Raw genomic sequence first — 143367 nt, forward strand, 5'->3', positions numbered from 1 at the left:
AAAAAGGTCAAACAGACATTTCTTTTCTTTTTATCTATCTTTTCTTGCTTTAAATATCTCTCTCTCTTTCCGCTTTCCTTTCCTCTCAATTTTTTTCTCTCTCTTTGCTTTGCTTTTCTTTTCTTCTCTCCCCCTCAGAAAAACACTTTCACTCTCTCTTTCTCTCCCACACATCAACTTGTTTCTTTTCTCTCTCCCTTTTTCTTTTCCTTTCCTTTTCTTGTAAGTTGGAGTGGAATACAAGGACCATTTTTTGTGCATCATCATTTGCCTTGTCCTTTTGGAACCAATTCTCTAACACAAAAAAAAGAAAAAAAAAAAAAAAAGAAAAAAAAACTCAACCTTTTGCTTCCTTATTTTTACTGAAACAAGCCCAACCCTGTTGAAGATTTTCCTTCAAAGATTGTTTCAGGATTTATTTTATTTTATTTTCTTTCTTTCATTCATCTGGGTTCTGAGAATTTTTTGTTGGGTCGAGTTCAATTTTCCTCCTTTAGCTTTCTTTCTTAACAATTTTCGACCTTTTCTTAAAATTTTCTAGGATAAGAAAAGAAAAGATAAAAAAAAGGGTGTTCTTAATGAACGAGAGCAGCAAATTAGCTCAACCCACATGGAATTCTTCATGTTTTGGTATGGATTTCCAAAACAATGATATGAATTCCACTTCAGTGCAACTTCCCAGTTGTTTTTTCAATCCCAATTGGGAGAATTCAATGGATCAGAGCGATCCCTTTGAGTCTGCACTGAGCTCCATTGTGTCTTCTCCGGCGGCGTCCAACGCAACGGCGGCGATTTCCGGCGGAAACAACGTCGGAGGTGATTGTGTTATGATTAGAGAATTGATTGGAAGGTTAGGAAGCATTTGCAATTCCGGTGAGATTTCACCGCAGTCTTGCATTAACAACAACAACAGTAATAGCACTAACAATTCATGTTATGGAACCCCATTGAATTCACCACCTAAGCTCAACCTTTCAATGGTGGATCCACAGATCAGAGTAAACTTACCAATTCCAGGAGGAACCCATTTGCCTCCTTCTTCTTCTTCTTCTTCACATCATACAAGTTTAGTGGCTCCATTTTCAGCTGACCCTGGATTTGCAGAGAGGGCTGCAAGATTTTCCAGTTTTGGAAGCAAGAACTTTGGTGGACTAAATGGGCAATTGTTGGGTTTGAATGAAACTGAATTGCCATTTAGATCAATTCTCAGAGTTGAATCTGGCAAGCTTTCCAGAGCTTCCAGCAGTAATCCTCTTTCTGTTGCTGGATCTCAAATGGGTGTTCAGGAAAGCAACAAAAGCTCACCACTTGAAGGGAATTCAGCTCCTGATAAGAAATTCAATAGATTGTCTAGGTCTTCAACACCTGAAAATGCTGAGTTTGGTGATTCTAGGGAAGGATCTTCTGTTTCTGAGCAGATCCCAAGTGGGGAATTGAGTGTGAAAGGTGAAACTGATGCAAATACCAGGAAGAGGAAATCCATTCCCAGGGGAAAAACCAAAGAAACCCCTTTATCTCCCTCTGCAAAAGGTTCAAAGGTAATATATTTGTGTTGTGTGAATTATGGGAATTTTCCCATTTGTGAATTCTGTTGAAAAAATTGTGTGGAAAACTTAAATGGGTAAATGAATGAATTTTCAGGTGGCAGCAGGTAATGATGAATCAAATGCAAAAAGAAGCAAAACAGAAGAAGCTTCTGGTAATGCCAAGGATGCTGCAAAGACAAAAGCGGAAGCAAATGGGGGTAGCAAAGCTGCAGGGGATGGGAATCAGAAGCAGACAAAAGATAATTCAAAGCCTCCTGAACCTCCAAAGGACTACATCCATGTCAGAGCCAGAAGAGGTCAAGCTACTGATAGCCACAGTCTAGCTGAAAGGGTATGGATGATTGCAGTGCTTTATTATAAAATTCATTAATTTTTCACTATGTATAGATTTCAGTTTCCATTGACATACTATTTATGTTTTTTCTTGCTTGATCAGGTTAGAAGAGAGAAAATCAGTGAAAGGATGAAGTTCCTTCAGGATCTTGTTCCTGGTTGCAACAAGGTGCTTAGAATGTGCAACTTGGAGCTTAAATTATTCAATTACTTGTTCTGTTATGCTTAAATCAATAATTTAGAAATGGTTCTGAAATTTTGGGTTGAATTTTTAATTTTTTAGGTAACTGGGAAAGCTGTTATGCTTGATGAGATTATAAATTATGTGCAATCATTGCAGCGCCAGGTCGAGGTAAATTAAGATTGTTTCATAGTCAACCATTTTGCTTATGATTGTGGTTGCCTAGTTTTCTTGATAAACCTGTGTTGGTTGAACTTTTTTTCTTCTCAGTTTCTTTCAATGAAGTTGGCAACTGTGAATCCTCGTTCGGATCTTAACATGGAGGCTCTTCTGTCAAAGGATGTAAGTTTTTTTCACTTTATTTCCAACTATAATTTACTGCATAAATCAGAATTTTCGAGTAACTTTCTTTTCAAATTTATGATTCAGATCTTTCAATCTCGAGGATCTCTGTCACAAAATCCTCTTTATCCATTAGATTCATCTGTGCCTGCATTCCCATATGGCTTCAATCCAACCCAAATGCCCCCCTTACATAGCAACATGTCTAATGGGACAGAGCCGCAGTTCCCATTAAACAATCTTAATTCTGCACTACATCGAAATTCAAGCATGCAATTGCCTGCTATAGATGGATTTGGTGAAGCTGCACAACAAGTAATTAAACAAAGACTTGGCTTATTACATAATGTACATTTATATGTTTTCCTTGCAAATTCTCAAGGCCTATATTCGAATTAATTTCCAGGTTCCGACGATCTTTGAGGATGATCTTCAAAGTGTGGTTCAGATGGGTTTTGGCCAGATTCAACAGCAGAGCTTTCACGGTATGCAAAATATTCATGAGAAAATCCAGTACTTGAAGTCTGAGTCTGAAAAGTGAGAACTTTTATTAATTTGGATTTCTAATCAAGTGAGAACTTTTATTAATTTGGTCTAATCCACTGTTTTGTTTGTATGCAGGCTCAATGACTTCTTCAGCTCAAATGAAAGTTGAGCTATAATTATCAGTAATTAACTACTTGGATTTTATTGAGGCCCTTACCGGAGAAAGACAGAGACACAGAGAGGCCCTATGTACATACACAAGAGCAATTCCCAGTTTGAGAAAAAGAGAATCATATCTCTTTTGATCTTTAATTTATTATTGCAAGTCAATATTTGGAAATTCATTCTTTTGAGGATTCTTTTCAAGAATTTCACATAGTAAAAATATTAGAACTAATTTGCAACAGCAAAGTGCAAAAAATTTCTGTATGACTACTTTTTAAAGATGTAGCAAGTGTAAGGAAAAAAAAAATGTTGGGAGGGTTTAAAGGAGAGAGGTTTTCTATGTAAACTTTTGATCCAACATTGTGCATCATTTTTTTTTTTTTTTTCTTTTTTTGGCTAAGAACCTTGTGTATGTATGATCAACTTACTATTTGAATACTATTACTGATTCATTAAGAATTTTTATAATTTATGGTGGATTTTTCTTTTTTCTTTTCACATCTCTCCATTGAAATTTTCTCTTTCTTTTGAGACTAGCAAATTCTTCTGCTTTAATTGGTTGCTGAGAAAAGATGGATGAAAAGGGGGAAAAAGAAGTCTTGTAACTACTATCAACCTCCAATAAAAACCAAGTCTTTTTTCCTTTTAATTTTTATTGTTCTTTTTCTTTTTCTCAGCAACCAAACACAAATAGTTGAATGAAAATGACATCGTTTTAGTTGCTATCAGATTTAGCTGGAAATTTTTTGATAATTGGGACCACAATCAGGGTGATATTTATCTTACCTTAAATCGCGTAACTTGTGGTATTATAGATTCTTACTGGAAACCAGCTGGTTAGTGGGGACAAATGGTCTCTTAAGTCCAATTGATGATTAAGAATGATGTGTGTGTCATTTCACAAAGAAAAATAAATAAAAATAATAACAATTGTTTGTGATTTGAGCTGGAATCCAAAGTAATTTGTGTCATGAAAATGATTGAAATGAGAATTGTTCGTAAAGTGATTTGCAATGAATCATCTAATTGTTTTTTCTTCCATAATCACCGAATAAATGATTTTTTATACACCAAAATTTGCCAAAACACGCATTTATGTTTTTAGACAAACATTATGAAAGCCTTTGTTATTTTGGTTTCTTTTCAAAGTAATTTTAGACATTTAAAAATAATTCTCAAAATCAAATACATATTGTGTACAAAACTCAAACCAAATATAAAGTGGTCTTCTCAAAAACAGTTCAATGATAAAATCTATTGGATCTTAATATAGAGAGTGAATTTAAAACCCCATCCCAATTTCTTTTTTTTAAGAAAAAATGGAATGTCTTTTTTATGCTAATTGCAAATGTTATTAAGAATTGAAAAGAGCATCAAAGACCAAGGTTGGCAGCAGTGAAGTTGTGACTTGGCTGAGGAATCAGAGAGCTTTACAATCTCAGCCACTTACAGAAAATTATGGAAAAGAAAATCTGAATGGATAAGTGGAAGAATAAAGTTGTGGAGTTCAGATGTAGATTGATACCCCTTTAAAGATAGAATGAAAAACTTTCCCTGAAAGGATTAGTGAAGGAAAATCAAATTTCCAGACACCCACCAAAAAAGAAAATTGAATCATTTGCTTTTTCCTGGTAAATTTTGCCAACCAATCCAAACTCGTTTGGTGAATTTGGATGTAACAATTGAAAATTGAAATTGTAAAGTGGTCAAAATTTCATTAATAAATTTTATGTAGACACGTGGCGGATAAGAAAGTGTCTGCATTCAAAAAAGCAGCACCTGATTGTAAATTCTACATCTACTAAACTGAAGAAAACGACATGAATTAAACACTTTAGCAGCAAATTTTTTTTTTTTTTTTTTAAGTTTTGTTAGTTTATTATATATTTTTACAAAAATTGGTAGTCATCCAATTCTGAAAATTTAAAGCAAGCTGAATTGTGCTTTTTGGAAAGCTACATATATTTTTTTTTTCTTTTTCTTTTATGCAAACTAGAAAGGAAGAATATAAATATTTGAAAATTTAATATAAGAAATTTTTTTTCCAATTTTATTTTTACATTATCATTTAAATATATAAAAAATATAAAATAACTTTTCATAATATTTTTAATATCTAAAATATCTATAATATATAATCTTAATTAAGCTAAAAAACATATTTATTTTTATAAATCGTTTACAAATCAAATATCACTCTATGAAAATTCTTCATAATATCTTTGGATAAAATTAATAGTCATAAAAATGTTACAAAATTTTCTTTTCAATTAGAATATTTTTGAACAATGGAAAAATATATTTGTTGGAATGTTTGGTATAAAAATTATAAACATCTTTAAAAATGTTCGGTTATATACTTTTGAACATATTTGAGACGTTCACTTATATCCGTCTAAACATATTTAAAATGTTTATATCTGAATACATTCAGTAGTATATTGTTGAATGCACTTAAAATGTACATTTGCATATTTCTAAACACATCTGAAATATATTTATCTAAAAACTTTTAATAACATATTTTTAAATAAATTTAATATATTCAATAATATATTTCTAAACATAGTTAAAATGTTAATTTTATATTTCTCAATACAAATATATTTAACTAGCTAATATCCTTAATAATAATTTTAAATATGAGTAAAATTTTAAATTTATAATAAAATTATATAGAATTCGTTTGTTAGTATAACCAGAACTTTCCTTAATATAATTTAAATACATAATAAGAGAATCATAAAGAAAATTAATAAACAAACTAATACCTATAATATTAATTTTGTTTTTTATCGATAAAAACACTTAGTGTACCAAGCCAACACTTTCTTACTTTAGTTTTTTTTTTTTTTTTTTTTCCTTTTTTTGGGAAGAATTCTTATTTTAGTTCTAACACCAAATTTATTATTAATTTTAACTTTCACCGTTATACCATATTACAAAATGGAAAAGTGAAGATATTTTGTGTCAAGTATTTTTTTTGTAAATATTATTATATAATAATTGGGTATTTAATACATTAGTCCATGTCCCATGAATGAAATTAATAGCAAGCTCTCTTTTACTTATTTATTTATTAATTTGCAAGCTCTATTATTTCATAGTGTTCCACAATGGTCATAGGCATATGATTTGCTAACCACCAATTGATAGTTTTCCGTTGGAGAGGGTTTTGTTTGATTACTAGTCAAAGCAAAGATTTAGGCATTTGATAATGTTTAACAGAAAGAAATAATTCTGAAACAACCAATGAGACGGCCTTTTTAATACACTTTGGCCAAAGATGTAGTTTGGTACCTGCCTGGATTTTCAGCATCATTTGGAAAGTGACATTCAAGCAAACAATTCAATTAACCAGTCTCATCATCTGTAGACAAGTTAACATGACTGATAAGACACCATTCTTCCACTACTCTCCTACTCAAGATTTTTGAACTGAAAGTTTTAAATTCTTTGGTATTTACTGTTCTTCAAATGTACATCCATGGTAGGTGTAATGGTGTGAAATTGGGAAATTAAACATATTTACATTATATATAATTCTTATTCTAATTTTATTTAAATGGGGAATTGAGATTGTTGTATTTTTTTAATTTTTTTTTTCTTATTCTTATTCTTCTTCTTCTTTTTTTTAATTATTTTTATTGAAAACATAAAAATTCAAATTTAGAATTACCATATAAAAAGAAAAAATAAAGCACTGAAACTAAGTTGTGCTACAGGGAACAATAAAATCTTTGATCCTTTTTAAAAGAAACAATTATTTTGTATTATTGATAATAAAGCATGAGTTATAACTAATTAAGCAGTGGTTAACAGCCTATGAAACGGTTTTAATAGTGTAAAGAGATATAATATTATATTGTGAAGACTAGATGACATAATTTCGATATTTATTATCATACCCTAGATAAACGATATTATAAAAAATATATATATAAAAAAGAAACCCATAACAAAGAAACTAAATTAAAGTTTCCCTTTGACCAAAATAAAGAGATCATGGAATGATTTTGAGTAAAAAGAAAGAAGATTTGCAAAGGAAGTAAAATGGATAAATTATCAGTCTATGACTACTAAATCAAGTTTCTTATAATTAGAATTGTGAGGTGGACGTTTGATCAAGAAGGATTGATGGAAAATGTAATGTGTTCTTTTTCTTTTTTTTTTCTTTTTTTTTTTTTTGTGGGGTTATATAATTAATTATGATTGGATAGGGTCCATTTACCAGGCTGTCATATTTACTATCCAAAGAGCACCTAAAATACCATACTTCCCCTTTATGTCTTTTTCTTTCACTTCAAGAAGCATTTGCTTTTAACTTTGGTTGGTATTTAGATATTTGATGATGTGTGAGAGATGAGATTGAGATTACACAAATTGGGTAATTATCATTTGTTTTCACCAACCATCACTACCAAAAATCCCCCTAAATTAGTTACCAGTTTTTCATGCAAGTATTGGTCGGTACCTTCTGCCATAACAACCATAAGGCTATCTTGACATTTGGAAGGTAATTAGAGGAGAATATATGTGTATATATTTATATATATTTATTTCTTTTGGATAAAATGACAACAAAAGCATATTAATTCATAAGTCAGAATCATTGTTTAAGAAAATAAATCTTTATTATTAGACTGTCTTTAGAAACAATATAACAAAGATTATGAAGTTTTATCATTGCGTTCAACTTTATAAGTTGTTAACAAAATAATTTAATTTTAGAAAGGAAATATTTGGTTTAATCTATTACGAGGAAATGGACCACCAATAGTTGCCATCAAGAAGTATGGTACTAACTCTTTAATGATTTGATAAAATGTGAAGGTAATGAGTTTGAGTTTTGTGACTCATGTCCATTAATCCTTAGTCACCGACACTACATTATATATATCATCAACCAGGTTGATCGTTAAATTATAGTTTCAATTGGTTTGAGCAATTGCTTTTGGCAATGTTAGAAGCCCCTCATGTATTAATGTAAGAACTATTCTACTAAATTCTGCTACGAATGTGTCACCATCTTGTAGCCCTTTTCAATCCCTTTTTGATAGTCAAAATAGAAGCCACAATTTTAAGATATGCTTGGTATAAAAATGACCCATTTACGAAATAGGAAGCACAGAATCAAAAAAGTCGGAGATTCGCAACTTATTTCAAGAAATTTGAGGTAACTATTCTAACAATGTTGATTAAATTTTGTTAGAAGAAAGAGGTTTTATTTTATTTATTTATTATTTTTTTGTCTTGAGTTGAATGAAAGAGTTAATCATACTTCATTTGTCCCCTCGAACTTATAAGTTAAAATAGTTCTATCGTAATTACACATTATATTATCGTTGAAAAGAAATAATAATAATTACATATCATTCTAAGACAGAAATTCATTATACTTGCTTATAAAACTTACATGCACACACCAATAATTGATAATGAAGAATTCAAAAATAATGCAGATACACATTTGTCTAAAATCTCATCAACTATACTTTTGGGTCAAATTGGAATTAATTTTTAATTTTTTTAGTCGTTGCATGAAAAGACTTTTTTTTGTTTTTTTTTTTTTTTTTCTCCTTTGAAGAGGAAAAAAAAAAAAAAAAGGTAAAAAAATGAAAAACACTTTTGATAAACAAACAGACATCTCTTGCAAGTTACAACAAAGACCTAAAATTTTGTTCCAACCCATGCTGTGGGCCAGCCCAGAATTTTACGAAATTTTCAACAAAAGCCCAGAGGTTCTCTTACGTTTGTTTTCCTCCCGCATCTTACATTTTCAATGCTTGGAAAAATCTTTGATGTCACTTTCCAACCCATTTTCCTCATTTAAATTTTGATAGCTTGTTTATTCCTAATATTTCTCAAAACACACCCAAACAGAATATGAATATTTATGGTATATAAATATAAATTACATACAACTTTATTAGACTGATTGGATAATTTATTATAATCGTTAAATTTGTCTAATTGGATTGTGTCTGTAGAGGACTATTTTAGTATAATATTGCTAAATCATATCTCGATAAGAAACCGACAATATATAAATATAATCGTTAAATTTATCTAATTGAATTATATCTGTAGAAGACTATTTTAGTACAACATTGTCAAACCATATCCCAATAAAAGACCGATAATATATATATATATATATATATATATATCAATATGTATTTTTTTTTTTTAACACATATTTATTTCATGTTGAATAACGAATGGCTAGGGTTTAGAGGCCTACCTGTTTCCTTCTAAACCCAGCCTTAAGTAAAACTGTCCCTTAAGAAGGAAAATGATCCAGTGGTAGTGGTAGGGATATATATTAATGTCAGAGAAAGACAAGGCCACAAGCTTCTTGTTTTTTGGTCTCCATAACAAGATAGAGTTCCAACCATATCAGAATATCTGTTTAAAAATTGAAGTAACTACTTGTGGACTGTCTTTCTTTTGCCTCCAGCTTAATACCAGACGCTAATAGACATACTTCTTTGCTCCACTTGAATATTGCCTCCTATCCTCTTGACACATAAACCAAACAATAAATGAATCTGAACTTCAACACTTCTTATTATAATTAAAAGAAGAAAAAAATTCTTTTATACAAAGTCTATTGTCTCTGCAACAAATGGGGTCCATTCTATCCGCTACATCCAAAGCCTTCCAAAACACCATTTTTGATCACTTTCATTCTCATCACACACCACAATTTCTGTTGGAATATGACAGTATTATGGAAACCCACATTTCTTGTATGCACAAAATGTAAAAGTTTGCATCTGTGAAAAAATATAAAAAATACCGGGAAGATGGTGAAACTGTGCAGAACGTGTCAGGGATAGATGATTAGATTATGACAAGATGAGGTGGTGAATAAAAGAATACAACAAATTCATTCAAATCTTACAAAAGAATCTGAATTTTTTTTAATACAAATTGCAATGACAAAACCATTTAAAATGGTCATACTTGCCAACCAGATGACTGGCAAAAACCTACTATGAATTTTTGAAGCTATTTAACAGAAACTATTAATTCATACACTAATTTGTGAATAAAACTTTTGTTCTTTATATGTTGCATCGATCGTAATCTGTGAACCATGAAGAGGGTTCTGCAAGTTTTGTTAACTCACCATCTTCACCCTTATAGAATGTCTCAAATTCATCTTTCCACCTCTGATCACTTGAAGAACTATGGGGCTCTGGTATATCATCGTACTTTGCCAAATCATCATAAGCAGGCATCGTTGTATCTTTTGCTAAACGAGACTCGGCCAGGAGTTCATTAAGGGAGCTGATCTCCTTTTCATGTTTTTTCTTCAATTTATCCATCTGTTTATAGGCCTTCTCAGTCTCTTGTTTTGCCTCCATAGCTTGTTTCTGCAAGTGTCAAATAAATGGTAACTTAGACACAAGAAAAGAGAGTATAACAGACAAAGTTCAATTGTGTCGTGAATTAAAAAGGAGAATCAACATAAGTTTGAGAGGAGTTAATTAGAACATTAATAGAAAATTATGGAACATAGTGTGGAGGAGGAGGATACACTTAATATATGAGAATGTCTATAGCTGAATGATATGACTCATAAAAAAAAAATGCAAAATACTAATCACTTCAATGACCTCTTTTTTTTAATTTTTTTTTTTTGGATATTCACTTCAAAAAAGATTAAACAAAAAGTATTCAAGGATAGGTCGTCTAATCTACCCAAAAGACAATGTTCACAATCACTAAATTCATAGTAAAAATGAATTTAGTCTTGCCCTGTTCCTATTGTACCCATTATCTAATGATACTTGTTAACCATCTAATCATGGTAAGGACCAAGTATGACATTGGCCTTTTGCAGATTAGAGTGAATTAATGCATGTGGACTCAAGGTGTTAAAATGCACCTATCCTGTTAAAAAACAATAAATCCCAGTGCAGGACATGTTGACTGATTGACAATGTCAGCACAAAGTTCAACAGAAATGACAGTTCTTGGTATTCATCCCACAGAGAGTCTCGTTTTCTGCAACCTTCTGTAGAGAAAGATTTCATGGATTATGCAAGTGTCTTTCTGGGTGGTTTTAGAAGGGAAGTTTTTAGGTAAAATTACTAAGGCTGATTTGAAGTTCTTTTTTAACATTATTTTTCTGATCAGGAGGATATTTTAGTGGTATTTATATGGATACCAGATTCCGCATACAGGTTCAATTATTTTACTGGGTAAAAATTAAACAGGATATTTTACAGGCTTACTACCCATACATGACAGACATATATGAAAAGTGTAGAAATCTATCTAGCTCAATCAAAAACCTGAAAATACAACTTTAATCTTGATCATGGAGGAGTTATTGCATAATGAAGCAAAGATTAACAATTTGTGCTTTAGAGGGAAATTGAGAGCAAATTTTCTTTTTCCTTGGTTTTAGAAAATTATGAAATTAATTTGACTCAACCTAAAGAAAGAAGAAAAAAGATACTTAGATAAGTAAGTGCTTATATAACTAATTAAAAGAAGACAAAATCAGCTTAATTATTATTACAAGCATAAAAATCTCTTAAGAGATGACGTGGATACAGATTTTAAAGAAATTTGAAGTTTCGGGAAATGTCTTTAATGCGTTTTTGTTTTACTAATAAATGTACGTGCTTCCAAAACCAACAAAAAGGAAATCAAATGGGCTTATTTGTTAATTACAATCATAGAGTAATCTCATTTTAAGAGAGGAAGCAAATACAGATTTAAAGGAATTTAAGTTGGAAAAATGTCTTAAGTTTTAGAGAATATAGTTTCTTTTGCTTTATAGAGTTAAAAATGTAATTATATTTTTTCATATTGAAAGTTAATTTTTTACAAAAATGAAGTGACATTTTAGAATAGTGAGTTATCATCTGCTAAATGTATGCTACTTGCTAAAAACTTTATGAAATATTGATTATGCATCTATACGTGCTTTATTCATGGAGATATAGGACAAACAAGGTAATCAAATTAATTTCTAATAAATCGATTTCCCAAAAAGTAATTTCAAGAATATTTACAACCAACTTTTTGGTATATGATGAGGTAACATGATAGCAATGTGGGATTGGGATGTAATGAAAATTTTGTTGTAAATATAGGATAAAGGTGGTCTTAAATATAGCTATAATCTCATTTTCCCATGAGAAAATGAGAATATCACTTACTTGGATTGAACTACTTTTCTCAAAATTAGAGAATTAATTTCCAAGAGTCTTTTTTTACTTTTCTTTTGAGTCCACATTTTCCGTCAACAAGAATTTACCAAAATATTTAGAAACCAAACTTTCCCATGGATTCTTAGATTCCTATCAAGAATAATACAAACCAAAAGAAGTGTGAGGGTGAAGTAAAGTGCAGCTTGCTTCGAAAGTAACAAAGTATTATGAATTTTCATGAATTTAATTGCCCAAATGTATGCACAATCCCAAATGTATGCACAATCATAGAAAAAAATGTAAACTTAACATGGCAAAGTAGAAAAGATTCATAAAAGCAGAACTGATACTCAACTCACCTGGGAAGTAGCAACAGCCTCTTCCGCTTCTTTGAGCCGCACTAGTAACTCACCTGCAGCCTGCACAGCCTCTGCAGTATCCCTTAGTTGTGCCTGAAGCCCTTTGTTCTCGTCCCGGAGATATTGTCTCTCTCTTTCTCTTTCCACTTTTAAAGCCGAAATTTGAGCAGCAAGCGCATTTATAAACTTGGACTCCGCACCCCTTACTCCTGCTTTAGCAGCTGCTTTCTTAACATCCTCCACTCCTTCCTGTATCTTCCTATGCCTAGCAAGGAGTTGCATGTGTTTCTCTTCCAAATCTGCATACTGCTCCAGCATACGTGCATGCCCCTCCATGGCCAACTGCATTGCTTCCTTCAGCTCTTCTGCACATTTCGTCTCAGTTTCTAGCTCATGCTTCAACTTTTCAGCTGAAGACCTGCTCGCTTCAAGTTCAATTCTCAGCTCCTCAGCAAGAGAAATCCATTTACTCTCTGTCTCAGCCCAATGCCTTCTTTCCTGTTCAAATTGGCTTTCAGCACTTCCTTCTATTGATTCTGGAATTGTAGTAAGAGGAGGGGCCTGACTGGGGTCAGATGAATAGGTCAACTGCAGTATAGGATTTCGTTTCCTAGATGTGGATGAGGAGTCTACATAAAACTGTAGCTGGCTTCTTAAATCTTGAATCTCTTCCAACAATACTTCCCTCTCACCCATATCATGAAAATTCCGTAAGTTTTCCAGCTCATCTTGAACTCTTTTCAGCTCAATTTTTGTCCTTAAAACTTCTGGATGATTCTCGTATTTCTCCTTCAAAAGCTATAAAAATAATGGGTTAGTGCTAAATGCTTAAAGCATGTGGAAGTAAACTCTTGAAGAACTAATACCTTGTGCTCATGTGTGAGAGAAACTAGCTCTTCCTCCATGAAGTCCTCAGTGGGTAAAATACCATCCATAAGGCTCTCAAGGCGAAGAATTTTATCCTCCCTTGTCTGTGCAATTATGGAATTGCATTCCCTCTCATGCTTGTATTGTTGCACCTGAAAATGGTAGCTCAGACACATCAGATTTATAATTTGAGGAATAACTCTTAGTAATATTTTAGAAATTTACCAAACGGTTGAGCTGAACTATCTCAGAAGTTTTCTTGGCGCATAATTCTTCTAATGCCATTTCTCTTCTGATAGCTCCTGCCAAAACCTTTTCCACTGCCTGTGTGGTAAAAGTATAACAGGAAAAAAAAAAAAAAAAAAAATTTCAACAAATACATATATATCAATCTGAAGATTTGGGACTATTTATCGGAAACGAAGCTGATACATCTCAACTTACCTTAGGAACTTGCTTCTTTGATTTATCAGCAGACTCTAAGGCATCAAGGGGTACCAACTGCATGTCTGAATTTTCATTGGCCTCTTTGGCTTCTTTGGCCTCTAGCTGCATTCTACTTTTGCAACTAGTACACATAAATTCCCCAGATTCTTCTTGTTGTATATCATCAGCAGTTTGCACACCAGCGTCAACTTTTGAAGCAGGCAAAATTAGGTTAGTTTCTGCACTTTTGAATGAAAACCTAAATGCTGACCTCCTTAAAGCAGTACTTTGGCGGTGGCTATCAATAATTTCAAGACCTTGGCGGATGCTTGCAGCCAATTGTTCAGTTGGTGCAAGAAGACTTTTACTTGTTCGAGTAGATATAGCAGTAGAAGAGCTTCTTTTCAAAGATTTTGCTAAAGAAATATGGGCAGCCTCTGGGTTCAGTTTACTGTCATCCATAAAATCTTTCTGGGAAGCAGTCAGCATTGACGAAGTCCTCAAGCTTTTTCTACTTGTGTTGAGTTTTGGTGAAACACTTGGAGTTGGAGACTTTAGTACAGGGGATACATTACAAGGAACTGTGCTGAGATTGGGGGATGCACAATCTATCAAACCATTCGGAGATTCGTTGCATCTCTCTGAAACTGATGTGCACGGAGACAATTCAGTAACAGTTTCAGAGTTTGGGCAAGAGGAACCGTCTTGCATCATTTTGGCTTCTGATTCTTTGTTTGGCAATTTACTGGATGAGGAGCTAAGAATAGTTTTATCCTCTGTGGGCATTCCAGACAAACTCCCATCAAGCATATCAAACGTTTGGTCATTTTCCTTTACAACATTATCGGAAATCGGCACCATAGCATTGGAACAAGCTGGGATCCCTTTCATGGATTCTTCACAATCAACAATCATGGCCTCATCGTGTTCTGATATTCCTTCTTCCATATTGACATCTGTGTCTTCAGTACCTTGTTCTTTCAGACATCCACCTCCAGAGATCAAACCTTGTGAATCTGACTTATCAGCTTCACTGCAAGCTGATTGCTTATCCACTTCAATGAAGAGCTTCTCAACGGCTTCCTCATCAATTTCCATCTCCTCATCCCCATCTTCATCAACATGAGGTAATGCAAATGGACGATTAATGCTGGATCTGATTAGATTTAAACTTCGACGAATCCGTGCAGCTGTATGACCTCCGTTAGAGTCAACTGGGTTGCTGCCATTTGCCTTAATTCGATGTAATTCATCCTGTTGAGTTTATTGCAATGAATTATATAGACGTGGCTCATATGTGATTTAATAAAATTAATAACATTCAATCAAATATATACCCGTAGCTGCCGAATTACTTCACGCAAATGGTTTACATCATCCTGCATTACTTCATTAACCATTGCCTTGTTCTTGATAGCCTTAGCACGTTGTGCAAATCTCAAAGTACTGAAAGTCTCACTCTTACAACTGCGATAGAATAATATGAATTTCCAATCCAGAGAAAAGAAGGAAAAACTGCTGCTTTAAGTAAATAATACTTAAGAATTACCTTTGTGTTGGAGATATAGCACAAACCATCGCTAGCTTGGCATTTCCACCAAGAGACTCTTGTAGTAAAAATGTTAACCTAGAGTCTCTATAGGGGATATGCCTTTGCTTTCCTGTTTGGGAAATTTCAGCAAGAATGTTTATCAAATTCCTGCAACAAAAATTAACTGAATTAGCAAATCGCAAAAAAAATAAAAATAAAAAAACCTCTCAAGACATCTTAATGAAAACTATGAATGAAAGGAAAGAGCAACAGCACTCTCATTAGATAGTAAAACAATTTATTTTTCTTTTCTTTTTCTACTAACAAAACATGATATTATTTACAAGGCTAAAATTATGCAGCATCAATGCTTGAAAAGAACAGTATATTGTGCTTAGAAAAACAAATTCCAGTATTTCTTTTATTTTCTTGTATTCCATATTTAACTACTAAAAATATTCTACACCAGCTGTATCCATTATAGATATCAATGACTGGCTGTTGATTCACAACTACTTTTATCGGTTTTTTTACCATCTGCGTTAAACACCTGGCTCTGTTACTGAATGCCACAATTTAGTTCAGTGCTCTGGAGAGGTTTAATACTAAACGATATTGGGTATCTTGAAGGTGCTTATGATAAAAAACTGGCATGAAAAAACTTTTATCCCTACATAGAAATCTTTTAGGTTTTTGGTTCTGTTTAAACCCAATGATATTAGGCATTGTTAATATAGTGCACCATTCTGGAATGTTTATTTATTATTCGACTTGAGTAATACTTTTCTTGAAAAAGACTGTCCTACTGCTTTATCAATCTTGTAATTTCCTCAACTTTGTTGTATCTACATATTTCAACCTTCATTTGACAATAATTCATTTCACTTCTTTTTCTATACTATATTTTCAGTTGTTTATTGTGCTAGATATACATTTGTAATTGTCTTACTCTGGTAAAAGCTAGCTAAGTATCAGGGTGACACCGATACTAATTTACACCTGCTGCTAGCATCCCTAATAATAGTTCTACTCTTATCCTTTCTTCATATAAAATTCTTCAGCATAAGAAAACAAAGGACAATTTAATAGAAGCTATATCTCCATTACTCCATTTATATTTTCTACCTCTACATTAAGATCAATATGTAAGAGTATAGACTGAACCATACCCAAGCTGTGAGAGTGATCGATTGATGTTTCCTGCTTCCTTCAGGCGCTCCCCTGCTGCACCTGTTAGCTTCTGTCGCTCTGATCCTGCTAAATCAACAAGATTTATCCTGCTAGTTTTGAAGCTGCTCATTCCACCTGCCGTGCTCTACAAATAGTACAGTTTACTTTTATAATCTCTCTCAGCCCAACATGTAAGAAAGGACCAACAAAAGTTCCATTAATTTATATCAGGTTAACATAAACCATTACACACTACCACAAACTGTAAGCCCATCCAATATTAGGACAGAAAATGGAACTTAGCCCATCCAATATTTGGACAGAAAATGGAACTTACATGTGTAGCTAAATAAATTAAATAGAGTAAAACAAAATTCAAACACAAAAATAGTTAGACAATTTTGTCTATTGCCAAGTCAAATTAGTATCAAATCAAAAGCTTATTAGCATAGATGTTAAGCTTTTGTGGTCGATGGCAGCTTATATCATTTGCTGTGAAGATTATCATGTTGCATTCTGATTTACAAGTACACAAACACCAGCTTACTCCATTGGGAAAGTCTAAAAGATAAATATAATAATTCTAACTTTAAAGCCTTGAAACAGTTAAATTACAACTACATACATTCACGTACAGCAGAAACATAAATTTATATCATTTAGCACTAAAAATAAATAAATCGACAGCCAGGTCAAAACAAGGAGGATGTTACCTTGCATCGGGATTCAACAACACAAGTAAAAACAGTATGTGAACGAGAACTCTCAGCGTTGATGCTAGTTGCGCCTGTTCTCCTGTTAGACAGCCCCTGCATGGTATATTCGGTAGTAATAATTGAGATACTTGAAGAACCATCACAGTAACATTTTTACACCTCTATTCTCTCTCTATCTATAGAAGCGAAAAATGATATGCCTTCTTTAATGTGTGTAGCTGTGAAAATCCTCCAGTAAAACTTTTGTATATTTACTACGCCTAGGAACCGGATATGGTTTTTCCTGAATAAGAAGAGATATGTTCATTTTTCTATATTCTTTATGTTGCTAAATTCTAATCGAACAGTTCACTGAGTTGGAAAGGAATATTATTTTTTAAATATGCTCATAAAATTTCCCAACAGAACGTTCTATTACTGCTAAAATTTCTTTTTGAAATTACTCTTGCGTAAGATCAGATAACCAAAATAACTTATGTCTATGCTTAAAGACAATAATAGAGCCAACCTTTATTAAAAGCTTGGATACATCAGTCATTGATTTTACACACTCCTCTGTAAGATTTTCGACATAGACACCTGATTTGACATCTTCTCTTATCTGGAAGAGAAAACCAATGGAGGATCTGAGAAGAATATGTCATCCATACCAAATTTTTTATTAAAAAGAGTTAAATTTCCTTTTACCTGGAGATTTCTTTGATTAGGATCCAACAAGTCTGTGATTTGTTCATTATAAATCTGCAAATCAGTTTATATATTAAGCAGAAGAAATTACAAGGTTAAAATAAGCCAAACAACCTGAAAGGATACTGTTAACTATATACCTCAAGTAAAGAACAGTGACACTGATACTTTAGTTGTTTATCAGCATGCTTAATTTGCTCCTGCAGAAAGAGGTTCCAGGGCAAATTTAAGGTAAATATATAACTCGATGAATGTAACAACAAGTTCCAATAAATTGAAGCTGACCTCATTCATGCGAGCGAAGAGACGCTCAAATACTCGAGGGGTTAATCCTTGTTGATCGCTGGATAAGTTCTCCTCCAATAATGCATTGGATGGACCCCACATGGTATAAGTCTTTCCGCTTCCCGTCTGACAACAATTATATTTTCAGAAATTCAGAAATTCAAAAAATTAATATCACCACTCACAGTTATAAAATGCATATCCAGAATGAAAAGCAAACAACTTCAACCATACCTGCCCATAGACAAAAACTGAACCGTTGAATCCTGCCATACAGTTTTCAACAAGAGGCGCTCCTACGAGCTGGAAAATATCAAGCTGCAACAGAAAGGTTTGTAAGCAATTACGAACTTTATCCACAATCTTCTATTCAAAAAAACAATTTGCAAACAATCATGTTGTTGAAGGTCATGCCTGAGTTGCTTCTGTGTCAGCAACCGAATCAAAAGTAAACGTCTGCCCGTTGATTGACAAACATTTCTCAGAAACTTTCTGAACTATCATTTCTCCTTCATCCTTGTCCTCGCGTGGTGGCCTCATTCGCACTATTACCTGAAATTTTTCAATGAAAAATTGTGACAATCAACAATGGCTCTGAGACTAAAGAAAATTGAAAAAGAGGACACACAGCAATTTTGGTACTTCAATAGGTTTCAGCAACTTAACATACAATTGTTGGCGGAAAATCTGAAATGTTTTCCCCCCTTGAAAGATTCTTAGTGCTCTCACAGACCAAATAGCAGATTAAGAAAACTTCCAACAAACACTGAATAACTGGAGTAATTACAAAATATTGGATTCACATCATCATCTTCTGAAGCCCAGTTAAAGCAAGTTAAAAAGGAAATCAACCATTTTTTTTGCTACAGTCGTCAAGAGTTCAACTATTTTTTAGCAATTTCTACTCAACGGCTTTTTTTTTTTTTTTTTTTTCCTTCAATCATACAACATATTCCCACAATCGGAGTATAGAAGATTTACCAAGTCAAATTAAGAAGAAATTTCATCAATTTCATTAGTTAAACCAAAAAGATCAAGAATTTTTTCTCAGTAAACAAATAGATTGGAAATAAACACAATTTAAAGCCAAAATAGCACCACCAACGATACCTGAACACCAGAGTCGGAGGTTCCAAGCACAGAGTTCTCAGGCACCGTTTCCACGATGAGCTTCCGCTTGAGAGGGTTAGACGAAGGTGGACGCGGCGGCAACGGACTCCTCAACTTAACGGCGGCCGGAGAATGCTTGGAATCTGAGACCAACGAGTTCGGATCCGAAGGCGGAGCATTCTCCTTCGACGACTTCTGCTTCCGAGATGGCCTCGGCTTCGCCGGACTAGGGTTTGACTGCGGAGGCTCCATTTCTCTCAAGATCGGATTCTTAGGTTGCATGAAGTGCTTCATTTCGTACACTCAGAAACCCTAGAGATAGTAACAATTCCACAGAGAAAGAGAAAGAGAGAGAAAGCGTAGGGTTTTGAAGGAAGACAAAGGAGCGAGTGAGAAGGAGAAGAGAGAGAGAGAGGGAGAGAGAGAGAGAGAGAGAGAGAGAGAGAGAGAGAGAGAGGAACGTAGCCGTTGGAGGTGAGGAGTGGGAAAAGAAATTTGAATTTTGGAGGAATCGGGGAAAAGCACGTGGTCCTTGTAGGGTCTCTTTTATTTTGTTTTATTTTATTTAAATAAAAATGAAAATGTTTATTATTAATAATAATTAGAAAGAGACAGAGAGAGAAGCTGAAAAAGCAATTTGAAAATTTTTTTAAGGGTGTGTTTGGTTTTTGGATCTGGAGCGTTTTTATTTTTTGTTCGGAGGCTAAAATGGGTCCCTTGCTAACGTTATTGATTTATGTAAACTGGGACCCTCAAAGCCCAATTCAAGATGTAATTTCTGGTTTTAATGCTCAGGCCCGATTTACAACCATCGGCCCAGAATTTGGACTTGAATTTTAAACCTAGTCTTTGGGGCCTGAATACAGTGGTCCAAAATTTTTTTTTAATAAAAACAAAAAAATTATTTAAAATTAAACTTAATATATGAAAAAATTTATTGCGAAGAGAAAAAGTTTGCCAAAATTTTCATTATCAATATTTTATTTAATTAAAAGCTAAAATTTTATATATTACTAGCAATCAATAACTTGACATATTATTTGAAAAAGAATTTAGAATATTTAGCAGTTTTCATCTTGGATTCATGTTGTGTATGACTGGTCTCTTTAATCCGATGGGTGTTCATGGCTTTTGGTTTAATTTGGCAGTTTTAGTAACAAGTTGGAGCAAAAGCAGAGTTGGCCAAACTAGAAATACACCAATTCTAATTTAACTCTGTTTCATGCACTTGTTTCCTAATTTCTATAATTTTTAGAGGATGGTGAATCATATAAGTATATAACTAAGAAGTGTCAATAAATAATTTGTACATAATACCAAATGGGCTAAAACACACAACCTCATTTTTATTGCTGATGGTCATTGAAAATATTAGAACCTTATCATATGTTTTAAGAATTTTATGAAACGTACTACAACATTAATGAAAGAATATCAAACGACAGATAGAAAATTGAAAATGCATATATATATATATATATATAATCATTCTATGGTCTAAAAATTTGCATTTTTTTTATTATATAAAAGTTTACAAAAACGATAATTTTTTAAAATTTTAAACGTTCATACAATAAATATATATATATATATATTTATATATATATATATATATATATATCCATGACATAGAATTTCCACTGTAAGATAAAAACAATATAAATATCCATGATATAAAATTTTCTTATGTACATATATTATCCATAGAGAGAAAAAGAGAAATGCTGTAAAATGCTCCTTGTCATTTTTGCCTCTCCATACTCTCTTTTTTTTTTTTTTTTTTTTTTTTTTTTTTTTTTATGAAGTTTCTCTCCTGTATTAATTCTAATTAGATATGACAGAGGCAAAAATTTCTGTCGTCATTAATGATCATATCTCTCCTCTATTTCTTCATTACTGTTCATCTTCCACAGCACCCATTTTTTCTCACCTAGAGTCCCCAGTCTTTTTCTAATGGCCTTCCTTTCCTACCTTTGGAATTTGGACCCTTCTCTCTTCCAACCAATAGAAAGCGTCAATTATCAGTTGAGTGAAAAAAACACCATCTCCATAGATTTTTTTAGTTCCAGCATTTACTCTTTCCATTCTGGTTCCTTCACCTCCAATCCACCCTCTCCACAAATCGAAAGCAACATGGCTTCCAGATTAAATGGTTATTTTTTTAATCACAAATACAAATGGAAAATCAAGACTTTACATATTAATTGAAATATGTGCTAAATCCTATGACCATAAAACTCAAACAACCATTCTGAAATATAGTTTGCTAATGAAGGTAGGAAATAGAACTATTTATCAAAAGAAGGGTAGGAAATAGATCTTCTCAGGCCTCAATTACTAATGAAGCTAGGAAATGGTGATAAACCAAAATTGAGGGAAGAACAAAGTCGACTGCTTTGGTTAAAAGCCGCTGAACTCTTTTCCTTTTTTCCTTTTTTAATTTTTATTATGAGAGACCCACGTAACTACTCTGACTCTTTTCTTTCTAATTTAATGCCAAATTAGCGGACGTTTAAAAATACCATCGGTGCATATAATTCCACAATTTTATTTTACTAGGCGACGTCGGAAAAATTATGTTTTTTCGACTACAATTTAATTATATGTAATCTGGAATGGTGTGCTTCATGGAACTCTATTTACTTTATGCCTTGTGTCGACTATAGTTTGTGTTTTCAAATTAAAATATGTGAGTTACTAGTTTAGGGTGATTCAAAGATATTCATACCAAAATGTGTCATAAGCCCATTTTCAACTTACACTTTCAAGCACAGAGAACTAGGATTTGATTAAATTTTGATGAATCTATAAAACCTGACAGCCAAAGGCACCTGGCCTACCGATCGAACTTACTCTTGGTACGTAAAATTCCCAATCTAATTCACTAGACAAACCTATTAATTAGGTTTTTAATGGTTTGTTTATTTTTATTTTTTTAAATTGGTAAGCTTTATCAAAACCAGTTTTGAACCTGGACTGAATCACGTTATAGTAATGGCTATTACCATCCCAACCACCCATAAGGTTTTAATGGTTCTTAAAAATGCAATTTTTTTTTGCAATAAAATAAAAAAATGCAACCTAAATAAATATTGGAGAATTATTAAACGCACAAGGTCACTAATGTCTCTCTCAAAATATTATATTATAATCGAAACCAACCCCTCATACAAATCCCAACAAAACCACGATGTGATTTCCATGTAAAGCTTAGATTATTTTAACAAAGTGAAACTCATACAATACATGCTTGCTCAATATAACCCAAAACTTGAACGCTCTTGCTCAAATTTCACTTATTTTGCTCCAAACACGAATTAGAACAGTGAAATACATTTTTAACAAAGTATATATGTCTAGCATATAAAAAGATAGTTTAGAGAGCCAAAAAAGTTAATTTAGAGTTCTCATCACCAACTATAGCCACTCTCAAGTCTCACATCATGCGTAGTCCACGGCCGATAGGTAAAATTACATATATATATATATATATATACATAGGACATAAAATTAATAATATTAAGGATAATAACTAATCTATCAAGTATTTTAGTTATATTTATTTTTTAAATATTCATTTATTCATATATTTAGAGTATATTAAAATGTAAACCAATAAAATAAAAACATATTACTTTGCCACAGTATTTTGATAAAGATATATATATATATGTATTGGTACACACTAGTTAATATGTCAGGACCCGTCCAAAATTCTTTACCGGAACCCTAGACAAGCCCTGATCCCAAGGAAATACCACCGAACCTTCCAACGGAAAATCCAGCAGCACCTCCCCTAAGGGTAGGACTAACCAAAAATTTCCTGCACTGAAAACACACTTCTATAATCATCCCCTTATTCCTCCCACAATACTACAAATTGATTCCACAAATTACAGCACTTCAAAATAAATAACAGCAAATCAATGCAAAAAAAATAACTACATGTCCAATATAGTATACAGAGCATTATACAAATAAAAGTGAAATTAATACCATGACAGATGAAACAGTACAAGATGGAGAGGAAAAGGAAAGAAATACATCTTGGACTTTCGGCAATGAACCGAGACGTCGGGCTCGCCCCGGACGATCAACGTCTCCCAACCTGGACCTAAGGGAACGAAATTTAAAAATATGAGATGCTAATCATCTCAGTGAGTGACCCTATCTACTGTACAATTATAATACCACGATAATAAAGTAGATAAATAATAATTAATTGGAAATGATAATTTCTCTCAAAACCCTTACAATTCTCTCGGTTGGAAAAGTTCCCCTTTTAAAATATTTTCACAAAACCCTTTATTCGTAACCTCCGAAAACCAAGACATCAATTTATTCAACTAAATATCAAATAAAATAATAATAAGTCAAGCATCCAAAATTTATAATTAAAAGAAATTAATTTATTGAATAATTAAGTAAAGGGAAAAAATAAAATCAATTTAAAATCCCCACTCAAGTCAATAATAAACACAGTATTAATTATACTCTTAATTCCAATACAATTTCAAAATATTTATTTTAAAATCCCAGTTCTGAAAATCACTTGATGCACTCACTATATACCAATGGCGCCAATAGTACCCAGCGTCCCAAGGTACCGCCAAACAGGAAGTTATAGAGAGAAACAGGCATACGGTCGCGTGGCGTCCCACCGCGCCGCTGCAAACAAGTGTCCCGGCCATGGAGGGGCGGCCTACCCTCATCCGATGGCAACCACAGGACAACCCCATAAAATCACCTGCGGGCTACTCACACCCACCTGCGCGCTAATCACATCCGTGTGCACACTAACCATATCACATATAAACAGAACACCAGTACGTGTATGGTGCATCTAAAAATCATAAATCAACACATTTCAAAAAATCAAATTTCCCATAAATATACCGGGTTTATCCCATCCAATTAAACCCGTAATTTTTCCACAATTCCTCTATAATCATCGTCATAAATTCATCGCATAAATTCCATAATTTTCAAATCCACCAGCTCTCAAATCCACCAATTTAAATATTCAATTTTCCCAATAGCATAAATATTTTTGAAATATAATAAATTAAATCACATAATATTCCAGGGGCATACTTATAAAAATTGGAGTCACCAACATAAAGAAATATTTTCCTTGAAATATTTGAAAATCAAATCATGCCCAAAATAATGTTAAAACCACAAGAATTTCATATATAATTAAATTCCACAATTCTCAATACCATAAAATAATTTTCACATGGCATAAATTTATAAAATGCATATTTTCTTTAATCAAAATAAATTCACCAATAATTTCCACAATAAATCAATTAAATATTTGACACATAGAATATAAATTTCAAATATTCAATTCACACCAAATATTCACAAATTTAATTTTCGAAATTAATTTGAAGGTGGGTCACTCACCTGGAGCACGCAATTAACCTAAGATCCTCCATGGGATCAATTCCACGACTCACCCATGCTCCTAGAACACAATTCACACACAGTCAAATAAATTAATATTTTATTCGGGTAAATAATACCCGGTACCCGGGGGATTAAACACAAACGTTAACCAAAATTGTCGAATAATATACCGAATCGAAGCTTGTGGAATAATACCGCATTATCGGTCTCCATTGACCCCAATTCTGCCGGTGGTGGCCGAAATTTGGCCGGAAAGCTTCGGTCGATTTTGATCTCCTCGTATTTCGCAAACCGCTTCAAATTTTGGAAATTGGAGGCCATATTTGAACTTAGAGGACCCAAAATAAAGGGAGAGGGGTGGTAATTTGGACTGGGCTGGCCGGAAAACACAAGAAAAGAGGAGTGAGAAAATTTCCGGCCGGCGGCTTCTCCTGCCTAATCTGGGCGCGTCCGGCGGCCGATGACCGTGAAATTTTATGTTCGAGCTCGTCTCCTCCCTCCGCTCATCATTGGCCAGCGCGTGTAGCAAGGTGGTGGCTAGAAACGAAGAAACGGCGACGGCCCGAGAGGAAGAAGGAAAGGAAAGGAAGAAGAAGGAGGAAGAAGAAGAAGAAAGAAGAAGAAGAAGAACGGGCCCGTGGCCCTTTTTTTCCCACGTGGAGGAAAAGAAAAAAAAGAAAAAAGGAAAGAAAATAAAAAAAAATTAAAATAAATAATTAAATAATATTATTATATAAAATAACAATAAAATAATATGATATTAAACATGGTTGACATATGGCATCTCAACATGGTGACACATGGTCACATTTATTAAGTCACACGTGGCACAATGTTACACGTTTAAAAAAATAATATTAAAATAATACAGTATTTGAAAAACTTTATAGGTCCATAACTTTCAAACCACATGTTCAAATCGAACGTGCCGCTAGTCTACGGACTCATATCAACTAGTACTTCACAACCATGCATGAGTCAAAGCTCAACTTTGCATGAATAAAAAGTCAACTCCGGCACCCTTGGACAATTTGGACCCCAACTTGTTTTGCTCATAACTTTCAAACCGTAGCTCCGTTTTCAACGTGCTACTAGTCTACGAACTCGTGCCAATGTATACTTCGTAATGGTACGTCAGTCAATCTATAATTCCATCTGAGTCAAAAAGTCAACTTTTGACCCCTTCGGTCAACGGTCAACGGTCACCCTCGGTCAAAGTTGGAAAACTTCCGTTGTACTTTGGGACGTGGTGTTACATAATACCTCTAACATTACTCATACGTTATAATTCTTTTATTTAAAATCTATGTTGTAGTTAAATGAAAGATGTTATGTGAGATGTGTTAATCATTGGATCTATTGAGAATTGATAGTTGATTTTATGGTGGTTCTATTAACATTATTACATTTTTTTTCCTACATACACTATACATATTTAATTTTACCTTTACTACCTATAGTAAATAAAACCTTTCTATTTTACCCGCAAAACAAAATAACGTTAAACTTATATTCCACATAAATTTCTATATGAAAAAAACTTACTATTTTCATTTTTTTTAAAATTATTATTTTCACATAAATTTGATAGTTAAAAACTTTAAATTAATTAACCCAATAAAGGGGGAAAAAATTTAGTCTTAAGTAGATTGAAAATATACATTTACAATTTCAAGTTCTTTATCAATTTCAAAACAAAAACATGAAAAAAAGGAAAAGAATGAGAACAAGCAAGGATTAGAACCTAAACTGTCAGTCTTTTAAGAGAACTCCCACAGAGGCGAGTACCCGAAAGGAGGGAGTGAGAACAAAAAGCCGTCACAACAGTTAGCTAGTCTTGGTGTTGTGGTAGTGGTGGCTGAGAGACAGAGTGAAACAAAGATGTTGGGACGAAAGAGAGAGAAGGCAGGAAGGGTTATTTTGAAGAGTTTGGGAAAGCGAAGAAAGAAAATTTAACAAGTTCTTCATTTTTCCTATTTTTCAAATTCCTCTTCTTCGCCATTGAAATTCTTCCCCTATTGATTTAGTTCTTCTTAACTTTTTGTATCACTGTATTTTATCAAATTTAGTGCTTTGCAATGAAATGTATTGCACTATTCAATTTGTTACTTAATTAAAGATATTATTGACTTTTACAAATGAATAAATTTGAAATATAAAAATATAGTATGGGTAACTAAAAACATAGCATTAATAGAATCATCCTTGAATTTAAACCTAAAATTATAGAAGAGACGTTTGTAATCCTAAATATTACCCATATAAGCATTATCTAGCATTTAATATAAAGTTAAAAGCTTATATCATATTGATGGGATGGTTTTAGTATTAGCATATCCTCTTTGTTATTTATTATTTTAAAACTTGAAATCCTATTTACAGTAAAATTAGTTCTATATTAATTCTATATGGACCTTCATAATGTTAATATATTTTTAAATTTCAGATTTTTAAAAAAGATTCAAAAGTTAATAAAAGTTTTATGTTAAAATGTTTCAAATTATAAACAGATGTAAGCTTGATTAAGTACATTTGATATGTTAAAAACTAATGAAAAAATGGTAATTTAACAAGTGTCAAAAATTATCATTTTATATTTTTAATTTTTATTTAATTTATAAAGTCTCATCCATAATGATGAGGATTTTTTTTTTAAATATTCATGTCACATCAATTCAATAATAGAATTTCATATAATAATTTTAAATTAGGTGTTGTTGAGTATCCTCTTATTCTTATGTTCGGAACATATTGGGAACATATTATAGATCATGTTTTATACAATATATACCAAATACATACGTACCTATATATACCATTGAATTTCCAAACCAGATACGGTAATTGCCATAGGTTTGAAAAAGAAATGCATGCATGCAAAAAGTATCAACGTGTCGTGAAATCCCAAATTAAGTCCTCTGCGTGTCAATCTCTCACAAATTGGCATACAATTAACATTTTAGCAAATATATACCATCAAAAACATCCAAACTCCAAGACAAAATAAACCCCACTACTCAACCCTCTTAACAGTCTCTGACTCAGCAATCCCCGAGGCGATAAGAATCTAACAACAACAACAACACCACCACCCCCCAATTCTTATCCCCACAGGAAAATGATTTTTTCTGTCTCGTTTTTTCTCAGGAAAATTTACACACAGATAGAAAACAGAAAACAAATTCCTCCCATCAGAAAACCCACACTGCCAGCTGTACTCTCTCACCCTCTCTCTTAAATTTTATTTATTTTTTTATTTTTTTCTATCATCAGACGGTGACTGCATGTTTGTTTGATAAGAAAGAAAATGAAAGAGAATGAGAAAATGCTAATCCTCTGTTTTCTTTCGTATGTTTAAAAGACGCGGCACGCCGTTTGTGCTGCTCTTAGTGGGCCCCACAACCACCACCATCACCACCCTCCTTCTTAATTTGCGTGTCAAAACACCTCCTTTTGTCTTCTCTCTTTCTTATTTCTCCCATATTTTTCTTTACACTATATAAGCAGTCACCTTATTCTTCGATCTTCATCTTCAGCGATATATACAAAAACCCTAAGAATCCATCTCTTAATCAGTTCATTCATTCATGGCCTTGTTGATAAGATCACCGGCGGCGAAATTCACCTCCGTTTTCCTCTCCATCTCGCTTCTCTTCTTCTTCTTCGTCGCCGGATCGTACGGCTTCGGAGGAGGAAGAAAAGTTGGAGGTTGGACAGAGATCGAGGACGTGAAGGACAACGAGGAGGTTCAAAATTTGGGGAAATTCTCCGTGGAGGAGTATAACCGGAACCGGAGGCAGAGCGGCCTGAGCAATGGCGGTGGAGAGCTTGTGTTTTCCGAGGTTGTCGAGGCGAAGAGGCAGGTGGTTTCGGGGATCAAATACCACCTGAAAGTGGCGGCGACTATGAACGGCGAGACGAAGATGTTCGACTCGGTGGTGGTGGTGAAACCATGGACTCGTTCTAAGCAACTCATTGAGTTTTCGCCTCGAGGTGAGACTGTGAAGTTAGGGTTTGAAGGTGGTGAGGTATGAAGTAGTTTTTTCTCTTTTAAGGTATAGCCATGGCGGTGTTTCAATGTAAAATTGTAGTTTCTTTGTTTAATAATTTAAAAAAAAATTTTTTTTTTTTTGGGTGATGGGCTTGAAGAATGATAAGTATGTATGTATGTATGTATGTGTACTGTGCATGCAGCTTATGATGTGTAAGAATAAATTATGATAATATAATAAGAAATTGAAAGTAGAAGTAAATGTTTTATTATTTTATAAAATATTGTAAGTGTTTTTTTTTTCTTTCTTTTTTTCTTTTTTCTAAATTTGATGATGGAGAAGGAATAATTTGTTGTGGCAGAAATCTCAGCAATAATAAATAAAATCTATTTATGTGTTATAGGTACATTCATCAATATGATCTATATATATTTGTATTAATCTCTAGACTAATAAATTAAAATTTAAAACACACTCGTTAATAATAATATGCAAGTGTATATTACCTTACCCTCTAAACTATATAACACCTATTGCGAAATATAACAAATTTCACATTATCTTTTATATGTATATTACTTAATTATCCTTTTTATCTAACTATGCAAGTTTTTTCAGTGAATTGGTTAAATTGGTCAATTTAGGTCTTAAACAAGTTTTGATAAGCATAAATCCTCCAAATATTCAATTTTGCTATAAACCGAAAATCGATTTAAACCATGCCAACAAATTTTAATAAGCATAAATCCCCAAAAACTTCAAATTTAATTTAAAACTATATTTATCAAAAAAAAAAAGAATAATAAAAGCTATAAACTTGGTTTTTAAATTTTCTTATGTTTTTTTGATGAATGAGGATCTTAGCACTATACTCTAAACATGATGAGTCCAAAACCTAAAAACTACTAATGATATTGTCATATTTACAATATCGTGGCTGTTTCAGATGGACAAAACTATAAACTAGTTAAATATGTACTTTTGAAGACATTATCAGTGCAAAAATGTTTCTGAACAATATTTTATCTGTGATTTAGATTAATTTTATCCAATTTAATTTTTAGAAAATGCATGATTGAAATTGATATAAAAATAATTTATTTTTTAATAATAATTTAGAAAGTAATGTGACAATTTTCTAGTTAGAGGACAAAGTGATTTAAAGATAAAATGATATTAGCTCTAAAAATAATAAATCGATATACGATTTTCCCTTTTTTTTTGGTCAACCTCATTATATATAAATTTATATAATTTTCTTTCTACCACATTTACGATTTTGATGAAGTATTAAATTAGTGTACGTATATGTATGCAACATTAAATTAGTGTACGCATATGTAAATTGATGAGTATTTTGATGTCATCCGAGGGTATATGCTGAATATTTTTGTAGTCGGATGATGTGAATATTGTAAGGTTTATATGTTATTAATTTGTGTAAACACTGTGAAGCTACGTAGTAAGAGCATCTCTAATAAATTTTTTAAAAATATTTAAAATTAAACAATATCTTTTATATAATAAAAAGTATTTTTAAATATAAAAAATTGAATCTTAAAAATTTCTTCAACAATATTTTTTTATTTATACTTTTTATTTTTATTTTTTCTATAATTATTTATTATTTTACTAGTAATTTTTTTTAATGAGTTATTTATATCTTAAATATTATAATAATGACATAAAAAAATATGTTATATTCAATTAAATTTATATAATATTGAACTAAAATATAATTTTAACTTTATATATTTGGAGAACCAAACCTATTTTTTATATCAAAATATAAAAATAAAAAATCTATTGAAATGTTTTTAAAATATTATCTTTTTAAATAAATAATATGATCATTTAAAAAATTCCTTTGGAATGTTCTTCGACGATGATTTTTTTTTTTTTTTTTTTGTGAGAAACTCTAAGACGATTTTATTAATGTGACAATAGATTATTACTGCTATTCCAACTTCCAAGGGAAGGATTTCCTATACATATGGATATGACAAATCATCCTCATTTTTTATTTTTCTTATTCAACTATCAATAGATCTTTATTTTTGCTACATAAATTATTAAAGCAATTAATTTTTTAAAGTTACAATCAATTTATAAAAAAATTTTATACTATTAGGTTTATCCAATGGTTAAAATGATTTGTAAAAAAAAATTGTCTAATCTATTAGTCCCGGGAACGATCCGCATGCACACAAGGTCAGTCCACGGCCCTGGTGTACAATTGCTCAAGGCTCCTTTTTGGTCCGTGCCCTTCCATGAGTACTTTTTATTTTGTTTTTAAACATATAAAAAAAATTAAATATTAAATCTAGTAAAAATAAAAATAAAACTAAGGTGGGCCCTTTTTTATTTTAGGCTTTTCTTATTAAATGGCAATTAATATTTCTACATATTATTGTAACTTTCTAAACAAAATTTACAACCCCTAATTATCTTTTATTGCAATGTTTATCTCTTGCATAAATCACTCTTTTTGATCATTTACGTTATTTTTGCATAAACCACTCTTAGCTATCCAGAAAAAAAAAAAAAAAAAAAAAAAAACTCTCTCAAGCTCTTCCTCTTCTAATTTTTTATGATTTAAATCTTTCTAACGCCATCTTCCATATCTTTTCATTTGAATCCAACTTCTCTCTTCTAAGACGATAAAATTTTTGATGAATATTAATATCTCCATTTTAGTATGGTCTGTATGAAAAAGTCACTTCTTTTGTTTTTAAAATATTTTTCTTGAAACTAATTATTTTAATGGACTTTTAAAATTTTTTCTGTTCAAAGAAGAATTGTTTATTTGATTAGAAAACTTTACAAAATTAATTAGGTTCTATTATTCTTTTATTGTTCATCATTGCTTAATATCTAAACCTCTATTGGTTTTTTATTAATTGTAATAAATCTACAAAAAAGTATACATATCTAAACATTAAAAAAAAAGAATGAAAAGCTAATTTATAAAATTGACCTAGGCCAGCCATGCATATATATATATATATATATATTATATATAGATTATTAAGGTAAAAAGTTTATGTAATTGGTTTTCAATATTCCTAGCCAAAAGCCAAGTGAGAGTGGTCTCGGGACATATTCTCTTTAGATTAAAAATTATTGTAATGATCAAAAACAATATTTTTAGTCCACCAAAAAAAAAGAACAGTTTTTAGTATTTACTAATGGATTTCTATAAATAGTCACTATGCGAAAATTGATATCTAGCAATACTCACTTAGCAACGCTACGAAACAAATACGTCTGAAAAAACATAACCGCGATTCTGAAGTTAATGCATCAGTAAAAATTCAATAAATATACGATGTACTATATAGATTGTACATCACCTGTTCTCTCCTCCCTTTTTTTTTTAGTTCTTTTAATTAATCTAATTTTAATTCAACAACAAATAATCCATAAAAATATTAGAGCAACTGAAGTTGTTTTTTTTTTTCTTTTTTGTTATACGTGTAACAGGCGACGCACCAGTAAGATTGTGTGTCGGCTGTTCTCTCTTCAGTTTTTTTTTTTTTTTTTTAGATCTTTTAATCAATCTAATTTTATTTTAATAATAACAATCAATAAAAATATTAGTGCACCAAAACTGAGGTTTTTTTTTTTTTAATATAGTTAACAGGCGACGCACCAATAAGATTGTGCATCGTTTGTTCTCTCTTCACTTTTTTTTTTTTGATTTTTTAATAAAATCAAAATAGCACTTTTTTTTATTTTTTAATAAAATCAAAATAGAGCCATAACAAAAATTGAACCCAGGAACTCCTACACTCTCATAAAATCATCACACCACCAGGCCAAATGACTTATATGTACTGATACAGCAAAAAATGGTTAATATAATGTTAGACGACACATTATTTAAACAATGCGTCGCCAAATACAAGAACAGGCGACGCATTCTTCAACAAATGCGTCTCCTGTTCTTTTTTTTTCAATTTTTTTGTTTAAACATTTCAAAAAATAAAATAAAATCATAACAAGAATTGAACCCAGGACCTCCTACACTCTCAAAAAATATCCACACCACCAGACCAAATGACTTATATGTAATGATACAGCAAAAATTGTTTAATATAGTGTTAGGCAACGCATTATTTAAACAATGCGTCGCCAAATACAAGAGCAGGCGACGCATTCTTCAACAAATGTGTCGCCTGTTCTTTTTTTTTTTTTCAATTTTTTTGTTTAAACATTTAAAAAATAAATAAAATCAAAATAGTGCTATAACAAAAATTAAACCCAAGACCTCCTACACTCTCAAGAAATCACCACACCACCAGGCCAAATGACTTATATATATATTGATACAGCAAAAATTGGTTAATATAGTGTTAGGCGACGCATTATTTAAACAATGTTTTGCCTGTTCTTTTATTTTTTTCAATTTTTTTGTTTAAACATTTAAAAATAAATAAAATCAAAATAGGTCCATAACAAGAATTGAACCAAGGACCTCCTATACTCTCAAGAAATCACCACACCATCAGACCAAATGACTTATATGTATTGATACAGCAAACATTGTTTAATATAGTGTTAGGCGACGCATTATTTAAACAATGCGTCGCCAAATACAAGAACAGAAGACGCATTCTTCAACAAATGCATCGCCTGTTCATTTTTTTTCAATTTTTTTGTTTAAACATTTAAAAATAAAATAAAATCAAAATAAGGCCATAACAAGAATTGAATGCAGGACCTCTTACACTCTCAAAAAATCACCACACCACTAGGCCAAATGACTTATATGTACTATACAGCAAAAATTGGTTAATATAGTGTTAGGCGACGCATTATTTAAACAATGCGTCGCCAAATACATGAATAGGCGATGCATTCCTCAACAAATCCGTTTCCTTTTTTTTTTTTTTCAATTTTTTTGTTTAAACATTTAAAAATAAATAAAATAAAAAATGGACCATAACAAGAATTGAACCCAGAACCTCTTACACTCTCAAGAAATCACCACACCATCAAGTCAAATGATTATTTTTTTTTTTCAATTTTTTTGTTCAAACATTTAAAAAATAAATAAAATCAAAGTAGGGCCATAACAAAAATTGAACCCAAGACCTCCTACACTCTCAAGAAATCACCACACCACCAAACCAAATGATTTATATGTACTAATACAGCAAAAATTGATTAATATAGTGTTAGGCGATGCATTATTTAAACAATGTGTCGCCAAATACATGAACAAGCGACGCATTCCTCATCAAATATGTCACCTGTTCTTTTTTTTTTTTTTCAATTTTTTTGTTTAAACATTTAAAAAAAAATCAAAATAGGGCCATAACAAAAATTGAACCCAAGACCTCCTATACTATCAAGAAATCACCACACCACCAGGCCAAATGACTTGTATGTACTAATACAACAAAACTAGCTAATATAGTGTTAGGCGACGCATTATTTTAACAATGCGTCGCCAAATAAATGAACAGGCGATGCATTCTACGACAAATGCGTCGCCTTTTTTTTTTCAATTTTTTTGTTTAAACATTTAAAAAAAAAATCAAAATAGGGTCATAACATGAACTAAACCTAGGACCTCCTATACTCTCAAGAAATCACCACACCACCAGGCCAAATCACTTGGATGTAATAATACAATAAGAACTAGCTAGTATAGTTTTAGGCGATGCAGACTTTTAAGAAAGAGTCGCTAAATAGACTAAAAGGCAACGCATTTGTAAACAACTGCGTCGCCGTTTCACCCAACCAATTTTTAACTTTTTTTTCAATTTGAAAGTTATTTTTAGTAATTTTTTAGTTTTGCAAATATGCTTCTTCTTTTTTAATTTGTAGATGACCAATCAACAAAACTAATTAAAAATTAAAAAAGAAAATGAAATAGGCTACGTGTTTTAATGGAATTGCATCGTCTGTTCCTTCAATTATTTTTTATTTTTTAAAAAAAAAAAGCAATTTAATAGACTTTCAATTTTTAAAAACAAGTAAACTATCAATGACCACAAACAAATGAAAGTTAAGCTCATTTAACATACTTATCTAGCTAAATTGGTCAATAAACACTTGTTGAATTAGAATTCTATATTCGGTACCCTATCTCAAATTAGGTCTTGAGATATTTTGTGTCTCGTCTATACACATATATGTATAACTGAGAAGAGCATTGACAAAACTATTTTCTATTTTTAGATCAATGAAATTTATGTTCATTAGATTGCTACATGAATATATTTGTAGATGAATAATTAAAAAATTATTTAAAGATTGTAAATAAAACATAAAAAAAATGAAACAGGCGACGCTTTTCGACCATAATACGTCGCTTGATTCCAAAATTCAAGAACAGGCGATCCTTCTTGAAGAGAATACGTCGCCTATTCTCTCAATTAATAAAAACAAAAATTTTGAAAGACATGCAAATTTTATAAAGAATAAAGGTGTACTTGAAAAACAGAAAAATAAACAACAATCTTCGATATTTTGCTTCGCATTTTTAAGAAATATTTTCAGTTTTTATTTGTAGTTGGAAAATAAAAAAATTAATCAATGAAAAAAAATGCAGTTGGGAGAAAAGGTGCGTTCTTGCCATTTTTTGAAAATTTTTGGCGCGTTTTAAAATTTTTACGCGCTCCTTTGAATCCATTTTTTCTTTTTTAAAACTACATCAAGTACACTACCTAATTGATATTAGATTTGGAAGCAATCTAAGAGAGACTTGAAAAGTGAGATATTTCAGGTTTTATTTTTCATTTGCCTACGTTGTCGTTGGTGGAGAAGCTGGATTTCTCTGTATCGCCCTCGTGATTTTTTGGTTTTCTTCTTTCTTTATCTCCATCGTTTAGGTGAGTTTCTTTTTTCTTGACATGAGGTGGGTTGTTTTTTTTTTTTTTTTCATTTTAACTGCAGCTTAGGTTCATTAGGTTTTATTAATCTTGCTTTTGTAGAAATTATGTTTGTGATATTGCTTGACATTATTTTGCTAAGTTCAACAAGTATTTTATGTTGAAGATCAACTTGAATCAAGATGGTCTATTGTTTTAACTTCACCACAACATCGTACTTTTGTTGAAGAAGATGTTCTTGGAGATACAAAGATGGTTCACAATCCATTTGTCATATAGTTGCCAAGTATCGATGAAAATGATAATGAGGATGAATGTGAGAGTGACTATGTTTGTAATGACTCTGAGGGGAGAAATTTGCTTCGTCAAATCTTAAGAACAATGGTAATATTCTTTAAATTTTCATTTACTAAATTACAAATTTAATAATGATTAATATTTTATTTATTTTGCATAAGTGCTAATAACTTTTTTAATGTTTCCATATGCAGTATGAGGATGTAATATCGTCAACAAGAGGATGTCAACTTTCATCTCAATGAACATGCATTCATGGAAGTTTAATTAATATTAAATTTGTTATGAAAAATACAATAGCGTACAAATTATGTAAAAATATATCAATAAGATGATATTTAATTTATTTGATGATTAATTTGTTATGACAAAATATTATTTAAAATTTTTGTATTCTATTTATTTTGGATGAAGTTAGTTTTCATTTTTTTGTATTTTAATTATTTTTATATTTTTACTATTTTAATCACTTTTCACAAAATTTAAAAAAATTAAAAAAAAAAAGAAGGGGCGACGCATTAACAAATAATGCGTCGCTAAAAGTGTCGATGCATCGTTAAATAGGTGACTCTATTAATGCGTCGCTAAATAGGCGATTCTACTAATGCGTCACTAAATAGTCAACTCTATTAATGAGTAGCTAAATAAGCGACTCTATTAATGCATCGCTAAATAGTCATTTTATTAATGCGTCACTAAATAGGCGACTTTATTAATACGTCGCTAAATAATCACTTTATTAATGCGTCGCTAAATAGGCGACTTTACTAATACGTCACTAAATAGTCAACTCTATTAATGCGTCGCTAAATAGGCGACTCTATTAATGCATCGCTAAAAGTAAATATGCGTCGCTAAAAACTCAAAGATAGGCGACTCTCATACTGCATCGCTTGTTGTCTTATAGATTTAGCGACAGGACGTTAGGCGATACTGTGCGATACGTCGTTATTTATTTTGTGCGACGTATTTATTGCGTCATTTATCAACGCGATTCTAGTAGTGAGTTTAAATTACTTCATAATGGAACAATTAATTAACTGTAAAAAAAAATTTACAAATTTAAATTTGGGCAGAAAATTTTAAAGAAAAGATAAAAAATCGCTAAATATAATCAAATTCAAATGTAAGCACAAGAATATGAATTTGTGAATAAATGTTTATGGACGTACGTTTAATTTTAAAAAAATAAAAAATAAAAGAAGGCTAGTGTAGGCAGAATTATTTTATATTAAATAACTGTTGGTATGCTCTCACCATAATAATAAATAAATAAATATAATTTTATTGCGTGGTTATTTATCATTTTAAATTGAGTTAATATTACCATAATAATAATAAAAATTGAGTTAACTTTCTATTAAGGTTGACCAAAACATGGTGAAATTATACTTTTGCACCAAATTTAATGCCAGTATCAATCTAGAATTCCCTATCGGAAATCTTAGGCTAGGCCCAACTAGGAAAATCTCATACGAAATTTGTATAAAAAATTCATCAGTGTTTCCCCTAAAAGTTGGACTTACTCCAAAAATCGATATAAAAAGCACTCTCTAATAGTGCACTACTTTATTCCTCACATCTTACTACAAAATTTGTCCACAATGTGCAGTACTTCAGTAATAAATAAAAAGAAAACAAACACAAATATTAATAATTTATAAATTCACAATGACAGTAATTAGAAATTATTACACCCAAAATAAAATTTTAGTTTAAGAACAGAAATTACACAAATATAAAATAAATAATAATAGTAGTATTACAGGGATGAAAAAGGAGGAATCTTCTTCTCCAAACACAATAATTGAAGGAAAATGGCGAGCTTCTACTCTAAACGGTTAACATCCACTAATCAGCTGGATCTAGGAGAACAGTTTTAAAAACAAGAAAAATAATAAGATACTAATCATGTCAGTGAGTAGCACCAAACCGAGTACTAAAATATTATTATTATAAAAACAAGGATAATTAATGAAAAGTAAATATATAAATAAATGAGTAAATAAATAAATAAATTAGAAATTAAAATTAAATAATTTAATAAATTATTTAGAAATAAAATTTCCTCATAAAATTCTTTCTTATTCACTCCGTTTGAAATGTCGTCATTTTTAAAATCATTTTCACAAAATTCATAATTTTTATCTTTCCAAAAATTATAATAATGTAGTAGAAAATTTAAATAAAATAAAATAATGACAATAAAAAAATCATTAAAACAAATATTAATTTAAGACAAAAATATAATTAAAATTTAGATGAGATAAAAATAACCATAAAAAAATTAAAATAAATAAAATAAATAATATTATATGTTAAAGTCAAATTCCACAAATTTAATAATTTATAAAATAACAAATAGATAATTTAAAAACATAATTTAAATAAATAAATAAAAATATATTTTTTTTAAAAAAAAAATTTTAAACAATACCAGATACTAACCTAATACACCATATTATATATCGAGTGGTGTCAGATGGCACTTGTCATCCTAAGCAACCCTCTTAATAGGAAGATAGGAGAGATACCTAATTAGACATCCCGGAGTTCCAAGACATCAATGTTAATAACCTGTCATCCTACAATCAAGGGGATAGCTAATGCTCACTGCACAAAATATCAACCAACCTTCTTGCCCTTAGCTCCCATAGGATGGCTAAACAATATCTGTGGATTAAACAATAATATACAATAACGAACACCAATAGAATATAATGCATCTAAAATAATAAAATTTGACAATGTAACATAATTTTTATAAAATAATATCGGATTTTAATAAAAATTTTCCAAACCCATAAAATTCTTTATTTTGATTTAAATCAAAATCTTAAATATACCAAATTTTAAAATATTCGTTTCTACAATAAACACGTTATATATATATATATATATATATATATATTTACATACACACACACACACAAACACACACACACACACACACACACATATATATATATCTATTCCTTGCAAACCCAATTTTACAATTTATACAAAATCATATATAAAAACAACATTGTTTTTTTTCATAACACCAATAACAATAATTTTCCTTTAACTTAAATGCATCACATAATTTACATAAATTTAAACAATAAATAATATAAATTTAATTGCCAAAAATAATTTGAAAAATGGACCACTCACTTGAAAATGCAGATCACTCTAGATCCTTTATAGGATTGGTCTCTTGATTCACGGGTGCCTTAAATACCAAAAGAACATAATACCCATTAAAATAATATTTTAATTAGAGGGAGTTAACACAAACTTTAACTAAAATTGACAACTTATATATCAAATTGAAGCTTAGGATGTAAGGATCGCAGATTGGGACTTACATGTCAAAGATATGACTGATGGTAGCCGAGATCTTGTCAGGGAAACATGGGTAACTTGATGCTCCCGGATATCACAATCTAGCTTGAATTGAACAAATGGACCTTGGATTTAGACTCAAAGGGATCAAATATGGTGGAAAAGGGTGGTGGTTTGGTCAGAAACTCACCGAAACTAGGGGAATTGGAGAACTGCCTCTATCACTAGAAAATTCCTCCTAGCAAATCCGGTAGGCACCAACTGTGAAATTTCAAAGCTAGGTGGCCGTGAAATGGGTAACTCAATGGTGGTGGCAGCAAGGCAAGGGGATGATCAAAGAGAGAGAAATTAATTGGCGAAGCAAAGCAGCCGCTAATGAAAATTGCCTGATCCAAGCACGTCACCAGCAATATTGCCATGAGATTTGGATGGTCGGCCGATCTTGGGTGGTTTCATCATCAGCCAATGCGTGTAGCCTTTCAATGGCCAGAATTGGATAGGTAGGTGGCCGGCGGTGGCTCTCTCTCCTTTCTCTCTCTCTCCCCTTTTTCTCTCTCATCCCCCTCCTCCACATGGCTCAATTAAAAGCTTCCCATGCTGTCACTGTGGACTCATGGAGTTGGCTGAGATGGTGACATGTGGCAAGTGTTAGTGAGGTACTATTCACACATGCAAAATACGTCCAGTAAAGTCAACTTCGAAAAAATCAATTAAAATTTTAAAGATCTTTAACTTTTCAACCATAAGTTTAAATTAAGCATGGCATTAGTTAATAAACTCACATCGATGAGTACTTTAAAACAGTATACAAGTCAAAACCATAACTCACAAAAATAAAAAGCCAAACTTTGCTCGCTTGATTAGTCCAGACTGTAACTTGTTTTATCCGTAACTTTTTTACCAAAGCTCCGATTTTACCATAGTACTACTCTACAAGCTTGATTCGATGCGTACTTCACCGTAATGCCTCAATCAACGTAAAATTCTCCTCGCAGCGAAAAATCAATCGTGTGATCCGCTTAATCAACCCTGATCGGTCAAATTTGATCATTGCACAAAAAATCCAATAGACTTCGTTACGAGGTGTTACATTTAATATTATATAATAAAATTGGTAAACATGCCAAAAAGGTTTTTTTTTTTTTTAAGTAAAAATCACATGTTTTTCTCTTCGTACAGATCAACCATGAACTTGCTCACCTCCAAGCTCCATCAAATAGATAAATAATTCTTTGATTTTGTGTGATACAGAGTTTTAAAAAAGGAATATCTTCTAAAAATTCACAAGTGAACAAAGAGATTTAAAAAAAAAAAATACATATATATACAGCAAAAATCAGAAACAAAATATTGTTGATCAGTAAGGATTTGGGTAATGGCAGCAATCTGATTTGGGTTTCGGTGGTAGCAGTAATGGTAATGGCTATGGTATTCGGTATGGGAGTTTTAGAAAATACATGATTTGGATCTGGGTTTTTAACCAAACAAAAATGATTTGGGCCTGTTTAATCAGTATGTGTTTATTTATTTATTTTTGTGATAAAAGGAAGAGCTTTCATTACTAAACGAAAATAGAATAAACATCTACTCTAATATGTGTTTCTTACGGCGTTTTTTAAAAAATAAAATAAAATAAAATAAAAGCTTTTATATCCAAGTTTAATATATTTTTTCCGAATTTTATCCAAAAAAATTTCTGAATTTTGGTGTATTTTTTTATGTAAATTATTTTTTTCATAATTATAAATTAATATTTCTTTAATATTCCTAAATATGTAAATCAAATTTAATATAGTAAATCAAATTTTTAAAAAAATTATACTAAATCATATTTAATATTTTTAAATTTGTACTAAATAACATTAAATGAAAGAATATATGTAAAACATTTGATAAAATATTTTAATAATGAAGTGATAAAATTATTATTTTTATAAAAAAAAAAAAGGATTTAAATTAGTATATATTAATAATTATAAGACAAAATGGTGAAATAAATAATTAAAGCATTTGAGGGTTTTATGATTTTTTTTTTTTATACCACTAGCTGGAAGAGAAAATATCAGGTAACAAAAAGTTACTAAAAGTAAGTGATGTTTATAAATTATTTCAAACAACTGAATACTTTTTAAAATAGGAATAAACACTGAGATCTATATGATATTAACCTTTAAAATTATTTTTAGAATTTTGGATGATATGTATATTGTAGTACACATAACACATGGAAAAGGACATTGAAAAAAAACAAAAAACACAAACACATGGAAAGGGGATTATTATTATTATTATTATTATTATTATTATTATTTGGCATAATTATAAGTTGGATAAAATATTTTACCACCCTTGAACTTTACCTTCTTTTTCACTTTACCACTTGAACTAATTCTTTTGCCTATTCCAACCTAAACTATTGTTTTGCTAGCATTTTACCATAACGTCAAACAACTGTTAAAAGAAATCCTAACAGGAGGGTGCACGTGAATCTTTTGTACCAACACCAACGGCAGCTGATGAAAAACAAAAAAAAATAAAATAAAATAAAATTGGCACCCATATTCCACTTGATAAAATGCCAAAAGGAATTATGACTATTCACATTTTTCCAACTCCAAAGCCCTACTATATATCTAACACTATAAAACCAAAACAAAATAAGCTTAATCCAAAATTCTTACATCCATAAAACCACCTTCCTGGGTTGAAATTTGTCCAAGAAGTTCTCATAAATGCTTGATTTCCAAAATAGCATCTAACCTCTGAATCCATTTTTCAGAATTTATCCTTACGGTATCTCTTATGAAATGCTTTCGTATGGCGCCAAATGTACTGTCAAAAATAGTGGCAGATACATAAACCAATTTTTCTTTCCGTCATATATGCCCCTGATGTCGATCATAAGAGATGAACATGTGCCATCCCCTTAGACTTTCTTTTAACAATCATTTGATATTATGTTGAAATACTAGCAAAACAATATTTTAGGTTGTAATGTAACAAAATTATTAATTTAGATGATAAAGTGAAAAGGAAGGTAAAGTTTAGGACCGTAAAGTGTATTTTACTTTAAATTATATATAGTTTCCATGCAATATGTAATTACTTAACACAAATAGCCACCTGACTAGTTTTTTCAATGGACATTTGATGAGTTGTCACAGCCCTTGAAACTAGTTCTTTTATCATTTATAGAGCTACTTGAAGCATACTTTTAAAATGGTTTGGTTTCTTCAACTTTTTTAATATAAAATTCGGAAATCCTTCGGGAGATTTGAGTGAATAATTAAAGTCCTTTAACATTTAGAGTGAGTTCAGAATAATGTAATAAAGACAGTAATATATATACTTCAGTTAATAATGACATGAAGAAAAAATCAATTCGTTCTGATACTATGTCAAGCCAAAAAAAAAAAAAAAAAGCTTATGTTTATCATGTGAAAAAATGTATGTTTGTCAATCATGGATAAATACTGTAAATATATATATATATATATATTTTATATTTGTTGTGTAAACCTAGTGAAAAATCCATTAAATAACCCTTTTCCAAAGAAAATTTCATAAATCTATCCAATAACCTATTGATTTTCAATCTAATTAGCCATATTATAATATTAAATCTAAGAAATACATAAGAATCCGATCAGCAATATTCTTCATTTTTGTACAATAGTCAGCAATACTCAGTGATCCTTTTTTTGTTTGTTAAAGCATAAATCCCAATTGCATGATACTCTTCTCAGATTGTGCAGCCTACAAAGTTATATAGTAAGAAATTTCACAAGGAAAATTCTGTTTTAAATGGAATCTTTCAAGAAAAAAATAGAAAACAATCAAATAGCAAAGGAAGACAGAGAGATGGAAAATTTTTGGTGTGGATTATGAAGTTTGTGACAAGAAAGATTTCAGAAAGGGGAAAAAGAAACTTATAATGAAGATAAGTCATTGGAATGTTAGAGGGGAAGGGAAAGTAAATAAGAAGACTGATTCTTTTTTTAAATAAAATAAAAAGACTGATTTTTTTTATTTTTTTTTAAATCTTTTTTAAATGAGGAAAATACAGATTGAGTAATTTTTCAGGGAGTAAAATAAAGAAAAAGGAAAGAGCTGAGATAGAAATTTTGTTGGAACACTATCGAATTCAAGATTCAAAAGAAAGGATTAATTTGGCTTCATGAGGTAGTTCAGGTGCAATTTTAATGATTAGGCATGTAAAAACAATAACTTTTCTGTCTTAATGAATATCAGTGAATGAGGAATGGTGTTTGTGTAGAATACATGTTCCAATAAAAAATAAAAACAAGGAATTTCTTATTAGAAATTTGCAAGTTTGTATGAAAGATGTGCTTCAAATTTGTGGTGTTGTGGGTGATCTTACTGCGGTTAAAAAAAACGCTAAGTGAAAAATTTTGGTGCAAGTATGCATAAGAAATTGTTGATCTGAGCTTTACAACTTGCTGGAAAATGATTCAATATTGCAACTAAGATTATGAAGCAAGTCTCATATAAAGAAAGCAAAAATTCCTGTTTTTTGCTTCTCACTAATTCCCTTCGAAGTATTTTTCATATTTTTGTAACTCTTTGCGTGGAGCTTCTTCATTTATTGGCAATGCAAATGCCAAACTAAATTTTACAATCTTAATATGTGTGACTTGGTCTGGTGGAAGAGAATTCATTAACATTGCCAGTAAATGAGCATTATGTGGAAAAGAAAAAGGAAAGTATACTAGTAGACGCATAAGCGAAAAAGCCCACATATGAAATTAAATTCTTGCTATAAAAATATTAAGTGCAAGCAAACATTGTGTAGGATAGCACCAGAAAAGCCTTTGCATAATGAGAAAAATGATATATACTTTGTATCAACAAAGTAATTTCCTACATGCAAAAGGCATGCCATGTCAAGAATTGATCAGAAACCATTTGCAGTTCATGTCTTCTGTTTTCTTTTTTCTTTTTTTTCATTCTAGAGAGAACTAAAAAGCAACTCCTTCGAGCTTCTAAGGTGCTTTTGCATTGACAAGATACCCATCTTTCTGCTTCAGAAGCATTGGGGAGTTTTGCTAGTCAATAAGGGTCATGGTCTGATCAACATTAGATTGCTTGATGATGTAGCGGTCACTGATCCAACAACAAAGTTTTGTTTGTAGACAGACAGGAGTTTCATATCTTCAATGAATCTCTAATTCTCTTCGAAACAATTTGTATCGCGTACATCACTCATGATGTTGTGATGCAAAGCCAGCAGATCCAGCATTGCAAAGAGACAAAACAATGACACATTAGTTTGCCACATTACTTGGTAAGTTGGCAAGCATCTTGGCGCCTCTAGCATTGTTGATATAATACATTATTTTTTCCAGAATACTATTGCAAAGCTGGTCTTTCTCTTTGAAATTTAACAATTTTTGTGGTTGAGAAAATAAAAAATAACCTGTTTGACTGTGAAATTTCAAAGTTCGACTCATTGAAGTACAGTTTTTCCAAAAGAAAAAAATTAGAAACGTAGGGGACGTATGTGCAATAATCAGAACTTAGAAGGTATATGTTAAAAGAAAAACTAAACCAGTTAGTGTAATTTAGCCATTTATTTTCAGGTATGAATGTTAGACCCTTAATGGATATCGCAAGGCAGTGGTTGTGTGTTTTAAATTCGATGATTTTTAGTTACTATTTTCCTTTTGAAATCAATAATTTCAACTGATAAAACTCTTGAAATTGGTTTAATTTAAATATTAAACTCAGAGGTGAACTTTTTTGCTGTCAAGGTGCTGAAGTACTTTCTATCATGTATGCAAAGGAAATTAACCTTAAAAACTTTATAGCTAGGGCTTGAATTGAACTTTCTACTTCATTCATGCCAGAACATCATCATTGAAAGGAGAAAGAAACTGAGAAAAATGAAGCTTTGTAGCTTATTAAATACATGTTAAAATTCATAGCTATTTACTGAAGAGACCAGAGTTTCTGTGGTAATATGCAGCAGGAACTCTAATACTGAAAATATCCATAAACCAAGAACGTGCTAGAACAGCAAGTTGAAACTCCCAGCTGAAAAGAAAAGCTTGAAATTGTAGCAATCGGTCAGAGCGAAATCAGGTAGATGAAGAAACACATATGGTCTGTGTTTCTGCTACACAACCATACTCATATCTGTGAAAAGGCTTGCACATGGTGAATGACTACACTACTGATTTTTTTACCAGTTATTGTTAATGAAATGGGATTGCAATTTGCAGAGATTGAAGACTAACTGGTCTTTCATTACAATCGAGGTAGCGAAATCAGATTGATGTAACAAGAGTTCAGCTCAAATAGGGACAGGACAAGAATTGAAACACTGTCTAGACCTCATTAATGTTAATGAGAAAAAAAGAAGAGAGAATTTCCTCAATATGCGATATATAATTCAAACAAATATACAATGATCTATATACTTCCAAAGATTACAAGAGGAAATTCTGAGTTAGAATCATACAGAACAGGATCAAGAACCAGAAAACATAAAAAGGAAAGAGGCATATTGAAACTTAAAAACAGATCAATCAAGTAAATTGATAATTTGGAAAGAGCAGGATCAGGAAGGATTTACTTTGCACAAAGTGCCTTCCAAGCAAGAAAAAAGGATCATCTTGCCAATCCAGCCCATGGCCACTATGGGTCACAGAATCTGTTTATAGCAACTTAATAATGACTTCTTTGTCATCATCCCTTCCATATACACAAGATTCTTCTTGATAAGTTAGTACTGTTCATATGCATTATTCATGGCTCATGATGGCTAGGGATTTCGGCTCTAATATCATCATAAGTTATTCACCACAAAATAAAGAATAAAGGAAAGAAGAAAAAAGAATGCTAGGTTTCTTATTGCAATTGCTAAAGAATAATACAATGAGAACAAAGGAGAGTTTATAAAGCCAACAAGCAAATATGTACATTTTCTATCCTTGCATAATAAATAATAAATAAGCTAAATACAATAATTCTAGTACTGTAACCAAAAAAATTCTAGGTAATCTCAATGAAGTTCTATTTGCTACACATTCCAAGCCAAGTGAATCTTTTCATTACAACATAAATTCCAATCCATCAAGGGTCCCCCCTATACTTGGTTCTAGTGGTATATAAAATGCAGTTTATTTAGCTGAAACTTGAGATCAGATTTACCTGAATTCTAAATTCACCTTCCAGCTGTCATTGCAAAGCTTCAATATCATTCTCATTTAAAAAGGAAAATCAGAACAGAATTTTCAGTGTGGAGAAATGAACAGGGTATTTGTTTGCCTTACAAGGTTTATAAGGTGACTCAGTACCATTAATCAAACTTCTTTGCAGAAATCGCTAACCCAATTTAAATTGGACCGGAACCTCAAAGAATGCTCCTGACCAGTTAGAGAAAGACTGGAGTCTGCATAAGCAGATTGATTGCTGTAACACACATCAATATCAACATTTCCCTTCTCCTATGGAAGAAAACAGAAGGGCTTTTTGTCAAACTGTTTTAGGCTAAACAGTAGAGGGTGGAAACCATAAAAACACATTCAATACCTTCCAACAATTTGCCATATTTCCATAACTCTCAGCAAAGTGAGGCTTAGTTTGCAGGGCTTCTTCATTTTATGCAATGCACAAATCATACTTTTGCTACTACAGAAGACAAAACATACTTTTGGGATAAGATGCGTATAAACTGTATAATTGTCTCACAAAATCAAGAGACTGAAGAACATTTTACTATCTTAGAAAGTGTGGTTTTCTATGGTTGGGGAAGAAGTTCCATTAACATTCCAAGTAAATGACCCATCATGTGGAAAGTGAGGATAGCAGCACAAGTAAAAAGCTTTTTTAAATTAAATCCTTGCAAAAATTTAAGCACAAGTAAACAGTAAAACCTTGCAGCTTAAACATGCTTTATAATAATTCATGTAGATTAGCACGAGAAAAGACCTTATATGAGAAATGATATGTACTTTAGTCCAGACAAAAGTAATTTCTTTCTACAAAGGCATGCATGTCACCCCATATGCTACTACCTAATAATTAAATAGTCTTTCCCCAGACTTTTGTCGTTATGCACCTATTAGTATAAAATCATCCGTAGCTCTTGCTCTTTCATTATAGAGGAACTTAGAGAGCAACTCTTTTGAGCTTCTAAGATGTTTTTGTGTTGACAAGCAACCCATGTTTCTTTCCTGAAAGCATTCCAGTAGTCGAAACAGTGTATGATTTAGTCATTAAATTGCTTCAGTGGTGTAGTGGTCAGCCAAAATTTGTTCTGTGGGAGTTTCACATCTTCAAGGAATCTCTATGCTACTATCCTCTTGAGCAATTTCTATCATATCACTTGTGATATTCTCATGCGAAGCCAGCAGATCTAGCATTGCAAATACATCTTTTGCAAATGGTTTTGAATCATCTCCTGCCACAAACTCTTGGACCACATTGTTGACTTCAATCAAGCTGCATCCAGGGGTTTTCTTCATGCTCTTACTCCTTATGAGTTTCCTAATCTTTGACACACTCTCCCACTTCCCAACATCTGCATAAATATTAGACAGCAACACATAGTTCCCTGTATCATCTGGTTCAAGCTCTGAAAGTTGCTCCATTGCAACAACAGCAATCTCAACATTGCAATGAGTCCTGCAAGAATTTAACAAAGAACCCCAAATCTTTGCATCTGGCTTCATCGGCATCTTCTTTACTGCCTCCAGAGCATGATCAAGTCGTCCTGCTCTTCCAAGGAGATCAACCAAACAACCATAATGCTCAATTTCTGGCTCTAATTGATAATCTTTTTTCATGGAATCAAAGTACCTTAACCCCTCATTCCAAAAACCAGCATGGCCGCAGGCCGATAGAAGACCAAGAAATGTAATGCCATTAGGTTCAATCCCTGCTCTCTGCATATCTTGGAAGAGTCCAATTGCTTCCCGAGCCTTACCATGATTCGCCAACCCTCCAATCACGGTACTCCAAGAAATTACATCCCTCTCCAACATCTGATTAAACAACTGCAAAGCTGGATCGATGCAGCCACATTTTGCGTACATTTCAATCAGAGCATTGCATATACAAGTAGACCGCAATAACCCAATTCTTTCCGAATAAATGTGAATCCATTTCCCAACCTCAAGAGCTCCAAGCTGTGCACATGCAGGCAACACAGACACAACACTGATCTCATCAGGTTCAATACCCAACATTTGCATTTTCCGGAAAATATCCAATGCCTCACTATAGCATCCAATTCTTGTATACCCAGAAATCATTGTTGTCCAAGAGACAATAGTCTTATTAGGCATTTCCTCAAACAGGGATCTTGCCCTTCTCATTTGTCCTAATTTTGCATGCCCAGAAAGAAGGCAATTCCAAGAAATTACATCTCTTTCACCCATTTCCTCGAACACTCTATGCGCATCTGTCAAATTGTCACATTTAGTATACATATCTATTAGTGCATTGTCAGTGATGGAATGGGACTTTGGCCCATATTTACACAGTTGGGCATGAACTTGCCTACCCAGATCCTGACAAAGGAGCCCAGCACAAGATTTTACCACAAACGGGAATGTGAATTTGTCAGGAAAAATGGGGTTTCGAGCACCTTGGTTTTTTAGCATTTGCTTGTACAGAGTCACTGCCAAACTATATATATCATTATGAGTGTAAACTCTGATCATTGCGTTGAACAAAAACACGTTTGGTTCAACCACATGTTTGAAGAGCAAGCTTGCGTAATCCACCTCTCCATTGCTGTCGCACACATCCAGCATTTTTGTGACTAGGAAGTTGCTCTGTGATAGTGAGAATTTGACTATGTGGGCGTGAATTCTCTTCAACTCTGCCATTTTGGTAGAATTTCGCAAACTGGGCGCGAAGAAATTTTCCAATTCTCTAACACTTAAAGCCCTGATTCCCGTTTGCAACATTAAAGCTTAGTATTTTCCGGGAAAATATTTAGTTGAATTTTCAGAGAGGGTTTGTCTTCCTACCCTGTTCTAGTTGCAAGATGAGGCAACGACCATGACGAAGAAGAAAACATGAGCGGTTTTATCGCAAATGAAATAGTGACTAGCTCTTCCTTGGAATCCGAAAAGAAAACGAAGTTGGAAATTTTTTTTTTTTTTTTTTTTTCAGAAAATGAACCAAAGGCAGAGATTAGCTAACCACCTGAGGAACTGTTCGAAGAACTTGCTACTTGATCAGGGGTTAAAAGCTCATGCAGCAGTATTGAAAATGGGACTTAGGTTTGATTTGATGTTGAACAATGATCTTATAGATATGTATGGAAAATGTGGCAGAACTGGTATGGCCTCTGTGTTGTTTGACAAAATGCCTGAAAGAAATGTGGTTTCTTGGACAGCTCTTATGTGTGCACACTTGCAAAATAGAAATGCCAAAGGCTGTCTATCTCTTTTTGTTGATATGAGAACTTCAGGGTCTGAGCCAAATGAGTTCACTCTTTCTACCAACCTTAAGGCCAGTGGGATTCTTGGTATTCCCGAGATTGGGATGCAAATTCATGGTATATGTGCTAAATCTGGTTTTGAAGGCACCAATGTGGTGGGGAATTCTGTCATGGACATGTATACGAAATGTGGAAGAATAAGTGAAGCAGAACGGATGTTTAACATTATGCCAGTTAGGAATCTTATTACTTGGAATGCAATGATCGCTGGATACACAGTGGTAGATCAAGGAAATGGAGAAAAAGCTCTGCTTTTGTTTTGCGAAATGCAAAGGCAAGGATTAGTTCCAGATGAATTCACCTTCACAAGCACAATAAAGGCTTGTGGTGGTCTTGGAGCAATTCGGCAAGGAAGCCAAATACATGCTTCTTTGATCACAAGAGGATTCCCTTGTTGGGTCCAGACTACTACTGCAGGTGCTCTTGTTGATTTGTATGTCAAATGCAGGCACTTGTTTGAAGCTCGGAGACTATTTGATCAAATCGAACAGAAGAATATAATTTCTTGGAGTGCACTGATTCTTGGCTATGCTCAAGAAGGCAATTTATTAGAGGCCATGGAGCTGTTCAGGCAGCTCAGAGGAAACACAAATCATCAAGTAGATGGGTTTGTTCTCTCAAGCCTGATGGGTGTGTTTGCTGATTTTGCACTTGTGGAGCAAGGTAAGCAAATGCATGCTTTCACCACTAAAGTCCCATCCGGTTTTGATGTATCGGTAGCTAATTCAATTCTGGATATGTACCTCAAGTGTGGATTAACAGAAGAAGCAGAAAGACTATTCAACGAAATGCCATCCAAAAATGTAGTTTCTTTGACAGTTATGATCACAGGCTACGGGAAGCATGGCCTTGGAAGGGAAGCAATAGGTCTTTTCGATAAGATGCAGTTCGACAACATACAACCTGATGGTGTGGCTTACTTGGCTGTGCTATCAGCCTGCAGCCACTCCGGACTAATTGAAGAAAGCCAAGAATATTTCTCAAGATTGTGTGCTGACAGACAGATTAAACCAAAAGTAGAGCATTATGCTTGCATGGTTGATCTCCTTGGCCGAGCTGGTCGCTTAAAAGAGGCTAAGAATCTCATTGAAAACATGCCTCTAAAACCAAACGTGGGGATTTGGCAGACATTGCTTAGTGCTTGTAGAGTACACGGAAATTTGGATATAGGGAGGGAAGTTGGAGACAAACTTCTAAGTTTGGATGGTGATAATACAGTCAATTATGTGATGATGTGCAATATATACGCCGATGCAGGATACTGGAAAGAATGCGAGAGACTAAGAGAACTGGTGAAGATGAAGGGTTTAAAGAAAGAAGCGGGACGAAGCTGGGTAGAGATTGATAAGGAAGTACACTTATTTTACAATGGAGATGATACACATCCACTTACAGAGAAAATTCATGAAGCTCTGAAAGAAGTGGAGAAGAGGATGAGAGCAGAAATGGGCTATGTTCCTGGGGTGAAGTTTTCTTTGCATGATGTGGAAGATGAATCAAAGGAGGAAAGCTTGAGAGTACACAGTGAGAAGTTGGCAATTGGGTTGGCATTGGTTTGGGGAGGAATGGAGGAGAAAAGAACAATTAGAGTTTTCAAGAACTTGAGAGTATGTGGGGATTGTCATTCCTTCATTAAGGGCTTGTCAAAGGTTTCCAAGTTGGTGTTTTTGGTTAGAGATGCAAATAGGTTTCACAAGTTTGCAGATGGCTTGTGCTCTTGTGGAGATTATTGGTGATACTTTCCTTCTTTCTTTCGCCATTAGAACAATGAGAAAGTAATTTTATCAATATTTTTGTTTTAACCAATTCTTTGGATAGTTGGTATTTTATTTAAAAAAATAAAAAGAGAGAGTTTGGTGTTTGCTTATTTTCGAAAACTACGACTAAATGAGAAAACAAAATCCCAAATTCCTTAGTGTCATTGTCATCTTTGTTTTATCCCTCTCACATTAAATATATAATTAACGGTTTTTATTTAACTTTACAATTAATTTCAAATTCAACCATTTACACATCATCAAGAATATAAAAATTATTTTAAATCACAAACCGGACAAAGAGAAAAAGTAATTATTTTATTGATATACCCTGGATAATAAATTCGATTAAAAAGAAAGGCTTTAACAATTAATTCATAAGATGTCACCAGAAGACAAATATGAGGCAGCACAAAAGGCTTTAACAATTAATTCATAAGATGTCACCAGAAGACAAATATGAGGCAGCACAAAAGGCCAAGAAAAATTTCACTCATTCAAGATAAATTAATAAGGGCAAATTTTGGTATGCACGCCGTGTTTAAAAATCAATATTATTAAACAGATCTATAAATTCAAAAAAAAAAAATTATCAATATTGATGCACAACAACAAAATATACATGTAGATAACAATTTAAATTATTATTATTAATTTATTTATTTTAAAATTTTTGTTAAAATAATATAAAATTAAAAATCACTATTAAAATTATCATATAAACCGATAATCATACAAAATGATAACAAATAGCAAATTTTGAATGATTATCCATTCAATTTCGTTTTACCTAATCATGAATTCATGATGGAACTTAAGATAACAGAAACAACATTATTTATTGAAATTTTTTTGTCAATTACTTGGAGAGGATAATATTCTTTGAGAGAAAAAATATAATAGAATAAAATCAGCCAGTGTGTCAATTTTGAGATCAATCAAGAGTCAAGATCATATTATTTTAAAACAGCTTATCAAGAAAACAATTGTTCAAAAGGCATTGCTAGATATTTTATTCATCTTTCTGTCACAATCAATAATATTATAAAGCTGAACTTAAATGATATAAAAAAAGGAGCTTCCATACATGCAACAAGGGAATAAACCTAACAACCCTCATGAGGAAGTGCAAAGGTTAGCTATTATACCCACACAGAGAGAGAGAGAGAGAGAGAGAGAGAGAGATGAAACTTTATATTAATATATTAAAACACACTACATAAAGACAACCTAAAACAACAACACAGGACGGGGTGAGACAGATCAATGATAATACCTGATCCATTCAATAATAACTCCATCACGAGTAGCCTAAAGAGAACATCACTTCAATGTACTGACTTCAGAATCAACATTTTTGGAAACCAATCAACCAACACTAGCCTAACATAATAGTATTTCAATTGTTACTCTTTTTGCCTTATCTACAATACCATCTAATCTCTTCTATCATTCCTATCTATTATATGGGAATTCTGATGAATTTTCGGTTACTTTAAATGGCTGTGGATGCTGCCCGTTGCAATACAGATTCCACATCTTGAAGTAAGCTCTTTCGAGATTTCTCACCTGAGTTTTTCCATGTCATATAATAATTTGATTTAGTCAGCTGTTTACTGAGAACAACAATTTAATCATGTTGAAGAAATACATAATTTCATAAAAGTCATAACTAGGAAAGACGATTGATATCACAAAGAAAACAACTATGGCGAATGTCAAAGCAGTTCTTCAAGTTCAGGATCTAACACAATGACATCTCCCTATGTGTACTTAAGTTCCAAACAAGAATCATAACTAAATTAAACAAGTGAATAAAGAACCTGTAGTCTTACCCAGCGTGCTGTGTCAAATAATGGACAAGTCAATCGAGCTGCTTTGAGTCTATTGGTAAGATCCTGGAGCTTTGAGGGATTTAGAGCAAGTGAGACTGCCTTCTCTTCATATTCCTTCAAGCTTTTTAATTTTGTGCAGATATAACAAAAAATAAAAATAAAAAACCAATCAGGAAACAGAAACAACAAACCAATGCAGGTTCTGTTATAATTGTCAGAAAAAGATGCCAACTGAAATATATGGTTTTTTTTCATTTCTGTTATAATTGTCAGAAAAGGATGCCAACTGAAATATATGGTTTTTTTTTCATTTCTTTCTTCCCCTCATTTTGGTTTGTTTTTTTTTTTTTTTTTGGGGGTGGGTGGGGGGGGGTCCTCATATAGAATGGAAAAAAACAAATATGTTAAAAGATTCCAAACTGATGTAGAACAGGTGGGGAAGGAAAAAAAAAGGGGAAATTAAAAGATAGGCTCCAGCATCATGGTAGAACAATTTTAGGAATCACTCCTAAAAACCCTAGGCATCACACCTAAGTTTGTTTTGCATCACACAAAACCATAGAAATAACTCTCATAAAAATACTTGTATTGTTAATCAACTTCACTAAAAGAGTTAAAAAAATCCCAAATTATAATAAAACCACCTAATAACGTTAGGAAACTAAAATAATACGAAACCTAGTTAAATAAGGAAACCAAATAATAAAACTTCCTAACAACTTAAGGAAACTAAAATGATAAAAAGAAATCTAATAAACATAATAATATTAAAACCCTAAATATCAAATAAACATAACAATATTAAAATCCTAAAAACCATAAAACCCTAGTAATTATAATCCTATGCGATCTCCATCGTTCTCCATCACATAATCAGCCTTTAGTTACATCCAGTTTTGCGCACATTGTTCATAAGGTCTAACAGACTGAAAATTAGTGTTACAAGAGAAAAGCAGCAATTTCCATTAAGGGCACTAGAAAGTATACATAAAAACAAAAGGGGTAACACCTTTTAAGATAAAGTTTGATAGGTAGGAAAGATGTTTAACAAATAAATGGTTTATAAATGATTAAATGACAAAGTTCTTGCATGTTTAGAGAAATAGCAAAGGTATATTTACCTGCTAACTATCATCTCCTCACCAACACCAGTGGCCAGACACAGTGATCCAGCCACTCTTGTAGCCATTTTCTCAAGGGGAAGAGTCACCATTGGAAGTCCAGCCCACAAAACATCAGTGCCTGTTGTGTGCGCATTGCATAATGGCCTACTCAGACAGAACAGACACAATAATAATCGTAAAATGGAAGTTATAGATTGTACAGGCCATTATCATAGCAAATAAACTGTCCTGGAAAAAAGTATTAAAAAAATTTACTAGAATATTTACGTGTCAAGGAATAGATCTGCTAAAGCACTGCGTCTGATATGTTCACCCTTCATGGCAACATCTGTGAAGATAATCTGATCAGGCTGTACACCTCTTTGAGCAGCATCTGTAAATAATAAAATCGAGAATAAATCGAACAAATAGCATGCACAGCAAAATACATTTCAACGAAAATGCACATGAACAATGAAAACATTAAAAAAAAAGGCCAATACAGTTGCGGAGTCTTGTCTCGCCAGCAGCCGGAAATCTAAGAAGCCAAAGTGCACTGTTTGGGACTCGCTTAAGGATATTGCACCTGTATTGGTGGATGCAAAGATGAATATGATAGGCAACATGCTTACAATATCCCAAATAACATGAATAAAGCACTTAAATTTTACCATGTATTGAAAATATCAGGATCCATCTTGTAAAGCTGGTTGAAGCATGCAAAAATAAATTTGTCTTCTGGTAAACCATAATTGGATCTCTTGGATTGGCACTTGGGATCCAAAACTTCACAATTTTTCTAAGAATCAAATATGAAACAGCAATAAGATACCACTGACGGATAACAATACGTAAAGGCACGAAGGCAAAAATATTCTATCACAAACCTGCTTATAGTCATTTACAAAGTAGCAATGAGGAAGGTGTACAAGCTTTTCAGAGTAAATGTGAGAGAAACGAGATGGGGACACAAACTGCAATCATAAATATCAGAGTCATGACATCAAGCAGAAAGAAATAAAATTTAAAGAATCGCCAAAATCAAATCTCCCAACCTCATCAGTAACCAAATAATGTATATAATCAGCCCCTGTAGTTCCAGGAAATCCCATGTATGAAATCTGTATAGGAGCAGGCTGCATTGCAAATATTTCATTTCTTGCTCCCTGTATGGTAAAATAGATGTCACAATTCTTTTCCAATTTGAGAGACCTAAATCAATCATTGAAAATAAAACAATACATATCCAAAAACTGAGGAAAAGAAAGGTTGAATCAGTGTAAATTTAATGGGGAAAAAGAATAAAGCTAAAAGAAAAATAAGCAAGTTATATACGATTTTTAAGTCATTAAATTTTCATCCAAAAGATTTTTAATGGTAAGTTCCCCGTTATCCAAACTCTACGATGACATGATACCTTAGTGTAGCCATTGAGATTGACAAGGATATGTATTTTATCCTCATTGATCAGTCTGGCAATCATATCAGATGACATGGATGAGACATCTATAAAATGCTCCACTTCTGACTGAATACACAGCCTCCATTCAGAACCATCATTTGCACTTAAAGCATAGCAGAAAACCTGCAAACATTAACCACTTAATTACCATGAACAATAGCAGTAAGGAGACTAATTCAATCACGTCTAAATAATCAATAAGAAATATCGGCAGACCTCAACATTTTCTCTATCATGCATGCCAAACACTGAGCCCATAAGATGAGACAGGGGATGATTACCAAAGTCACTGCTCACATATCTAGCAATCATAGAATTAAAAAAGGGGATAAATATGCAGATATATTCAAAACGCATGAGTAGGAAGAGTGATATATCAACTTTTAAACCTACCCAATCCTCAGTCGTCCGCTGCCACCCTCACCCTTTATAGGCAAGGGCGCAGGATGGTTGAAAGCTGGAAGTGAGTAACGAGTGGCAATAAGAGAGCAGTGCGCAGCATATTTACGACTACAACACAAAAAGAAAAGTTTATGAAACAATATATCAATAAAACCCCATTTAGTATAATGCCATGAAAAAGATGCCACCAACCTAATTTCCAGTGCAAGCATTGCATCAATTGGATAGGCAATTGCGTGAAAAGGCTGCACACTAGGAATAAGTGACATCTGAAGGAGAAGATTAGATTATATCAGAGCTGAACTTGAATGATCAATCAGCATAAAAAGTAAAATAGAAATGAATATTAATAATAATTATTATTGTATTTAAAAAATAAAAAATAAAAAACCTTTATCTGTCTCCTTAAAATCGTCTCAACTTCAATAAATTTGTTGTCACGGTCTTCCCAGTCACAAACACACTGTAAAAGAAAATTTCAATCATCAAATAAGATATAAAGAGTTAAATACATCTTTAACTGACATGCGTAAATAAGAGGATACCAAATTTCACATGTTGAGTTACAATGTATATATAAACATAGGCAGATACTTAATAGTAATACACAAATTCATACCAATCCATTCACAAATATACCAGTGAAGAATCAATAGACTATAAGTATACTTGACTTAAAAATAGTGGTTCAGTGTTAAAGGAAATCATTTAGCAAAGAAAAGTATGATTACTGATAAAAACATATGACATAACACGGAGATTAAGAAACTAATGCTTACAAATTACATAGAAATTGGGGAACAAATCGAAGGAAAAAGGTGCTTGACACAAATAATACACCTAATCAAATTAGTTTGCAACACAAAGTAATTCTAGAAAACAGCTTTAACTGACATAAGATGCACCGAGTCTCAACATTTTTAAACCCCAGAATCTCACTAATTTCATATATTTTGTATAGACAAAGAAACATATAATCCCTCTCAACCCTTAACAAAAATTTAATAATAAGGTGTGTGTATAAAGTCTATTTGCTATTGTAAAACAAGAATCATCCAATCACTTAAGCCCATACAATTAAGGTACAAGCTACCAGTACAAAGCCAATATTAGTTAAAAGTCACAAGCCCAACTTTCATATGTTAAAAAGTTCAATATTTCTGTTTGGCTTCAGAATCCACAATAACCAATTAATGAAACCATGAGAAAAATATGAACTTTTTGTGGCCAATTATTCATCCTTTCGAAAATTATGTCCTATGATTATACTTGCATCATAACCTTTCTTGCTGCCTAGACAATATCTCAACAGGAGAACCCCAAAGACAACAGCATTACATCTAAATATACCTGTAAAGTGTGTAAAAGATTACAAGTGGCTTCTGGAAAGTCAGGGCGCAGAAAGAGTGCTTGCTTATAGCTTTTTATAGCAGCTTCAACATGTCCACTGTCCATCATCCAAAACAAGAAAACAATGATGCAAGAAACTGAATAATAATTAAAGACTCAGGTCAATGAAAATCTAATATTGTCCATTTTCAGTTGGATCACTACATACCTGTCCTTGTAAGCTGATGCTAGATTTGCATGAGCTTCAGCCATGGCAGGGCGGATGTTGATAGCATGTACATAATCTTGAATGGCTTCATTAACTCTCCCAACCTCTTTATATGTGTTACCTCTGTTAACAAGTGCATCAGCTGCCAATGGATCAATCCGGAGAACTTCATTGTAGCAAGATATAGCATCCACATAATTACCCTGTCATATAAAAGATAAAGGGAAAACCAAAAAGAAGAGAGAAAACAAATATATCATTTGCTTTTTCAACCAGACTCAGCAAGAAACAGCACAGAAAATACTCCGCTTTTAAACAAATTTACCATCTCTCATTTGTTTAGATAATGTTGTTCATAGGCAAAAAAATAACAACAGCAAATTCTTGTTAACCTTTTGTACTTAATATCTTTTATATAAGAAAATTACTCAACCCCATGGATAAATAATCATCCAGTACAGAATTGAGTGAGTGAGATACAAAGAAACAGATGGCATTACCTGCTGTTTATAGATAATTGCTAAATTGTTGAAAGGAGCAGAAAGTCCTGTTGTCACAGACAACGTTGCCTTATAACATGAAGCAGCAGCACTCATCATATTCCTATACGATCAAAAAGGAACTTCCTTAAGAGTCTACATGAGTGATTCATTTGACAAAGAGATTATACACACTCAATTGAACAAGTAATTTGGCGAAGTATCTAGATAGTGCATACCACTCCATGTATATATTCCCCAGGTTAGTAAGTGCTTGAGGATGGCTTGGTTGCAAAGCAAGACATTGCTTCATGAAAAAATGGAAAAGCACCATGTCAATAGCATAAAAAGCAAACAAGTAAATGATAATCAAAAGGGCATGGATAATGGGAACCTACGCGATAGCATTGCACGGCTTCATCAGCTTTTCCAGCATCTTTCAGAGCATTACCCTTGAGGTGGGGGAAAAAGGGCAACACCAAATTTTATTAAGTGGAGAATGTTGAAGTTCAAATACTGATGTGATGCAATCAAACAAGCATCAAAGGGAAAAGGAGGAAAAAGGACCAACCAAATTATTGTAAGCCTCCAAAAATCCTGAATCACAAGCAATTGCTCGCTTATAATTGAGCATTGCCATTTCCAGGTTTCCTTGCTCGTAATATATACTAGCCAAATTGCCTACACCAGAAGTTTTGCAAAATATATCATAACTGAGAAGAGAATGACAAGTCAAACCATGCCGAGAAGATTCGCTTTGAGCTAAGATCCAAAGCATGATCAGAAACCATCAGATATGGCAGTGACGGACATCAGGATCAATCAAATCATTGAATCAGCCAAAATACAGCTAGATATACTGGAATAAACAAAGCATTCTGAATCTAAATGGTCCATTTGTGTACTTAAAGATGTGATTCACAACCAGAAATCTCCATTTTGGAAAAGACCAATGTTTACGTACATCTTTCCAATTGAACAAACAGAGAATAATGTAAGAGAACCACAACGACTTAAGATAATATTCCCACAACTAAAGATAACTTAGCATAAAGAAGGCTAGTCAATGACATACTGCATACAAGCAGAAAACAGAAAGAAACATCAAAACAAACGTGTAAAAGTAGTGATAGCACACACCATATGCCATAGCAAGATCTGGCCGCACTTGAAGTGCACGCTGAAAGCACACAATAGCCTCTTGACGCATGCCTAAAGCCTGGGGAAAATAATAATAATAATGTTATTGTGTTTCTCTTCTCCATGATGCCAAACATTTCAGTTGTCCAGCCATATTAGCATCAGCGTACCTTATAAACATTTCCAAGGTTTAGGTATGCATCAGAAAATGTTGGCTTGAGCTTTACAGCTTCCTGAAAAATGAACAACATTTCAACTGGCTTAAGAGCAAGCTCATACACAGTAAGTAGTTGATAAAAGGGATGAAAGATCAAATATAAGATATTTCGGAAAATACTAAGTGGAAATATGAACTACGGTTTCTGCTTATATGAGATTAACAATGCCATACACAAATACGAATGTAAATGCTTATCTCTGCACAGATAGACATGAATATGACATGCACACAATATGATGAAAGAGGATCTGTATAAGATACCTTGTAATATTGAAGAGCCCTGTTAAGATCACCAGCCTCCATGAATAGGCCTGCAAGATTCGACCACGCTATTGCAAAATTTGGCTGTATCCGGAGAGCCTCAACATAACAGTTGTATGCCTGCACAGCATAAATTGTCCAGGAGTTAAGAGACCAAAAAAATATACCTTTTGTTCCCAGATTGTTCTTTAAGAACTGAAGATAAATTTCAAGTTTACATGCAAATATAACACTGATGATGGTGGTGGTGGTGACAGTGAGGAGCCAATAATAACATTTGTAATCAGGATATCATTTTTCATTTCAAACTCAAATTAGAAAGAAAATGCAGGAGGGCTCTTATTAAGGAATTTAAGATCATGTCCCTCTCATGCCAATAAGGACAAAGCAACGAAGATTCAAAAATTCAGTGCAATGATCCATTCCTGGTAATAGTTTCAAGACATTTGAGGTACTATTATTAATATTTTTTGGTCAAACTATAAACTATATAAACAACATCAGGAAAAAATAAAAAATAAGTTGTTTCTTTCTTACCTCTTGCACTAAACCTTGAGCTTTCATCAAATTGCCAAGATTACTGTGTGCATCAACCTGCAAGAGCGAACAGAATGCTCATGCTGATTTCCAAGAATCTAGTAGCAGATGAAAAGTAAGAGCACTGAAAACAAACAAACAAACCAAAAAAAAAAAAAAAAATACCAAACGAGGATTCAGTGCCAAAGCCTGGCGACAACATTGAGCTGCCTCATTAAATCTTCCTTTCCTCATATATGCACTTGCTAAATTTGACCACGCATCAGCAAAATTGGGACGAAGCTGCAACAAAAAAATAAATAAATAAATACTTAGACCAAAGGCAAAGAAACTATCAGAACTAAGGTCTCTGAACAATATAGAATTTTAACACTAGAGATGATACCTATTTATTCTATGCTGCCTAAACAACACCTATTAATTCTTCTTTGCAGAAATTGCTAACCCAAACTCAAATTGGATCAGAAGCTCTAAGAACACTTACAAACAGTAAGAGAAACCAGATTGATTGCTGTAACATACCTCAATAGCAATTAAATAGTAGCGGATAGCAACATCAATATTGCCCTTCTCCTGCAGAAGAAAAATAGAGGTAATATCTATCAAACTGTGGTAGGCTAAATAATTAAGAATGGTTACAATAAAAGATGCAAAATACCTTCCAAGCATTTGCCATATTTCCATAACACTCAGCAAAGTGAGGATTAATTCGTAGAGCTTCTTCATTTTTTGCAATGCACATATCAAACTCATGCAACTGTAGAAGTATCACACACATAAATTTAGGTCAGATGCACATAAAACTATGACAAACTAGATAAGCATCACAAATCACGATGCTGAAGAAAGTTCAAACTTCGGAAAACTAAAAGAATGACAATTAACACTAGAAACTTCTGAAACAACCTGGTAGTGAATGGCGCCTAAAAGAAGAAGATTATCAGTCCTTTGTGGGTTTCTTTCATAAACAGAGTTGCTGTGCTCCAATGCCTGTTTATAATTTCCAGCTTTGTATTTCTGATGAGCAAGAGCTACGAGCATGTCTTCATTAACTGCAATACAATAGAAAAAGAACAGCTTCAGCAAAATGTATGTACTCGGCACCAAACAAAAAATGTGATTTATGCAAAATAATAACAAGTCCATACCACTTCAGTGAGACTTACAATCATCATTAATTTGAATTCTCTTTTAAATTTTAATATTAATATTTTAACATAATTATGAAAATTAATTACTGTTATTTAGACAACCCTCTTCTTCAATATAAGTGGTGAATGTATATGTTTCTCAGCATGGTTTGATTAGCAAGAACACAAAAACCAGCTAAAATTAAAAGGCAAAAGCAGAGAATTTTGGGTGTCCTATTTCCTACCATACTGGCTTAAACAAATAAAATTAAAAACAAGGGAACTACATGAGAAACAAATATAAAATGATTATGAGGAAGAGGAAATGAAAGAAACAGCAATCACAGTTACACAAATAATACACATATAAAACATAAGGAAAGAAGCAAGCAGTAAAATGACACAAATAATACACATATAAACGGTCAACATAACACAACAACCTAATAAACTCATAATAGAGATTAAATTTTGATCAAAGCTTTGGTCAAGCAACCTTACCTAAACTAACAATTCCCTTCTCTGCCAGATCAAGAGCTCACTGCTTAAGGGAATAAAAATAAAAATAAAAAAATAAAATCTAATAATATGGGAGCTTGAAGGGATGATGATCATCCACGAGGACCACTAATAGTTTTATTCAGTAAGGCAATCCAAGGTGAGTAGTAGCTTGTATAGAAAAAGTAACATTTATAACTTGTTGAATATCATTCGTTATATCAACAAAGGCATAACTGTTGGTCATCAAGACTAGCCAGATAGAGACATTGGTTTCATTGCTGCACTTCAATATCTCAATTTCTTAGCAGAATGCAATACACACAGCAAACTGATAACCAACTTCAACCATCACGTCATTTTGTAAGAAATAACAAATCTGATCATTATGTTTACACTACAGGATGCTGAGCATAAGGTAGGAATATTCTACTTTCTTGGTAAGACAGAAAAAGGGGTTTATAATTGCAAATGCAAAAGGTAAATAAAATGGAGCAAACCTGGATATAATCCTTCTTATACAATATTTTCATAAAACTCATATACGCTAATCACAAAGGCTAGAATGGCAAAAGGCAGAAACATAATAGGATGGAGCGGGTGTTTTTCTATCCGTCCTTCGTAAGGATTCCATATCATCTACTTCTAATAGTGTTGGAAGGACCATATAGAAGCAAAATATCGACTAAAAGGCTAACTTACTGCCCAACCTATCCATCCATACAATTACAAAATCTGATAATACGTCACACTCATGTCCAACGAGACAAGCACCATTGGTGAGGATGGAGAAGATATTCAGAAAATATGAATATATTTCGCCATCTAATATGTAGTTTACACAATTGCCATCTACTACCCATTGCCAAACCAAAATAATACTGCTATTTTTTTCACTAATACCAAAACACAACCACCACTAAGCCAAAAACCATCCAGCTTTGCTTTTGGTCCCAAAAAAAGAAACAAGAAAAAATTATATTTGGAACTGTACAAGCAAATGTACTTCTCCATAAAACATCAGACAACCAGTTAATCAGAAATATGCCCATCCTTTATTTTTATTTTTTTTTCACCCCTATTTGGATTCCTAATCACCGACTTCCTAAACAATTCGAGTTTAATTTTGAAAGATCACAAACATCAATAAAGAAAACCATCCCTACAAGCAAAACACTTTCCAGAAAATCACACAACTTCCCAAAAAAGGCAAAAATACAAAAATACAAATACCTAAAAAAGTTCAAAAACCCTAAAATAACAAACTAAATACTAAGAGCGGAAAAAAAAAATCAAATCAAAAACAAAATTAAAACCTAACCTTCATGAGAATCCAAGGCCTGCGACTGCCTGAGATTAACGGAAGAAGAAGAAGAAGAAGAAACACCACCAACACCTGCCGCATCGGAATGCAGAGCCAACGCATCATCGCCGTATGGAACCAAATGGAGCTGCTGCTGCGGCGTCGTAGTCTGCTGTTGTTGAAGCTGATTCTGGTAGTGATTATGGTGGTGAAGCCTCGGATCGCTTTGCAGCGAAAGCATTTTTGCTCCTCGCTATCTTTTTTTTTTTTTTTTTTTTTTGGGTCTGTTTGGATCAGAGGAAAATAATAACAACAATAATCGCGGAAGAGATTTTAGTTCTACGGAACCATGAACGAGAAAAAGGCAAAAACGAAAGGGTTTATAAGGTAGAAAATCTTAATTTTCCTTCTTTTTCCTTTCTTTTCCCTCTCCTTCCCCAGATTTTCACAATCCCTTCCTTTCCGTCACGCTGTCTCCCTCTCTTTCTCTCTCCTAATTTTCTTTTTTTTTTTTCTTTTTCCAGCTTCTTCCAGATAGTGACTGCTCGGACCGTTAAAAATCTCGAGCTCGTTGCCGTATTTGCAAGCCCGATGATCCCGTGCAACGCAAACTATGACAGTGACTCAATCACAGTGCGCCACCTCGATGTACGAGATAACTATTGGGGAAATGTAAAGAAGGGTTTATGGGTAATGTTGGGTGAGGGAGTTATTTGGATTTTTCCGATTGGTTGGATGGGTGATGAGGGTGTACGATTGATTTTTGGAGGTGAGATGTAGGGGATTTGATTTAGAAGCGTTCACTGTTTCGCTGAGACAAAACGCGGCAAACAGGACACGTGGACGAAATAAAAAGTGCATGGAGGATGAGGTGTTTGGTAGATATTGACTTGTTTGGTTCATGCCCACTTTTGGTCATATTATTCATTGTTCTTTACGGAAGGTATATTTAAAAATTCCTTTTTTAAATACTATATTTTATTTAAATTTATAAATATAAATATATATATATATTAATTTGTATAATATAAATTGGTAATTTTTATTTGAATTGATAAAAAAAATTTATAGTATTAATTTATATAATTCAAATCGGTATTTATATGAATTATTACCAACTTTATTTATTAAATTTATTTAGCAAATAATATAATTTATTTTTTATTTTTTATTAATATTTAAATTATAATAATTAACAATATACTAACCATGTAATTTAATCAAAATTTTTGGTAAAAATTGTGGTGCTTGTATGAACATTGAATTTTAAAGTTTTCTTTTTCTTTGTTTTTATTAGAGAAATGATAAACTTGTAGATAATTGCTTTTCGATAATTGTTACATTCACCTTTCATTACATATCTTTTAAAAAAAAAAAAAAAAAAAGATTAAAATTTCACAACCTTAAAACTTACAAAGAAAATTTTGAGTATTACAGATATATCCATACGTTAGAGCATATCCAATAATATATTATATTTTGAAAAACATAATATTCAAAATAAAATGTGTTTTGAAGGTAAAAGTTAATGAAGGAGATCTTTTATATTTTCAATAACACTCTTTATAATTACTCTCTATTTTTCATTTCTTCATAAATCTTTGCACACACTTTTTTTTTTTTTCCTTTCTATTGTATGGTAGTGTTTAAAAAAATGAAATATGGAATTATAATTGGTAAGTTTAATTACAATTCTACAACAATAAATAAGTTTATCAAAAAACTCTTGCATAGAATGAGCTTGGCTATTTACCTTTGGAGAACTCTCTGTGTTTAATTTAAATAACTTATTGTAATTATTAAAAAGTGGTATAGATCATTAAAGTTGACATAAAGATTTAAAGAATTTGTTGGAGATGTTCTTAATAGTTGAAAATTAATATAAAATTATTAACATTAGTCTCTGAACTATATTTATGTTCACATTCTGGGTCTTATTATTATTACTTGCATTTTTATTGTTGAACTTCATTTTTTGTTACATTTTGAACCTTGAAAATTATTGTTAGACTAAGTTTTTAGTAATTTTGTGGCATATAGAATCTTACTGCATTATGAAACTGCTCACCGAGAAATTTCTAAAATCTATATTAAAAATAATTTTAAAGATAGAGTATAGCAAAAAATTAAAGTTTATGTGTTAAAAAAAAAAAAGAATAAAATAAAAACCAAAACGTAAATATGAATATGGTTGATGAATTAACAGTGCTAATAACTCTTAATACAACTAATATCATTAAGATATTAATAGTTTAATTGAAAATTATAGAAAACATAAATATCTTTCAATAATATTGCCAACTCATGTAACAAATGACATATAATTATTTTATTAGCGCATATAGGTTTAACAAATTATGTATGGAATTCACATGTTTGTATTTAATTTATATTAACTACCACATATTATTATTATTATTATTATTTATATACTGCATGGATGAAAATCTAATTTACCAAACTTCGGATGCCATAGAAGATATGGGATACATTGCTAGATATAATATATATGTATACATATATATATTCAATACAAAATAAATAAATAAAAAGTTTAGAGATAATACAAAATTAAAAAAGTTAAGAGATATATAATCCTCATTTTGTGGATTTTATCAAAATTCTAAAAGGCATAATGCATATCAGAATGGTGAGGTCAAGCCTCAAACATTATGAGCTTAAACAGAACCTATGTATAATAAGTAGTTTTGTTATTCTTTTAATTACCCAAAAGAACTAAATAAACAAAATAATTTATATTTTAAAAGTCAATATATATAAAAGTCTCTATCATCATAATTATTACAATTAAAATAAATTAGTCAATATTTATTCATAATAAGTTTATAGAAACTTTGAACATTCAAAATTTCCTACAAAAAATTAATAAAGATCTATTCACAATAGATTAATGGAAACTTCATACTTTTAAGTTTACAACAAAAAAGATTTCATCTTATATATAATACAAATCTATGATTACTTAATAATTCTTATAATATATAATTTAAATATAATCATAGTATAACCAATTTTTATCTAATTCTTTACCGGATTTTAATTAATTTCTTTTGGAAATATGTGACTTAATGTTTATGGTTTATTATTATTATTATTATTATTATTATTATCATTAGTTTTTCCTTTCCAACAGGTAGATGAACCCTGTAGTAGGTACTCAAGGATTTTGCTAGATATTTTTTATTTTTTTAACAATAAGTTTTCTTTCTTCTTTTTGCTTTCATTTTTTTCTAATTTCTTATGAATTCTTTTTTAATTTTCATATATATATATATATATATATAAAACAAAAACTTAATCTAAAAAAATGATGAAAAAGACTTGTGCATAATGATGCCAATGTACACGTTAGACGGTTAACATAACTTTGACCCCCTTTTTGGTACGCTTTGCTCTAAAAATGAAACATTTTCTTCAAAGTCTAAACGTTACCAAGACGCGGCATAGATAAGACTTTTGAAAACAATAACTTATAAGGACGAATAAATAGTTTTTTTTTTTTTAAGAAAAAATAAATAAATAGTACAATACTCAATGTGAATAATTAATTCGAACCCATATAAATTTTCTTGTAAGAAATTTTTATAAATTCGATGTTTCTAAAATAAAATTAAATATTCATTTATTTTACGTAATAAATGTTTGTCTGTTGGAAAAAAAACAAAACAAACAAAAAATTAAAAATGGTCCCTCATTTTATTTATTTATTTTTTTAAATGAATGGTCCCTCATTTTGATGGGCCTGTATTTTAATTGACTCTTGGTTGGATCGTGGCCGGAGAGTATGCAGACCCAGTGTGCTTCTGTAGTATCATATTTAAAAATTGTTGACAACTGTTTTATATTGATAAAAATGTTCTAACCTATAAGATATTATATATATATATATACATATATATATATATATATATATATATATATTTCGGTGAATAACCTCTAAAATACTATAAATATTAAAAAAATTGCCTTTACATTCCATACTTATTAAAATTGATATGATGCATAAAAAGTTATACCTTGAAGAAAAATTAAATAATACGTGTAATGAGTTATCTTCTTTTTTTTTTTTTTTAATTTTATTTTTAGGCTCAAGTGTAATAGGTTCTCTTGTTCTATAAAAGTTGGACTTTAGAATAAATAAGTTATGTTTTAAATACTGTAAAATTAATTAGAATTATTTAATATTAGGACAAATTTAAATTAGAGAAAAATCAAAAAATAAATAGTAATAAACAAAAGTTAGAAAATTTGGCTGGTTGAAAGGAAAAATGATAAAATAAAAGTAATAATAGTATATGTAGAAAAAAAAAATGGAGATCATTTAAAATTCTGTTTATGAATGAATTTTTTAATTTTTATTTATATTTATTTTTTTGATGAATGATTTGGTTAAGACTTAGGCAACGTGTATTTTTAGAAGATGATTTTTATAGAATCACTTTACCAAATATAGGTGAGTTATTATTAGAAATAAAGATCACCAAAAGTGCTTGTAAGTTTTAAATCACTTAAGCAGTGAGTGAGTCATTTTTGATCCAATATTATAATTAACTATAAAAGTGAAATTATAATATCATTAGTTAGGGGTGTTATAGGCATTTTGAAATTAAAACACACGCGCACGCGGGCGCACACACACACACACATATATATATATATATATATATATATATATGGAAATTCTATGGTGAGAACGGTCCGTATGAGTACCGCAGTATTAGTAACGGTTTTTTATAGTATTAATAACGATTTATTAGAAAATAATCATCAATACTGTGGTCCGCATAGGGGTGTTACAGGCATTTTGAAATTAAAACACACGCGCACGCGGGCGCACACACACACACACATATATATATATAGAAATTCTATGGTGAGAACGGTCCGTATGAGTACCGCAGTATTAGTAACGGTTTTTTATAGTATTAATAACGATTTATTAGAAAATAATCATCAATACTATGAAAAATTATCATCAATACTGTGGTCCGCATGAGAACTGTCCGCACCATAAACAGACTGATATATGAAAATTTTATGGTGAGAACGGTCCGTATGAAGATCACAATATTAGTAATGGTGAGAGAGAATTACATTTTTAAAGCACCCGTCCCTTTAATATTTTAATCGGTGTAATGTCATGTCAAATTATTATATATTTCATGGTTGGTTTGGGAATCACAAAAAAGTTACTTCAAATAATTTTTTCAGAATCACCAAATAAATAGATGATTTTCCAATAAAAAAATAACTAAAAAATAATTTTCCAACCAAACATCATAGGAAATGCTTTAAACTATTTGAAAGTGATTTTAGTTTTTCCAAGTCACTCCAAAACAAGCACTCAATATAATCTTATCAAATAGCCTATAAAATCAGTTTTACCAGGCATCCAAATTCACAAAAATATATTAATAGAAATTTAGCTCTTTTAACCCTTGCAGAATCAACTACCGACCGGACAGTGTTGTATTGGGGCCGCAACATGGGATCGAGCCCAGCCCAGATATGCTGGATAAAAGCCTATTCCAAACAAATATTAGGTTGAATCCGACCCGGATAAGCTGGATATCGTATTAAATTACGAAAATGTCCAGGCAAAATTAGGGTTTTGCAACTTTAAAAACCTAGTTTGAGCAAAGAACGAAAGCTTCCGGAACGGGGAAGAGCATCAGACTTGGAAGCCGAAGCCGAAGGTGAACAGTAAGCTCGTGTACTCACTGCCGCTTCGTCTGCAGCAACCATGGGTAAATCTTTGATATTCTACTTTTTATATCTATATATTTGTGTGTATATGTATATATATACATATATCAATCTCAATGTATAATGGTTTGGTTTTATATATGTATGTATGTATCTGTGTGTAATGTGGAAGGGATGACGATGTGCAGGTATCTCACGTGACTCTATGCACAAGCGGCGTGCCACTGGAGGCAAGAAGAAGGCATGGAGGAAGAAGAGAAAGTAATATTTTCCTGCTAATTTTTTTTTTTTTTTGATTTTAGCTCTATGATTTGAATATAAAATAATGATTGTAATTCCCATGCTATTTGTCCTTTGCCTGTTTATTCCTTATTTTCCCCAAATTGTTTGTATTTAGATCTGTAATGTTTTAATTATGGTTTGTGTTTGTGATGCCATAAAACTTAATCTTTTTTTATTTAAATTTTGTATGAAAGATATTTTTCTTTGATGATGTCTAATTGTCAAATCTTCTACTAATTGATAATGCTTTTCTAAGGTAATGAGTGACTTATGTTATTCAGTTTTCTTAGTTTAAGTACTTTCATTTCCTTAATAGAAAAAATGAAAGAAATTGGATTGTGATAGAAGTATGTTGCAATTTTTTAAATGGACTCTTCCAATTTACATTTTGATCTCTTCCTGAAATTGAGAGCGGCATTCAGTGCTTATGCCTGGTTCTATCAGGCCTCTGCCGGTCTATTTTTTCTCTTTGGTTACGAAACAAATTCTTAGAGTTGGTTTCTTTCATCCTTCTTGTAGTCGTTGCCCTTTAAAGATTTATATATGTTATGGTGAGCAATTCCTCATGCGGCTCTATCTAAATCCTGACCCCTGATGTTAAACACTATGTCCCACTATAAGAAACTTAGTTTAATATTACTGCCCTGATGGTTATCACTGATATTAATTTATCGGAATTTCAAGTCATTTCGGTGTGTCATGATTTTTTTTTTTACCAACTCAGTCAATGGAATTGCTGGGAAGGAGCAACCTTGGCAAATAGATATGTATAGATTCCAATTTTCTTGGTTAAAATTAACAAAGTGTTGTTGTGCGAATTTTGGCAATAACACATTGTTAAGAATTGGGGATTCTAATTGACTTATGGCACATTCTATATTCATCCTAAAATATAATCTCAAAATATTGAATCTTCAGTGGCAAGAAAAAGAAAGCATGCAGATGAGTGAATGGCAGTAATGGTTGTACTGTTAATAGGCTTAACTGGCTTTTTATGTTGGAGGTTGATATTTACAGTTTTTACTGGTGCGGTTGCTTAATTTTAAAATGTTTATATGCTTGAATCAGGTATGAGCTTGGCCGTCAGCCAGCAAATACTAAGCTTTCAAGCAACAAGACTGTAAGGAGAGTTCGTGTGAGAGGTGGAAATGTGAAGTGGAGGGCTCTTAGATTGGATACTGGAAACTACTCATGGGGTAGTGAAGCTGTTACTCGCAAAACACGTATCCTGGATGTGGTTTACAACGCCTCCAACAATGAGCTTGTCAGAACACAAACTCTGGTGAAAAGTGCTATTGTCCAGGTGGATGCTGCCCCATTCAAGCAATGGTACCTTCAACATTATGGTGTTGACATTGGTAGGAAGAAGAAGACTGCTGTTAAGAAGGATGAAAAAGAGGTAATCTTAATGTGTCTCTTCTTTATATGCTGTGATGTTAAGTGCATAAAAATTTTCTTTATCATCTTACAACACCATGCTAGTGGCTTTGGACCTAATTTTGACTTGTGAGATTTTAGTTTGACTGTCTTACTACTCCATTGATTTGAGAATTGGAACTCTAGTAGTTTTAAAACCACTATATATATCTGTTTTGGGTTCTGTAGGTTTTTGACAGTCTTGGTGGCCTTTAAAAAACATATTGATAGCATAATTAAATAATCATTGTTTTTTTCTTTTTGGTTAATGTAAATAATCACTTTTGTTATAAAAAAAAATAAAAAAAAACATTGCCAGCACATGCTAAAAAGATTTAACCACACTGCATTCCTTTAGCTGTTGCAAACTTTTTTAATTTTAAGTTTATGTTTTCCTTGTCACTTTTTTTTTTCCTTTTTTTTTTCGCCTCATGATTTGTATGGGTTTATTTTATATTTACTTCCTCCTTTATTGTTTGTTATTACTATTATTATTATTATTATTATTATTTATCTTTTATATGAACAATTTTTGTCATACTAATTTTTAATTTTAAGTTTATGTTTTCCTTGTCACTTTCTTTTTCCTTTTTTTTTTTCTCATGATTTATATGGGTTTATTTTATATACACTTTCTCCTTTATGTTTTTTTTTTTTTTGTTTGGGTGAAAATACTTCCTCCTTTATTGTTTTTTATTTATTTATTTATTATTATTTATCTTTTATATGAACAATTTTTGTCATACTTATGAGCAGGAGGGAGAAGCAGCTACAGAGGAAGCAAAGAAGAGTAATCATGTTCTCAGGAAGCTTGAGAAGCGTCAGCAAGATCGCAAACTTGATCCTCACATTGAAGAGCAGTTTGGGAGTGGAAGGTTGTTGGCGGCCATCTCTTCCCGTCCAGGTCAATGTGGCAGAGCTGATGGGTGAGACCAAAATTCATCTTTGTAATTCCGTTGTATTTTTTTTTCTATTTCCTGACTAAATTTTTTTTAAAAACAGATACATCTTGGAAGGGAAAGAACTGGAGTTCTACATGAAGAAGCTTCAGAGGAAGAAGGGAAAGGGTGCCAGTGCTGCTTAAACAGTTTATTCCTCGGCTTTCTTTCCCGTGCTTTTCATGGCTTGAAGTGTTTTCTAGCTTTCAATCTTTTGTTTTGTCTAGGACGTATCTTGTTTACAAGTACTAATGCAAAACTTTCAGGCTTTCTTGGCATATCTAGTGTATCAAGATTAGAATTATTGACTAGTCTGTGAACTAAAATTCAGTTTTGGGATAAATTTTACTTTTTGGGTTTTGACATCGTGGAAGGGAAAGGGTGCCAGTGCTGCTTAAACAGTTTATTCCTCGGCTTTCTTTCCCGTGCTTTTCATGGCTTGAAGTGTTTTCTAGCTTTCAATCTTTTGTTTTGTCTAGGACGTATCTTGTTTACAAGTACTAATGCAAAACTTTCAGGCTTTCTTGGCATATCTAGTGTATCAAGATTAGAATTATTGACTAGTCTGTGAACTAAAATTCAGTTTTGGGATAAATTTTACTTTTTGGGTTTTGACATCGTGTACTTGCATCTCTTGCTGTTTTTGTTTTCATTGCTAGATATTGGGAAGTGTTACTTTGGTCTTTCCACATTCCAAGCAATTGATTTCATAAACTCTGAGTAACTACTAGTTTTGGCTTGTAGATGGTTAACGGTTAAGCATTTCAATATCAAACCTCATAAATGTCGTTTTGATTTATCATCATAAAATTAGCAGCTTTATTTGTGTTCAATTCTTTACCATTTGAATTTTTTAAGTACAGCAATGGAATATTCAAATGCGAAACTTAAATCAAGGAAATGCTAGTTTTGTTATTAAAGTACCTCTCCGTTTAGTTTCATTTTTAAAGTCCAAAATTGTAAAGAACTGGCCGTGCTCATACCTTGAAGCTCTCTCTATCCCTTCATTATCTTTTTAAATACAGGGGTGGAAGATTCAAATGCCAAACCTTACCCAAGGAAATAATAGTTTTGATACTAGTATCCCTGTAGTTTTTTATTTGGAATGCCAGAGTCAGTTTCCAGTCATTCTGGTGACCATGCCAATGGTTTTTTTATAAATTGCATATGCGTTATGCTCATACAATGGAGTACAACATAAAAGTTTAGTAACTAAAACAATCTGAAGTAGAAAGAAACTCATGGAAATAAAGTTCCTCTATTTATTAAATGTATTATACAAGATGAACAAACTAATTGGTATTCAAATGCACTGCATTGGTAATCAAAGTAAGCACACAGACCTTGGTACCCAAATTAAGCACACAAACTTTTTTTTTTTTTTTGGGTTACCCTATTACATTAGAAAGTAAGAGAGCATGACAGAAAGGGAAGGAGAAGAAAGTAAAAAGGTAGACTTTTCCTTCATTAGGCTTTGCTATCAATGCTCATAGGCACTGCATCCTGTTTTGCTGCTGTATTCTGCATTCCAAGCCAAAAACAAGCCACCGTACCGGAGGGTTAGCCAAAAGCTGCTAATAATTCAGGGATAGTAATAATCGAATAAGGATGTTAACTTACTGCTGAACGAACTTGTTCTAATTTGTTCATCTTTGCAAATATGTTGCCGTAAAACTTTGCATCTTTCTTGTTGTACTCTCTCACTTTCTCCTTCAAAACTTTGTATTCCAGTTTCACATCTCTGACAACATTAACAAGTAGACAAAAGTCAACAAATAACCCATTAATATTGCAACCAAACCAATCACATTAAGCATTCCTCAGACCGACAGGCTGATTTTTTAAGCTCCCATGTTTTCTGGAGAACTGGTAGACTCTCAATTACTAAGAAGTGTATCATGCTCAAATCTCAAATCCAACTATGACCGTGGCAGTAGAGGAACAGTATACAAACATTATTCAATAATTTCAAAAAACAAGATCATCGCGAACGTACCTGTTGTCTGGATCTATCTCAAGGGCCTTCTTGATATCAATCTCTGCCAGGTCCAAATCAACAAGTTGGATATATGCTTGTGCCCTCCTGTATAACGCTTTCACATTCCTACTGTCCAGTTCCAGTACCTAAACAAATTGTTCTCAGAATGTCAGCCATGCGAAGTAAATCAAAATAGAGATTAAAAGTAGTGCCGGTATGAGACTAAATATGCGATTAGCATGATAACAAACACAACCTTAGTACAAAGCTTCTCGGCCTGCCTGTATTCTTTGAGTTTCAACTGGCAAGCTGCATTGTTAAGATTGCATGTGATTTTCAACATCCTTGTCTGCTGTTTCTCCTCATCGCTGAAAGAAGAGTCATATTCGATAAACTTCACAGCCTGCCAACAAATAAAAGTTCTGTAAGTCGGTCTCACCAATTAGAGTCTCGAATAAAGGAGAATAAATAGAGCAAATAATTAAACCAGCTATACCTTCTCATATCTCTTCGAGGCTCTGAGATATTTACCAGCCTTGAATAGTACATTTCCTTCTTCTTTTTTCTTCCCGGCAGCTTCAATCTTCTCCTGTGTATTCATGTCCCAAGATTCCTTCTCCTGCGAGGAAATGACAAGTAAGTCTGACCGCACGACACAAACGCTGTAATAGGAGATGAAGAGACATGTAGCAAAGAAACACAGTAGACATACAAATATGATGCTCACCTTGACAAAAGATAGCAGCTCCACTTCATAATAAACAGTTGAATTAGCAGGAACAGTAGCCAATTCTTGTAGTGATTCGGACGAGCCAAAAGCATAATCTGGGTGGATAGTCACCACTGCAATTTCCCCTTTCTTCATATTCTTCACAGCTTTGTCAAGTCCATCTATAACTTGTTCTGCACAAAATTCAATCCATATAGCAGTCAGTCACAAATCTAAGTAGTTTTATTCAATAGAAAGACCTCAAGAAAGCATCAGATTTAATCATTACCTTCATCAATCTTGAACTCAAATGGTTCCTCGTCATGGCCCTTCTTCGTAAATATGGTTCCGTCATTCAACTTCCCAGTAAGTTTCACTATAAGACGAGAGGAATGAGTTACGATTAACTGTTTCAACCATATGAAAGCACTAAAATAAAACAAGCGTATTGAGTTCCATGTCGTATTACCTTGAACTACTGCCCCATCATTTGGCCGCTCATACCCCTCACCCTCCTTTAATGTCTTCTTCAGAACCTTTTTATCTTTAGAAATATCAGTAACAGTCTTCCAGGAGACCAACTCAAGTGTAATCTGGAGGGTTGCATTTGGAGGCACCGCACCTTCATCACCAACCGCTTGTCTGCCGGTCTCCCCGAATGCATCTATAAGAATTTTGACAGCAAATAAGATCAACAGACAGAAGAAAGAAAGCTTACGACAAATCACAAGCAATAACGATGAAATATAGCAGCGAAAGAGGTATATAAGAACTGTTCTCACATTGTGGCTTCACTGTCAATAGGACCTTCTGTCCCTTCTTCATCGTTTTCACAGCTTTTGCTAAAGCAGGACAGAAATGGCCTACAACACAAAGAAGTGACCCATCATAATCTACTCCCATCGCACCAAATAAAAAAAAAAAGGCACCACAAAGAAGCAACGATACCAACCTTCTCCAACAGTGAACTCGACCCCATCAGATTTTGAAACCAGAGTTCCGTCTTCAAGCCGAGCTTCATACTTAACTGCAACATAGACAAATTTGTAAGAAACCCATTTCATCAATTAGCATCTTAAATGGAAAAGAAAATAATATCAGCACATACCAAATACTTCATCCATGTCTTTCGGGTTCTCCCATTTCTCCCCTTCAACAAGTATTTTCTTGAAAATCCCACCATCTTTGCATATATCCTTAACGCTAGTCCAAGAAAGCAACTCCACATCAAACTGTAGAGTGGCGTTAGGAGGAATAGTTGGAGGCGATCCAGACTCGCCATAAGCCAGCTCCGGAGGTATCGTGAATACAGCATTTTCACCTTTTTTCATAGTTTTAATTCCTTCATCCCAACCTTTGATCACTTGTCCTGCAATTAACAAGCATTTGTGTGATCATGACCAATACCAAAATCACCAAACAAAAGAAAATTAAAATCTCCAAATTGGATTGGTAAAGAAACAGAAGAGACGTCATCAAGAACAACTGTAATATATTCATATTATTTACAAAATCTTCTAAAATGGATTGAGAGAGAAAAATAACAAACAAGCTTGCATCAACAGAATTTGTCTAAGAACTCAAGCAAGAAGGGAAGTAAGATTTCACTAAGCACAAATGACAAAACGGGAATTTCAACGATCCCGGGACAGAGGACAATACACCATATTAACTTGAAATTCTATAGCCATAGTAACAATATTCTTTATTTACATAAATATATAAAAAAAAAAAATATATATATATATATATATATATATGTGTGTGTGTGTGTGTGTGTGTGTGTGTGTGTGTGTGTGTGTCCAATTATGGTTTCATTTGTAGAAACATATGAATTATAAAGTTTCAAAATTCCAGAACATCCAGTATATATACATAAGCATAAGGAACAAGATCATAATCTTATAAGAGTTTTTCAAATTTCTTTTTGGAAATATCATCTCTATATCTCATACATTTCCTAATCAGGTTTCAAATAGATCATAAATTGCTATCAACAAAATCATCAAGCTTCACACGAATTTATGAAACCCATAAGCAGATAACATTAGACAACTTTCAAACACATTAAAAGCAAAAAATAAAAATAAAAATAAATTACCTTGGCCGAGCTTGAACTTGAAAGGTGTTCCACGATCACGGCTTGAATCGAACTTAGTTCCGTCAAGCAAAGTCCCAGTATAATGAACTACAACATAGACAAGCCAAATAAAGAAAAAAAGAGGCCATAATCAGCTTCAAAACTCCTCAATTCAAAATCAATCCATTTCCAAACGAACAAGAACATTGTATTATTGTATTGTATTATTGTACCTTCGACTTCATCGCCGGAACCAGGGTTTTCCCAACCTTCACCTTCCTTAAGGAGCTTCTTCTTCAATCCATTCTTGCCAATCTCCTTCTCTTCACCAACCTTGATAATCGGGCTAATTGGGTCATACTCTCCCTCAGGAATGTCGTCCATCATTTCGTCCTCGACGTTTCCGGCAGATGGGAACTCAAAGTCGTCTTCCATTGCTTAAACAACCACAAAAAGAACAACACCGAGACCCTTTTCGCTGTTTCTTTGTGGAAGAAAAATTGCCGAGCGAGATATCAAAAACACAATAATGGAGAGCGAGAAAGCAGTATTTAATAGCGTACAAGTTTTCTGGTCGAATAATGAGGTCCATGATAATGGAATTTATATAGCAGAGGGGAGAGAGAGAGAGAGAGAGGAGAGTCTAGAGAGTTCGAAATGGTAGAGAGAGTCAGGAGGGTTCCAGAAAACTCTGTCATGATTTTTGCCTTTGGCTCTCTATTTTAATGGAGATGTGTTTGGAACTTTGGATTTTGGATTTTGACACTCAAAACTACATTAACCGCTTTCCCTATTTTTGATGGTCTCTCTGTCACTTCACTGTTTTATTTATTTATTTATTTTTAATATATAATTTTATGACTATCATAATATTAGGATGGTTTTTTACTTTAAATATAAATAAATATTAACGATAATTTTTTCAAAAATTATATTAATATTTATAAATTATATAATTTTTTTATTTATTATATTTATGTATATATATATAATATAAAAAATAAAAATATTTAAATTCAAATTATTATCCAAAAATTTGGTTGTGCTCATCGTGATAAAGTAATTCTACATCTAATGTAAATAAAACTTGAGTTTAAAAGTATAATATTATTGTGTTAATTTCAAATTCATTATTTTTCATACATAGCGTTTCTTGCATCTTTACTCTCCAACTTTTTCATAATTTTGAAACAATAACGCTAGTGTTAAACTATTGTCTTAACTTCATTGTGATAATTTGATCTTCAAAGTATAAAATCGTTACTTTAATTTCAACTTCATTGTAGCGTTTTCTTGCACCCTTATTCCTGAAATTTTTACAATTTTAAAATAATAATGTTAGAGTTGTAAAAATATTTATTAAATTTATTTGTTAAATATTTAACTATTTTTTTTAATAAATTATTTAAATATAAACTACCAATTTCTCCTGTCTCTCGTATGATTCGAATTCGTATTTTCATGAATACAAATAGAGATGCTCTACCATTGGATTTAACCCACTTTGTCAGTTAAATATTTAACTAGTTTATTTTTTTTATCTATTTAAAAACTGATTTATTGTATTTAAATATGTTAATTAATAATTTTTAATACGTTTTATTTAGTAAATACTTTTTATTAATATTTTAGTACCTTTAATATTATTAATTTTGAAATTGAAACTTTATTTGTTTATTTATTTACATGGATACTTTTTGAACTTATAAATTTTAAAATACAATGTGTTTGGCTGTTTTTGGTCCAAAAAAAAAAAAAAAAAAGTATTTAGCCGTTCCAAAAATACTGTTTTGCGTGTTGACAAGTTTGTGAAAAATTAAATTTAAACTTTTTCAATTGAGTACCTCCAATTTCATTCTGATTTTAATTTAGGCTCCATTTTCAATTTAGATTTTCAATAAACTATTTTGAATCAAATTTCATTAGGTTATTATAATTTTTGAAAATATTGTTCACACTAAACATTTAAAACTAAATAAAATTCCTTATCATAAAAGTTAAATATACAAAACCTAAGTGGAAGTACAATAAGAATTAAGGATGTCACTTGAAAAAACAACGAACATAGAAGCCTAAATTAAAATCAAAATGAAAATAAAAGCATTCAATTGTAAAAATTGAAACTAAATGCTCAATTCAAATTGAAGGCGCACTATAAGGCCCACAATTACAGTGAAAATTTTCATTGATTATTTGACATTCACCCGTTGAATGTGTATGAATAATCTGATCCGTTCAAAATACAAGGAAATTAAATTTATCATTAATAGAAATTGAATTGACCAATCAAAATGTATTAGTGCAAAACATTGTTATCAATTCCTTTTATTAGTTTATTATTTTCTAAGAACAATTTTTGTCTTTTTTTTTTTTTAGTGTTTTTTCTGAATAGAATAATTTATATCATTGTATTCTATTACTTTCTATTTTTGCATAAATTTTACAAAGCACAAAATCTTAATTTATATTCAAAAGTTCAAGAAGTTCTGCTGTAAACTACCCCAAAACGTCTATAAATCTAAGATTATCTCGCACTGACAAAACTAGCAACATATTCAAAACTCATACTCAAAAATTCCAAAAAGAAGGATCTGTTAGTGGGTTAAAGCAACACTTCCCCCTTAACAAATACACAGTTTCAAGCAAGTAGAACAAGTTTGCCGCCAAAACATAAGCAATCTTAACAGCATGAAAAAAGTAGCCTCAAAATCTCTCATTGTTCTCCTAAGTTTCCTGCTAAAACCAATAACTTTGCAACCATATTGGCTCCAAATGTGTCAAATACTAAACTTTTCTCTCCATTTCATACACTAAGCCATAAACCATTCTGCACCCTTCACTTGTCACTATTTCATTTTACTCGTTCAACATAACAAAAGGAAAGGATAGAAAGAACATAACTTCAACATTAAAGTACATTCAATAAGTCAAAAATATCTTATTGAATGTTAAACAAGCAAAATACTTAACAGTATCTGTACAGCTACGCCAAGAATTTGTGCGCATATATATGAATATCATTTTACCATTCTAATACAGCACCAGAGAATGAAGAAAATATACACACACAACAAATTTTACCCTTTTTTCCAAATTTCCTGAGTGAACTGTTATCATGAATCAATCTGAAAACTAAATTTCTGCACAGATATAGTGCATCAACTCAAATAGAACTTATTGAATGTGAAACAAGCAAAACAGCTAACAGAGATAAGTGAGGCTCATCTGAATGTTGACAAAGGATTGACCAAAACATGTGAAAAAACAAAGCATAGATGTTATAAATGTATAAAACATGGCATTGTTGGAATAGGTAATCAATTTAACCTTCTGAAGCCATCACTGGCAATGTATATAATAAACAAGTTTCTTAAATGCCGATGAGACTATTTGAATATAATACTGCTCTGTCCAGTCACAATGAAGCAAATTAGGTAAAATAAAAAATACCATTAGATTATCAAACATGTCATGCCAAGTTACACCAGTCATTGCTCTCTGAGTCAGAGCACTGAAAAACTTGCAACCTTACATGGAAATAATTGGTTTTCCCTCAAAACTTTATCCATCAAAGATAGTTTCAAGAAGGAAAGTAATTTTCTCCAAGAAAAGCAAAACCTCCATATCGTAACTATGATTTTGAAATTAAAGAAGACGCTCCTAAAAGATACCAAACAAATTCCCATTACAACAATGGTCGCATATAACTAACTACTAATCCCATTACAACAATGGTCGCATATAACTAACTACTAATCTAATCTATTCTCAACAAATGTCATTATTTAAATCATTCACTTCAGTTTCATAATATAAAATTGTAAATACACTAAAGAACAGCGTGATTCCATGAAGCAATAAATATAACAAAAAACAAGACAAGCAGAAATAGAATTCACCAAAAATCTAAACCCACGTAGGTTATTCAAAGCAGACCACTAAAATATGGAAGTCCTTTTCTTTTCTTGCATATAGCCAAGTATTTTTATTGAAAGGCAAAAATCAATAAGTCAACAAAGAATCTTATCGGCTTCTTCTATCATCATCCTTTTATCAAGGCTAGATAAGTCACTGTGATATTCCACTCAATATCTGAATTGAGATATATGCAGACAGTTTACAGAATTCAACACTATTCCAGTGAATCACGATCCAAAAGCATTCGAGCCATAACATGGTAAACTTTCCTTCTGATATATCATTTTCAAAATAGAATATCAGATTCTACTTCATCACTGTTTTTGAAAAGAAAACATAATAACCATTCAAAAATTTGTATGGTGCATGAAGATTAAGGAAAATGATGTGAAAATAACATATAATTTTATTAAAAAATGCCTTGTCACATAACTTTCAACAAGACAATCAACATAACTTGTTCACAAGCCTTAACCCATTTTTTGCAGAAAGGGACACATTGTCCCTATTCCATGAACAAGCCAATCTACATTCATGATTCATGTAACTAGAAACTTCAAAGCAAGGAATTGATACGAACATATAAATGTCCCTACGTGCAAGATTTATGTAAATTGTCAACAATCGAGCTTTTCAGGTTTGCCTTGCAAGTATAGTTTTAAGCATTCACCATAACCATAAAAAAAATAAAAATAAAAAATTAGTTATTCAAGTAACCCACATACTAATGGAAAAATCAAAACAACCATAAAAGAAACAAACACAAATCAAGATTGATAAGCAACCAGCAGATATACATAAATTGCACAAAATTTAAAACGTTCTTATTATGTAACACAGAGCTAACAACACAATCTAAAAGAAGATAATATGGGCAGTTATTACCAACTTAAACATGATCAAAAGGCGCATTTCTTAGCATGAATAAATACTGCCTCTGCCATCAATGATTGCAAATACTATTTATCCTTAAAATGTAACAAATCATAACTTAAAAAGGGGGAAAAAAAAAAAAAAGTGCATAACAAAGAAAAACATTGCAAAGTGCAATTATGTTTTCATGAAGATGGAGACCAAAGAATTAGAGAAGAATTAGGGGAATGCGCTTAAAAAAAGATACCCAAAAACAAAACAAAAATAGTAATCCAGACCCATCAAAATGATTCATAGATTTTTAATTCTCACACATAAAAAAATAAATAAATAAATAGAATTACAAAATCATTTCGAATATTAATCCTTGGAACAAGAACCGCCATCGTGATGATGATAATCATGATCATGATGATGACTATCTTCTTCTTCATCGCTATTGTCCTCATCGAAGGGTTTCTGCTTGTGGAAGATACAGCATTTTTTTGAGCTCTTCTTCTGCATAAACTCGTTATCCACCGTGCCTTCCTTCCAAGAAACCCTCTTCTTCTTCTTCTTCAGGACGAGAACCAATCTCTGTGCCTGTGCCTGAGAACTCGATGACGACGATGAAGATGGTTCAGGGTTTTCTAGGGTTATGGTCGTCGTCACGCTCGGTGATGACGTGGCAACCGCCGATCTAGCTGCTCCGGTAATGGGTCTTGCCATGGCCGCCGGATCACCCAAAACCTCGATGTGATGGATCCGAAATTTTTTTCTGCTTTTTTTTTTTTTTTTTTTTTTGGCTGATTGGTTTCTGGGAAATTTGGGAGTTTATTTGGAGAAATAATCGTTTTATTATCATTTTTATTTATACCGCTTATTAAAAATGGAAAATTAAAATAAAAGAATAAATAAATATTAAAGAATGTTCTAGTTTCTTTGGTAAAAAATTATGGTTGGCGGTGGGTGGATGGCACAGAAAGCTAACGTTTTTTTTTTTTTTTTTTTAATAAATAAAAAACATTTTTTATTTTGTTTTAGTTTTGTAGTTCTTTATTATTTTATTATTTTGTTGACGTATTTTAATAATATATAATATTTGTGCGTAGTAATTATAAATAGTATGATGTTTGTTTTTATGCAGAAAAAACAAGGTAAAAAAAAAAATAATATTACTTTTTTCGTTTTTTGGGGTAATGAATAATATTACTTTTGTACGTTACATAGATCGGTTATTTTTATATCCAAACTATCATCGATAGAAATAATAAATTATTTAATAATAATTAATTAAATTGATAAATAATATATAGGCTTTATTAATATTTTTTTATTGATAATAATAAATAATATTTTCATTTAATTAAGATTTTGCATTCTGTATCTTTAAAATAAATTATTACATTATATAATTGTCGTTATAATTTATAGTTTACAGTGATCCCCGATGATAAATCTTTGACAATATAATCTCTTTTTCAACTTTGTCAAAAACTTATAATTAAAATATATTTCCAAATAACAGGTAGAAATTCAAGTCCGACCATCATCTTCATTGAAAGACTTATCGTTGATTAGGGCCTTTTTATACCTTACAAAGCAATACACATAAGCATAAGTAGTTTTGCATGTAGTTTTGCTATATTTGCTAATTCTTTTGATCATCAGAAAGTGAGATTTTCTTTTTTTATTACAATAATTATTAATAAGCTAAATCTAATTACAATTTTTTGTTTTTTTTTTTTTTAAATAAACATCTAAGTAAAGCAACTTTTTAAGAATTATTGGCTATTAGTTTTTGAATTGTGCCTATAATTATAACTTTTATTTTCTAGTGCACTTTAATGCTTAAACAACTTTTAACATAATTTTTAATAATTTTGAAACATGCAGCACACATTATAATAGGCGCGAGCCAAAAAATGACCAATTGAGGTGCCAAGGTTTAAAGTTGCAGGTCTTTTCTCTTATTTTATTTTTTAATAAAAAACTTACATTTACATATGTTTTATCTCCAATTATGTATCATCACTAAAACTATAATTTCCTAATTGATCAATTTCGTGATATGTATATGTATATATATATATATATTTGAAAAATCAATATTATTTTTTTGGGACTAAATTGAAAAATCACTATCAAGATATTAAAGAGTATAAAATTCTTCTAGATAACATCAAGCAACCCACAAAATTATATATTGAAAATATATAAATATAAAAAGATAAAAATATAAATACTTCAATTTAATAAATTGTTATATAAAAATATAAATTAATATTAAAATTTACATTAAAAATCCTAAATTATCTAATTAACTTATAATTAGATTATCTTAACCTTATTTTGGGGGCCAAAATATTATTTTCTATAAAATTAACAAAGTAAAAAAAATAAATAAATAATTATCTAAAACATTAAAAACTATATACATGTAATTACAAATTTTCAAAAACCTTATCCCCAAGCCACAAGCTACCTAAGCCCTTGCTTTATAGTAATAACAAACAGCTTAGTACAAACACAACCTTAGTACAAAGCTTCTCGGCCTGCTTGTATTCTTTGAGTTTCAACTGGCAATCTGCATTGTTAAGATTGCATGTAATTTTCAACATCTTTGTCTGCTGTTTCTCCTCATCACTGAAAGAGGAGTCATATTCGATAAACTTCACAGCCTGCCAACAAAATAAAAGGATTCCGTAAGTTGGTCTCACCAATTAAAGTCTCGAATAAAGGAGAATAAATAGAGCAAATAATTAAACCAGATGAACCTTCTCATATCTCTTTAAGGCTCTGAGATATTTACCAGCCTTGAATAGTACATTTCCTTTTTCCTTTTTCTTCCCGGCAGCTTCAATCTTCTCCTGTGTATTCATGTCCCAAGATTCCTTCTCCTGCGAGAAAATGACAAGTAAGTCTGACGCCACGAAACAAACCCTGTAATAGGAGTTGAAGAAACATGTAGCAAAGAAACACAGTAGACATACAAATATGATGCTCACCTTGACAAAAGATAGCGACTCCACCTCATAATAAACAGTTCAATTGGCAGGAACAGTAGCCAATTCTTGTAGTGATTCGGACGAGCCAAAAGCATAATCTGGATGGATGGTCACCACTGCAATTTCCCCTTTCTTCATATTCTTCACAGCTTTGTCAAGTCCATCTATAACTTGTTCTGCACGAAACTCAATCCATATAGTAATCAGTCACAAATCTAATTAAGTAGTCTTATTCAATAGCAAGACCTCAAGAAAGCAACCAGATTTAATCATTTACCTCCATCAATCTTGAACTCAAATGGTTCCTCGTCATGGCCCTTCTGCGTAAATATTGTTCCGTCATGTAACTTCCCAGTAAGTTTCCCTATAAGAAGAGAGGAATGAGTTACGATTAACTGTTTCAACCATATGAAAGCACTAAAATAAAACATGCGTATTGATTTTGACAGCAAATAAGATCAACAGACAGAAGAAAGAAAGCTTAACACAAATCAGAAGCAATAACGACCAAATATAGCAGAGAAAGAGGTACATAAGAACTGTTCTCACATTGTGGCTTCACTGTCAAGAGGACCTTCTCTCCCTTCTTCATTGTTTTCACAGCTTTTGCTAAAGCAGGACAGAAATGGCCTACAACACAAAGAAGCCTCATTATAATCTACTGCCATTGCACAAAAAGCAAGGCACCACAAAGAAGCAACGATACCAACCTTCTCCAACAGTGAACTCGACCCCATCAGATTTTGAAAGCAGAGTTCCGTCTTCAAGCCCAGCTTCATACTTAACTGCAACATAGACAAAATTTGTAAGAAATCCATTTCATCAATTAGCATCTTAAATGGAAAAGAAAATAAGATCAGTAACATACCAAATACTTCATCCATGTCTTTTGGGTTCTCCCATTTCTCCCCTTCAACAAGTATTTTCTTGAAAATCCCACCATCTTTGCATATATCCTTTAACACTAGTCCAAGAAAGTAACTCCACATCAAACTGTAGAGTGGCATCAGGAGGAATAGTTGGAGGCGATCCAGACTCGCCGTAAGCCAGCTCCGGAGGTATCGTAAATACAGCATTTTCACGAAAGAAAAATAGATACCCAAAAACAAAACAAAGATAATAGCACAGATCCATCAAAATGATTCATAGATTCTCAATTCTCACACGTACAAAAAAAACACATATTTTGCAAAATCCCATTTATCATCGATGCATTTCAATTGAATTCCTAATTATTCCCCCCCACCACCAAAAAAAAAAAAAAAAAAAAAAACTAGAATTACAAAATCATTTCGAATATTAATTCTTGGAACAAGAACCACCGTCGTGATGATGATCATCATGATCGTGATGATGATCATCATGATTATGATGATTATCTTGTTCTTCATCGCTATCGTCCTCATCGAAGGGTTTCTGCTTGTGGAAGATACAGCATTTCTTGGAGCTCTTCTTCTGCATAAACTCGTTATCCACCGTGCCTTCCTTCCACGAAACCTTCTTCTTCTTCTTCTTCAGGACGAGAACCAAACTCTGTTCCTGTGCCTGAGAACTCGATGACGACGATGAAGATGGTTCAGTGTTTTCTAGGGTTATGGTTGTCGTCATGCTTGGTGATGACGTGGCAACCGCCGATCTTGCTGCTCCGGTGATGGGTCTCGCCATGGCCGTCGGGTTACCCAAAACCCCGATGTGATGGATCCGAATTTTTTGGGGTCCGAAAGATCGTTGAGGATTTTTTTTTTTTTTGGGGCTTGGCTGATTCGTTTTTGGGAAATTTGAGGGTTTATTTGGAGAAATAATCGTCTTATTATCATTTTTATTTATACCGCTTATTAAAATTGGAAAGTTTTTTTTTTTTGAAAATAAATAAATAAATAAATATTTAAGAACTTTCTAGTTTCTTTGGTAAAACCAAACGGAATATTCCGACGCCCCCACCTTCACCAGTTTGTAATTTTCTGCGGGCTTCAACGCTGTATGAATCAAGCATGGTTGGTGATTGTGGGGTGGTACAGAAAACTAAGTACTTTTTTCAATAAAAAAACATTTTTTATTTTGTTTTAGTTTTGTAATTTTCGTTTTTTTTTATTTTGTTGGCGTATTTTTATAATATATAATTTTTTGCTTCTTGTAATTATAATTAGTATGCAGTCTGTTTTTGTGCCCAAAAACACAATAATAATAATAAAGAAATAATATTAATTTTTTAAGTTATGTGGACTTGTTATTTTTATATTCAATTGCGACCATCCTCGATGATGATCAAAAAGTGAGATCTTATTGATTTGATATATTTAATTATGATCATCGAATCAATGAATTTTTATTGATTTAATAAATAATAATTAATTATATTTAATATTTTTTTATTTTTAATATTATTTATTTAATATAGAAAAATAAATTATTTAATAATAATCAATTAAGTTGATAAATAATATGTACATTTTATTGATAATATAAATGATAACAAATAATATTTTTTTTTTAAATTAAGATGAATTGAATATTTATTTATTTTTAATATTAAAAATGTAATATAGAAAAATATATTATTTAACGATAATCATTACATGTAAATTTTTCATTCAATTTAGAAATTACGTTTTATAATTATCATCATAACTGATATGGGCCATTAAGACTCGCACGGGGTTCAATGGTCAGAACACCGCTCAGCCCGGCCCGTGGACGCTGGTTCGAAAGGGGAGACCTGGGGGCATAGCAAAAACATAAAAAATAATAATAATAATAAAAAAAAACTTATATGGGCCATTAATATATTTTAATTGCAGACTTATATCAGAGACTTTTTTATACCTTACAAAACAATACACATAAAGGTAAATAGTTTTGCATGCAGTTTTGTTATATGTTAATTCTCTTGGTTATAAGAAAGTGGGATTGATTTTTCAATACAATAATTATTAATAAGCTAAATCTAATCATATTTATATATATATATATATATATATATATATTTTTAACTAAAAATCTAATATAGAAAAGCAACTTTGTAAGAACTATTGGCTTTGTTAGTTTTTGGATTGTGCGTATAGTTACACTTCAATCTTTGATTTTTTTTTTTTTTTATATTTTGATTTATAAATTTTTATTTTCTAATGCATTTTAATGCTTACACTATTTTTAACATAATTTTTAATAATTTTAAAACCTGCAGCATACTAATAGGGGTGGAACCAAAAAATTGACCAACTGGGGGGCCAAGATTTTTTTTTTTTTTTTAAAAAAACAAAATTACTGCCATAAAATCGTCTTTATTTATATAAACCAGCAATATAAACTTTTTATCATTTTTTGTATGTTAAATTAAATACTAAAAAAAGGTGTTATCACCCAAAAAAAAAATGTTAATTGAACTTTAAAAATAAAATTGCAGGTCTTTTCTCTCTTTGTTTTAATAAAAAAACTTACATGTAGATATATTTTATTTCCAATTGTGTATTATTACTAAAAGTATAATTTCCTATTTGATCAATTTCATGATATATATATATATATATATATTATTTTTGAAAGATCAATATAATTTTTTTGGGACAAAATTAAAAAATCAATATCAAAATATTAAAGAATATAAAATTCTTCTAAATAATATCAAGTAACCCACAAAATTATAAATCAAAAATATAAAAAGATAAAATTTTAAATACTTCCAATTTAATAAATAGTTATAGTATAAATGTAAAATACTATCAAAATTTGCATTAAAATCCCACATTATCTAAATCAAAAAATAATTAACTTATAATTAGGTTATCTTAACCTTATTTTGGGGGCCAAAATATTATTAACTAAATTTTTCTCTAAAAAAATTAAAAACTAAATATATGTAATTACTCCCTTTCAAAAACCTTAGCCCCCATGCCCTAAGCTTCCTGTACCCTTGTTCTATAGCAATAACGGTATAATGAAATTACAATATCAAATGACTTGATAAGATTTTTACAGTCACATTTATTATATAAAATAATTATTCCTAATAAAATAGGAATACATATTCATAGAAATTGAAAAACAATTAAATATTCCTATTAATATGTTTAGCTGTTATTTATAAATTAGGTTTAATATTCAATTTTATAAAAGTTTTATTTTCTTTCAAAAAATATCAAAATCGATAAAAATAACTTAAAATTCAAAATTTATAGTTTTTTTTATGTATTTTTAATTTAGAATAATTAATCTCAATTTGAATATATTTTAAATATAATAATATTCATCCTTCAAATAAAGCAATAACAATTTGATGTTTTTTCCCCCCAAAAAAAAAAAAAAAAACAACCTATTCCTAGAAATGAGAAAATAATTATTATTTTATAATAGATATTTCTATAGTTTACAATCAAAATTTTCAATTGAAATTTTTATTTTTTAACATATATAATTTTCATAATATCTATCAAAATTTTTAATATATATCCATAATTTTTATAAAAAAATTCTATCATAATATTTGTATTAAATTAATCACAATCTAGTTAAAAAATTCATACTTTCCATATAAATTTTTGGAAATTTCATAGAAATTTTAGAAATATCTATTTTTTTTTCATTAATTTTGTCATAAATTTGTTTTTATAAATATTATTGAAGTTTAGTTTAACTTTTTGCTAAAGTAATATTATTGATTAGATTTTTTATCTTTTGATTGCATTTCAATAATTATGTAAATAAAAAAAAAAACAACATTTAATAAATAATATCCGAACTTATACTATATAAATCTATTTATCATATACTTAAAAAAAATTAATATTGCAAATTACAAGTCTACTTTTTCATTATTATTATTATTTTTATTTGTATAAATATTATAAAATAAATAAAAATTAAAAGATATGTACAAAATATATTTTTTACGAACATAATTATCAGATATTCATATCAACAATGGTATATCAACAATTATATGGAAATTATTAAGAAGATATAAATAATATGAAAATGAGAAAGATACACAAATTTTCAACCATTTAGAAATTTTTTATAATATTAAAATAATATTTATGATATATAATATAATTGTAATAATTATTTTATATATCTTAATTAAAAATAATTTTATTAAATATGTATTTTTTCACAATGTTTTTTTAATAATAGTATATTTATAACAATTAATACTAAAATACTAACAAATTAAAAGATAAATATAATATTCATTTAATATTTTTACAATTTTATAATTAATTTGATAATTTATTAATTAATTAAATAAGTTAATTTTAAAATTTTAATAAAATAAATTATATTTTTAAAAATAAATTTCAATCAATTTTTATAAATTTTATGAATTTTCATTAATATTCAATAATTTTGAATCTTTTTATATTTCGAAATCTTGATATTTCTATAAACACTTAAATTTAAATATTAAATATTTCAAAATTTTAAAATCTATTAAACATGATAATAATTTATCTTATATAATAACTATTATATTTACCATATGAAGTAACTATTATATTCTTACATATCAAATGTATTCAACATATTATGTAAGTATACGTATTTTAAAACTCCTAAAACATTGAAAAACTTCAAAAGTGTATTCAAAATTGAAGTATAAAAATGAAAGTGTCAAGGGGTCAAATTACAATTATGGATATAATTAATCATTTTCCTAAATAATTACTAATTTTTTTTAAAAAAATAACCAATTTATTTCTTTCTAATTTTTACAAACTATTATCTTCTCCATTGGTACACAGGAGAAAAAATGAATAGTTAAATACATAAAGCAAATTTTATCTCACCAGAGTTACTCCAATTTCGATTATAGATTTTTACCATTTTTATGAATATGGTCCTCTTCATGTTTATCATTTTTATTTTTTGGTAAAACTTCATGTTTATCAATTAATATAACAAAGTTTCACCAAAAAACATTAATATCAATTTTTCTATTGGATTATAGTGAGTTTAACTTATCCCTTGAAAATAAATTTATCTGTATTTAATTTATATCGACTTTTTTTTATAAAAACTCATTTTCTTAAAAGCCAAAAACCTATAAATTCATTCATCATCCTCCTTTTGTATCCCATTCAACCCTATAAATAGTTACAATGGTATATATAATTTAGACATGTATCCTACCAATGGCAAATCTATGCAATTGATCATATATTTTATCTTTATTAATTTTTCCTTTTTCAATTACCTTTGCCAATGCATCAAAAAAAAAAAAAAATACCTTTTCCAGTATTTGAATTATTATCAATTCGATAAAAAAAATCTCAAATAAATAAGAACTCTCAAATGAGAATTTATATAATATTTTTCTTTTTTAGAAAAAAAACACCGTTTGATCTGTGAAATGTATATATAAAAGACATTTTGATCATAAGTAAAAGACAATTATATTCAAGCAAAAAAAAAAAAAAAAAAAAGTAAAAGACAATTATAGTGTGGGCTTTTCAACGGAGAGAGAAAAAAGAGAAAAAAAAAATTAATAGAGGAAAAAGAAATTAAAAAGAAACAACGAAACGAAGGAAAAAAATTCGGTACGATCTCTCGCAAGATTCAGAAGACAAACTTACTTCCTCTTTCTCTTTCACAAAATCTCTTTCTCTCTCTTCCTTCATCTCTCTCTCTCTCTCTCTGGCTTTGCGGTGACCCCTTTTCTCTCTCTTTTCTCAAGGGGTCGTCGCACCCTCTATCCAATTTCTCCCAAACATAAAAACCAATTTCCCAGAATTTCAATCCGATCAAACCCTTTTAAGCCCCTTCAATTCTGAGTTAAAAAAAAAAAAAAAAACCATGTCGGAGATGGCGAACACAGATCCCGAAGGGATCGACGGAGTCAGAATGACATGGAATGTGTGGCCGCGAACGAAGGTCGAAGCCAGCAAGTGCGTGATCCCACTCGCCGCCTGTATCTCACCGATCCGTCCCCACCCTGATATACCCACGCTCCCATACGCGCCGTTGAGGTGCAAGACGTGCTCCGCCGTCCTCAACCCTTTCTCGCGGGTCGACTTCACGGCCAAGATCTGGATCTGCCCGTTTTGCTATCAGAGAAACCATTTCCCTCCACATTACCACATGATCTCCGAGACCAACCTCCCAGGCGAGCTTTATCCGCAATACACGACGGTTCAGTACTCTCTCCCGCAGAGTTCGAACCACCCGAATTCCTTCGATTCCTCGCAGCAACCTCACCACCACCCGTCTCCGGTGTTCGTCTTCGTGCTCGATACCTGCATGATTGAGGAGGAGATGGGGTATGTCAAGTCGGCTCTCCAACGGGCTATCGGGTTGTTGCCCGAGAATGCGCTTGTTGGGTTCGTTTCGTTTGGGACACAAGTTCAAGTTCACGAATTGGGTTTCTCTGATATGTCCAAAGTCTATGTGTTCCGGGGTGGTAAAGAGATTTCGAAGGAACAGGTTTTGGAGCAATTGGGTCTCACCGTTTCCGGCCGGAGACCTGTTCCGGGAGCCTTTCAACAAAAGGGTATCCAAAATGCATTTCCATCTTCTGGGGTTACCCGGTTTTTGTTGCCTGCTTCGGAGTGTGAATACACCCTCAATTCGGTGGGTTTTTTCTGATCATTTTTTTAAAAAAAATTTTTGGTGGGGTTTAGTTTTATGATTGTAATGTTGTAATTTCTTGGTTGTGAATTTTTCAGCTTTTGGATGAGTTGCAAACTGATCAATGGCCGGTTCCACCTGCTAATCGGGCATCTCGGTGTACTGGAGTTGCATTGAGTGTAGCAGCGGGATTGCTTGGAGCTTGTTTGCCTGGTACTGGTGGTCGGATTATCGCTTTGGTTGGTGGTCCATGCACGGAAGGGCCCGGCACGGTAGACACTTCTTCCTGCCTTATTGTTTTCTTATTGCTGCTATTTTTGTAGGCACTAAATGGGTGGTAAATCTTGAAGCAGTAGCTTTGCATGGTGATATGATGCATGTTATTGCTGTGTTTTTGGTTTTAACTGGCTGTATTAATGACTATCCAATTGTAGGATTTGTGTATCTTCTGAAAAACTTCATTGTTGACAATTACATGTAACTTTTGTAATTTATTTATTATTGTTCTTATTATTTTAAAACTTAATTTGATTAGTACGAAGGAAAGATATGGACTAAATACCAAATGAAAGTAAAACAATATGCTCAATAAAATAATTAGAGAACCAGGGAAAACAATATACTTAATAATTTAGTATTATATATTCCAAACAGGAGTCTTGTCTAGCGCATAGGGTGTCTAAGAGCCCTATTTATATCGGACAAGCATAATCTAGTTAGAAGAAAAAATAAAATAAAATTATAATAATATTAATTTTGCAAATGAACTTAAAATCCTAAGTGACTCAGAACTGTAATAAAACTCAGTTAATTAATAAAATCCCTTAATATAGCTTGTCCATATCAGTTGCTGGTCAAAAGATGGGAAGAGTGTTCAATGCCAAAATGTTAGCTTATGGTCCTTATGCAAATATATCATGGTTTGTAACAGGGAAGAGTGTTAAGGTCTTCCTAGAAGTGGCATTTTGAAGAATCATGAGATCATGGTGTTGTATATAGCCAATTGTTTATCAACTCCTGTTAATTGTAATTTACCGCTATATATATATATATGTATATTATTAGAGTCAACATGGCATATTTATTCATTATGTTAGCAATACCAAATCATTGTTTGACAAATTTGACTAGTTTTAAGTATATGATTTTTTTAAAAATTCTTTATTTATAAAGATATTGATTTTGTTGAAAGTTTTGCAGATTGTATCAAAAGATATGTCGGAGCCTGTTCGTTCCCATAAGGATCTCGATAAAGATGCAGCACCTTACTTTAAAAAAGCAGTTAAATTTTATGATAGTCTTGCAAAGCAGCTGGTTAGCCAGGGTCATGTTTTAGACCTCTTTGCTTCTGCACTTGATCAGGTCTGTATTGATTCTGTCTTTGAATTCAGTCATTGTGTTGAAATCTTCTCTGAATAAATGATAAAGGGCATAAACTTTATCAATATGAAATAAAAAGAAAAATGGCTTCTGCAATCTTTGGCTTGATACATTATTTTTGTTACAACGGTAATCTATTTTTTGTACTTGTGTGTGAAATTTTGTTTTTATCCTTTTCTCTCAATATTGTTTAGTGTACTTACTACCATTATATTTGATTGCATTTTGTGCACTGTGGTGATAATATATAATCTGTTTGGTCCATTGATTTAGACAAATCTTCCGCAAAATGAGCCTAGATGGAATTGAACTTTTCTTTTCATTTGATGTTTTAGAATTTTTTACACCAACATGAATATGTGTACAATTATTACTTGGAAATCAATCCACCAAATGTGCAAATATTTGCATGATATTTAATGAATCTAACCGTAAACTTATATCTAGATGCTTTTGTTCAATATTGGCCTGTGTTAGAAGCAAGATTTGTTTGGTTTACAATCAGTTTAATATAACCAAGATAGTAAAGTCAAGGGAACATTATAAATTTTTCTCTTACTTAAAATCCAGTAGTTTCTGTTATTCCTTTAGATCCTTACGGCTCCATCTTTGTGCTTAAACCCCTAACCTTTAGGACCTTACATGAGGGTGAGGGGAGGAGAGAAGTCGCATGTTTTGTTCCTTTTGCTTAAAGTGTAGTAGTGAGCACCTAGAGCTGTAAACCACCAAATTGCATGTCTGATTTTGTAAGAGTAAGGTTTAATGCTTTCTTCATACTTATAACTTTTGTTTTGTTTTGTTTTTGTTCTGCTTTGCTTGGTTTTTTTTTTCCTGTGGATATTCAACAACAAATTGATGTGATATTCTGTGTTCTGTTTGATGTTTATGAACTCAGAACGTAATCTAGAGTAATCTTTTAGTTGATATGCATGTATGTTTCTACAGTAGTTGTGCTTGGCACCATTAAATATATTTAGATGCTTATAGTTGCATGCATCTTAGTTGTTAGGATGTGCCAGTTATATTTGATTGTAAACATTTTCATATTCTGTAAAGTGTATATGATTGTTGACTGGATTTTTGGTGTTTTATATACTTGTGCATAGGTAGGGGTTGCCGAAATGAAAGTTGCAATTGAAAAAACTGGAGGTCTTGTTGTGCTAGCTGAAAGTTTTGGTCATTCTGTATTCAAAGATTCCTTCAAACGTGTTTTTGAAGACGGGGAACAGTCTCTTGGCCTTTGTTTCAAGTGAGTTTACCATTCTTTAATATTTTGGGGTTTCTTCTTGACCATAGGTATGAGAGTTTTGCGTGCTTTATTTGAACTTTAATACTGGCTCTAGGAAATCTTTTCCTTCTAGTTTTTCTTTCTAATTTGAAACATAGATAAGGGACATAGACACGCTGAAAGAATGAGGCATCTTTCAGAAGTGAAGGGAAAAAATAAAAATGAAAAAGGGAATGAAGTTGTATGCATGAGAAATACTGAGTGGAAAAGTATCTAATTAAAAAAAAAAAAAAGAAAAAGGGAAAAATATACATGGTGGAAAAAGTAGAAATGGAAAGGTTGGAAAGGCCTACCATCTATGGAAAATGCCTTCTAAATTAGACCGTTAATTGGTTTTTATGTCAGTGTTTCTAAGTTTTTTTGTTGAATGTTGAGGAACATTGTTTTGAACACTTCAAGCAGGAAGTTTAGGCATTACATGTATTGCTTCAGATCTCAGAGCTTTCTTTCTCTAGGTCTTTTTATGCTTACATTCTTTGCCTTCATACATGACATGGGCATGTGTTCAATTATACAAGTTGTATGCTTTCCACCCATTTTTATGCTGCTGTTTTCTCATTGAAAAACTATTTGTTTCAGTGGCACACTTGAGATTAACTGCTCGAAGGACATCAAAATTCAAGGAATAATTGGGCCTTGCACGTCTTTGGAGAAGGTCAGTTTCATTCTTTTGATTTGTTGACATTATCTTTGGAGTCTGAGTTAGATCTACGAGTTTAACCCAATTAAAACTTGGTTTTTGTTTGGCATTTAATGTTGATTTTAAACACCTTTGCAGAAAGGACCTGCTGTTGCTGATACTGTCGTCGGTGAGGGGAATACAACCGAATGGAAAATGTGTGGCCTTGACAATAGTACTTGCTTGACAGTTTTCTTTGATCTTTCATCAAGTGATCGGTCAAACACACCAGGGACTGTAAATCCGCAATTGTATTTGCAGTTTCTCACAAGGTATACTGGATGATTGTATCTTAGGTTACACATATCTTCTACTTCATTGTTTTGTTTTGGTTATTTACTTGTAAATTGTAATTTTGTTTGGAATTGCAGTTTTCAAAATCCTGAAGGTCAAATGATGCTTCGGGTTACAACTGTTACTAGGAGATGGATAGATAGTGCTGTTAGCTCTGAGGTTGGTTCATATTTTTGCACTAGTGTCCCTTATTTTTTTATTTTTTTTTTAATTAAACTAAATTACTGTATCGTGAATTGATGAAATTTGAATCTTTTGTGACTGCTTGTATATCTTGAATCGGGGTCTTTTGGCTCAACTTTATCCCAGTTTTGTTGAGGGAGCAACCCCATTTTTCATGTTGAATTGGTCTTTAATTAGTAAATTGTATGTAATGTGTAAAATTTAAGTTCTACCTGTATCTAAATCTTTTATCTTATTGTAAAACATTTTGGTAACCAGCAGCTTTTAACTGCAACTTTTAGATTTGATGTCATAGATTGAGCTAAGACAGAGAAAAATCTTATCTTGAATAGTTAACTGTGTCTTGTTCTTTTCATTTCCTAGTTTGGTTGAAAGATTTTGAATTGGCGTTGTATAAGGTGAAAATAATAGTGTGTTGAGAATAATCTTTTTGATATAATTTTGAAGATATGTATCTATGCAAGTAACTTATTGTTTCAATTGCTAATGTGTCTTTCCATGGAAGCAATCACATTATTAAGGATGTTTTTATGTCATTGTGTGTGTATTATGTTTAATTTATTACCAGTCAATCTCCATTCAAACATTGGGTAGATTGTCTTTTTGGTGGCAAAGTGTCTTGATTGTTAACTATAATTTGTCTCTATATTACATATATTTTTCCATGAAACCACAGCCATATTTGGAAGGTTAATATATTTTTTTCGCCATATGTTTATCTTTTTGGGATCTAGTCGCTTAAATTTGAACTTTTTTTTTTTTTTCCTTAAATCATTTTTGTTTTGCCTATGTTGCACTTGTCTTTTGTTGATGCAAAATTCTGATTAATGCATCAGATATGCATCAATTGAAAATATAATGCTGACATGGAAGAATACTGCATTTTCCAGGAATTGGTACAAGGATTTGACCAAGAGACTGCAGCTGTAGTAATGGCTAGAAAAACATCATTGAAAATGGAGACAGAGGTATATAACGAGCTTCAGCATCCTTTGTTAAGCTTACCATAATTTTGAGATATCTATACCAATCCTAGCATGCTTTTTTGGTATAATGACAAATGGTGGGAGATAAAAGTGGGGAAGGGGAAGAACATGATGGTATGTTGTCAATGAAGAAGTTATTTTGTTGATTGAATCTTGAATATTTATCTGAGAATTATCAAAAACATCTGAATGAATTCCATTTTTTGTGCGGTTCTATTGTATCAAATGAAGCTTTTCTTGAAACTTGTTTCAGATATTTCCTGTCAAAGAATTTTCACTAGCTTTGTAATTCTTTGATTCCTAAAGGTTCAGATTTTTATTTTGTTCAAATCAGTCTCATTTTTTTAGAAAACATAATAGAGACCTCTCAAGCCTTGTTCATCAAACTGTCTACTTTGACCTGAAAATATATAAAGATTTGTTTTTGTAACTTTTTGGAAATAATGGCGATTGATATTAAAGAAGTCAAAATTAGAGTTGCTGCATTTTATCCATTTACTCTTTTGCTCATGTGATTTTCACTTGATCATGGAATTTGTTTGAATCAGGAATCATTTGATGCCACACGATGGTTGGATAGATCCCTTATTCGTCTCTGTTCCAAATTTGGTGATTATCGGAAGGATGATCCTGCCTCCTTTACCCTAAACCCGTGTTTTTCATTATTCCCTCAATTTATGTTCAACCTTCGGCGTTCACAATTTGTGCAGGCAAGAATTTACGTTTTACTTCTCCCCCCTTTTTGTAAACATATTTTAAGGATGTTATTGTGACAAATTTAATGTCTGGATCTGGAAATCATGATTTTTCAGGTTTTCAACAACAGTCCTGATGAGACTGCATATTTTCGTATGTTGTTAAATCGGGAGAATATCACCAATGCAGCTGTCATGATTCAGCCATCACTAATATCATATTCATTCAATTCACTACCTGCGCCAGCTCTGCTGGATGTAGCTTCTGTTGCGGCAGACCGAATTCTCTTGTTGGATTCATATTTTAGTGTAGTCATTTTCCATGGAATGACCATAGCTCAATGGCGTAACATGGGATACCAGAATCAACCAGAACATCAGGTATGTACTCGTTATTTTCTTTACATTGTTGATTATGTTTTGCATTTCACTATTAAGGCTTATAAATCATAACCATTGTTGTGGTACATGTTTCAACTATTTTTTTTATTTACCTTTTTATGCATATGTATTTCCAGGCATTTGCTCAACTATTGCAAGCTCCACAAGATGATGCTAAGATGATCATTCGAGAGCGTTTCCCTGTCCCTAGATTGGTTGTATGCGACCAGCATGGTTCCCAGGTTAGTATATTTCTTGGTTTCTTGTTTTGGTTTCTTTCTCTTATCACTTTCTTAATTTTGTGGCTGCTTTCTTCACCATCTCTATCAATCATTTTTCTTTCTTCGTTGTTTTAATGCTGCTTTTCACATTTGTGGTTATTAGGATTCCAAAGGTAAACTTAATGCTTTGAAATTGGTGGTGGTGCTGGTGGTTAAATATATTAAGTTCATTTTTAACATCTATTATGGCTTGCTATGAAATTGTTAAAAATATCAGTATTACAGTTGCTTCAAGGTGAAGAATTTTGCTTCACATGATATTTCTGCTTTCAATTTAGAAGGATCATTGGTTGTCCTGGTAGATACTTGTAAATACTAAACCTATTTTTGATCTTAAGTCCGGAATACTTGTATGTAGGGTGCAGGTATTTCAATACACACCATATGCAAGCATTTCATGTCATGCTACTCGATGCCCTTTTGCTACTCTTTTGTTAAGATATAGTGGCTAATGAGGCCATCATTTTGATTTCATGTTTGATCTGTGCTATGCAGGCAAGATTCTTATTAGCGAAATTGAACCCATCAGCTACATACAACAATGCACATGAGATGTCTGCAGGGTCTGACATTATATTCACAGATGATGTAAGTCTCCAAGTTTTCTTTGAGCATCTTCAGAGGCTGGCTGTGCAATCTTGAGAGCAGTAAAAAGAGAGTAAGTGGACTCTACGACTAGTCCGGGATTTGGTGTGGGGTGATTCCATCGGGCTTTCTATCCACTCTTATCCTCTTGTTTGATTCAGTTTTTTTTCCTTTCTTTCCATTGTATTTAAAGATGAGAGGACAGACAACAGACCCCGCATTCTTTTGAGAATAGGGGGGAAAAAAAAAAAAAAAAAAAAAAAGGCACAACATTCTTTTGGGGGTGCTGGGGAGGTGTTTTACTTCCTTGATGGAAATAAGGGACACAAAAGATGAGCTGAGTTTGATTTATTTATGTATACGTATGGAAAGAAAGGTATGAGAGGAATGTAAGTGCAGAGGCTTCTCTGTTTCGGCAGGGGAGCTAGTTAGGAAGCAGATACTTTTTGTCAGAAGATTTTTACCATTTTTTTTTTTTCTTCAACAACCAGGTCAGAAGTATGTGTTTGTGTATCAGAATTTTCTTCTAAGTTATATATACTCATTGGTTGGTTCTTCCTGCTTCCTAGATTTGTATTCTCTTTTAATCTCTTAGCCCAATATAATGGTAGAGTTCACTTCGCCGCTTCTTTTTTGGTTTTTCTTTCCATTTTTTGTTTGTTTTTGGATGGATAAATTTTTGAGATTACGATTGAGTTGGAATTGCAACTCATGGGCGTGTGTTTTAGGGGTTTGATGGCTTTGAGAAAATGGGGAGGCAGAGAGAGAAATTGAGGAAGTAGACTATAGAGGGTAGAAAGGCCATAGTTTCCATAATGTTGGTCTTATTTTTATATTTCAATATTACAACTCTACCTAAAGTAGCCTAATTTTGTTACAATCTCGTTGATTTGGTTTCCTCCTACTTTTGGGGAACAGTTTTAAGTGATAAAACCATTATTTCCTCGAGCAAAACTAAATAACTTTTCCTCCTCAAGTATGTATATATATATATATATATCAAATACTTTTACTATTCTCCGTGAAGTCCAACTTGAAACTATAACCAAAAAAATAGGTGTCCGACTTGAAACGGACCAGTTTGTTCAAGAAAAAACTAACCCTTTTTTGGGTCCAAACGCTTGTTGGATGACTCCTAAGGGCTGATACATTGCAACAGAAAGTTGGGAGCTGCAATCCAATATTCGAGCAGCTTTGTTAAACTTTGCCTTATTCAAAATAAAGTAGACAAATGAAAGTTGGTCAATAGCTGAATGTGTGAATTACAATGACCTCAAGAGGGAGAAAATTTTGCAGTTTGCTTTTACAGTGAAACGAAAAGAATCTATTGGTTAATTGTTTCCGTTTATCCCATTTTGAACTGCCTAATGCGGTGGCTTTTCTCTGTCCAATTATAGTTCGAAGTATTTGAACAATAGTTTTTATTTATTTATTGTGTTATTTTTTTGCTAACACTTAAAATACACTACACATAACGCATGCACTAACACTTGAATAACAAACATTTGGCAGGAACTTGCACTAGATACAGAGCAACAATTTCAGATGTGCACAACCAATAAACAGCAGAAGAACTGTCAGGAAAGGTCTCAAATAATGCATATATAAATAAACGAGGAAATCCATCCATTTTTTAAGACTGACAGTGAAAACATACAGACATAAAAGACAATATGCCATTAAATTAATTTAAGGAAATGTTAGCATTTTAGATCGAGGCTGACAATAATTTGGTGAGAAATTTGAAAAATGTCAAAAGAAAAAACATAGAGAAAACAGAGTCCCAAATTTAGAGTCTTTGTAAAGGTCAAGTGTTTGAAATGTATTACTTGTCAAAACCAAACCAGGTTAAAGCAATAATGCAAAAAGCACTTAATGTAGTGAACATGAATTGTGCTTCTAATATGTTTTTTCCCCTATTTTTAATCCATGATATTAGACCGATCAAACATGAACCATACACTGATTTTGATACTTAGAGCAAGCCTCAAGCTACAAAAATGAAATTATTTTTACTCTCCAGGATACAGGAACTTCACCCTTCTAATTCTTTTGCTATACAACATATTGATGAACTTGTTCAGATTAGAACGCGACTTATAATACGCATAACGTATACTACACAAACACTTGGATAGCAGACATTTATCAAAAAGCAGAACTGTCAAGAAAGGTCTAAAACAAGGCATATATCGTTAAAAAGAGGAAATCCCTACATTTTTTTAGACTCTTAGCAGTGAAACATCATACCAAATAAGTCCCTAAAATCAACTTTAGGAAATGCCAGCATTTTTTTCATAGAGGTTGAAAATAATTTGATTGAGAAAATTGAAAAATGCGAAAACAAACAACATAGAGAAAACAGCGTCCCACATTAGTCTTAGTAAAGGGCAAGTGTTTAATATGGATTACCTGTCAAAACCAAAACCAAGTTATAGTAATAATACGAAAAGCTCTTAATGCAATGAACTTGAATTGTTCTTCTAATATGTTTTCTCCTCTATTTTTAATCCATGTTATAAGACCAAAATCAAGCATTCAGTACACTAATACACTGATTTTGATATTTAGAACAAGCCTCAAACTACAAAAGTGAAAGTAATTTTAGTACGCTAAGACAGGAATATCTAGCAAAGTATAAAAATATGGATGTTATATACTAATTACCATGAAAAAACAAACACTTTTGGTCATCCTCTCTAGGACACAGGAACTTTACCCTTCCCCTTTTTTTGCTCTATGACATATTCATGAACTCGTTCAGCTTTCTCCTTCATACCCTTAATAATCTCCTCAGTGGCTTCAATTATCTGTTTTGGCAAGTTAACCTCCATGTAATCAAACAACTCTCCAAGTGTCATCTTCTCAAGAAGATCCCCAAACTCATTGTTCAAAGTCTCTTTCGAACCGAAATCGCCCCCATTTTTTGCCTCACTAGAACTCTCTTCCACACCCTCAGCTTTCACATTGTCATCATCCTTAACCTCATTAAGAACAGCTTCTTCACCATCACCATCTTCCGAATTCAACCTCTTTACACTCTCAGCAGCTTCTGCAACATCTATGGAATCACTATCTCCCAAATTCCTCTTCTCCTGAGCTAAATTATTTCTACTGCGCAAACCGTCATGACGATTCCTCGCTTCAACATTGTCATCCTTAAGCTCATTTGGAACAGCTTCTTCACCATCACCACCTTCCAAATTCGAACCCTTTACACTCTCAGCAGCAGCTTCTTCTGCAACATCAATGGAATCACTGTCTTCCAAATTCGTACCATACCCAGATGGCTTTTGCTGAGCTAAATTCTTCCTACCCCGCAAACCTGCACGAGTTCTTCTCACTTCAACAATTTTTCCTTCTTCTGCACCAACAGAAGAATCCTCTGGAATTTTCCCTAACACTGAACCAGACACTACCTCATTTGCATTTTCCTTCTTGTTCTTCGAGCTCCGAGTCTGCCTCGTCGTCGTAGCTTGCTTTGCAGGTTTCGTTTCCACACATTCTGAACTTGAACCCTCATCGACTTCCAGAATCTTCTCTTCCTCCACGGCTCCACTTACCGAAACCCTAGCTTTATTAGGCCGACCCCTTTTCCGTTTCACCACCGCAACGTCCTCATGCTTCACCTCCTCGGTCTCCTTCCCAATCTTACCTCTCCGGCCAACAATCGCCGGCGCCGGAGCCGGCGGAACCGATCGGACTCCACCACCACCACGCGGCGGCCTAGGGTTCTTCTTCCTCAACTGGCTCTGATCATCATCATCATCACCACCATCACCATCGCAGTCATTGATGACGACGGAGATTATGGTGTATTCTCCGATCTTGATGTTGTCGCCGTCGCGGAGGTCGAAAGGAGTGTTGGGTTGAATCCGAATGCCGTTGAGGATGGTTCCATTGGAGGAATCGAGGTCTCGGAGCACCCATTTTCCGGATTCGGATCCGATGGAGAGGTGCTTGGAGGAAATCCCAACGTCTTTGATGGCGATTTTGTTTCCGCGGACTATCCGACCGATCCGAATTGTGGATCCGACTGGGTATTCTACGCTCTCTCCTTTTCTGGGGCCTTGCACCATTATCAGTTTTAATGCCATTTTCTGGATTTCTGGAAAAGAAGATGTTGAAGGGAGGGAAAACAAACACACTCGCAGTTTGAAAAATTAAAAAAAAAAAATTTCGAATTCAGCTTTTTTAGCAAGTTAGGTATATCTGTAATATTCTTAGCTCTTAGGGGTAAAATGCTATGTTGCATTTTGTGACATGTGATAAATTTCACTTTAGTCCTCACAATTTTGCATTATTATTAGTATTACCTTTTTTTTTTTTTTTTTTTTTTGGCGTAGCTTTATTTATTTATTTAGTTTTGAAAAATTCATTATAAACCATTAAGTTTCGTTTTTAGTGGAGTTATAAATTTTATTCAATATGCTAATTTTTAAGATTTTCTCTCATTCACGAATAACCAAAAATAAAATATAAAGATAAATCCAAATTGTTTTTTAAAAAAAAAGTTTATTGATTATATAATCATTTTCACAACATTTGTGCCTAACAAGTTATAAAATGAAATATTAGTTGTTAGTTGAAAACAAATATAAAAAAATATAGTTATTTTATTTATGAATAAGTAAAAAATCAAAAATAAAAATGTCCTTCTAAGTTAAAAAGTAATGATTTATTGAAAATATATTCACAATATTAAATTGAAATCTATTAACATGTCTGTTTCATTTTTAATTAATGAATTAATATTAATATACTAGTTAAGCATTGTCATGTTACCAGGTGTTTAATATAAATTGAAAATTAAGTTCTCAACACGTGAAAACTAATAAATAAAAATATAATTTGATTCATCATTTGACTGCTAATAAAATTAAAATGCAAGGAAGATGAAACATGAAATGGTTATACTAAAAATTTTATTTTATTTTTTTCAAATGAGATCAAATTATATCAATCACCACATGCAAAAATTGAGACATAAAAATATACACTTTTTTCTTAATCTTTTGTGGATCAAACAGACTAGTCTTTTGAAAATATAAAAAAATATATATATATTTTTATTTTTTAAATTTCTTCCTCAAATTAAACTAACTGGCGCCAAAATTTAAAAGCCTCTCTCTCTCTCTCTCTCTCTCTCTCTCTGTGTGATCGTCAAACACACAAAAATGTACTGGAACGATTCACAGGAGCTTCCACACTACGAACCAGAAGAAGAAGAAGACGAAGACGAATACGAAGCCAATGGAGAAGAAGAACAACAATGGAGATGTTCAGTGGGCCATAGGTCCAGTCTCATTCTCCGAACCCAACAAGGAGGTGCCATCTGTCTCCTCTGCTTCTCCAACCTCGTCTCCAACCCTCTCTCTCCGACTCTCCACGTCTCCTACGCGCTCTCTCAGCTCTCCTCCGCACTCTCTCAGCCTCCGTTTCTCCGAACCCTCATCTCCTTCCACCCTCTCCTACTTGTCTCTCCTCTCGTCCATGCCCTCTCCTCCTTCGACGACCACGCCATCGCTCGCCAAGTTCTCGATCTCGTCTCCTTGCTTTGCGATTCGTCTTCTGATGGTGATGGTAGTGATTGCTCTATCCTCGCTGAGTTCGTCTCTAGGGTTTCCGATCGGTTATCTTCCGGTGCTTTGGCTTGGAGTCGGCGTCAGGTTTATACGGTAATTTTTTCATTGGATTTTTCTGTTTTCATGTGGTTTTTAGAATTTTATTGTTATTTGAGGAGTTGATGCGTGATTTTTTCTTTTTTCGGCTTGATGTTTTCGTTTGGTTGCTCAGAAAATGAAGGAAAAAGGGAATAAAAAAAAAAAATGATTCTCTTTCGTTAGACAAATATCTGGTGGCTTTTCTACTTGTGTTTTAGAATTTGTTGTTATTTGAAGAATTGATGTGTTTTTTCTGTGTGATGTTTTTGTTTGGTTGCTGAGAAAATGAAGGGTAGAAGAAAAATAAATGTTTCTCTTTCGTTAAACAAATATGTGGTGCCTTTTTCTACTTTCGTTCCTAGAATTTGTTGTTATTTGAAGAATTGATGTTTTTGTCCGATTGCTGAGAAAATGAAGGAAAAACGAAAAATAAATGTTTCTCGTTCGTTAGACAAATATCAGGTGCCTTTTCTACTTGCGTTTCTAGATTTCGATTGGATATTCTGTTTTCATGCGTATTTTTTTGTGATTTTATAATTTGTTATTTTCAATGGATGGATGTGTTTTGCGGCTTGATGTTTTGTTTATACGGTAATTTTTCGCCGAGAAAATGAAGGAACGGAAAACAAATGGTTACGGGCGACAGGTTTATACGGTAATTTTTCGATTGGATTGTTGCACTCGTTTGTGATTTTCGTATTTCTCTGTTTCGAGGAATGGATGTGTTTTGCATGTAATGTTTGGTTGCTGAGAAAATGAAAAAAAGAAAAGTTAACTGTTTCCCGTTATCTGGTACCGCCTCCTCTAGTTGGTGTTTTTACGATTCGATGGTATTGATCTTTTTATTTTCCTCTCCCTACTTTGCTTGTACTGTACTCGGACTCACCGGGTTTAATTCCAGTGCCTAATTCTTCTTTCCAATATGTGTAATTATGCAGATTATCGTTTTGTAGTCGTCCTGTTTGTTCAATTTTTTGTCTGCAGAAGACGCGATGATCATCCAGTTGATGTAAATATGCAAATATATATCAATCCAATCATTGACTTCTTTTATAAAAAAAGGAAAATTATGGTCACTTTCTCATGAAGGTAATATTACATGGATATTCATTTTGGCATTTTTTTCTTTTTTGATACTGCAGCTTCATTGCTTAGGCGTTCTCTTAAAATCCCAGAAGAACAATCCTTATACTTACATCAAAGACAAATATGGGCTTGTTTCTAATCTTGTTGCGGGTCTTCAATTGCCAAGGTAACCAGTAAAGAGAACTAAGATGTCCAAATTTTTGGGTTTTTTTTTTTTTTTTTTTTTTCCCTGTGTGCGTTTTTATTTAATTGTATCCTATTAAAGTTTTCTCCTTTGAATGCAGTGAGGAGATTCGAGGGGAGATCATGTTTGTTCTATACAAAGTGTCTGTTCTCCAGAATGCATCAGTGGATAGTGAAGGAATTGATCTTTTGTTTTCCTTTTGCCCTAAGCTTTTGCGCTTGTCACTGGAAGCCCTTATAAAGACCCAAAGCGATGATGTCCGGTTGAATTGTGTAGGTTTGTTATTAATTGCTTCTGGGTTTTCTTTTTCAAATTTTTTTTTTTTTTTCTCTTTCAATTTTTCAATCTGTTTTTTGGTTACGCATAATGGGCATAAGTCGAGTGCGGTCAAACATTTTAAATTAATTTACAAGTACATAATTTATACATTACAATTGTAGAAAAGAAGCGTAACATTTTACTCGTGCTTCTTTAACTATTTTGCTCTTGGTCTTCAGTTTCTCCTAATCAACTAGCTTTGTTGATCTAGATGCACTTCAAATTTTATCAATTTATTCATTTAAATTATTAGTCAGTCTAAGTGTCACCATATCTGAACTCTGAACTAAAGTAACGATATTTCATTTATAATTGTGTAGCGCTTTTAACAGTGCTGGCTCAACGAGGGTTTTTTGGAAATTCATATTCAACCGATTCAAGTAGCATGGATTCCTGTGAAGATGAAACTAATAGAACGCCTTTGAATAACTTATTTGCTGAGGCCATAAAAGGCCCGTTGCTTTCAACAGACAGCCAAGTCCAAATCAGCACGGTAGATTTGCTGTTTCATTACATGTCTTGTGAATGTGCTTCAGGCAAAGAGATCCAAATCTTGGTGGAAGAAAACATTGCAGATTATGTATTTGAAATCCTAAGATTGTCAGGTGAGCAAAAATTTTGTCCGTATTATCAAATGATAGTAGGTAGCTGCTCTCTGTTTCATTTAGTCATGAGATGTTAGTTTAGAGCAGCTAATTATTTTTTATCAGTTCCATCTATCAGCAAACAAGAAATACTGCGTTTTAAGGCCTTATGTTGAGAATACAGATGGCTTAGTTTTTGACAATATTGATGTGTTCCGGACTGTATTGCCTCACATTTTATTTCTTTAACTGAGTGCTTAAAATACTCAATTGTGACTGTATTTATTTGCTCAAAGTTTGATGAGTTAATGCTACTGAACCTCCATTTCTTATCTTCCTCTAGATATATCTCTGATAATGTTATAAAATAAAGTTCCTTCTTATGCGAAATCTAGCTATGGACTGACAAATTATTGATGAATAGAATGTAAGGATCCAGTGGTCAACCCTTGCCTTCAGGCTCTTGATCTTTTATCAACTGCTAAGCAAGCATTCAAACAGAGGCTTGTTGTTGGATTTGCAACTTTGATTCCAGTACTGCAATATGTAGCTGGAATTCCTTTTCATCCTGGTCAAAGTCAGACACTGAAGCTCATATGGAACTGTGTTTCTGATTGCCCTGGAATGGCATCTGCTTCTCATGTAAAGGAGCTGGTTCTTATTTTGACAAAGATGCTTCAAAAGCATACTGATGGAGAGATGGGAATGATTCCAGAGACGTTTATAATGGCTTGTTCAGTCTTTGTGGCTCTTACAAAATCTCCCTCTTCTCATGGAACTTTGGGTCTAACAACATCAATTAAGGAAGCATCCCAAAATGCAGTTTTATCTTGTCTAAGTGCCTCCCAAAAAAATCCCAGCTTACTTTTGCATTCACTCTACCTGCTTAAAGAAGCATATGTCTATGGCTGTGAAGAGAATTCCACCAACTCCAGTACTAAAGAACTACAAAATTGCATTGTGGATGTATGCACGACACATCTATTACCTTGGCTTGCAACCAATTTTAATGAAATGGAAGAGGAAATTATCCTGGGTGTACTGGAAACTTTTCATTCAATATTGCTTCAGGATTCTGATATACAAGCCATATTATTTGCAGAGACCCTGGTTGCATCCTCTTGGTTCAGTTTGTCCTTTGGATGTCTAGGTTTATTTCCTACTGAAAAGATGAAATGTAGAGTATATTTGATGCTTAGTTCACTAGTGGACCTTATTCTTGGAAATGATTCTGGGCAACCCATTAGAGATAACGTTTTACATCTACCATCTGATCCCATTGATTTGCTCTTTCTTCTTGGGCAAAAGAGCTCCCATAATTTGGAATTTTCATCTTGTCAATCTGCTGTTTTGACAATTTTGTATACTGCTTCTTTATATGATGAAAGGTAAATTGAGAACCTCATTCCTCATCTTCTGCTGTTTCTTAGAGTACATTTAACAATCTCTATCTTTCTCTTTCTCATCTTTAATTTCTTTCACAGACTTGCAGATGATAAGGTGGTGTTATCTTCTTTGGAACAATATATTCTTGCCAATAGTAGTGACTTTCAACATCGGTCCACTTGTTCATCTACGGTGATGAGACTTGTCTATCTTTATGGCCTTTATAGGGGCCTTGCCAAGGTAACCTACCAAATCCTCTACAGTCCAGAAGCAGAGAGGATCCTATTCCAGCTACTGAATGAAACAGAATGGGATTTACCTTCTGCTAGAATTCATCCGATATCATTAAAATGGTTGTTCCAACAGGAGAAGATTTGCAAGCCATTGTCTGATCAGATTCTGAAATTCTGCAGAAGTAATATTTCAAATTGTTCTACCATCAAGGACCATGGAAAGAATTGCACTGTAAATGTACAAGCATTAGCACAGTTAGTAGCAGCAGGAGATAATTATGGGGCAACACTTTTAGTATGCTTATTGACACAGATGGTCAAGGAAGAAGTTCGAGAGCATGAGATAATTTCTTTAATTAATCTCATGACTACTATTATTGACATTTTCCCAGCTGCCTCAGATCAATTAAGCTTGCATAACATAGCGAATGCAATTCATACTTTTTATTATGAATCAAGCCATGAAAAGTCGTCACAAATATCCATGGCCATGCTAGTTTTGATTTATGACATATTATGTTCAGTGCATCCTGAAACTCTTTCTGATGATGAGACCTGGCTGGCAGTGACAATAAAGGTGACTAATTATTTTGTTTAATCCAGTTGCTTCATGTCTTAGTAAATATTTCATTCAATTTCACTTCTTTTGTAGTTGATGGACTATGTCAACACCGAGGCTGTGGACAAGTGGAGTAGTGATCATCTCTTTGTGTTAGGAATTCTTTCATTAATTTTGCACCACTCCTGTGACAAAGCATTTACAGAAACTTCAAAAACCATTCTTTTCAATTCTTCTCTGGGATCGACAATCAACAGAACCATTGATGCAGTATGTTTGAAGGGGCCTGCTTTGGTTGACCATGATGAAGGTTCAAGCACTGGACCATTAGTATTTGTGCTGCTGTTAAATTACTTCGCTTTAAAAAGGTTGGTGCCTCTTTTTTTTTTTTTTTTTTTTTTTTTTTTTTTTTTTTTTTCCCCCCCTTCCTTTCTAAATGCATTCATATAGTTTGTCTTTATGCTAACCCTTTTTTTCTCCTCTAGTTTGCATGCTGTTCTACCAGGGATAGTGGATTGGCAAACATTCTTTGATCCTCTAGATAAGATGCAGCCACTTTCCTTGATTTGCATTCACTGCCATGCATTATGTAGACTGATGTATTTTGGGTCTCCACCGATCAAGCTTGTTTCTTCATACTGCTTGTTGGAATTGTTTGCAAGAATATCAGAACAGAGAATAAGAAAACGTGAGGAGTTGAAATGTACCATTGAGTACCTAAAGTCTGTGATGGCGGTATTAGAAGGCCTAGTTATTTACAACGACCTTAGGGTATCTGTGAACTGCGGCCTCTGCCTATCAATGATTCTGGGGTGGGAAATAATGGACATGGAAGAGGCCAGTGTCATTGGAAAAAATAGCTGGGGTAGAGTCATCATTGAGGAGCTAGTAATGTCCATGGCAGTTCCATGTATAGCATCAAAATCTTTCATTAGTCATTACAAGCCTGCAATTTATGTAGCTGTTGCTTTGCTAAAACTGCGGAAACATCCTCAGTGGTTGAAATCTGTATTTGATGACTCCTGCATATCTGGCATAATCGAAAACCTCACAGCCAGTAATGTGAGCACAGAGATTGTATTATTATTCCAAGAACTGCTGAACTCTGAGTTTTTGAAGACAGAACAGCTTGCAACTCTTAATCGGGTGCTCAAGGTGACATTTTTTGCTCTATGCATGCTATTATTTTTCCTCGTTTTTCTTTGGCTGTCAATGGGCGCCATAATAGAATAATAATAAAATCTTTTTGTCCCTTTTATATACTGCGAGTCTGTAAGGTTTACGTTTAACAATTTACTCTAGTCTAGCTGGTTTTAATGATCAATTTTTGCCAATTCGTATCAATGGAATATACAATCCCTGGATTTTGGGGATTTTACATTCACTAACTACTAAAATTTGCATAAAAATGAAATATAATACTGTTATTTTGGATTTGCAGGCATGCAGAAAACATATGTATATTGATAACAATGAAGGTGATTGTGCAAAAGAGCATATAAAAAAGGCGGTCACCGTCTCAGATGATCTAGAAGAAGTTTTTGCATATCTTATTTACTTGATGTCATCTGCGTCATTTCAAAATGGGGATTCTCAGGGTTCACATTTTGGGAATAAGAGTCTGTTAGAAGAAATAGAGATGTTTTTAAGAACTTCGACAGTGGAGGATGACAGCTAGGATATCATATCATTGGAAGAAAAAATTTAGTAATTTTTTTTTTCCATGGTAAAGGAAGAGAATTGAATAAATGCTGGCGTAGTGCCCTCGTGAGGCAAAAATAGTAATGCAAGGTGCTCAACTTTAGGTCATGAAAAATCATAGTTTAGGCTTTGGAATCTGATTTCTCTTTCCCTTGATAAGCTTTTATGGGCTGCTTCTACTTGTATACATCATAACCTCACAATCTCTCTTCATCTTTCACATAATACATCTTTAAAAAATTAGAAAGTATCTAGAAATCTCCCATTAGACAGAGTCTCTAAATACGTATTCATATCTTCATTACATACCAATTCTATAAAATTACTAACTGCTTCAACTACAGGATATACTCTATCCAACATTCACCCAAAAAAAAAAAAAAAAAGATATACTCTATCCAACATGTTTTAAAGGAAAAAGGACCCTAATTTATGCCATTTGTAAATTAAATTGTCAACGAAATTACCCATTAAAAGTTTCTCAAATTGCTATTGTCCCTATAGCTTCAATAGGTATATATATTTGACTTGTACAAACATCTATCTGTCTAGTCCGCAGGACAAAATCAAATTTTAGGGAAAGGCAGCACATTTTTTTTTTTCCCTTGAATGTGGTGTTGCTGACCAATAAATTAATAGTGCCAAATCAATCTTAAGCACATTAAAAGTGGTACCTAAAAACTGCTCGATCAACAGAGAGTCTAGTCTGTCAGTCTGTACAAAAAGTTACAGGTTTAGTACAAAAAAGACTAGGGAATTCAATTAACTGTCTTTGATAAGCTAGCTTTAGCTCTGACTTGATTGTTCTCCCATAGACTGACATTGTTTTCCTCTCTGTTTGAACACCAAATTAATTAGGCTATGGTATGTCCATGTCTCTTTTCCTCTAACTTCAGGTTCAAGCGAGGAATATGCCATTTCACAGTTTCTAAGAAAATGTCCCTTTCCAAATGCAGTAAGAACTAGAGGATCAGTGTTCATTTCCACAGCTTTGTAAAGGAAGCCCATCCTTCTCCATATTTCTAAAGTTTCAGCCCCATCGAAACCCATATTTTTTGCATCGAATAGAATTCCAACAGTGACAAGATCAGGCATCAAATTATGAGTTAACAATTTGGAGAAAGAAATTCTCAAGCGCGTGAAATCTTTCATCTTCAAATAAGTTAACATGATAATGTTTGCAATTGTTATATTCCATGAAACTTCAGCTTCTTCCATCTCCCGAATAATGGAATCCATTCCTTTTCGACTGAGAAGACAAGCATGAGACAGAAGACGCAAACACCAAGCGAGATATGTCCCGCCATGTCTCGAAGAAAGATCAACCCCCAAGATGTCTAGTCTAGAAAACATATAATTCGCAATATAAACCTCAGCCAAGTTCCTTATCAAATTGTCCGGTAAGCGGGTCTTTGAGTCCAAAATTCTCATATAAACCTTTTCCATCTTCTCCAAGATTCCAAATCTAGCATAAGCCTCGAGCATTGCAACCAATGTGGAAGATTGCAAACGCATTCTTTTCGAAAGCATGGTTTGATAAACTCTTTCCATTCTTTTGAGCAATCCAGCTCGAGAAAACTCTCGGATAAGCATATTATAAGTAATATGGTCAGGAGGACAACCATTCAACTCCATCTTCTTCACATACATTCCCATCTCATCATACATTTTGTGTTTTCCATAAGCTTCAATCAGACCTTCATAGGTATCAGTTTCCGGTGCCACATTCATTTCTTTCATCTCATTAAGAAAACGTAAAGCTTCATCGAAGTTCCCTTTTCTAGCATAACCATGAATAATTGAATTGTAAGACTCCAAAGAAGGACAAAGTTCATATTTCTTCATCTCTAGAAATAACTTTACTGCTTCTTCCACCAAATTCTCTTCACCAAGCAGTTTAATTATCTTATTGTAGTTCAACTCATTAATCCTCGATTCCTCAATCTGCTTCCACATATCAAACACCTGTTTACAGGTTCAAATTTTTTTTTCAAATTTCATCTATAAAGTTAGTAATCCCAGCAAGATTTTTCCATGATGCTGTGGTTGTATTATAAGAAACTGCACGTTAGAAGATATATATATATATATATATATAAAACAATATATAGAAAAGACCCAAGTCTTAAATCCTTCATAAAAACTCCCAGAAAACAAAATTTTCAGTAACCCACCAAAACCCAGAACCCAAATTGTAAATTTTAGTAATATTAGAATCTCAAAGAGCAAACATCAGAGAGAAAAAGAGGGACAAAAAAACAAATTACCTGAAGAATCTCATTGAATCTTGAAGCATGTTTGAGGAATCCAATAACAGCCCAGAAATGTTCCCTGCTCCAATCACCATCTTCACTAAGCACTTGCAAAGGGCAAGAATCTTTCTTGCTGAGCTTTTTGAGCAAGGCTTTAAGGCTTCGGTGCTGATGGAAAGTCTCAACAAGAAGGGTCGTGTGCGTTGCGGAGCTATGCTGTGGAACAGAGAAGATAGAAAGGGAGAATTGTTTAGGATTGGAATAGGAGGGTTTAGGGCTTTGGAGAATAGGGTTTTGGGGACAGAGAAAGGCTTTGTTAGAGGGATTGAATCTCCATGGAAGTCCTACTTTGACATGGCAATGGTTCAATCCAAGTACACTATCCATGTGCTTCCTTTCATTCTCCGTCTGTTCCACTGCTTATTTTTTTTGGGTCTGTGAGTCTGGATTTCGGATTATCCATTTCTTTTATTATTATTTTATTTCTACTTTTTTTTTTTTCCCAATTTTTTTATAAATTTTTTTTATTTATTTTTTGTCCCTAAGGTAAGGATCCGGTTAAAATTATTTTGTTTATACATATTTTTGGTTCATTTATTATATATATTTTTTTTCACTTGATTGGTACCAAGTTTATATTCTCATGTGGATTTTTTTTTTCTTTTTTGGTTTTTCGTTGGGAAATGAATATAACAAAATGCTGATCAATAAGAGTTTCAAACAGTTCACTTATGGTTGGAGGACCTAATTAAGCCCCACAAAGAGTTAATTTTGGTAATGGAAATTATAGCATCAAGTTTTTTATATTCAGAAAATAATTAAAAAAAATGAGTTGGAGTATGATCATGAGAAAATGGTAGAGAGTGGAAGGTATATGATCTTATTTTGGAAGAGCGGAAATGAATTTGCAAGTTGAATTTTGATGATTGCTTTATCATTATTGTTAAGTGCTATGAACAAGAATCCATGAGAGTAGGTTGCTTTATTGTGGCCACATTTTCCTTGATTAAATGTTTATAAATATATATTTATATATTGATTTTAAAAAACCTACATTAGGAATATGTCAGGATCGTTGTACGATAAATTTATTGTAGAACTCAGTGGGAAAAAATCAGAAGAAAAAATTGGATGGAAAAAAAACGTGGTTAAATTTTTTTCACGTATCAAATCAACATCTTGTCAATTATAGGAAATATTAAGTCACCTAAATGGTGCACAAATTTTTTGTATCCAGACTCAAATTTCAATTATCATTTTGACCTTTACTATTTTTTGTCTAATAACTTTAATTGGTATTACGAAAAGATAATAATAATAATAATAATAATAATAAAAAAAATTTTAGTCAGTGTCAATTGTGACAGACAAATCAATTTGAAGGAAAAGATGAAATTGAGCAATTTCTATAATATTCATATGTTTATTAATTATTGAAGAATTCAATTTCATAAAAACTTTCGTACATTGATCTTAAATTTGAATTCCTCACCTTCAAGATAACAATAATAATAAAAATAAAAAAAAACTTTGAGAAAGAAATAACATTTATATTTAAAGCATTTTTTCTTTGGGACAAATATATGGCAACCGGTTGAGTGAAGAAAAATGGTTGGTATGAGGATCAATCGGATGAAAAAGCTTAATTAGTATATTTGGGTGACCCACAACCCGTCAGTTCATGGTTGGACTTGGAATTAGGTGTAATTATTAATTATTTGATGCGGTTCACATATATTTTAGTTTAACTGAAATACTAATTATGGGATTTAATAAATTAATAGATAAATCAAGTGTTAGATTTTTGTTGGTTAATTAAGAAGAGTTAGAAATTTAATTGAAATCAACTGCTTTAAGGGAAACATTATATATAAGTTAATATAAATTGTTCCTCTCAAAGTCTTATTATACATGTGTCTTTTCCATTAACAAGAGTGCATAAAGAGAATGGAATGTGAGAGAAACACAGTTTATACCTTGATTGGTTTTTAGTTGATTCAAGGATATACATACATATACATATATATAGTTGGGCCGTAGATGCCAGCAGTACAAATCAAAATTGAAGGGTAGGAAATTTCATCACATGTTAGGTTCGTATATAATCCATGTGATCGGTCCTCAGACTAACCTCTCTGTATATATATATATATATATATATATATATATATATAGTGGATTCAGGTATGTATTTAAATGTGATAATCATAAGTTTAAAGATCTAGCTATTTAGATTTGTTATTATTTATGTATATTCAGAATAATTTACATTAGGATACTGCTCTTGAGGGTTAAAATGGCTGTGTTTCGTTGAAGGGAGCGGTAAGCTTAAAAAAGAGCCTTTAGAATACTAACTAAACAAAATGCTGTAAATAAAATTCTTAATCTAGGAATAATTATTATTATTTTTTAAGAAAGACAAGGGTAGTATTTTCATGTACCAGCGAATTTATCAAATCACCATTAAATTAGGTTAATCAAATGGTGAATTGAGGTTATCCTCAATTAATCAGTTATTAAATAGTCATTGAATTAGTACATGGAATTAGTCCTTTTAAAATAGACATTGAAAACCACATGCCAAATGAGTTGGTAAACAAGTTGATTATTTGTTTGTTTTGCAAATATCTTTAGTGGCTCGATTAATAATTAAAATGTAGATACGATTTTCTTTAAGAAAAAAATAAAATAATTTAGAATGACTTACGTTTTGATTTTTTGTTTTGACTTTTGCATGGTTGGATTAAATAAAATTAAATATTTAATTATATTTTTATAAATCCACTCCATTTTTTTCTTGAAATAATTTCCGTCCATCAGTCGCGGATTCATTACTTACCTTTTGGTCATAATCAAACCCAAGATGTTCGATGCAATGCCATTCTTCTGGATAACATATTTAAAGGAAAATAAAAACAGAGGAATAAATTTTTATGTTAAAGCATCGATCTTCAATAGTTATGGATTATTAAAAAAACAAAAAAGTCTTCAATACTGATATCTAATATTAATGAGTATATCTATTTTTTTATTTAAAAATATTATATTAATGATAAGGATTTTATTTTTATTCCAAAAATGATTGTTTTTAATATTTTGTTAAATTACACTAACAAAAGGAGACAATGTCTATTTTTATTTTTACAACATCAATTTGATAAAGTTATTAGATAAACCTATTAAACAGTATTTTTTTCAATAACTGTTTATTTTTCTAATGTAATAATAAAATTTTAATAATTCATAAAGTAAATAAAGATGCTCTTATTATTTTTATTTGGTAATCCCATGGAAAGGAAATAAGGGTGTGAAAACGCAATTATAAGTTGTATGTAGGTTTGCTATATGAGAAAAAGTCAAAACGTGGATTTACCAAAATAAAAAGAATAAAAAAAAAAAGTCAAAAGTTGGAGTGCATAAAATGATTTTCTTGGTGAATAAGTACATAAAATAGTTTGCATACATGTTTTACTTGAACTTTTGATGAATGTTAGAAATGTCAAACGATCAAAAGTGCTGATCTATGGTTGAATAAATTTTGAATGGATTTGGTTTGTTTTCTTAATGGACAAGGTTAAACAGTCATGCAAACCCTACTATATATATATATATATATATATATGTGTATATTATAATAATATTATATTATATGGAAATTTTATGGTGAAGACGGTCCGTATGAGGATAACAGTATTAGTGACGATTTTTCATAGTATTAACGATGATTTTTTAGAAAATCATCACCAATATTATGAAAAACTGTCACCAATACTGTGGTCCGCATGAAGACCGTCCATACCATAGACGGACTGTTATATTATATATATATATATATATATATATATGAAGAATTTTGATATAGAATTTTCCTTACATGCATGCATGTATTATGCTTCAAGTATCTCGTCCTATTATTTTATTCATATTATAATTTTCTTGTGTTGCAACGTGTGAGCATTTGGCATTTTATGAATTTATCCAAAGCCCCTAAGACTTATATTTGTGCATATAAAGGGCGTGTTAATATTCAAACTATATATATTCTAATTATCCAACGGACGCCCCTAAGACTTATATTTGTACACCCTTATATTTGTGCATATAAAGGGCGTGTTAATATTCAAACTATATATATTCTAATTATCCAACGGACGCCCCTAAGACTTATATTTGTACACCTTCTAGCTTTTTGAAACAGTACACCTTCTAGCTTTTTTGAAACAGTACACCTTCTAGCTAGTGTATATAAAAGTGTGTCAACATCCAAACAATGTATATCTTGATGTTCAAGTTTGACCTTTACATTTTTCAAAAAAAAATAAAATAAAAAGTTTGACCTCTGCCTACTTAAATCTGATATACTTCTACTACACGCAAAGTTAGGTTTTAATATATTAAAAGATATGGCTCAAAAAATATATATATATATATATATATTAAAAGATATAAATTCAAGCTCTCTGTTGCATTAATTGTTGTGTAATATATTCAGCTTTCCTGCTGTTGCTAAACTAGTAGCAGCGGTCCAGATGTCAAACTTATTTTTTCTGTTTTTTTTGATAATGAAGTCAAAAAAAGAGGCAAATTAAATAAATACATATATAATAATTTGAAAATAGTACCATGTGCGTTATTATTCTTCCCTCAACAGATCCATGCCGTTATCAAATTAGAGTTGCAGGCGACCAGTCTCTAAAGTCAATTTAAAAAAAAGACCAAAAAAAAGAAAAAAAAAGAAAAGAAAAAGACTGAAAAATCTTAGGATAATATAATACTAAAGTAATTTTGCATTTAACAATTCATCTATTTTTTTTCAATTTAACTATTTATATATATATATATATTCTTTTTTATGACTGTTCATGGACTACGCCGATACTTAACTATTCATATTCGATATATAAAAAAGAACTCCGAAAATGTTATGCAAATGAGGGGGTAAGAAATTAAAGATTGTGAATCGTATATAAAATGATATTGTATTTTAAGTTATATGAAGTTAATTATGAACATTTATAATTAAAACATATTATTAACATAATTAGACCATTATATGTCTATGTTTGTTTATCTAGATTTATCTAATAATATATCCATTTTTTTTATATATATATATAAATCTAACTACAAATGCTAAATTTATTAATAGTCGATCCAGAACCAAAATAAATATAAATAAAAAGATCCAATATCAATCCCTCTCAATTCAATTTAGTGCAAAGTGGCCTGCAAAAATGTGTGCTCCATCAAAATCAGCCTACATGGAAATAATTCTTTCTCATGAAAAATGGTTTGATAGTGGGCCAACCAAGAGTCTGGGAATCTAGTAGACTAGCAGTCATTATTTTTCTTTTATTATTTTTAAGGTCATTACCAAGAAAAAAATAAATTTAGTATTAAATTAAAAAAAAAAAGACTTTTAGTATTAAATAGTCCCCCCCAAAAATTGAGACCATCATTCAAACTCATTTTTTTCGTCCACTACTAGATACCTAATTAATCTATCCACGTGCTCCTTTGAAGTTTCTGTTAAAGTTTTTTGATTTTATTATTTATGTGTAATAAAGTTTGGAAATTAAAATTTAGCCAAAAAAAAGCAGAAACAAAAAAAAAATAAAAAAAATTGGAGGGTATTTCACATGAAACCGAATTAAACTAAAGGATGAAAAGTTTATTTAATCAGAAAGAAATAACTAGTAAAAATAAATATAGAATTAGAAACATAAAAAAACTAATTTTGAAATGAAAATATGCAATTCAATTAATGTCTCCTTTTATTTATTTATTAATTATACCCTTTGATCCTCACTCTACCAAATTGAAATTGCCTATCGTTTACAATTATTCATTTCTAGAGTTTGTGAATTGATTCAAAACTTTTTGTCAAACTCTTTTCGTTGTTTGCTTTGTGCTGTCCCTTCTCGAATCGAACCTGTAACATGGTGGACACAACGCATCCACTTGACCACAGGACTAGAAGGTTGGGCAACTTTTAGTCAAACTCATCCTATTCATTTGGACCAAAATATATACACACACATCGTACTATTCAGAATCTCTTTTAGGGTATTGATTTTTTTTTTTGGGGATTCACTAAGATAATATATATACAGACACTTTGCCTTTTCCCATTCTTTTGGCCAAAAAATGTTTTCCTTTCCATTTTGGTCAACCCGCCAACATAATTTTACAATATGATATTTAAAATAAATATACAGTACAAATCTACAATATTCATTATCTATTCCATTATAAAATATTAAATATCATGCTTTAAATTATCTTTATCATAATTAATTGATTTAAAAACAAAATGCACTAAATTTAAAAGGCCAATGTATAATATTTTAGAGTTTTTTAGTTATTTTTTGACACCAAAGTTCAAAGTTATTTATCGATTTTTTTTTTTGGGGGAGGTGGGGCGGCTAGTATAATTTCGTTTGCAAAATCTATTAAGAACAAATATATATATATATATAATAAGGTAAATTCCAAAATTTGAGCTTGAAAGAAACTGAAGTGAGCCACGGGTGTGGCACACAGACGCTTCCCTTGTATCCGCCTTTGTATTCGAACTATGTATTTCTTGAGCTTTAAGTTTGTTTGACCTCTACTTCGAGAAGAAAAAAAAAGAAAAAAAAGAAGAAGAAAAGTTTGAACTCTTTATTTATTTATTTATTTTAGATAAAAGGGAGAGAAGCTATATCTAATCAGATTTCATATCATACATGTGTATTCTATTTGCAAAAGAAAGATCTTTTTCGATTATTATTCAACTTTCTAAGTCCGGATTAAAATAATATTTAAATTTTTTTCCACCATTGTAAATTAAAAAATAAAAGAGAAACTGCTATGAAATTGTCAATTTTTTTTTTTAAAATTTATTTATCCTTAAGCCTTGAATTAGAATTTAAAGATTATCATTGGTTATTATAATCAAGATGGTTTGATCTTTGCTTAAATCTAATGTATATATATATATATATATGTATATATAATCGGATTTAAATAAGTTTCACTTTATTTTATTAAAACAAAAATATTTTTAGATAACTCCAATCCATTGATAGAATTCAATAATTATTACAAATGAATTTTATTTTAATAAAATAAGGTAATTTTATTTGAACCTAACTTATATACATATTTACTTCTACCACACGCAAAAGTTAGGTTTTAAAGCATATAAAAATATAAATTCAAGCGCTTCATTTGTGGAGTTGTTGTGTAATATATTCTGCTGTAGCTAAACTAGCACCAGAGGTCCAGCGATGATTCTAGTTATGATTTGTCGTCAAAAATCGTTAAATTAAATAATACATACATAATCAATACCTTAATAGTTAAACAAAAGTAGTACCATGTATCATCGTTGCTTCTAGATATCCACGTCAGCAAATTGGAGTTGTATGTGACCTGTCTGTCCCTAATGTAAATTTTAAAAGAAGAAAAAAACAGAAATAAAAAGAATGAAACAATCTTAGTATAATATAATAACAAAGTAATTTTGCATTTAACTATTCATATGTATATATTTTTTAAACATTAAGCTATTCATATTGAATATATATGAAAAAAGAACTCCAAGAATTAGTTACAAATGACGGGTTAAGGAAAGAATGTGAATGGTATATAAAATCTTATTGTATTTTAAGTAATATATATGATGGCAATTATGAACATTTATAATTAAAACATATTAACTAACATAATTAGACCATCATATGTTATGTTCGTTGAGCTACATTTATCAAAGAACATATCCATTTGTGATAAACAAAAAAAAAGGTTTAGCATATCCATTTTTTTTTTCCTTTATAAGTTTGGCAACAAATGATAAATTAATTAATATTCCACAACCAAAACAAATAAAAATAATTGATATTATTCCCTATCAATTTAGTGCAAAAGGGCTGCAAAAATGTGAGTTTGATCAATATCAACCTGCAAAGGAATAATTTACCCCAGAAAAAAAAGAGAATAATTCTTTCTCACGAATATAGTTTGGTAGTGGGCAACCAAGAGTTCGGGAAACTGTATTTAATCAGAAACCGAAATAAACCAAAGCATAACGAAATGTATTTAATCAGAAAGTAATAATTAGTGAAAATAGATATAGAATTAGAAACATAAAAAAGGTCAATTTGATTAATTAAAAAAAAAACTAATTTCGAAATGAAAATACGCAATTCAATTAATCGACTGCTTTTTTCATTAATTATACCATTTGATCCTCACTCTACCAAATTGAAATGGTCAATCATTTACAATTATTCATTTCTAGAATTTATGAATTTATTGAAAACTTTTAATCAAACTCATAATATTCACTTGGACCCAAAAAAAAAAAAAAAAAAAAAACTCATACTATTCACAATTTCCTTTTAGGGTATTCACTATTCACAATCTCAACTTTTTCTTTCCCCATTATTTTGACCAAAAATCAAGTATATTTTTGTCGTGTATCTACCCTCTAGAAGAAGAAAGACCATACCATGAAATTAATTAATTCACCTAAACCACAATGAAAAAGTCATTGGCTTTGGACAATCATATCATTGTTTCGTGTCCGTGTATATGTATATGCCATCAACAGCCAAAAAAATAAAAAAATAAAAAAAAAGTGCTTTTGAATTTTGCTTCTCTTTCATTTTCATATGGTTGGCCTTTTATTGTGTACGTGACTTTCTCAACACTTTCCTTTCTCACACCTTCTCGTTCTCTCTCTCTCTCTCTCTCTCTCTCTCTCTCTCTCTGTCTCTCTCTCTTTTTTCTCTGTTCCTTACCATTCATTTCCACAAAAAATTATTAAAAATAAAAAGTAAAAAAAGAGGAAAAGAAAAACGTAGCTTCCTTGTATATTATTCACTTTTGTTGGCTATATATATATATACCATATACATGTTCATAAATATGCTAACAAAGCTAGAGTCTCTCTATTCTAGCAAAACTTTCTTTTCCTACTTTATTTATTTTGTTGGTTAGCTAGCAAAAATAGTACTTGAGAAAATTTTGCAGAGAAGTTGGTTTGAACCAAAAGCAATAAGAAGAATTTGCATGGAAGAAGGAGGAGGGACAACAACTGCCATGGCCACATCGTCAACAACCACAACTTCCGGTGGCGAAGGAGGAGAAGGAGAACGACATGCCGTTAAAGGAGATGATCAGCAGAAAATCTCATTCTTCAAGCTGTTCTCATTTGCCGACAGACTTGATGTCGTTTTGATGATTGTCGGGACGATCGGAGCCATAGGAAACGGCGTGTCGCAGCCTCTCATGACACTTATTTTTGGACAGCTTATTAACTCTTTTGGTTCCTCCAACACATCCAGTGTCATGGATGAAGTTTCTGAGGTATGATAGATTTATGCTTTTGTATTCTTCATTCTTTTATTCTCTGTTGTCTTTTTCTTTTTTACTTTTTTGAAATTCTGGTTGGCATAACTTTTATTTTTGCTTCTAAGGAAGTTCTTTTCCACAAAAAAATAATATTTATTGAATTTGATTATAAACTCTTGTGTGGATTAGAAGTTATTCCAAAATTTCAAGCCAAATGGGGTTGAGAGAAAATATAGCTTATATATTGACAAGTTTTAGATTAAGGACCAAAATGCTCTCTCTCTCTCTCTCTCTCTATATATATATATATATATATATATGTGGAATAAAGATTGATTATTATTAGTAATTAGATAATTTAAAAACTTGAATATCTCTTCAGTCATATGTTCTATAGTGTAATAAAATTGAAAAAAAAGAAGTTAATGGGTTTGGATGGATGATCAAAATATATCATCATTGAATAATGTTTGGTGGAAAACAAAATCAAACTTGGCTTCTTCTTATCCTTGTCCATCAACGTATATGATATTCAATATTGAATATTATTATATCTTTTATTTTTGATAAATTGAAAAAGAAAATTTTACCACCAAGTGTGATCGAATTTTGAAAATTATTAGAAATGGTAATTGCTTAAAGTAACCCAAGAGAACAATATTATTATATCTAATTTGATTTTGTGTTATACTTTTTTTTTTTTTTAATGGTAAAGCTTCTTTGCACTATCTAGCTTTTCCCCACTAAAAATAGTAATGCAATGATAATATTTGTTGAAATAATTAAACTTTTTTTTTTTTTTACTTTACTTTTATATTTTTGTTATTTTCAGGTTTCTTTGAAGTTCGTATACTTGGCAATTGGGACGGGTATTGCTGCATTTCTCCGTAAGTAGTTCCAGATAATCCCATTTCTTCTCAAATCCCACAACTGAAAACTAGGAAAAATTTACAAAAATTGAAATTATTTATAATTTCATAACTATGCCTCCAAAAAAAAAAAAAAAAAGAAAAAAAGAAAAAAAAGAGTTCACCATGTGTTTGCATAATGTTCCACATAAGAAAACCAGCTTGAAAGTGGTTCGTAGACTAACTTGGCTAGTTGTCTCCAACAATCAAATCTGTTTTTTTTTTTTTTTTTTTTTTTTTCAGTGGCGCACACCACTTTGTCACTAGATGCTTGTAGTGCCATTATAAGTGGAAAAATTTGTTTAAGAAGTTACATAATATTTTTCACTAGCATAGTAACTTTTCTTTCTTTCTTTCTTTTTTTTTTTTTTTTTTTCCTTTTGGCATCAGGATGTGCTATATCACATAAATTTAGTTATTTTCTGCTTGCATATACTGATTGATAATCATTTAGTTTCATGTAGATAAGTCCTATACATGGAAATTCTACATGCATTATTACATATAAAAATCTCTAAAATTTGTGATTTGGATGTGTTTCATTGCAGAGGTATCATGTTGGATGGTTACTGGAGAAAGACAAGCCACAAGAATTCGAGGTTTGTACTTGAGAACAATACTGAGGCAAGACATTGCATTTTTCGACACCGAAACAACTACCGGAGAGATCATCGGAAGGATGTCCGGGGATACCATTCTCATTCAAGATGCCATGGGTGAAAAGGTACCACAAATAAATAAAAATGCTTACCAAAACTTGAATCATCTTCACACGCTCTTTGTTTTCTCTTCCTTTTTTTTTTTTTATTAATCAAATGCATGCTAAAATGACAGGTTGGGAAGTTCATACAACTTATTTCGACTTTTTTCGGTGGCTTCATCATTGCCTTTATTAAAGGATGGCTTCTTTCCCTTGTTTTGCTTTCATGCATTCCTGCCCTTGTCATTGCTGGTGGAGCAATGGCAACCGTGATGTCGAAAATGTCGAGCAAAGGTCAACTTGCTTATGCAGAAGCTGGAAATGTTGTAGAACAAACAGTTGGAGCAATTAGAACGGTAAGGCATTACTATTTTAAATATCTATTGATTTTATAAAGAACTGCAGTAAATATTTATGTCTTAAATATTTGGTTTTAATATATGTGCAAAAAATAGGTTGCATCCTTCACAGGGGAGAAAAAAGCAATTGAGAAATACAACTTGAAACTGGATATTGCCTACAAATCATCAGCCCAACAAGGGTTGGCCTCAGGGCTTGGACTTGGAGTAGTTTTGCTAATTATCTTTGGCACTTATGGACTTGCTATTTGGTATGGATCCAAATTGATAATTGAAGAAGGATACAGCGGGGGTGATGTCTTGAATGTGGTTTTTGCAATCATGACTGGTGGAATGTAAGTATATGTTTATATTTATATACATATGTAAATGTAAGTATATTACAATTTTTGGCAAGATACATAGATTACTCAATTTTTGTCTCCTGGATTTTTAGGTCACTGGGTCAGGCATCCCCATGCTTGAATGCATTTGCTTCAGGACAAGCTGCTGCTTATAAAATGTTTGAGGCAATCAATCGAAAACCGAAAATTGATGCCAGTGATGATAGTGGGATTGTCTTGGAAGACATAAGAGGAGATATTGAACTCAAAGATGTGTATTTCAGATATCCTGCCAGGCCAGATGTGCAGATCTTTGCTGGGTTCTCATTGCAAGTTCCCAGTGGGAAAACTGCTGCTTTAGTTGGGCAAAGTGGGAGTGGGAAATCAACAGTAATTAGCCTGCTGGAAAGATTCTACGACCCGGATTCTGGAGAAGTACTTATAGATGGTGTTGATTTGAAGAAATTGCAGCTTAGGTTCATAAGGGGGAAGATTGGGTTGGTTAGTCAAGAACCTGTTTTATTTGCTACAACTATAAGGGAAAATATAGCTTATGGGAAGGAAAATGCAACTGAAGAGGAGATTAGAACAGCAATTGAGCTTGCTAATGCAGCAAAATTTATTGACAAGCTTCCTAAGGTTCAAATCTATTACTCTTTCTTTCTCGTTTTGTCTTTTAACATTTTAATATATTTTTTTCCTTTCCAAGATTGGGTTTGGTAAATAATAAAAAAAACTCTGCATTTTGTCTATAGGGGTTGGATACATTGGCTGGTGAGCATGGAACACAGCTATCTGGTGGACAAAAACAGAGAATAGCAATTGCAAGGGCAATTTTGAAGAATCCCAGAATTCTCCTTCTCGATGAAGCAACAAGTGCACTGGATTCTGAGTCCGAGCGTATTGTTCAAGAGGCACTGGTTAGAGTAATGAAAAACAGGACAACTGTAGTTGTTGCACATAGATTGACAACTATCAGAAATGCTGACACTATAGCTGTGGTGCATCAAGGGAAACTTGTAGAGCAAGGTACCATTAAAACTGCAGACTAATTAACCATCAAATTTTTTTCTACAATCCATTTAAGTTTTTTGGTTTGATGATAAGTTAACATGGTATCATAACGCATGTTTCATCTTCAATGACTAAATCCCATGCGCTAAACCCTGTTTATGATTATAAGTTCCTTGTGACTTGATTATTAGATTAAGGTTAAAGAAATGGACAATTCTTCACGTGCTAACATTTTCCAAATTAAACATTTAATTTTCAGGAACACATGATGAATTGATTAAAGATCCAGAAGGAGCTTATGCTCAGCTAGTTCGTCTGCAAGAAGGAGCTAAAGAAACAGAAAATACTCGAGCCTTTGACACGGATAACAAAGCAAGTTTTGATTTTGATAGGCCTAATTTAAGGTCTGGAAGTCAGATTAGGTCTGGAAGCCAGAGATTATCATTGAGAAGATCCATAAGTAGAGGTTCATCAAGCAGCAGACGCTCTATAGCTCTTAGCTTTGGTCTTCCTGGCCCTATTAATTTTCCTGAATCTGAAGAAAGATACATTGAAGACGGTTCCTTAAGAAATGATGTGGATCCTGAAATGCGCAAAAAAGTTTCCATCAAAAGGTTGGCAAGCCTAAATAAGCCTGAAATTCCAGTCTTATTGATTGGATCAGTTGCTGCAATCGTACATGGGGTTCTTTTCCCGGTGTTTGGCCTCATACTCTCTAGTTCCATTGAAATGTTCTACAAACCTCATAGTGAGCTAAGAAAGGATTCCAAATTTTGGGCACTTATGTTTACGGGTATGGGCGTGCTTGGTTTAGTGGCAGCTCCAGCCCAAAATTTCTTCTTTGGAGTTGCTGGTGCGAAATTGATACAACGAATTCGTTCTATGACTTTTGAGAAGGTTGTCCACCAAGAAATCAGTTGGTTTGATGATCCAGTAAATTCCAGGTGCGATAAAAAAAAAAAAAAAAAAAAAAAAGGAAAGAAGAAAGAAGAAAACAAAATTTCATTAGTTTTCGTTTTTGAGCTTCTCAAATTTAAAGTATTAATTTTTACAATTTTTTTCTTTTGCAGTGGAGCAGTTGGTGCAAGATTGTCTTCCGATGCTTCAACTATTAAGGGTCTAGTTGGTGATGCTTTGGCCTTGTTGGCTCAAAATATAACGACGATTATTGCAGCACTAGTAATAGCATTCACAGCTAATTGGATTTTGGCATTGATAGTCCTAGCTGTGTCACCAATATTGGTTATACAAGGCTTCATCCAGGCAAAATTTCTAGAAGGGTTTAGTGCTGATGCCAAGGTCATATATATATATTTTTTTCCCACTTAATTTGTTCTTATATAGTTTTCTAAATAGTAATGCTTATTTTGGATATAATACTAATAAACAAGGTTGTGAATTGTGATAAATGTGCAGGTTATGTATGAAGACGCCAGTCAAGTGGCAAATGATGCAGTTGGTAGCATTAGAACTGTTGCATCATTTTGTGCTGAGAAGAAGGTGATGGAAATGTATCAGAAGAAATGTGAAGGCCCACGGAGTCAAGGAGTGAGATTGGGACTCATAAGTGGTTCAGGTTTTGGTTTTTCTTTCTTTGCAATGTACTGCATAAATGCATTCCTTTTCTACATTGGAGCTGTCCTTGAGAAAAATGGGAAAGCAGAATTTGGGGAAGTTTTCAAGGTATAAATATTTTGGTTGCTGCTTTAATTAGTAATTCCTCTTACATTCAAAATTCTTCATTGAGAATTTCCTTCACTTATAATTCTGACAAATTTTTTATTTTTATTCTCTCTTTTTGTTTTTTTTTTTTGGTTTTGACAGGTTTTCTTTGCTTTGACAATTTCGGCAATGAGTGTTTCCCAAAGTACTGCCATGGCTCCTGACACTAGCAAAGCCAAGGATTCAGCAGCTTCGATATTTAAAATTATTGATAGCAAGCCTAAGATTGATTCAAGCAGCAATGAGGGTATAACACTTCCAACTATAAAAGGCGATATTGAGTTCGAACATGTGAGCTTTAAATATCCCACAAGGCCTGATATTCAAATTTTCAGAGATATGTGTTTGAGTATTCCCTCTGGAAAGGTACTTAACCCTCCATCACCCTACTTACCATAGATGGTTTTATCATATTATCAAGTTGTGTACTTAATCTGGAGTTTTTCTTTTTCCTGCAGACTGTGGCTTTGGTTGGAGAGAGTGGGAGTGGAAAATCAACAGCAATAAGCCTAATAGAGAGATTTTATGATCCTGATTCCGGTCGTGTAACTTTAGATGGAGTTGAAATACAAAAGTTCAAGCTAAATTGGTTGAGACAACAAATGGGATTAGTTAGCCAAGAACCAATTCTTTTCAACGAAACGATTCGGGACAACATAGCTTATGGTAAACAAGGAGATGTTACAGAGGAAGAGATAATTACAGCAACAAAAGCAGCAAATGCACACAACTTCATATCATCATTGCCCAATGGCTATAACACATCTGTTGGGGAAAGAGGAGTGCAATTATCAGGAGGCCAAAAGCAGAGGATAGCCATTGCCAGAGCAATTTTGAAGAACCCAAGAATACTTTTGCTGGATGAAGCTACAAGTGCATTGGATGCAGAATCTGAAAGAGTGGTACAAGATGCATTGGATAGAGTTATGGTGGATAGAACAACCGTCGTTGTTGCTCATCGCCTTACGACGATCAAAGGTGCTGATATAATTGCAGTGGTGAAGAATGGTGTGATTGCTGAGAAAGGAACTCATGATTTGTTGATGAAGATCAATGGTGGTGCCTATGCATCTCTTGTGGCACTCCACATGAGTTCTTCAACATGAGAAAGAAAAAGAAAACTGATTAGTTTTTAGAGTTATAATTTTTTTTTTTTTTTTTAAATTTTTGCTAAAAGTTTGTTGTATGCATTAGTTCACTTTGTAATCAACCCCAGCAAATATGGGGTTTATTTATTTATATCTTTTTTGTTGTTTTTCCATTGTTAAGTGTCAAGTGGTTATATGAGGTAATTTAATCGTTAAATTGAAATAAATGAAAAGAACTGCAAAAATAGATACATATAAATGTACTGAATTGAAATAGAAGAATAATACATGTAATTTATTTTTACATGTACTTGTTAAGCTCGTCTCTTTTTTAGGCCACTTTCTTGTATAAGCTTCTTATTGTCCCTTCCTACCCCATTTGTTGTCCAAGTTGAAAAGTTGTGCGTCAAAATAGGATATCATTAAGAAAGGGAAAAAAAAAAAAAAAACTGATAAAAATTTATTTACAAATTAAAAAAACATGACTTTATATAATAGTTTGTTTATTATTTTTCCAATTCAAATCAAATGGTCAATTATATATACATTTTCATCATCATTAGTAGTGAGTGGTAGCTGCTGTGGTGGTGGAATCTATTAATTTTATTTATTATTAATTTTTTTTAACCTTGAAATATAAAATCTATATAGCTTATGGCAATAGATAATATTCATGGTATGTATCCACTACCATATCAGTTGTTATATCACACATGGTACAATCTAGATGAGTACTGTCATATGCAAATATAGTTCAATATAATCTAATAAAATATAAATTTATAGTACAATCTGACATGCCAAATGAGCTTAAATGTAATAACTCTAAATAAATACATAAGTCAAATTTTTTGGCTGAAATGTCATTTAGGGCACTTTACTATGTATTGGCTTCCTATTGTCCTACAACTCTCTACTCTACCCATTTGTTTCGTAGTTGAAAAGTTGTGCTCTTGTTGGTTATGTTTTCATAGTACCAGTGCGTATCACTTAAAACATAAGTTAGAGAAATATAATAGTAGTTCGTGAAAATATCAATAAACATCTTGTATCTCACTTTTTGATACCAAATTTAATTTTGTTCTTCTCTTGGAGCTGGGGAGGAAGCATTACTTTGACAATTTTTTTTTTTTTTAATTTTGCTGTATATAAGGGTTGATTAACATTAAATATAATTTTGAATAATAAAATAAATTTTTTTTTTTAAAGTTTTGATGAAAGTAATAAAAGTTTTAGATAAAAACAGAAATCAATATTAATGTGAAGGGACAAAATTGAAACAAAGATGAAATTGAGGGGCTACAATGTAATTTTACAAAATAGAAATGAATTTCTCTACGAAACCAAAATAAATTATAAGAAACTTTTTCAAGATTAAAATGCATTTTTATTAAAAAAAGTAAAGTAGAGAAATGATTTTGCAATTTACAATATTTATATATATATATATATATTTTATTTTCCTTTTTACTGGTTTGGTAATATACGGACTTTATTATTATAACATCCCTTCTTCTTCTTCTTGATATAATTAGAACATCCCTTTGAAAGCCACTCAATTAACAAATATTATATTGAAAGCATGAGATGTGATTTATTAGGACAACCGAGATGACAATGATCACTGATATTAATTTTCATATCCTAAATTCCATCTCATGCTAAAAATCCTTCTCCCCAATCTGTCAAATGTTTAAAAGAAAAAGAAAAAACTAACGGAAAAGGAAAAGAGAATATATAAAGTGCTGGCCATGCCAACAAGAAGTTTCAAATTATGGGTGATTCATCCACTATGGATGGAAACCCAAAAACACAAACATCGTTGTGGGTCATGAGGAGGTGGACCTAATTGAGCTCCTTACCGAGTTATATACTATTCTCTTTTCTTTATCATGAAAATGCCGGTGGACCACCATGATAAATAGGCTTTTTTTCTACAAAGTACACTCCATGCTTGTCCCTCAGCCACAACTCAAGTGGAAGACCCATGTTCATTTTTGTATTAAACTGAAGCTTTGCATTTTGAAAGGAGTATTGCTACACAATCTTATTGATTAGAACCTTGTTATGAACAACTACTAACCTATCAATGAAACAAGTAAATCCACATTTACTTAATTTAAATTGTCATGTTAGAACGTAGAGCATACTAATAATGATATCATTAATAACAAATAGTATCTTTGTTTTCAAAACATATTATAATTTTGTTGATTGACCAAGAATATACTATTCATTAGTTGTAAGTATAATATAAATTAAATATCAACAAGTAAAATTTTAAAATAAACAAGTAAAACACAATATTTACAATTTAATAAAATAATGTCACATCAATCAATACCTATTCAAAAAAATTTTTTTTTTCTTAAAACAAATTGTTACTGACTTTTTCTAATTCAGAAAATAAGAAAGATGAGTGCATATATAATGATTATATAAAAATAGTGGAAACTATTGCAAATAAGGGAAGCCTTGCTTTATTCTGGAATAAAGGTTATGTGCAAAGTTGAATTTGATACCTTTGAAGGCATATTGTCCTTTAAGGAAATATTTAAGGCGTTCTAGAGAGGCAAAAGAGTACGCACTTTTTTTTTTTTTTTTGAGAGAAAATATTGAATAATAAAAAATAAGAGGAAAAGTTCATTTATTGGAAATTTTAATTGTTGTATGTATAAAAATGTTGTAACGTAAAGAAATAAGAAAATAGTTGGTATGTGTATCGATCAAACCTCCATCTCGTGAAAAAGCTTAATTAGTACATGGACTCTACACCAACTACTGCTGCTGATCATTCTAATTTTCTTCTTTAGCTTGTAGGCTAACAAATTGGTTTGTCTTTCGAATTGTAGATTAATTTAAAAATATCTCTTGTGAGGTTCAATTCTTAAATAAATGTTGAATAATTTTTTGTTTCTATTCTTGTATTTTTATTTTTTAAATGGTTGGATTATATATAAATAAAATATATAATCCCCTCCATTCGTTAATTGGATGGCACTTCAATTACCTTCTTTTTATACATACATACATACATATCTATAATATAGTATGTAATCCAAGATCTTCATTACAGATTTTTAAAACTAAATATTTAGAAAATTTGTTGAATTTTGTATCAAAATCTCCTTTATTAGGTTTTAAATTTTTTTAAAGGGTAAAATTTAAAGATGTATTTAAAATTTTTTATAAGTATATTAAAAAAAATATCCTAGAAGGCAAAATAAATTCTATCAAAATTATATAAACCTTAAATATATTTTTAAATTTTAATATTAAAAAATATTTAAGGTTAAGGTCTAAAAAGGAAGGTTGGTATAGAAAATCCATTTGGATCTTTTGATGAGAAAGTGATGAATATTATATATATATATATATATATATTCACAATGATCGACCCAAAAAATTGTTGAGAGGGAACATCATTACAAATGAAACATTAATAGCTTCCTAATGTGCGGTTTGTCAATAATAATAATAATAATAATAATAATATAGACAAAGATGCAACAAATTTAGTTGTACTAAAGTCCAGCTAATTGATTAGGACATTAGCTTAAAAAAAAAGTTCTATTAAAAATATTTAATTAATGGCCACAAAACCCTTTGCAAATATATATTCAAAACATGTTCCTCTAATGACGATGAGATAGATGTTGTGTTATGTTTATAAGCATCTTTTCGGAATATTTTTAAGCATATAAAGCTAATTAAAGTTAAAAAAAAAATGAAAAATTATAAAAGAAAGTTAAAGGTCCTTTTCATAGACCCTTATAATTTTATATTAATTACAGTTAAAAGCTATCCACTGAATTTTTGCTCCTTTGTCTAAGACACTTCATCATGTAGAATGCATGAATTTTCTTTTGGATAATATATTCAATAAATAAATAAATAAATAATTGGAGTTGATTATTATTGGTGACCCTATGGCACAGAAATGATGGTGTGAACAGGTACAAAAGAGAAGTCAAAACTTGGAGTTGTACATAAAATGACTTTTTACTTGCATTCTTTTTCCTTTTTGTTTGACTTTTTAACTTTTTCTTAGAATTGTCAAGCTTGCTGGCTGTATTCCAATTTTTCGGTCTCCCATTTCTTCGTGGAAAAAGGCCAAAAAAAATCCTTGAGGATGTCATAAACAGAAAATTTCTATTTATTTATTTATTTTTTAAAATTTAAAATCTAAATTAAAAACAACCCATAATATCTATGTAAAATTCTTTATTAATCACTATTAATAGTTGACCAAACTAAAACCAAGTACTTTCAAACTTAATAGAATTTTTTTTTTTTTACTGTGTAACAGTGACAAATATTTCTACCTACGTATAAGTTTGTTACTTATTTTGTTGAGACAAAATATCTTTGAGATAAAGTGTTTCTGCAAAAGCAGTCCTCCTTTGACATTTGAAATTACCAGCTTCAATTTTGACCCCAAAAAAAAAAAAGAAAAAAAGAAAAAAAAAAGATAAAGAGAAGAACTAGTTTCAACTTTCGTAATATTTTAATTCTTGTCCAGAATAAAAATAAAATAAAAATAGAATACAACTGTACTAGGCATTAGATTCACATGACCCAAAAAACGGGCATTAGATTCTGAACTCTGTGAGGTCCACTATGAAAACTATTTGCGTGAGAAAGAAGAAATCATGACTTGTAGGTTTACAGTCCACATTTTGTATCCAACTTTGCATGACGTTGATCAATTGGAAGTTTACCAAAAAATTAAAAATTGATAAATTTGGTGTATGTTACTATCATTTATAGTTTTTATTTAGGGTCTAATTAGATTATCTTTCTTTCTTGGAGAAATAAAATAATCACTTTATCCAATCAGGGTATGGGACAGTATTGTTATTTGGAAATTCTCCTAAAATAATATTGTTAATCTCTGAGTATTTATTTTTTTATTTGATCAAAGTTTCTTAAGTTACAATTATACATGTACCATTTTCAATGAATAAGGTATTACTAATATTTAATTGGGCTTGGCCCTTCAAAGCTATATTATTTAAATATTAGACTAATTCTTCCAGACCAGAAGCTTGACCACCATTAGTATAATTTAGAGACAGCAAAATCACATAAATTAAAGCTTAATCCTAATAAACTATGCTTAATGGTACTACCATATATAGATTTAGAAAAAATGTTCTGTCTACGTGGCATTTAATTGGGATTTGTCACTTTTAGAAATACGGGCTAATCATGTCCTTCTACATTTTCACAAGTTGTTAGTGTGTGTATATATAGAACTTAACATATATATAAATATATATATATATATATTTATTTATTTAGTTATCACAACAATTTATGATCTAAATGAATACAGCTACATATTTTGAATTTGCATGTAAAATGGACGTAGATATAAGAAACATATTAATTAAGTCAATTAAAAAATACTTTTATTTATGTATAAAGCAATAATAATTTTAAATTTTCATCATAGAAGAAGTTAGTAATCTTATATTTAAAAAAAGATCAAACAAAAATATTTTTGTATATATGCAATTTTAATTTGTTAAAAATCATAGAATTTAAAACAAAAGAAAGAAAATTATACAATGTTAAATGCTAAAAATTGTTTCAAATGGAATTAGATCTTTAGCTCTAAACTATTTAGTTAAAATGTCTCATCTTAAATTTCACATCATCAACAGAATTTCTAACATAAAGTCTTCCAAAATAAATAGAGTTTTTATTATATATTTATTATGAATAATGATTGATCGGAAACTTGTTAATTTCTAATATAAAATTGGATTTTATTGGTGTAAAGTTAAAGATATCATATCAATTTAATAATTTAAAATTAAAATTATATTGTTATGCAAGTAGAATCCTTAATATCCTTAACTATTGAGGTTTAATAGATATTCCACATATATATATATTTCCAACTATCAAAACGGTACAAATTATTATATTTTATCCACATACCTCTGAATTCAAAACGGTAATTGTTATTATATTTTATCCATGCCCATGAATTCAAAACGGTAATTATTATAATATTTTGTCCATACCCAATAAATTTTCAGTCAAATAACCTATCCAACATAATCCTGTCGTATATGGACTATCGAGAAAAGCATATACATGAAGCACACGACAAGATGACGAAGGATTAAGCATATAACTAAAAAAAGAGAGCATATAACTCATAAAAGATGTGAACCATATCCACCTTAAAAAAAAAATAAAAATTAAAAACATAAAAAATATATGGAGGATGACATCATCTCACCGTGTTTCTAGTATTATTATAGAATAAGAAATAAAAATTCGCTTTTATTTATTTATTTATTTTTTTTAATTTGTTCATTTCCATTTCATGCCCTTTCGGCTATAATCAAATATGAACACTCCTACGTGACTCGCTTTTCACCAAAAGCTAGACGTGACTTCCTCCACACTTTCCTACTCTCTCTCCTTCTTTGCTCCTTCTATAAATTTCAACCATAACATGAAACTGGTTCAAGACAAGTTGCTTATTTAATCTTCATCTTGATCTATATATATATATATATATATATACACACACACGCACGCACACATATATTCAAAACCATCTTGACTTCTGGAAGTTGGTAATTTGTTTAAACTAAGCAAAACAAAGATTATATTGCAACAAAGAGCAATGGAAGATGAAGGAGAAGGAGGAGGGATTGCAAAGGTGTCGTCGACCACGGCGGCGACAACGACGTCGTCGAAGACGGATAATAAAGAAGGGAAAAGAAAGGTCGTTAAAGATGATGAGCAGAAGGTGTCGTTTTATAAGCTGTTCTCGTTTGCCGACCGGTCGGATGTCGTTTTGATGATTGTGGGGACGATAGCCGCCATTGGAAACGGCGTGTCGCAGCCTCTCATGATTCTCATATTTGGGCAGCTGATTAACTCTTTTGGTACTTCTAGCAGTTCTAATATCATTGATGAGGTTTCAGAGGTACAATACAACAAAATTAATTAATTGAACAAAGACTCTCTTTGCTTTTTATGATCTTCATTCTTGTAATTGAATTTTTTTTTTTTTTGGTGTTAAATTATATTCTTTTTGGATCTATGTGATATAGAGGTTCCCCCACAAAAAAAAAAAAAAAAAAAAAAACTGGGATATGTTCTTCTTTATTTGTTCTAAACTGGTAATGGAATTTTGAGTATATTTAAATGGCGTTTGGTTCAAATTTTGAGTGAAAGAGAATTTAAGTTAATTGGGTATTTTTGCAAGAAAGCATAAAAAAAAAAAAGTAGTTAACTTTTTGTATCTTTGTGTATTTTTCTATATTTAGAAAATTAAATGCAAGTAGATCTCCTTGCAATAGGTATATTTTAAGTTATAAGAAATTTTTTTAAAATATCTGTATGTATAGCTTATTTAAGTTATAGTTTGCTAGTTTTGAATTTTTTTCGTTATATGTTTTTTAAGGTAAAGCCACTAGCAATCCAATCTTTTTTTTTTTTTTTGGTTTTATTTTTGTTGCAGTAATTAATTATGACTTTTGTCTTGACATTTTGTATCTTTGTGATTTTTCCAGGTTTCTTTGAACTTCGTATACTTGGCAATTGGTACTGGTATTGCTGCATTTCTACGTAAGTGCTGCAAAATAATCCTTCTATCTCTTTCCAAGCCCACAAACTGCATTTTATAAAAACAAAAGTTTTGAAATGACTTCATTTAAAAATGCCTCAAAATAGTGATCACCATGTGTTTGCTTGATGTCCCCTTCATGAAACTATCTTTGTGCATGAGAATAAAAAAGCGAAAGCTCAGCATTAATATTCTTAATTTGGTTTCTGATTCACTGGGCCTTGCTAGTTGAGTTTGGTGAATCAAAACTGGAAGCAATCTTTAACTGTAATATTGCTGTGTCATTGTTGGAGGAATTACTGGTTAAAAGCATAGATGATATGGAGCAATAATATTTTTTTATCACCAATCTTGATAAACACCATTAATATGGCTGTTTGTGTGGTTAATATTGTGTGATTATTGTAATCTTCTCCAATTTTTATGTTGATTAATGATAAGTCACGTAGTATCATGTAGAATTTTGGCTCTGGAACTTCTGAAAAATAGCATCTTTTAGACAAGATCATGTTCTGTTTCAGTGTCTGGTTAGTCCAATCAAGAAACTTGACATCTGAAAGTGTCTAATGGTGAATTGATGTGGTTCATTGCAGAGGTATCATGTTGGATGGTTACTGGAGAAAGACAAGCCACCCGTATTCGAGGTTTGTACTTGAAAACAATACTAAGGCAAGATATAGCCTTTTTCGACACCGAAACTACAACTGGAGAAGTCATTGGGAGGATGTCTGGGGATACCATTCTCATTCAAGATGCAATGGGTGAAAAGGTAGAATAGACCAGGAAAAAAAAAAAAAAAAATTGCATGCAAAACTTCAAGGTTTTCATTTATGTTTTTTTCCCATCATCTTCAATTGACCGCTTTTTTGTTTTCTAGTTTATTAAACAACATATATACTAATATGTACAGGTGGGGAAGTTCATACAACTTGTTGCAACATTTTTCGGTGGCTTTGCCATTGCATTTGCCAAAGGATGGCTTCTTTCCCTGGTTCTGCTTTCATGTATCCCAGCCATTATCATTGCTGGTGGAGTCATTGCGACCGTGACAACAAAAATGTCGAGCCAAGGACAGCTGGCTTATGCAGAAGCTGGCAATGTAGTAGAGCAAACTGTTGGATCCATTAGAACAGTAAGGAAGATATTAGTACTAAATTTATAATATATCCTTATCTTAAATTTACACACATTTGTATATACAATACATTGATTGATTTTCTAGAGCATAAAATATGTGTATCTTAAATATTTTCCCTTTTTTTTATTTATTATTTTATGTGCAAAATAGGTTGCATCATTCACAGGGGAGAAGAGAGCAATTGACAAATACGACAAGAAGCTTGATGCTGCCTACAAATCAGCAACCCACCAAGGATTGGTCTCAGGGTTTGGACTCGGAGTTGTTTTGCTTATTATCTTTGGGACTTATGGACTTGCTGTTTGGTATGGATCTAAACTGATCATTGACAAAGGATACAATGGAGGAGATGTCATAAATGTAATTTTCGCAATCCTGACAGGTGGAATGTAAGTACAAATATGTAGATGTATCCTCACATTATTTTCAAATTTTGGCATAAAATTGCTAATTTTGGTGTTGTCTTGGATTATTAGGTCATTAGGTCAGGCATCCCCATGCTTGAATGCATTTGCTTCAGGGCAAGCTGCTGCTTATAAAATGTTCGAGACAATCCATCGACGACCGAAAATTGATGCTTCTGATAACAGTGGAATTGTGTTGGAAGACATAAAAGGAGATATTGAACTCAAAGATGTATACTTCACATATCCTGCAAGGCCGGATGTGCAGATTTTTGATGGGTTCTCAATGAAGGTTCCAAGTGGGAAAACTGCTGCTTTAGTTGGGCAAAGTGGGAGCGGAAAATCAACAGTCATCAGCCTTATAGAAAGATTTTATGATCCAGATGCTGGTGAAGTACTTTTTGATGGTGTTGATTTGAAGAAATTGCAGCTAAGATTCATAAGAGAGAAGATTGGGTTGGTTAGTCAAGAACCTGTTTTATTTGCTACAACTATAAAGGAAAATATAGCTTATGGGAAGGAAAAGGCAACTGAAGAGGAGATTAGAACAGCAATTGAGCTTGCTAATGCAGCAAAATTTATTGACAAGCTTCCTAAGGTTCAAATCTATTACTCTTTCTTTCTCGTTTTGTCTTTTAACATTTTAATATATTTTTTTCGTTTCCAAGATTGGTTTTGGTAAGTAATAAAAAAAACTCTGCATTTTGTCTATAGGGGTTGGATACATTGGCTGGTGAGCATGGAACACAGCTATCTGGTGGACAAAAACAGAGAATAGCAATTGCAAGGGCAATTTTGAAGAATCCCAGAATTCTCCTTCTTGATGAAGCAACGAGTGCACTGGATTCTGAGTCCGAGCGTATTGTTCAAGAGGCATTGGTTAGAGTAATGGAAAACCGGACAACTGTAGTTGTTGCACATAGATTGACAACTATCAGGAATGCTGACATTATAGCTGTGGTGCATCAAGGGAAGCTTGTAGAACAAGGTACTTTTAAAACTATATATATATATATATATATAATAGGATTACCAATATAAGTTTTTCAGGTTGATAATAACTTAACATAGTAGCAGTACCAGAATATAAATTTATTATCCAATCTTTCTGAACCCTATTTCTTATTATTAATAAACGGTACGCCAATTAAGGCCAATATGGCTGGGTTTCAAAATCTACAAATTCTTCATAAAGTAACATTTCCAAATTAAAAATGGATTTTTCAGGAACACATGCTGAGTTGATCAAAGATCCAGAAGGAGCTTACTCTCAGCTAGTTAGGCTTCAAGAAGGAGCTATTGAAACAGAAATTACACAAACTTATGAGACTGATAACGCAAATGGAAGTTTCGAACTTGACAAGTCCATTTTAAGATCTGGGAGCCAGAGATTATCATTGAAGAGATCCATAAGTAGAGGTTCATCAAGTAGCAGGCATTCTCTCACTCTTGGCTTTGGTCTTGCTGGTCCAATTAATTTTCATGATGTTGGAGAAAGAAATGATCCAGAGAATTCAGAGGTGGATCCTGAAATGCGTGAAAAAGTTTCCATCAAAAGATTAGCCTACCTAAATAAGCCTGAGCTTCCAGTTTTACTGCTTGGATCAGTTGCTGCAATGGTCAATGGTGTCCTTTTCCCTGTATTTGGCCTCATACTCTCAAGTTCAATTGAAATGTTTTACAAACCTCCAAATGAGCTAAGAAAGGATTCCAAATTTTGGGCACTTATGTTTCTGGCTATGGGTTTTGTTGGTTTTGTTGTATCTCCGATCCAAAATTACCTATTTGGAATTGCTGGTGGAAAATTGATACGACGGATTCGTTCATTAACATTTGCAAAGGTTGTTCACCAAGAAATCAGTTGGTTTGACGATGCTGCAAATTCTAGGTGTGTGTATATATATAGAGCAACAAGTTTCATAAGCTTTTTCATTATGAGTTCCTCAAAACTGATCTTTATATACTTTTGCAGTGGTGCAGTTGGTGCAAGATTGTTTTCAGATGCTTCAACAGTTAAAAGTCTTGTTGGTGATGCTTTGGCCTTGTTGGCTCAGAATGCAACTACGATTGTGGCAGGGCTAGTCATAGCATTCACAGCTAATTGGATATTGGCACTGATAGTTCTTGCTGTGTCGCCAATCTTGGTAGCGCAGGGCGTTATTCAGACAAAATTCCTAGAAGGATTCAGTGCTGATGCCAAGGTCATTCTTCTCTTCTTCCCACTGTGTTTTATAGCAGCAACCTTACCATAGACTATTTTTTGTAGCTAGGAACTTCATGAATCGTAAAACACACTCAATTGGCAAAATTTGTTGTGGTTAATTCGTAAATTTATCATATTGAATTCTAAAGAAAGCTATGATATGTGGTATGCAGGTTATGTATGAAGAAGCCAGTCAAGTGGCAAACGATGCAGTTGGTAGCATTAGAACAGTTGCATCATTTTGTGCTGAGGAAAAGGTTATGGAAATGTACAAGAAGAAGTGTGAAGCTCCAATGAGTCAAGGAGTAAGGTTAGGACTCATAAGTGGTGCAGGCTTTGGTTTTTCTTTCTTTGCACTCTTCTGCATAAATGCATTCATTTTCTACATTGGAGCTGTCCTTGAGAAAAATGGAAAAGCTACATTTGGGGAAGTTTTCAAGGTAAATATTTAGATTGCTGCTTTAATACCTCCGATTCGCAAATCTTTCATTCTGAATTTTCTCTACTCATATAGTTTTAACAATTTTTTCTTTCTTTTTTTGTTCAGGTTTTCTTTGCTTTGACAATTTCAGCAATGGGGGTTTCCCAAAGTAGTGCCATGGCTCCTGACACTACCAAAGCCAAGGATTCAGCAGCTTCAATATTTGGAATTCTTGATAGCAAGCCTAAGATTGATTCAAGCAGCAATGAAGGGATAACACTACCAACTATAAAAGGCGATATTGAGTTCGAACATGTGAGCTTTAAATATCCCACAAGACCTGATATTGAAATTTTCAGAGACTTCTGTTTGAGTATTCCCTCTGGAAAGGTATTAATCTCCTCCATTACCTTACGATTCTCCATCATTTTCCCTAGTTATGTACTTAATCTAGAGTTTTTGCATGCAGACTGTTGCTTTGGTTGGAGAAAGTGGAAGTGGAAAATCAACAGCAATAAGCCTAATAGAGAGATTTTACGACCCCACTTCAGGACATATAACATTAGATGGAGTTGAAATCCAAAAGTTGAAGCTAAGTTGGTTAAGGCAACAAATGGGATTGGTTAGCCAAGAACCAATTCTCTTCAACGAGACAATTCGAGACAACATAGCTTATGGAAAACAAGGAGATGTTAGTGAGGAAGAGATAATTGCAGCAACAAAGTCAGCAAATGCACACAATTTCATATCATCATTGCCAAATGGCTATGAAACATCAGTTGGGGAAAGAGGGATACAATTATCCGGAGGGCAAAAGCAAAGAATAGCCATTGCTAGAGCGATTCTGAAGAACCCAAAAATACTTTTGCTTGATGAAGCTACAAGTGCATTGGATGCAGAATCTGAAAGAGTGGTACAAGATGCATTGGATAGAGTTATGATGGATAGAACAACTGTCGTCGTTGCTCATCGGCTTTCAACAATCAAAGGCGCTGACATAATTGCAGTGGTGAAGAATGGTGTGGTTGCGGAGAAGGGAACTCATGATTTTTTGATGAAGATTAATGATGGTGCCTATGCGTCTCTTGTGGCACTTCACAAGAGTTCTTCAACATGAGAAAAAGGAGAAAAAACACACGCATACACACACATACACACACATACACAAAATTTTATATATGATTTTGTAGAGTTGTAGGAGGTTTGCATTTAAATTTATAGGGTTGAAAGTTGGCCGCTTCCACAGAAAACTGCTCAATATGTAAGATTAATATGATTAGCGATTATTCTTTAACATTCAATATTTCCCTTTTTTTACTTGGAAAAAATGCATGCCATTTGCTAAGAACAAGCACTAAATCCTGAGAAGCGATGTTTTAAATTTCAAGAATTGCCTCCTAAATTTTATTGGTAAAAATGTTATGGTTTTTTTTTTTTTTTTTTTTTAAATATTAATAGTTAAACAGAGTCAAAGTAAAAAGGAAGCTAATGTATATTTGCATACCGAAGTCCCTCTAATTTAATCAAAATTAGTCAATGATAAATCAATATGAATTATCAGAAGTATTAGTTATCCAAAGTAACATGATTTTAAGTTATTTAGTGGGTCAGAATTAAATAATAATCTGAATAATTGACCCAAAAAAAAAAGTCAATTAGAAAATTAAACTGAAAACTGCCAATCTTTTACAATGGATCTGGAATATATTCCTCTAGCAGTGCTTTCCAATTTTCCTGCTGCTTTCTTTTCCTGCTATTAATCACTTCCACATTTGAGCAGCATTTCAATTTTTCCCAACAGGTTGTCTTTTTTCCTCTCACTTTCAAACCTTGTTTTCAGAATGCCTTTTTTTTTATAGCTTTCAGCTTCATGGTTTTTCACTTCTTTCATATGGATTTCCCAAGGTGTTGGTTGCTTTCCATCAAATTTTTTATCTTGCTAAAAATCTTTTCCCTCCATTGCGATTTGTTCACTCTAATATTTTCTCCGCCTTTTGGTGCAACTAATGAATTTAAAGCCAATGCCTCCTCTTTACTTTCAAAATCTTCCCACCATTTATATTGCTTCTCTAAATTTTCAGTCCCTGCAATACCCACCAATGCACAACAATATCTCTTAATGCTGTTAGTGTTCAATTTACTTTCAATATCATTTTTTTTGCCCTTTCATTTTAAGGGGTTGGGATTTTAAACGTATAATACTATCATATCACGGGATTACACGTGAATCTCACATATATCTCACACTGGATCGTATTAATTATATCAAAAAATTATAAGTGTTGAAAGTAACTTTCAATCATCCTAATGGTTTAATAAGAGTCATTTTCACATCAAATCATTCTAATGGTTTTAAAGACAAATTCTCCTTTATTATCCCTTGCCTGAAAGACTAAAATTTTAAATATCAATCAATGGTTTAACATGAATTTAGTGATATATTAAAACTGTATTTAGACAAAATCCCAAAAAACTATAAGAGTATTTTTAAATCTCAATTTTAAAGCAATTCAATATTGATAAAATAAGTGCTTCAATCTAATGTAAGCCTTGTAATATTCAACCAACCTATATAAATTAGAAGGATGATTATTAATATTATTATTATTAGTAGATGGAGTTTCATATAACTTAATTATATAAAGTCGTTATTGATTGGAAAATTCATCACTTGAACCATTTATTACTAATCAATGCAATTAGTTCTATCAACAAAGCAAAGCATTATATATATATATACATACATACATACATTATATTACTTTAATGAACAGTACCTTTGTTCTTTGAAAACTGAAAACCAGCATCAGAAGTGGGTGAGGAAGGACTTTGAGCAGAAAATTCTCCATCTAAAGGCAAAAGCAGTAAGTCTTTAAGACGACTCTTTTTCTTTGCTACAAATATTTCTCTGTCATTTTCACTGCTGGACTACACCTCTTCTATCTCATTTTTCTGACTAAATTTGACTTCTTCCTCTTCCTCTTCTTGGATATTAGTTTGATTTTTACAGCTAATATATGTTGAATTTTCTATCAGATTTGTTTTTCCATTATGTTGCAATTCTAATATCTCCTTTAAAAGCTTTTGGTTTTCTGTTGGAGAATCCTTGTTAATTTGCTCCATAAAAGCTCCTTCATTGCTGCTAACCGCTTCAAAAATATTGAAGAAAAAGCTTTTATCAAATTCCAATAAGAAAGTAAAAAGAAAAATCATATATTAACTGTCTCTTACATTCCAAATTGTACAAAGCTATGATTTTCATTTTAAAAACAACTAGAAACTTGGACAAGATTTTGGAAAACAAAAAATAGTCATTTCTTATTTGTAGTTCTATGCCTTCTTTGTTACCATATGTTTATGAACCCTGCATTTTTTTTCTTTTCTTTTTTTTAAAATTTTTTTTATACAAATATTAAACTACTGATGGAAGACTTTTAAACAATGTCGGTCGAGCTCAGAATTTAAATATTTGACACATATGACTACTCGAGACAAATTTCATCAACTCTAATTTGATTTTGTAAAAATCTGAACAATTTTTTTTTTTTTCAA

At 31.9% G+C, this 143367-nt stretch overlaps 16 protein-coding genes and 1 pseudogene across 23 annotated transcripts; 8 read left to right on the top strand and 9 right to left on the bottom strand.

Annotated features, from left to right (window-relative positions):
• Window positions 1-53: 53 nt before the first annotated feature.
• LOC107407281 (transcription factor bHLH78) lies at window positions 54-3526 on the top strand. 2 transcript variants are annotated; one of them, XM_048477793.2, is made up of 8 exons: window positions 54-1538; window positions 1642-1878; window positions 1984-2049; window positions 2164-2232; window positions 2332-2403; window positions 2491-2718; window positions 2810-2940; window positions 3025-3526. In XM_048477793.2, the coding sequence occupies exons 1-8, from the start codon at window positions 579-581 to the stop codon at window positions 3056-3058; spliced, it is 1797 nt and encodes a 598-aa protein (XP_048333750.2). In that variant the 5' UTR covers window positions 54-578; the 3' UTR covers window positions 3059-3526. The 2 variants fall into 2 exon arrangements, with proteins under 2 accessions (XP_048333750.2, XP_048333751.2); XM_048477794.2 differs by having other exon boundaries at window positions 55-1538; window positions 2810-2888.
• Window positions 3527-9924: 6398 nt separating this feature from the next.
• Window positions 9925-19902, bottom strand: LOC107408655 (kinesin-like protein KIN-12B). Its single transcript, XM_048478364.2, has 16 exons — window positions 19379-19902; window positions 18683-18820; window positions 18503-18586; window positions 18269-18394; window positions 18124-18183; window positions 17984-18037; window positions 17805-17897; window positions 17294-17389; window positions 16580-16725; window positions 15429-15578; window positions 15217-15346; window positions 13898-15133; window positions 13679-13777; window positions 13453-13605; window positions 12587-13384; window positions 9925-10436 (listed from the first exon to the last, which is right to left on the bottom strand). The coding sequence occupies exons 1-16, from the start codon at window positions 19670-19672 to the stop codon at window positions 10125-10127; spliced, it is 3969 nt and encodes a 1322-aa protein (XP_048334321.1). The 5' UTR covers window positions 19673-19902; the 3' UTR covers window positions 9925-10124.
• Window positions 19903-27998: 8096 nt separating this feature from the next.
• LOC107421937 (cysteine proteinase inhibitor B) lies at window positions 27999-29066 on the top strand. The gene has a single exon (XM_016031301.4). It carries the CDS (start codon window positions 28381-28383, stop codon window positions 28825-28827), a length of 447 nt encoding a protein of 148 aa, XP_015886787.3. The 5' UTR covers window positions 27999-28380; the 3' UTR covers window positions 28828-29066.
• A 17036-nt stretch (window positions 29067-46102) lies between these two features.
• On the bottom strand, window positions 46103-49201 carry LOC107421928 (pentatricopeptide repeat-containing protein At2g20540). 2 transcript variants are annotated; one of them, XM_048477070.2, is made up of 2 exons: window positions 48781-49201; window positions 46103-48678 (listed from the first exon to the last, which is right to left on the bottom strand). In XM_048477070.2, exons 1-2 carry the CDS (start codon window positions 49187-49189, stop codon window positions 47552-47554), a joined length of 1536 nt encoding a protein of 511 aa, XP_048333027.2. In that variant the 5' UTR covers window positions 49190-49201; the 3' UTR covers window positions 46103-47551. The 2 variants fall into 2 exon arrangements, with proteins under 2 accessions (XP_048333027.2, XP_015886775.3); XM_016031289.4 differs by having other exon boundaries at window positions 46103-49201.
• Window positions 49202-49400: 199 nt separating this feature from the next.
• On the top strand, window positions 49401-52636 carry LOC107421927 (putative pentatricopeptide repeat-containing protein At3g15130). The gene has a single exon (XM_016031288.4). It carries the CDS (start codon window positions 49401-49403, stop codon window positions 51462-51464), a length of 2064 nt encoding a protein of 687 aa, XP_015886774.3. The 3' UTR covers window positions 51465-52636.
• A 30-nt stretch (window positions 52637-52666) lies between these two features.
• LOC107421939 (probable UDP-N-acetylglucosamine--peptide N-acetylglucosaminyltransferase SEC) lies at window positions 52667-64060 on the bottom strand. The gene is made up of 28 exons (XM_048477069.2): window positions 63432-64060; window positions 61389-61534; window positions 61141-61239; window positions 61005-61055; window positions 60648-60764; window positions 60483-60539; window positions 59946-60065; window positions 59635-59697; window positions 59465-59543; window positions 58896-59005; window positions 58723-58776; window positions 58564-58631; window positions 58346-58448; window positions 57846-58048; window positions 57638-57734; window positions 56679-56750; window positions 56480-56556; window positions 56279-56395; window positions 56102-56186; window positions 55841-56008; window positions 55479-55589; window positions 55311-55397; window positions 55095-55222; window positions 54927-55009; window positions 54712-54817; window positions 54442-54588; window positions 53321-53441; window positions 52667-53054 (listed from the first exon to the last, which is right to left on the bottom strand). The coding sequence occupies exons 1-28, from the start codon at window positions 63652-63654 to the stop codon at window positions 52941-52943; spliced, it is 3006 nt and encodes a 1001-aa protein (XP_048333026.2). The 5' UTR covers window positions 63655-64060; the 3' UTR covers window positions 52667-52940.
• A 4964-nt stretch (window positions 64061-69024) lies between these two features.
• Window positions 69025-72391, top strand: LOC107421931 (small ribosomal subunit protein eS8). Its single transcript, XM_016031293.4, has 5 exons — window positions 69025-69181; window positions 69329-69401; window positions 70491-70821; window positions 71595-71764; window positions 71841-72391. Exons 1-5 carry the CDS (start codon window positions 69178-69180, stop codon window positions 71920-71922), a joined length of 660 nt encoding a protein of 219 aa, XP_015886779.1. The 5' UTR covers window positions 69025-69177; the 3' UTR covers window positions 71923-72391.
• A 624-nt stretch (window positions 72392-73015) lies between these two features.
• On the bottom strand, window positions 73016-77257 carry LOC107421930 (70 kDa peptidyl-prolyl isomerase). The gene is made up of 13 exons (XM_016031292.4): window positions 76777-77257; window positions 76565-76651; window positions 75572-75832; window positions 75416-75490; window positions 75246-75326; window positions 74933-75127; window positions 74753-74839; window positions 74482-74657; window positions 74251-74373; window positions 74011-74157; window positions 73773-73900; window positions 73397-73517; window positions 73016-73297 (listed from the first exon to the last, which is right to left on the bottom strand). Exons 1-13 carry the CDS (start codon window positions 76976-76978, stop codon window positions 73244-73246), a joined length of 1737 nt encoding a protein of 578 aa, XP_015886778.3. The 5' UTR covers window positions 76979-77257; the 3' UTR covers window positions 73016-73243.
• A 4333-nt stretch (window positions 77258-81590) lies between these two features.
• LOC107421936 (protein phosphatase 1 regulatory subunit INH3) lies at window positions 81591-82163 on the bottom strand. Its single transcript, XM_016031300.4, has one exon. The coding sequence runs from the start codon at window positions 82040-82042 to the stop codon at window positions 81695-81697; it is 348 nt and encodes a 115-aa protein (XP_015886786.3). The 5' UTR covers window positions 82043-82163; the 3' UTR covers window positions 81591-81694.
• A 1550-nt stretch (window positions 82164-83713) lies between these two features.
• On the bottom strand, window positions 83714-85462 carry LOC125423180 (70 kDa peptidyl-prolyl isomerase-like; annotated as a pseudogene).
• On the bottom strand, window positions 85439-86209 carry LOC107421933 (protein phosphatase 1 regulatory subunit INH3-like). The gene has a single exon (XM_048477767.2). The coding sequence runs from the start codon at window positions 85984-85986 to the stop codon at window positions 85621-85623; it is 366 nt and encodes a 121-aa protein (XP_048333724.2). The 5' UTR covers window positions 85987-86209; the 3' UTR covers window positions 85439-85620.
• Window positions 86210-90837: 4628 nt separating this feature from the next.
• LOC107421940 (protein transport protein SEC23 E) lies at window positions 90838-99203 on the top strand. Its single transcript, XM_016031305.4, has 12 exons — window positions 90838-91884; window positions 91980-92153; window positions 93082-93243; window positions 94368-94510; window positions 95129-95204; window positions 95328-95500; window positions 95600-95681; window positions 96596-96673; window positions 97240-97401; window positions 97504-97767; window positions 97905-98009; window positions 98544-99203. Exons 1-12 carry the CDS (start codon window positions 91111-91113, stop codon window positions 98688-98690), a joined length of 2340 nt encoding a protein of 779 aa, XP_015886791.2. The 5' UTR covers window positions 90838-91110; the 3' UTR covers window positions 98691-99203.
• On the bottom strand, window positions 98869-102843 carry LOC107421929 (FHA domain-containing protein At4g14490). Its single transcript, XM_016031290.4, has one exon. It carries the CDS (start codon window positions 102728-102730, stop codon window positions 101333-101335), a length of 1398 nt encoding a protein of 465 aa, XP_015886776.3. The 5' UTR covers window positions 102731-102843; the 3' UTR covers window positions 98869-101332.
• An 876-nt stretch (window positions 102844-103719) lies between these two features.
• LOC107421935 (protein PUTATIVE RECOMBINATION INITIATION DEFECT 1) lies at window positions 103720-110595 on the top strand. Of its 5 annotated transcripts, none has more exons than XM_060815920.1 (10): window positions 104176-104311; window positions 105235-105305; window positions 105439-105548; window positions 105667-105842; window positions 106205-106489; window positions 106893-107856; window positions 107953-108664; window positions 108740-109014; window positions 109132-109801; window positions 110088-110595. In XM_060815920.1, exons 4-10 carry the CDS (start codon window positions 105689-105691, stop codon window positions 110322-110324), a joined length of 3297 nt encoding a protein of 1098 aa, XP_060671903.1. In that variant the 5' UTR covers window positions 104176-104311; window positions 105235-105305; window positions 105439-105548; window positions 105667-105688; the 3' UTR covers window positions 110325-110595. The 5 variants fall into 5 exon arrangements, with proteins under 5 accessions (XP_048333788.2, XP_060671903.1, XP_048333789.2 ...); XM_060815918.1 differs by lacking the exon at window positions 104176-104311 and adding an exon at window positions 104386-104951; XM_060815919.1 differs by lacking the exon at window positions 104176-104311 and adding an exon at window positions 105016-105126.
• Window positions 110596-111015: 420 nt separating this feature from the next.
• On the bottom strand, window positions 111016-113058 carry LOC107421932 (pentatricopeptide repeat-containing protein At4g14190, chloroplastic). The gene is made up of 2 exons (XM_016031294.4): window positions 112615-113058; window positions 111016-112312 (listed from the first exon to the last, which is right to left on the bottom strand). Exons 1-2 carry the CDS (start codon window positions 112984-112986, stop codon window positions 111134-111136), a joined length of 1551 nt encoding a protein of 516 aa, XP_015886780.3. The 5' UTR covers window positions 112987-113058; the 3' UTR covers window positions 111016-111133.
• Window positions 113059-121427: 8369 nt separating this feature from the next.
• LOC125418155 (ABC transporter B family member 9) lies at window positions 121428-128362 on the top strand. The gene is made up of 12 exons (XM_048478220.2): window positions 121428-121953; window positions 122771-122825; window positions 123395-123570; window positions 123681-123902; window positions 124002-124240; window positions 124342-124867; window positions 124984-125257; window positions 125502-126186; window positions 126313-126541; window positions 126659-126925; window positions 127067-127330; window positions 127423-128362. Exons 1-12 carry the CDS (start codon window positions 121657-121659, stop codon window positions 128068-128070), a joined length of 3882 nt encoding a protein of 1293 aa, XP_048334177.1. The 5' UTR covers window positions 121428-121656; the 3' UTR covers window positions 128071-128362.
• Window positions 128363-134469: 6107 nt separating this feature from the next.
• Window positions 134470-141132, top strand: LOC107421938 (ABC transporter B family member 9). 2 transcript variants are annotated; one of them, XM_048478219.2, is made up of 12 exons: window positions 134472-135007; window positions 135597-135651; window positions 136243-136418; window positions 136560-136781; window positions 136938-137176; window positions 137264-137789; window positions 137906-138179; window positions 138419-139079; window positions 139164-139392; window positions 139568-139834; window positions 139942-140205; window positions 140285-141132. In XM_048478219.2, the coding sequence occupies exons 1-12, from the start codon at window positions 134702-134704 to the stop codon at window positions 140930-140932; spliced, it is 3867 nt and encodes a 1288-aa protein (XP_048334176.1). In that variant the 5' UTR covers window positions 134472-134701; the 3' UTR covers window positions 140933-141132. The 2 variants fall into 2 exon arrangements, with proteins under 2 accessions (XP_048334175.1, XP_048334176.1); XM_048478218.2 differs by having other exon boundaries at window positions 134470-135007; window positions 138419-139392.
• The last annotated feature ends 2235 nt before the right edge of the window (window positions 141133-143367 follow it).

Source organism: Ziziphus jujuba, chromosome 3 (genome assembly GCF_031755915.1).
Source record: "Ziziphus jujuba cultivar Dongzao chromosome 3, ASM3175591v1".
Taxonomy (NCBI): domain Eukaryota; kingdom Viridiplantae; phylum Streptophyta; class Magnoliopsida; order Rosales; family Rhamnaceae; genus Ziziphus; species Ziziphus jujuba.

Coding starts and splice junctions, on each gene's coding strand:
- LOC107421927 (XM_016031288.4), top strand. CDS start 49,401: ATGAACCAAAGGCAGAGATTAGCTAACCACCTGAGGAACTGTTCGAAG.
- LOC107421930 (XM_016031292.4), bottom strand. CDS start 76,978: ATGGAAGACGACTTTGAGTTCCCATCTGCCGGAAACGTCGAGGACGAA. Junction 75,128..75,245: donor ATTGACAGTGAAGCCACAAT/GTGAGAACAGTT, acceptor AAATTCTTATAG/ATGCATTCGGGGAGACCGGC. Junction 74,658..74,752: donor TGAGTTCAAGATTGATGAAG/GTAATGATTAAA, acceptor AATTTTGTGCAG/AACAAGTTATAGATGGACTT.
- LOC107421929 (XM_016031290.4), bottom strand. CDS start 102,730: ATGGCATTAAAACTGATAATGGTGCAAGGCCCCAGAAAAGGAGAGAGC.
- LOC107421928 (XM_016031289.4), bottom strand. CDS start 49,189: ATGTTGCAAACGGGAATCAGGGCTTTAAGTGTTAGAGAATTGGAAAAT.
- LOC125418155 (XM_048478220.2), top strand. CDS start 121,657: ATGGAAGAAGGAGGAGGGACAACAACTGCCATGGCCACATCGTCAACA. Junction 123,903..124,001: donor CAGTTGGAGCAATTAGAACG/GTAAGGCATTAC, acceptor TGCAAAAAATAG/GTTGCATCCTTCACAGGGGA. Junction 125,258..125,501: donor AGGGAAACTTGTAGAGCAAG/GTACCATTAAAA, acceptor TTTAATTTTCAG/GAACACATGATGAATTGATT.
- LOC107421937 (XM_016031301.4), top strand. CDS start 28,381: ATGGCCTTGTTGATAAGATCACCGGCGGCGAAATTCACCTCCGTTTTC.
- LOC107421936 (XM_016031300.4), bottom strand. CDS start 82,042: ATGGCAAGACCCATTACCGGAGCAGCTAGATCGGCGGTTGCCACGTCA.
- LOC107421933 (XM_048477767.2), bottom strand. CDS start 85,986: ATGGCGAGACCCATCACCGGAGCAGCAAGATCGGCGGTTGCCACGTCA.
- LOC107408655 (XM_048478364.2), bottom strand. CDS start 19,672: ATGAAGCACTTCATGCAACCTAAGAATCCGATCTTGAGAGAAATGGAG. Junction 18,184..18,268: donor TCTTCGCTCGCATGAATGAG/GTCAGCTTCAAT, acceptor CTCTTTCTGCAG/GAGCAAATTAAGCATGCTGA. Junction 15,579..16,579: donor CGATCACTCTCACAGCTTGG/GTATGGTTCAGT, acceptor TTTTTGTTGCAG/GAATTTGATAAACATTCTTG.
- LOC107421938 (XM_048478218.2), top strand. CDS start 134,702: ATGGAAGATGAAGGAGAAGGAGGAGGGATTGCAAAGGTGTCGTCGACC. Junction 135,008..135,596: donor TCATTGATGAGGTTTCAGAG/GTACAATACAAC, acceptor TGATTTTTCCAG/GTTTCTTTGAACTTCGTATA. Junction 138,180..138,418: donor AGGGAAGCTTGTAGAACAAG/GTACTTTTAAAA, acceptor TGGATTTTTCAG/GAACACATGCTGAGTTGATC.
- LOC107407281 (XM_048477793.2), top strand. CDS start 579: ATGAACGAGAGCAGCAAATTAGCTCAACCCACATGGAATTCTTCATGT. Junction 2,404..2,490: donor AGGCTCTTCTGTCAAAGGAT/GTAAGTTTTTTT, acceptor TTTATGATTCAG/ATCTTTCAATCTCGAGGATC. Junction 2,941..3,024: donor TTGAAGTCTGAGTCTGAAAA/GTGAGAACTTTT, acceptor GTTTGTATGCAG/GCTCAATGACTTCTTCAGCT.
- LOC107421932 (XM_016031294.4), bottom strand. CDS start 112,986: ATGGATAGTGTACTTGGATTGAACCATTGCCATGTCAAAGTAGGACTT. Junction 112,313..112,614: donor GATTCAATGAGATTCTTCAG/GTAATTTGTTTT, acceptor ACCTGTAAACAG/GTGTTTGATATGTGGAAGCA.
- LOC107421935 (XM_048477831.2), top strand. CDS start 103,811: ATGTACTGGAACGATTCACAGGAGCTTCCACACTACGAACCAGAAGAA. Junction 105,549..105,666: donor GCGGGTCTTCAATTGCCAAG/GTAACCAGTAAA, acceptor CTTTGAATGCAG/TGAGGAGATTCGAGGGGAGA. Junction 109,015..109,131: donor AATTACTTCGCTTTAAAAAG/GTTGGTGCCTCT, acceptor TTTCTCCTCTAG/TTTGCATGCTGTTCTACCAG.
- LOC107421940 (XM_016031305.4), top strand. CDS start 91,111: ATGTCGGAGATGGCGAACACAGATCCCGAAGGGATCGACGGAGTCAGA. Junction 93,244..94,367: donor TTGCTTCTGCACTTGATCAG/GTCTGTATTGAT, acceptor ACTTGTGCATAG/GTAGGGGTTGCCGAAATGAA. Junction 94,511..95,128: donor TCTCTTGGCCTTTGTTTCAA/GTGAGTTTACCA, acceptor TATTTGTTTCAG/TGGCACACTTGAGATTAACT.
- LOC107421931 (XM_016031293.4), top strand. Junction 69,402..70,490: donor GCATGGAGGAAGAAGAGAAA/GTAATATTTTCC, acceptor TGCTTGAATCAG/GTATGAGCTTGGCCGTCAGC. Junction 70,822..71,594: donor TTAAGAAGGATGAAAAAGAG/GTAATCTTAATG, acceptor ACTTATGAGCAG/GAGGGAGAAGCAGCTACAGA.
- LOC107421939 (XM_048477069.2), bottom strand. CDS start 63,654: ATGCTTTCGCTGCAAAGCGATCCGAGGCTTCACCACCATAATCACTAC. Junction 56,557..56,678: donor TTTTAAGGAGACAGATAAAG/GTTTTTTATTTT, acceptor CTTCTCCTTCAG/ATGTCACTTATTCCTAGTGT. Junction 55,010..55,094: donor CCTGATATTTTCAATACATG/GTAAAATTTAAG, acceptor CCACCAATACAG/GTGCAATATCCTTAAGCGAG.